The 143,648-nt window shown below is 38.8% G+C and overlaps 6 protein-coding genes and 1 non-coding gene across 35 annotated transcripts; 4 read left to right on the top strand and 3 right to left on the bottom strand.

Annotated features, from left to right (window-relative positions):
• The first annotated feature begins 2,904 nt into the window (after positions 1-2,904).
• On the top strand, positions 2,905-34,433 carry LOC141506287 (uncharacterized). The gene is made up of 6 exons (XM_074212928.1): positions 2,905-2,978; positions 25,181-25,292; positions 31,011-31,597; positions 33,262-33,325; positions 33,809-33,870; positions 34,131-34,433. Coding segments are annotated over exons 1-6 (954 nt in total). The 5' UTR covers positions 2,905-2,976; the 3' UTR covers positions 34,258-34,433.
• LOC141510661 (small nucleolar RNA SNORA74) lies at positions 33,459-33,660 on the top strand. The gene has a single exon (XR_012475092.1). It is a non-coding gene; the product is annotated as a small nucleolar RNA SNORA74 (small nucleolar RNA).
• Positions 34,434-59,382: 24,949 nt separating the features above from the next.
• MATR3 (matrin 3) lies at positions 59,383-88,408 on the top strand. 20 transcript variants are annotated; one of them, XM_074212898.1, is made up of 18 exons: positions 59,461-59,589; positions 61,328-61,393; positions 62,254-62,323; positions 67,569-67,646; positions 72,146-73,227; positions 77,663-77,724; positions 78,357-78,398; positions 78,700-78,812; positions 79,043-79,095; positions 80,076-80,201; positions 81,214-81,339; positions 83,360-83,530; positions 84,090-84,221; positions 84,615-84,658; positions 84,739-85,117; positions 85,865-86,234; positions 86,558-86,679; positions 87,962-88,408. In XM_074212898.1, the coding sequence occupies exons 5-18, from the start codon at positions 72,319-72,321 to the stop codon at positions 88,010-88,012; spliced, it is 2,700 nt and encodes an 899-aa protein (XP_074068999.1). In that variant the 5' UTR covers positions 59,461-59,589; positions 61,328-61,393; positions 62,254-62,323; positions 67,569-67,646; positions 72,146-72,318; the 3' UTR covers positions 88,013-88,408. The 20 variants fall into 20 exon arrangements, with proteins under 20 accessions (XP_074069016.1, XP_074068999.1, XP_074069003.1 ...); XM_074212902.1 differs by having other exon boundaries at positions 61,328-61,399; XM_074212906.1 differs by lacking the exon at positions 61,328-61,393.
• A 4,207-nt stretch (positions 88,409-92,615) lies between these two features.
• On the top strand, positions 92,616-119,360 carry PAIP2 (poly(A) binding protein interacting protein 2). Of its 5 annotated transcripts, none has more exons than XM_074212925.1 (5): positions 92,616-92,872; positions 99,353-99,516; positions 100,536-100,715; positions 101,673-101,782; positions 103,275-104,329. In XM_074212925.1, the coding sequence occupies exons 2-4, from the start codon at positions 99,379-99,381 to the stop codon at positions 101,760-101,762; spliced, it is 408 nt and encodes a 135-aa protein (XP_074069026.1). In that variant the 5' UTR covers positions 92,616-92,872; positions 99,353-99,378; the 3' UTR covers positions 101,763-101,782; positions 103,275-104,329. The 5 variants fall into 5 exon arrangements, with proteins under 5 accessions (XP_074069026.1, XP_074069024.1, XP_074069028.1 ...); XM_074212923.1 differs by lacking the exon at positions 92,616-92,872 and adding an exon at positions 92,977-93,103; XM_074212924.1 differs by lacking the exon at positions 92,616-92,872 and adding an exon at positions 93,546-93,981.
• Positions 101,364-130,170, bottom strand: SLC23A1 (solute carrier family 23 member 1). Of its 6 annotated transcripts, none has more exons than XM_074212918.1 (15): positions 128,269-128,396; positions 125,049-125,162; positions 124,056-124,213; positions 123,148-123,236; positions 122,953-123,020; positions 122,510-122,691; positions 121,861-121,981; positions 121,389-121,545; positions 120,804-120,951; positions 120,034-120,139; positions 119,756-119,885; positions 118,902-119,045; positions 117,974-118,069; positions 111,596-111,868; positions 102,302-102,384 (listed from the first exon to the last, which is right to left on the bottom strand). In XM_074212918.1, exons 1-14 carry the CDS (start codon positions 128,302-128,304, stop codon positions 111,621-111,623), a joined length of 1,797 nt encoding a protein of 598 aa, XP_074069019.1. In that variant the 5' UTR covers positions 128,305-128,396; the 3' UTR covers positions 102,302-102,384; positions 111,596-111,620. The 6 variants fall into 6 exon arrangements, with proteins under 6 accessions (XP_074069022.1, XP_074069019.1, XP_074069023.1 ...); XM_074212919.1 differs by lacking the exon at positions 102,302-102,384 and adding an exon at positions 130,086-130,170 and having other exon boundaries at positions 108,532-111,868; positions 128,269-128,330; XM_074212921.1 differs by lacking the exon at positions 111,596-111,868 and having other exon boundaries at positions 101,364-102,384.
• Positions 130,171-133,480: 3,310 nt separating this feature from the next.
• MZB1 (marginal zone B and B1 cell specific protein) lies at positions 133,481-137,212 on the bottom strand. The gene is made up of 4 exons (XM_074212896.1): positions 136,929-137,212; positions 135,623-135,744; positions 135,131-135,235; positions 133,481-134,071 (listed from the first exon to the last, which is right to left on the bottom strand). The coding sequence occupies exons 1-4, from the start codon at positions 137,112-137,114 to the stop codon at positions 133,909-133,911; spliced, it is 576 nt and encodes a 191-aa protein (XP_074068997.1). The 5' UTR covers positions 137,115-137,212; the 3' UTR covers positions 133,481-133,908.
• Positions 137,213-139,630: 2,418 nt separating this feature from the next.
• PROB1 (proline rich basic protein 1) lies at positions 139,631-142,509 on the bottom strand. Its single transcript, XM_074212895.1, has one exon. The coding sequence runs from the start codon at positions 142,507-142,509 to the stop codon at positions 139,645-139,647; it is 2,865 nt and encodes a 954-aa protein (XP_074068996.1). The 3' UTR covers positions 139,631-139,644.
• Between the last annotated feature and the right edge of the window lie 1,139 nt (positions 142,510-143,648).

Below are 143,648 nucleotides of genomic sequence, written 5' to 3'. Positions count from 1 at the left end.
CAATGAAAAAAAGTGCAAAAGAAGGTGGCTTAGCCTTACCAGATCTAAAATTATATTATAAAGCATCAGTCATCAAAACTGTCTGGCCCAAAGAGTCCAACTATTGGTATAAAAACTCTCTGATAAAAACTGTTGGGAAAATTGGAAGTTAGTATGGAAGAAACTTGGATTAGACCAACACCCGATACCAGGATAAGATCAAAATGGATACAAGATCCAGACATAAAAAACAATATTGTAAGCAAACTAGAAGATCAAGGAGTAGTATACCTGTCAGATCTATGGAAAGGGAAGCAATTTATGCCAAGGAAGAGAAGGAAAATATCATTAAAAACAAACTAGATAATTTTGATTACATTAAATTAAAAAGCTTTTGCACAGCCAAAACCACTGTAACCAAGATCAAAAGAGATGTAGTAAATTGGGAAACCATTTTTACAACTAGTATTTTTGACAAAGGACTCATTTCTAAAATATACAGAGAACTGAGTCAAATTTTCAAAAGAATAAGCCATTCCCCAATTGAAAAATGGTCAAAGGATATGAAAAGGCGATTTACAAATGAAGAAATCAAAGTGATCCATAGTCATATGAAAAACTGCTCTAAATCACTACTTATTAGAGAAATGCAAATTAAAGTATCTCTGAGATACCACCTCACACCTCTCAGACTAACCAATATGACCAGAAAGGACAATGACCTATGTTGGAAGGGATGTGGGAAATATGGGACCCTAATACATTGTTGGTGGAGCTGGGACTCATCCAACCTTTATGGAGTACAGTCTGGAACTAAACCCAAAGGGCAACAAAAATGTGTATACCCTCTGATCCAGCAATACCACTACTGGGTCTTTATCCTGAAGAGATTATGAAAAAGAGTAAAAACATACAAAAATATTCATAGCAGCCCTCTTTGTAGGACAAAGAACTGGAAATTAAGTGAATGTTCATCAATTGGGGAATGGTTTAACAAACTGTGGTATGTGTATGTCATGGAACACTATTGTTCTATTAGAAACCAGGAGGGATGGGAATTCAGGGAAGCATGGAAGGATTTGCATGAACTGGTGCTGAGCAAGACAAGCAGAACCAAAAGAACACTGTACACCCTAACAGTAACATGGGAGTTATAATCAATCTTAATGGACTTGCTCATTCCATCAGTGCAACAATCAGGAACAATTTTGGCCTATCTGCGATGGAGAATACCATCAGTATCCAGAGAAAGAATTGTGGAATTTGAACAAAGACCAAAGATTATTACATTTAATTTTTAAAAATTATCTTATTATGTAATTTTGCTATCTCCTATACTTTATTTTTCTTCTTTAAGGACATGGTTTCTCTCTCATCATAAACAACTTAGATCAATGTATACCATGGAAACAATGTAAAGACTAACAGACTGCCTTCTGTGGGGTGGAGGGGGAGGGAAGCAAGAATAGGGGAAAAATTGTACAACTCAAAATAAATAAAATCTTTCTTAAAAAAATACTTGATGTTATCCAATCGTCTTACTCAGTGGCAATAAGGAGTCCTCTCAGTGCCAACTCTACTCAGCTCCATATGACATCCATATGGCCAGCTCCAAAGAGAAAAGACAATTCTTCAAATACCAGCACACACCTAAAATCAGGATAAGCTGTGTGATCCTAGGTGAGTCACTTCACTTCCTTTTGCCTCAGTTTGCTCATCCATAAAACTGGAATGATAATGGTAGTTACCTTCCAGGGTTTTGGGGAGGATTAAATGAAATAATAATTGTAAACTACTTAGCACTGGGACTGACACATAGTAAATACTATGTAAATATTAGTTATTATTATTATCAGGTAGCCTTGATTACAAACTTAAATTTCAAAGGTATACAACTTTAATGGGGATGATCAGGGGGTCTCCATTACTGAATTTCATAGAGAGCTATTTTTACAGAAGCATCCTCTGATCATTTTTGTAAAAGTTGACTAGGTACCACCAGTCAGTTGAGTCCTTCCCAACCCTAAATTAGATTACAGTATAATAAGAGAAGGTAATGGTTAATGAGATATAAGAATTCATCTCTTTCAGACTTTTAAGTGACCCACATTCACTTTTATAAAGGGTTCTTTTCAGACCTTCATTGGCTAGAATAAAAAGAAGGGTAAGGAAATGTACTCCTTTGGGAGGTTCAAACTTCCAGTCAATGGAATGGAATTAGAAGATGACTAGTCCCTGACTGGTTTATAACAAATTTTTGAAATGCTAAAAGAAACCAAAAATTCTTAGCACACATTGATGAAACTTAAGCAATCAGTATCTTGTAGTTTTTAACTAGTATTACACTCTACCAGGAGGTTGGATTAGAAACACCAGAACATAAAACAGTTTACAAGGGTGCTGATTAGGCATTTTTTATTTCACCTTAGCTCTGTACTGTCCTTCCTCAAAGTCTATGTCTGTCAAGTCAAGGAGGACAGTTTCCCTGTCCCCAGTGATAGCTTCTTTGATGCAGAATCATAGCCATAACCCAGTTCCATCAGTGGCCAGCTCCAATCAAAGAAAACTCAGATCTCTGGGTCTCTCAAACCCATCCAGTTGTCTGAAAGTCTGGATATGTCTATCAACTAATAGGTACTTTGCATACCACATTGTAGGAAGTTAATAAATATTTGTGGATTTGACTTAGTCAACCTATCAACATAGCAACAAAACACAAAAAAGGGACAGCCCCAGTCCCAGGCTCAGGCTTGCTTAGGCAGGACCTATGCTTTAGATGTGAGCTCTGAGGAGGGAATCATTCTCAGCAGTGAAGAAGATCAGCCAATGAGGAAGAAAGAAGCTTCTGAAGTCACTTCAACTTTCCAAGGAAGTCCAGTTGCAGAGTCAAATTGGAAAATAAGATGGGAGCAGTATCATCCATAGGCCATTCAGTGGATCCAGAGTCTGGAGTTGGTGGTAGAACAATTGGAGATCTGCAGCCCTGCAGGAAAAGAAATGTAAGTTGTCCTTTATCACATGTATCTTGTCCTCTTGTGTTCCCCTATTCTTATGTGTGCTTCTCTTGCTTGTGATCTCCGTGGGCATTCATTCTTCTCACTAATGAGAGGTCTGGGGGGAAGACTGCTATTACTATTGTTCTTACTGTGTTATTTCAGTAAATATCTTTGCCTTGAAATAACTGGCTGAGTTTTTGAGAATGAAAGAAATGAAAAGCTCTGAGAGACAGTTTCTGGGTTAAGAAAAGACAAAAGATGATGGAGATCATCCAATGCTTAAATACTTTGGAAAAGTGAGCATCCCTGACAAATGGAGATCGATCCTGATAAGTGAACAATCAATGAGGAGGTGGATAAGGAGGTGTACTGAAAACCTTCAGTTTCTTCCTGCTGAGGACTTGGCTTATGAGACTCTGCTGCTTCCAGCTGACTGGACAAAAGAATCTATTGCTACTAGACCACTTAAGTTGAACAGTGGACCAGAATTCATTCAGTTTAGATTCCCTTTAACCCTTTAATCCTTTAATCAGAAATAAGCTCTTCCATTTGGGTGGAGTTCTACCCAAGTTTGAGAAGATTGTTCTTAGAAGGTTAGGTCAATCATTTCACCCTGTCCTTCAAGGACTGATTGACCTGGAAGGATAGTCTTTAAATGAGAAAGTAAAAAGAGAAAAAATTGGGACTTCATTAATAATTGATTATTAATAAAAATAATAATTTCTCTCAAAAGTAAACTCACAGGTGGCGCAGTGGATAGAGCACTAGCCCTGGAGTCAGGAGTACCTGAGTTTAAATCTGGCCTCAGACACTTAATAATTACCTAGCTGTGTGGCCTTGGGCAAGCCACTTAACCCCATTGCCTTACAAAAACTAAAAGAAAAAAAGAAAAGTAACCTCACTATTCTTTTATGAGTGTTGACTCATAGACTATACTGAACCTTGGGTTGGACAGTTGCTCAAAGAAGGCTATACTCTAAAACAAAATAACCGAAGATGTAAAAATATGTAGCCAGGAGAATCAGGAAAGACTTTACATAAGTGGCAGTTGAGTTAAGCTTTGAAGAAAGTAAAGGATTTTTAGGGATACAGATGAAGAAGGAGTGTATTTTGGCAATCAGACACAACCTCTGCAAAGGAATAGAGATGGGAGATGGAATTTGTTTGTTTGTTTGTTTTTAAGGGCAACAGCAAGAAAGCCAAGTTGTCAGGAATAAAGAGAGTAATGTGCAATAATCCTGGAAAAGTAGGCTAAAGCCAGATTGTAAAGGACTTTTAAATGCCAAACAAATTAAATCATATCCATTAAGTAGGATTAACCCCTTAAAGAGAGATATTTTAAAAGAAGGGGATTTTACAAGATACATGGAAAAATAAAATAGTCTATCTCCTCAAGGAACTTGAAAGAAAGGAGAGGATATAATATATACATAATATGCAAAATAAAATAAATTAAGGAAGGAGAGAACACAGTAAACAAATTGGGGCACGGGGAAAGACTCCATTAAGAGTTGATACCTTTACCTAGCTGTGTGGCCTTGGGCAAGCCACTTATAACCCCATTGCCTTGAAAAATCTAGAGTTGATACCTGAGCATAGTTAGGAAAGAAGAACCCCATTTAGACTTCAACAAAATTAAAGATTATAAAGAGCTAACATTAAAATGGTAAAAAGAAAAGGTACAAAGGAAACATTTCATTAACTTAGAAAAAGAATGAAACTTTAATAGATCAGTTGCCTAGAAAGAATTCACAAGATAATGAACTTGCTCTAGGATAGAATGCTTCATTATATTATAAAACCCAACAGAACTCATAGAAATGTTACTGAGAGGAAACCATAACTAAACTAAACCAGAAAGTATATTGAACAGGAGAAACTAGATTCTTCCCACCTCTTGCCTGGAAGTAACAATACCACTTAGCCAAGCAAATGACTGAAATTGGTTAAAGATGATCCACAGAAGAATAATTCCAGGTACTCTATGTGTAGTTATCAGAGTTAGGGGCAGATGGATAGAGTACTAGCCCTGGAGTTCGGTGAACTTGAGTTCAAATCCAGCTTCAGACACTTGAAGCTTATTCACTATAATCCTGGGCAAGTCACTTAGCCAACTGCCTCAAAAAGTACAAAAGAGAGAGAATTACTCCCAGGGTATTATAATAATAATAGCTAACATTCATATAGCATTCATTCAGATATTGTGCTAATTGCTTTACAATTATCATTTTATTTAATACAATAATTCTGGGAGGCAGATGCTGTTATGATTCCCATTTTATAAGTGAGGCAAAGATGAGGGTCACCTATGGTCACACTTGAACTCGGGTCTATCTTCACTCCATGCTGGATACTCTATCCAATGTATCACCACTACTGTTCTGGCTATTTCTTTTGAGTAACTGCCTTTGCAAAGAACTAATTGAGTCTATTTATGATAGTTAAGGATGAACTTGTAAGCTAGTGTTAGGAAGCTAGCTACCCACAGAATTATCCCTAGAACCCTGAAAGTACCAACAATCACTTGCTGTTGACCTAATTTGCCAGTACCCATGTGTGCTAGAGGAGTAAGGCCAGAGAGATTGTTACATAAGGATTCAAAGGTGAAGAGTTAAAACTAGACTATTCTAGGCAGAAACATTACTAAGGATTTTAATGAATTTTAATTGGAGGAGAATATGGTGCAGTTGGTCCTGGGGGCAGGCAATTCTAAAGGGCTTGATTCCAGAGAAAAACACAAAAATGAAAAGAACAGTTGGACTAATAGATGAAAAGTACATGTATATATAGAGGAGAGTCATACCGGAGGCCACAAAATTTTGAGGGGAGAATATCAAAGACCTGGAAAAAAATATGACCTTATTATTCAAAAAAGACTACTAAGAAAATATCATTAAATATTCACCTAATTTCTTATCATTACAAAATCTTTATAAGACTAATCTATACACATATGTATATATATATACATACACACATATACATATATATATACATATATATATATATATATGTATATGTGTGTGTGTGTGTGTGTGTTTGTGTGTGTAGGCATATATACTTCCAAATGTCCCAGACAGAAGTTTGAGAAGGGAGCAGGCAGGTTTTCAAAAACGATATTATAGAGCAGACCATATCTTTATGATCACAAGAAATTAATTAAAAGGTACAGAAAATTCAAGACCCTATAGTGTGCTAAATATAAAAAAATTAGATTGAATAGAGCAAAATGGCTCCTTAAAGGCATTCTTCCCAACAAGATGTGTCCCATGAATCTGAAAGTTAGAGAGAACTTTAATAGTTAAAGCAATGGTTCTGAATCAAATAAACTTGAGTTCAAATCTGGCCTCAGATTCTTATTATCATTGTGGTCCTGGGCCACAAATCTCTGCCTCGGTTTCCTCATCAATAAAATGTGTATCAGAATAGAACTTGTAGGGGCAGCTAGGTGGTGTAGTGGATAAAGCAGCAGCCTTGGAGTCAGGAGTACCTGCGTTCAAATCTGGTCTCAGACACTTAATAATTACATAGCTGTGTGGCCTTGGGCAAGCCACTTAACCCCATTTGCCTTGCAAAAAACCTAAAAAAAAAAAATAGAACTTGTCTACCAGCATTGTTGTGAGGATCACAGGAAATAATATTTGTAAAGCAATGAACATAGTGCCTGAAACCTGCTAATGTTCTTCCTCTTTATACTATATTATAAAGCAGTAATCAGTAAAACTATTTGCTACTGGGTAAAAAAAATAAAAAAAAACTAGACTAGTACATCAGCCTAGAGAAGCAAGAATCAAAACCAAACTTATTAGCCTAGAATTCAATAAACCCAAGGATATAAACTATTAGGATTTGGAAAAAAAACTGGAAAGGAGTTTGATATAAAATAAATTTAAGTCAGCATCTTATGCCCTTTACCAAAAATAAGATTGCAACATTAAAAATGAGGAAAATTGGGGGCAGCTAGGTGGCACAGTGGATGGGGGCAACTAGGTGGTACAATGGATAGATCAATGGCCCTGGAGTCAGGAGGACCTGAGTTCAAATTTAGCCTCAGACATTTAATAATTACCTAGCTGTGTGACCATGGGCAAGTCACTTAACCCCACTGCCTTGCAAAAAAAAATGAGGAAAATTCAAGGAAGTTCCTTTACAACTATGGCTATAAATAGAATTATTTTTCAAATATAATCATAAATGATAAAATCATAAAGGTAATCATAAAAGATAAAAACTATCAAAATAGTATACAATTTAAAGACTTTGTCCCAATGAAACATGCTATGCAACCATAAGAAGGAAAACTATGGAGAGTAGGGAGCAGAGAGACTCTTTGTATTAAATATTTCTGATATATATATATCTATATCTATATATATATATCTATATCTATATCTATATATATATATATATATATATATATATCTGATATCAGTCCAAGCTATTTTGGGAATTATCAATTAATCAATCAACATTTTTAAGGGCCTATTAACACAGTGCCAAGCACTATACTAAGCTGTTTATATTTTATATTTATTATATATTATATATATATTAGGTGTATATTTAATGATACTAAGCTATTTTATATGACTAAGAGCCATTCCCCAATAAAGTAAGCAAGAGTAGTTTATAGGAGAAGAAATGCAAAAAAGACCCAATAACCAGATGAAAGAGTATCTAAAGTAATGAGCGAGAGAAGTGAAAATTAAAACAACTATATTTCACCTCTTATCAGGCAAAATGTGAAAGACAACAAAAGACAGAAACAGGCAATGTTGGAGGGATTGCAAGAAAACAGGCGCACTAACAAATGTGGGACGATGAATTTCTGTTCTAGAAAACAACCAGAAGGAAGTAAAATCATTCTGTTCATGCTCATTGACCTGAAGTATCAATACTGACTAGAAAGTAGAAGACTGAAAGAAAGGCTCAATCCTACAGCAAAATGTTTTTAATAGGACTTTTTTGTGGTAGTTAAAAACTGGAGACAAAAGGGGTTGTCCCATTTATGAGTTAATAAATTGTTACAGTCATAAAATGAAATATTACTGAGTAAGAAATTTTGATTATGAGGAATTCAGTAAAACAAAGTATACTGATTAACTGATATAATGTGAACATGTAGAACTAGAATAACATATGCAATAACTCAATAACTACTTTAATGTAAATCAAAAGGACACTAAAAATGAAGCCAAAGTTTTGACCCTGGAAAAGAGAGGAGACACTTCTGTTCAGTATAGAGGCTGCGGGGTGGCTAGGTGGTACAGCCCTGGAGTCGGGAGTACCTGAGTTCAAATCTGACCTCAGACACTTAATAATTACCTAGCTATGTGGCCTTGGGCAAGTCACTTAACCCCACTGCCTTGAAAAAAAAAACAAACCAGTATAGGGGCTGGTAATTATGGGTATTGCAAATACTGTCAAGATTAGAAAACCATGTCCTTTGGTTTTCATTGTTTTTCATTGTTGCACTTGGGGAAGGGGTTAATTTCTGGGAAATGACTATGATGTAAAACAAAATTATGTTACTGTTTTATTAAGGAAAGATAGCAAAATCCTTTAGATGATCCTTTTGGAGATGATAGAATTGTTGATTGCTCAAATATTATAATTCCCTAAATGAAACTGTATTCACTCAAAAAAACAAATGAATATAAAGAATACTAATTGTTCAGATTATGAGACAATTCCATGGAGTTGGTCCCTTAATACTATATTTTGCAGACATGCTAAATAGACATTGAGCTGGACTGGATGAAGTTTGACTGTGTTTGGGAAATATTAAAGCTCTTACAGTTTTCAAATTCCTCTTTGAAAGAAAAAGCTCATCTTTTAAATTGTTGTTGCTATTGTTCATCCTTCATTTTCAAAGAGAACTAACGACATCATGAGGTGATGTCTTGAGTGTGAATTGGATTTAATGAGACAGAATCGCACAAAGTCATTAGCCTCACTGTCTCATCCAGAGTTATAGAAGTCTAGTGTCAAGCAACAATGTAGATGATGGCAATGACTCAAGGATGCAGTGAATGGCCTTGGCAACTTAGATGTCTGACCTTGAAGCTCTAGGTTCCACAGTGCTTGCATCAGCCACCTGCATGGACCTTGCAATAAATTGTTATCATCTATCCATCCCACTGGGAAAGTCTTCACTTGCCTGGGAGTAGACATCGTCTTAACTCACTGATGGATCTGAGCCCTGTCAATTGCAACCTAGTTCAGCCTGTCTGTTAAGAAGGTTTTTACTGGCGTGTGGCTTCTGTGCATGCTCCAGCTTCTTGGAACCACAGATGATAGTTGGATGACAAATAGACATCAATGGTGAATGAGCAGCCCTGAAAAACCTTCTCATCAGAGATAATCTTTTTTTCAGTTTTATTTATTGAAGGCAATAGGGTTAAGTGTCTTGCCCAAGGTCATGCAGATAGGCAATTATTAGGTATCTGAGGTCAGATTTGTACTCAGGTCCTCCTGACTCCAGGGCCAGTGCTCTATCCACTGTGCTACCTAGCTGCACCCACTGCACCACCTAGTTGCTCCCCATCTTTTATGTTTATGCTATATGCAGCAAGTCATAGAATAGCAGTAAAGAATTAAAATTAAAAGCAAAATATTGGGGCGGCTAGGTGGCGCAGTGCATAGAGCACTGGCCCTGGAGTCAGGAGGACCTTAGTTCAAATTTGGCCTCAGACACTTAATAATTACCTAGCTGTTTGGCCTTGGGCAAGTCACTTAACTCCATTGCCTAGCAAAAAAAAAAAAAAAGGAAAATGTTGAAAACAGAATCCTCTATTCAGGAGAAGTGAAGTCACCAGAAAAAAAAAATGGGCCTAGCAGGGTGCAAGGGCCAGCTAAGCAAAAGACAATTCACATTTTCTATAACATGTAATGCTAAGAGTTCTAGAGGAAGATTATCAATATATTCCATGTTCACCCCTTTTCTGAAGGATTTATAGAAAGATACAGAAAAAAGCAGGGATAGCTAGGCTGTATTCTGCATCAATGGAAGTTACTCATATAGATGAGAATTCAGTTACACAGAAGAATAAGTCAGATGACTCAGTGGATAGAGTACACTGCCTGCCCTGCAGTCAGGAAGAGTTGAATTCAAATATGACCTCAGATGCTTACACATCATTTTACCTTATTTGTCTTAATCCACTGGAGAAGGAAATGGCAAATCACTCCATTATCTTTGATGAGAAAACCCCCTTGACAGTATGGGCATGCTTTGGTCCACAGAGTCTGAAAAGGCTGAATTACTGAATATAACAACAACATAGTCTTCATATTCTGGCCTCATACCCAATAGGGAGGATCTTGAAGGTATCCTGTTTTTGCCAGATTTTCTCAATATTATGTGAAATCTCATTTTAATGTATTCCTCTTATCAATTTACAGAGTGTGCTTGCCTTCTAGGGGGAAGTAAATGCTTCAACATGAGCTAGGCAGAAGAGATAGGGAGAGAGGAAGAAACAGAGAGGGAAAAATTATATATATTAGAATTATATTTGCATATATATGTATATACATATTTCTATGTGTGAATATAATTATATATACTATTTAATTTTATTTTGTTTCACCCTACAGAAAACGAAGGTGTGAAATGCTCACAAGAACCTATAAACAAGTGAATAAAATACATAAAGGAATCACAAACTAATAAACAATCAAAACAACTTTCTTCTCTCTCCTTTCTCACACTAAATGAGACTTAATACTTCTCCCAGGGTGCTAAAATCCTTCTGACTCAGTGTCATCAGGGCTCAGGAACAACAGCTCAGGAACAAATTCAACCAGAACTTCTGGAAGAAATGAAGCAAGAGGGTTTTTTTTTTAAGTATAAGATGTTTGTATTAATAAAATTAAAATGCTAGAGGCAAAAAATAGAAAAGAAATGAGAGCTATGGAAGAAAGAATTGGAAATGGAATTAACATATTGGAACAAGAATAAAATTCTGGCCAAGCAACAGACTCCCTTAAAATGAGAAGGAACCAAATAGAAACTAATATTTCTTGAAAAACCAAAGTTCAAAAAGAACTAAAAAAAAAAAGTCAAAGTAAAGTGTTTCACATCAAAAACAACCGATCTGAAAAATAGATTGAGGAGAGAAAATTTTTAAAATCATGGACTAGGGGGCAGCTAGATGGTGCAATGGATAGAGCATGGCCCCTGGAATCAGGAGGACCTGAGTCCAAATCTGACCTCAAATACTTAATACTTAGCTGTGTGACAATGGGAAAGTCATTTAACCCCATGGTCTTGCAAAAACCTATAAATAAGTAAAAAAATAAATGAATAAATGAATAAATCATGAACTACCTAAATATTTTGACAATAAAAGAGCCTAGATATCACATTTCAAAAAATTTTTAAAGAAAACCATCAGATTTCTTAAAATCAGAGGGCAAAGTAGAAATAGAAAGAATTCATGGAGCAGCTAGGTGGTACAGTGATTAAAGCATTGGCCCTGGAGTCAGGCGTACCTGGGTTCAAATCCGGTCTCAGACACTTAATAATTACCTAGCTGTGTGGCTTTGGGCAAGTCACTTAACTCCATTTGCCTTGCAAAAAACATAAAAAAAAAAAGAATTCACTATGCATCAATGTCCCAATCCTCCCACATCCTCTCCAACATTGATCATCTTCCCTTTTTAATGTATTGCTGGTGGAGTTGTGAAGGGATCCAACCTTTTCTGGAGAACAATATGGAACTATGCCCAAAGAGCAATAAAACTGTTCATACCCTTTGACCCAGAAATTCCAATTCTAGTATGATATCCAGAAGAAATTGTAAAAATGGGAAAATTCCTACATGTTCCAAAATATTGATAGCAACTCTTTTGTAATGGCAAAGAACTGGAAATTGAGGGAATGTCAATCAGCTGGGTAAAGTTAAACAAGTTATGGTGCATGAATACTATGGAACATTATTGTTCTATATGAAACCATAAACGGTCGGACTCTAGAGAAGCATGGAATGACTTACAGGATCTTATGCTGCATGAAGGAAGTACAGCCAAGAGAACAATGTACTCATCAACAACATTATGAGATGAACAACCTTGATGGAAGTAACTCCCCTGCACAGTCCAGAGAACTAGGACAGCGGTATTAGACTGGTAATGGTCTATATTATTCACAACCAGAGGAAGAAAAGCAAAACAAGACAAAACACACAGGAAAAAAAATGCTACCGAATCTGATGAATACTTTATAAAAATTATCTCTTATGTATCTCTTTCCCTTAATCCTAATTCCTCATGCCAAAAATTACTAATTTGTAAATATGTTTAACAAAATATATAAGGTAAAATGCTAACCTGACTACTACTGAGGGGAAGGAAGGGGAAGAGAAATTTTGTAACTTGGAAATATGATGTACAAATGGATGAAAATAAAAAATAAATTAAAAAATAAAGTACTATGGGTATGAAAAACTAAAAAGAAAAATAAAACAAAATGAAAAAGAAATCACTAGTTAAGGAGTTATTTTCCAGTCTCGTCTCCCTCATTGATATATTTATTCCCTTACTTCCAATAATTCTTAATGGATATCATTGCATATTGTCCCTGGGTACAATTAGGTAAACATTGATAAACACACATAATGTCTTTCATTTAGCCAAGTCTCCTCATGGTCCAACTTGAACATTCTCTAATCACTGAGCCCTCCCTCCTCAGCTCTATCTGAACTGTAAGAAGGCAACAAAAGGATGACTTTGGAAAAGAAGCCAGAAAACAATTTTGAGAGTGAGTTGAGGAGAACTTAAGGGCAAGATCTAAGAAGACTAACAGAAATAAGAAGAGACAGAGATGGCCAACAGAGCACTGGCAATGTAGAAAACTTAGCCCAAACAAGCAACTTTAAAATAGCTGCTGGATGTGGTCCTTTTAAAATTACTTTCTATATTTGATACTAAGTGACAAGTGAAATCTCCTCTGTAATTTCCCAAGCGTTCAGTTTAATGAATTTCCGGCAAATGGTTCCTCTGTCAGTGGACCAATTTGAACACTACAGGCACGGGGAGGTTGGTTATCAAGTCCTGGATGTGGACATCAGCAAATGAGTTGGGTCTAGAAATCAAATGAGCAGGGAAAAGACAGCTGCTTAATGAGACTTGTTCCTCAGCCCTCAAGAGGAGGGAGAAATATGGGTAATTAAGGCAGTAGGAAAGTAGATCATCCTCTCTCTGATGTCACAATTGCTTTTCATGTCTAGGTGTCAAAGAGGCTATGCATGAGGGATAGAGAAGGAAAGAAAACCAAAGGAAGGAGAGAGGGACCTGGAATCAGAGATATGCCCAAATAGGTCACTTTACAATTTTGCTTGAATAAGCTTTAAAAATGGACAAAACTGGGGCAGCTAGGTGGCACAGTGGATAAAGCACCAGCCCTGGAGTCAGGAGTACCTGAGTTCAAATCCAGCCTCAGACACTTAATAATTACCTAGCTGTGTGGCCTTGGGCAAGCCACTTAACCCCATTTCCTTGCAAAAACCTAAAAAAAGAAAAAATGGATAAAACTAATGGCAATTAGTTGTTGACACAGTAGATAGAGCACGGCCCTGAAATCAGAAGACCTGAGTTCAAATACAGCCTTAGACATTTGACACTTACTTGCTGTGTGACCCTAAGAAAGTCACTTAACCCCTGCTACCTCGCCCACCCTACCCCATCCAAACTAGGTAAGACTGCAGATATTCCTAAACTTATAAATTGTTAGATCTGATACAAACTGACTATCTTTATAAATGAGGGAATTGTGACCTGATAGTTATTTAGGCAGATGATACAGTGCTGTGAGTAGAACCCTAGATAGCTTTTAAACCCTAGTACGAGGGCTCTTTCCAGTGTAGACATGCTTGTGAAGCCTAGAAGAGCATTATTATTTATTTATTCATGCTCCCTACCAAATTATTTGCCTATCTACATCATAGGACTATTGGGAGCCAAGTACTTTGTAAACATTTAAATACTATATAAATGTGAGCTATTATTCCAAGCATTAGAATGGGTAAGGAGAAATTGTATTCAATTCAGTGAACGTTTTATTAAGTGTCTATTTCTATCTAAGGCACTATATTCAGGGCAAGGGTGGTAACATTCACAATTCCATTAAGGCCATGTTACCAGAGTTCCAAATATGGTATCAGTGGAGATGTTCACAGCAAATGTAAGGTGTGATATTGCCTATGTAAAATATGTATAAACAGCTGGGATGTCTAAATAGACAGGCTTATCAAGGGGAGGGCACTGATATCTCTGGAATATTACCTATTCCTATCCAAAGGAGACTGAGATTCCTGCTTTGAGAGGAATTCAAGTTGATCCACAAGACAAGCTACTTTATTTTTCCTCCACTAAAAAGAGGCACAGAATAGAATTAGATCTATCTGCCTTCCCTAATTATTGCTGATCTAGGAACATGATTGGTTCAGAACAAAAATCTGCTAGGTTCTCTGGTTATTACTTCTTTACCAGGGAAGAGGAGCCCTTATCTTATACTCCCAAGTGACTAAACCCCTCATTTGACCCCTTCTCTTAAACACTGTATATAATAAGCAAAAGATCAGCACAAATATTGAATATCAAGGAAACTCATTTTATCCAAGCAGTTTGCAACCAGAAATCAGATTAGAGAGGAGGAAGATGGAGCTAAATCAAGAGAAAGAAGATCCTGATATCTGTCATTCAAGGGGACATTCTCCAGAATTTCTCAAGAGGCAAGCTGAAAATCAAGGACATGTTTAGGAGCTGGCTTCCCATACATATATTCTCTTTCCTGGAGTCAATGAGAAATCTGGAACCTCAATATGAGTCTCTCCCTAAAAAGAATGAATGTGTTCAAGCTTTGCTCTTCACACAGTCACAAAGTATCACAACGGCAATCTCAAAATTAAGAAAGTCTCATACAAAATATTCCAGACTTGATTATCTAAATTACAACTTGAAACTGTTGTTGAGTTGCTGAGACTCTTTCTAAAGGGGGCCCTCTTAGCTCAGGATCCATGTATGCAATTCAAGGTTTAGCCCCAGGAGATTTTAGACTCTGAAGAGAAGGTTGAGACATTTTTTTTCTCAAACTTTGACTTTTTACACTCTAACCCTGAAACCCCATAGAAAGTAAATTAAAGGGGTGGCTAGGTGGCTCAGTGGATAAAGCACCAGCCCTGGAGTCAAATGTGGTCTCAGATACTTAATAATTACCTAGCTATGTGGCCTTGGGCAAGCCACTTAACTCCATTTGCCTTGCAAAAACCTTAAAAAAAAAAAAAGAAAGTTAAAGAAAACCTATGTAATAGCACACGTCTAAAGTCTCCAAATCAAAAAGTAGAAAATATTCAACACAATCAGAAAGAGGGCAGCTGTTTAGTTTTTCAGCACAAAAGAAACATTCCCCTAGAAGGACTTATAAATTTTACCTTTCTCACCTTGTCTCTGCACTGTCCAAACAATTCCTTTCAGGTCCATGTCTTTTGTCAAGCTAGCTAGATATCAGATTCATTCTCCTGCCAGTGGTCATCTTCTCCAAGAAATTCTATAGTGATTGCTCAGGATTCCTCAGCACAATCTGAGGACCCAAGAGCTCCCATCATCTGGAACCTACAAGACTGTTTTTCAAGACTGGAAAGTTTCACCTAAGGATTGCTGTTCAGTCAGTCATCCAATTTCAGGAGAAAAAAAAAAACACAAAGCAGATGAGGTGGCTAGGGCTTTGAAATCCAGTCTCAACTTCATCAATGCTAGCATATGTGTTGGTTACATGAGAGCTATTTTGTCATATCAGTTGATCTGAGGGAAAGTGAACTGTCCCTCCCTCATCCCTTCACAAAGAAGTTAAAGGAATTCTGACATATTGGAGAGCACTAGAGGAAGAAGACTCGCTATTCAAGGTTCCCAAAGTAGGTCCCTCCTCCTGACTCAATTGTAAATCCTCTAGAGATAGATACTCCTTGCAAAAACAAACAAACAAAAAAAAAAAAGCATCAAGGGAGTAAGGGAGCAAAAGGCAACAATTTCAACATTCAAAAATCCTTCTGTCCTTCAGTGAATTGCTGACCACAGAAAGGAGAAAAGATCATCATATGCTCCATAGGATAGTCCCTGTAGGTCCTTTCCCAAAGATGTTTAATGATGTGTACTCAAATCCAACACCCAGTACATGCATAGAATTTTATAAATTACTCATTTAATTTAATCCTCTTATTATTGATGTTTTGTTTTTGCATCACATTTTTTTTAGTTTTTTTTTGCAAGGCAGTGCGGTTAAGTGGCTTGCCCAAGTCCACACAGCTAGGTAATTATTAAGAGTCTGAGGTTGGATTTGAACCCAGGTACTCCTGACTCCAAGGCAGGTGCTCTATCTACTGCATCACCTAGCCGCCCCCTTCATCACATTCTTTTCCAAATATTTGCCTCTACCCTCTCTTGTACAGTTTGCGAAGATTAAAATGTAGTAAAAATGAAAAATGTAAAAGAAAAAATAGTTCATCAGTAGTAAACCAAATTTGACAGCATATGGAATATTACATATCCATCATCTCAACATTATAACTGGCATCATAATAACTCTTACCTTCCCAAGGTTGTTGTAAAGATCAAATGAGAAAATATTTGTAAAGAGATTAGCACAGCACCTGGCTTACAGTAAGGGATTAATAAATTTTATTTCCCTTCTCATTGTCTTCAATGAAAGGAGATAGTTTTATAGTCTTTCAGTTCTTTTCTTTCCATACCAAATTTTGTCATTTTAATCATGCAGCATAATCTTGGTACATAGCAAAGACTTACTACATGCTTTTCATTCATTTAAATTTTGTTTCAATTGCTTTGGTCTTTGTTTATATTATTATCCTGTTTATGTTTACTTTGCTCTGTATTAGTTCATATAAACCTTTTTATATTTCTCTGAATTCTTCATATTTGTTGCTTTTATGGTTCAATAATATCTACTAGCTTCATATCATATCACAAATCATTTAGTCATTCCCCAGTAGCTATGCATCTACTTTGTTTTCAATTCTTTGCTGCCAAAAAAAAGAGATGATTATTTTGGTGTATAGAAAGTTATGCATTACTAAAGCCATGGAAGCAGATAAGATCACCAAAGCAAAGAGGAAAAGACCAAGGAGAGAACCTTGAGAAATATCCATGTTTAAAAGAATTCTAAACTTAACAAAACACATTCATACACAAATGAGTATTTTCATATATGTTGTAGAACAAAAGGTCAGAATTATATATGAAACCTTTCATTTGTTTATGTATATATATATGCATATCTGTTATGTATATATGTGTAAGTGTATGTTTATACTTATAAACATATATGTATGTATAAAAATTATTCCCTTTATAATTCTATAAATACATATTTTATATATTTAAAAACATGCTAAGAAGGAATCCAGAGGGCCCCTTCCCACATCAGTCTGTCAAAAAGGTTCATGACACAAAAAAGATTAAGAATTCCTGATGCAGGGGTGGCACAGTGGATAGAGTACTTAGCCCTGGAGTCAAGAGTACCTGAGTTCAAATTTGGCCTCAGACACTTAATAATTACCTAGCTGTGTGACCTTTGGTCAAGCCACTTAACCCCATTTGCCTTGCAAAAAAAAAAAAACCTAAAAAAAGGGATTCCTGATGTAAAGATTGCTTTTAATAAAAATACAATAATTACAACATTTAACTTCAAATCCATTTTCCTTGTCTAAAATTCTTTCTGGTCTCCCTTTCCTAATAACTTCCCTAATCCTCTAAATTGTGAGTAATGGGTGAACTCAATAAAGTATCTCAATGTTATTAAATAGACTTGAACTTAAGAATTAATAAAAGGGAAGGATTCAGAGAAACCAAGGAAGAATTATATGATCTGATGCAGAGTAAAGTAAGCAGAACCAGAATATAACAATATAAGAACAACATTCTAAAGACAACTTTTACAGATTTAAGAACTTTGATCAATGCAATGACCTACCACTACTCCAAAGAATTGATGATAAAGGAACACTATCCAACTCCTTACAAAGAGGTGATGGACTGACTCAAAGTATAGAATGAGATATATATTTTTTAGACATGGGAATTTGTTTTGCCTGATTATACAAAAATTGTTACAATAATTTTGTTTTTTTTCCCAAAGGGGTGGGTGGGAAAATAGAAAGCAATGCCTTTAACTTCAAAAAAAAATATGCATTGTTAATAAAAACAAATTCTCATACTGGCCAAGTCCAAAAATATGATTATCTCTTTTTCAGGATGTTTTTTCATCAATCTTCTAGAAGAATCCTGAATGATCATTATTGGATGGTCAGAATTCTCAAATCTTTTCTTTATATTTCTATTGTTATTATATAAATTGTTCTCCCAGTTCTAATCACTTCACTCAGCATCAGATCATACAAATTTTCCCAGGTTTCTTTGAAGCTGCCCCTTTTCTTGTGACAAAATTATATTCCATTATATTCATGTACCATAATTTACAAGAAATCTGGAAAGGCAGAGTGAGAACAAGTTTGTGGAGGGCTTTAAATGCCAGCCCAAAGATGTTGTATTTTATTCTAGAGGAAAAAGAGACACATGGAAGATTTTGAGTAGGGGAGTGATAGCATCATGACTCTTATAGGAACATTAATTTGGCAGCTCTGGGGAGAATGGATTGGGAAGGGGAAGGACTGAAGGCAGGAAAATCAATTAAGAAATTATCACCAGGAGAGGAGAGGTTATTGAGAAGCTATAGACAAGTTAACACACTTATATCCCATTGCTTGACAGAGAGAGCTATTAGGGAGTATCACTGTTTTAATTTATTTATTTTTCTTTGTTGCACGGAATAGTTCAATTTTAAGATTGTTGCACCCCAAAAAGCAAGTCAGAGACCAGAGAAATTTAGAAGTGGAATTTTATTTACCCAGGGGTTATTAGGAGCTGAGCCCAAAACTAACAAACCCAAGAATAGAATGAGCAAGGTTTTTATAGTATTTTAATGGGCAGGGGTATAGTGAGCAAGCAGGGTACAGAAGCAGAAATAGCAGTTAGATATATTTTCTTGTCAGACTGCTGCACACATGTGACATAGGAGGCCAATAAAAGACAGAAAGGGATCAGGGTCTAACATGTTTTTTAGGACAGTCATGTACCAGAGAGAGTGTCAGGGGTCTGCCTGTGGCACAGGAGAGTCACACACCAGGGAGACTTTGGTCGGGTGGTATTTACTATCTCATAGCTCCAGTTGCACCTGAGGAGGGGGGGGGAACGCAGTTTTAGGAGGGAGCAGGAATATTACAGAAACAGCAAAGGATTAGGTTAACAAGAACATTAGGTGAGTCCCAGATAAAATTTATGGTATATCTCATGACTCTCTGGGTCAACTGTTTTAGCCCTGTCAGGATGTTCCCAGACTTAGGGATGTTAGTCAAACTGAGAAGTTTCTTGGGGCCCAGAAGTGTCAAGGACCCCCTTTACATAGGGGTTACACAAGTATTAATATTGTACTTCAAGATGAAATGTGTGTGGGAGGTATTGTATCCAGAAAAGACAATGATATAAAAACAAAAAATGAATAGAGGGCCAGATTTAGAATTGACTCAACTTTCTGAGTTCAAATCTGGCCTCAAATACTTATTATGTAATACTTATTGTTTAACCCTGTTTGCTTCAGCTTCCTCATATGTAAAATGATCTGAAGAGGGAAATGGCAAACCAATATCTCTGCCAAGAAAGCCCTGAATGGGGTCATGAAGAGTAACACAAAACTGACAAAACAACTGTACAATAACAAAGCTTTTTTTTTTAAGTTGGAAGAAGGAGTGGTTCACAATATTAAAGGCTGCAGAAAAGTAAAGAAAGTAAGGATAGAAAAAGGGAATTTGGAAAAAAATGATCAAACTATTAGACCAACATAATACATTGAGAGAGGAACAAGTATTTATTGGGCAAAATTTCTGTGCTATGTGCTAGGACTACAAACCTAAGCCCAAAGAAAGTTAGTCCCTGACCTCAAAGTAGTCTGATCAAGACATCACATAAAAAGGATAAGTGGGGGAATTGGGGGGGATCCCCAGGTAGAAAGTACTATGGAGAGTCAGAGAATGAACTACATTAGGTGTGAGCATGACAAGTGTGTGCATACTTCTTCAAGTGAATAAGAATTTCAAAAATCAACTCTACTTTTTTTTTTTGGTCACATCCCTAGATATTAACTGGGTAAATCTGTGGCCTACTTTCCTTGGTTCATGGCTGCTTTCCAATTGTCTGGGTTTCCACTTATTCTCTGTTCCCTTTCTTCTCACCGCTTTCCTAGTTGGATAAGTCTTCAGGCATTGATTATCTCAGATTTTATGAAGGGTTCCTCCTTTCTCTCCTTACTCCTGAAGGCATTAGGATAAAAAGGTGTGAAATTCCCAAGAGAAGGTTATTTCTTTGATAAGATAATTCCTTGTCTCATTGTGCCAGTAATAACATAATGATAATTACTGAGTCAAGACTGGAGTCCCAGACTTTTAAAGGAGCATGGAAACTGAAGAGTGGCAATGGGATACCAGAAGTTTTGGCACTGATAATTGTGGAGAGGCTCTAAGGAACTATCTTTCCTCCTAGAGGAAGTGCCATATGATCTCTCCAGGGAACCTCTTATACTGGGAAAGTATGACCTCAGAGATGGCAGTGGACAAAAATAGCAGCCAAATAGCAAGGTGCTTCAAGACCAAGCTAGGGGCTGCAAGAATGTGAACTGAGGAGCTTCAATGGCAGAGTGTTGAGGGAATTCCAGGACTAAGCCTCCTGAGTGGTAAGGAATAGAGCCACGATGCAAAGGAACAAATCTAGGTCTTATCCTTCACTGGTACAGTGAGACATGTGAGTTGTTGAGTTCTAGGGGTATATTTTCTATTGTCCCCAAGTATATTCTTCTAACCAGGGGTCCAATACAAAGTAATACTATAAGTATGAAGGACTGCAGAGGTTGCTGGATAGTGGGACTTAGTGAAGTAATAACTTGCTTAACTGTTTAAAACCCCAAGTTCTTTCTGTTTGTAGTAGATTTTGTTCATTTATGTACTGACTAAATCTGGACAACTTATAGGTCCCTGGAGAAGGTAAAGGTTTATTAGAGAGGGAAGGGAAGGTACCTTGATTACTTATGGAGTAAAGTATAAATATTTAGCATTTTATTGGTTGGCAAAGTCTTTTCTATTTTATCTACAGTTTATCTGATTACTTACACAGGAACTAAGAATCCTTTACATTTTTTGTTGTGTTGATCTAGATGGAAAGCCAAATTCTGATGTTTCTACAGCAAACCATGAATAAGGGTTAGCTCTAAAGAGAACCATTGAGCAAGCCCCCCAAGATTGAACTCAGTCCATAGAAACAAAGATTTTATTTCTGGGCCATAATTTATATATACATAAAACAATTCATCCTATTCCCCCTACAACTTCTCTAGGCAGTTTTGCACTCTCAACTGTATCTTAGTTGGAAGGGAAAGAAAGCAAAACATATCTGATGCCAAAGCAATTTCTCCCTAAACAGAACACTGCAGGACAATTACTCACCCAATCTGCCCTGTTTTATAGCTCTCATAACCCTTCTTTATGAACACATGGTGCCAGCCAGATACAAGCATCAATTACAGCAGCAAGCCCCTCAGCCCCATCCCTATTTATCTTCAAAACAGAGCATACACCTACCAACCCAGCATTGATCATGTGGCTGTTTTAATTACTGTATTTATGCAAGCAATTTTCCAACTGGAGCATGTGGCCAGCTCCACAAAAATGGGAAACAATCTATGTTTGCTTCTTCCTCATGGGGACTCCCTCTAGCCCCCCAACTCCTTTGGTTTTTCTCTATGATGAGTTCAAATTGTTTGAAGGAAAGTAGAAGACCCAGGAGAAAGTGGGAAGTTTCTTTTTTTTCCATTTTGAAATTACTAAAACATTTGATCATAAAATATGCTGACAGATGCCATGGGTAGCACCTGATATCTGAGAAATGGTTGGTGAATAGATAAGTTGAGTTAGCCTCATGGGAGGAGAGGTGGAGTGGTGTCCAGGTCTTAGAAAATTATAGAAATGGACTTAATGTTCATACCAGGCTCTTTCTCTGACTCTCAGTTAACCTATCTATCCAGTCAATACATCAGTTCATACTTTTTCTGTTTTGCTATGAAGATCCAGATGCTGGTCAATTTTTTGTATTCCTAGAGCAAACAACAGATGGAGGGGATAAGCCAAAAAGAGGACTACCAAGTTAAATCATGACCAGTCTATAAAACAGATCTTTATTTCTGGGTCATGTTTTAAAGACACAAAACATTTATTCACTACCCCCCCAAAAAAATTATCAGGACAATTCTGTACTCTGACTTACATCTTAATGGAAAAGAAAAAAAAGTAAGAAATATCAGACGCCAATGAAATTTCTACCTTAAAAAGGATAATTACAAGTAAAGCAGAGGAGTAAGGAGGGATAGGAATAGGATAGGAATAGATTAAGAAGGATAATAAAGAAAATAAGGAGTAAAATAAACAATAAGCAATTTTAGCTTAGAAAGTGAATGGAATGGAAATGGAAACAGATAGCAGATAAAAAAATTTGAATTCAACAATTTGGGGCTTACAAGAAATACTATAAAATGAGAGATACACAGAAACATAAAAAAAATGTCAGTTGTAAAATTTGTTATGTAAAGAAAAGTAGGGGTAGTAATCACAATCTTAGACAAAGCTAAACCTAAAATAAATTTAAACAAAAATGAAAAATAGGAAAACTATATGTCAGTCATATTAATATTTTGATAAATAACTAGGCAATATAAAGTTGATTGCTGTGGTGCAGGAAATGATGAGTTGTTGAATTTAAAAAAACCCATGCTATCCACACTTAGAAAAACAGAGGACAAGTAGAAATAAGCATAGTCCAGTCCTACATACATGCCTATGAATGTATGCATGTATATAGGTATATTATTATAGAAATATATGCATGTATACATGTATATATATGTGTGTATATGAATATATGTACACATATATAACAATTTACATATATATCCACACAATTTCTGCGGAGGGGGGAATAAAGTAAAAAATACACAGTAGAGAACAAAAGAAAACTTACAAGGAATGCAAAAAAATGGATTGCATAGTATTTATTATACAGGCTTTTTTGAAATAGAAATTTATTGTTTTATGTTATCTTCTCTTAATGTTCTGCTGTGTACATAATTTTTTTCTTATTTTGTATATAAGTTTAAAATAAAATTTAAAAATATAAAAGAAAAAAAGGATAATTATCCACCCAAGGTCAGTAACTATTGTGCTTGTGGGCAATGAGTAGATAATTGTCATTCAGAGAATAAAAGGCAATAAGTATTCATTAAGTACCTATTATATGTTGCAGTTGTGTTAGTCATTGGAATTACAAAGACAAATATAAGGTAGCTCTTGCCATGAAGGAGCCTATATGCTACTGAAGTAATACAGAATGTTCACAAATAAGCAAATATAAGATAGTTATTTTCAGTTATATCTGACTCTTCATGATTCCATTTGTGATTTTTTTGGGCAAAGATTTTGAGGCTAACAGGATTAAGTAACTTGCCTAGATTTACATAGAAGTTGGATTTGAACTCATGAAGATGAGTCTTCATGATTCCAAAGTCAGTGCTCTATTCACTGAGCTACCAATTGCCCTTCAGGAGAACTATACAAGATATATAATTCAAGGTGATTGGGAGTAGGGAGAAAAAGATAATTGGTGGTATAAGGAAAAGATTATGCATGAGGTGGCACTTGAACACAAAACTCTGACTGGATTAAACAATTTGGTATTGGTTAAAAAAACAGAAGTCAATTAGTGAAACAAATTAAGTATTACAACACATAGAAGCAAAAGAATTTAGTAACCCAGTATTTGATAAATCCCCAATCTCAACTACTAGGGTAAGAACTCACAACTGCTAACTGGTAGAAATTGGATTTAGACCAGGTTTTTATAATTCCTTAATAAGTTCCAAATAGGATATAAACTAGACTTGTTTTTTCATCAATTTAAGGAAATAGCAGATAGGAAATTTCCTCTACCAACATAGAAAGGCACTTTCTTTGCAATTTATTGGTTAGAGAATTTTCTGTAATTTCTCACTGGGATTACAATTTGCCCAGGGTCACATGACCAGTGGTTTGCAGGTGCAGGACTTAAAGCTGGGTCTTTATCCACTGTGCCATGCTGTCTCTGAATTGATAAATGACCTAGATATAAAAGGTCCCAAAAATCAGAGCAGCAGAGATCCCTTTCACAACTGAGGATAGGGGAAAGTATAGAGGAGATCACAGGAGATAAAAATAAGAAGCTTATATGCAAACAAAATCAGTTCAGATAAAATCAGAAGGAAAAAAAGTTAACTAAGTTTTAAAAAAATCTTTGTGACATTTTTCTGATAAAGGTTTGAAACCAAGGTAACTTTTTGGATATTGTTCCAAATAATTTTCCACAATGGTCAGACTAGTTCTGAACAATTCAGCCAATAGCATGCTACAATGCCTGCTTCCCAAAGCTCCTCCAAAAATTATCATTTTCCATTTTTATCATTTTTACCAAAATTTGTAGAAACTAGAGTTGTTGGAATTTGGATTTCTTATGTAATTAATGATCTGGAGCAAGTCATAAGAACAATTTATATAAATGCTGCTGATTATTAACGATTTAGATATTGAAGACAGAAGATTTAAAGCCACTGAAAAAGTGAAGGAATTCACAGCTCTCTGGGATGTTAAAACTGCTCGGGATTCATTATGGCAAAATATTGTTACAAAGTAAATTGGCCAAAATTAGTAAGAAAAGCAGCAAGCCCCCTGGGGACAGGCCAGGTAAGGTAAAGTCAGAGAGAGAGAGAGAGAGAGAGAGAGAGAGAGAGAGAGAGAGAGAGAGAGAGAGAATAAAAGGGCAGGCAGCCATGGGACTCAGTTTAACTGGTCCACATGGCAAGGCCCATAGGGCTCCACATGGATTAAGGAAGAGTATGAGAAAGCCCCATCCTTCTGGATGGGAGCCCAGAAGAAGCAAAAGAAGTTCAAAGGGGTCTCTTCCTTCTATGGTAGGTTGAACAGAGGATGATTCTTGGGGAGTGGTCTTAGACCTTGGGCTAGGCATCCTCCAATGGCAAGCTACACACCGGTCTTTCCTGTCTCCAGGTGCTCAACCCCCAAGTTCAACATGTCATTTTCTGTCTCACCAACATCTAAACCAAGATTAAGTGAAGAGGAAAATAGGGACAAGATAGGAAGGATGCCATCAACAGTCAAGGTCAGTTTACATTTCAGGGGCAAACAGCCTTCCACAATTAACAAGATTTTAACATCATTAAAGCTAAATTCATAATTCTCTACATCACAGAGACTACCCATTGCAAAATAAAATAACCTTGATAGGCTTAAGAATTAAGATCAATGAAATGAGCAATCTTAACTTCAAAAGACTGTTGATGGGGGTGGCTAGGTGGTGCAGTGGATAAATCACCTGCCCTGGAGTCAGGAGTACCTGAGTTCAAATCTAGCCTCAGTCACTTAATAATTACCTAGCTGTGTGGCCTTGGGCAAGCCACTTAACCCCATTGCTTGCAAAAAAAGCAAAAAACAAACAAAAGACTGTTGATGGAAATTCACTCCATCTCTTGACAGAGAGATGATGGACTAGAGAGACATACAATTTTAGAGAGGGCCAATATATTGATTTGTTTTCATTTCCTTAATTGGTAGGTCTCCTTTTCTTTTTTATGGTTCAGACAGTTTATTCATTTGGTCTTGAGAGACCAAAGTTATTAAGAAGTACTTTACTATCTAATAATATGAAGAGGATTAAATTATCTTTCCAAATCCATGGGGAATGTGAATTCCATAAGAGGGGATCTTTCAGCTGATTTAACAGAATTCCCACTGACCTTGAGGAAGATATCTTTCTGATCTAACAATATCATTGTCATAGTGAATGGAATAGAGGAAGAGAATACAGAGTTTTATCTGAATCAAGAACTAGGAATTGTAGACCTTTTAACCTTACTCTGAATAAAGTTGTTTTTCTTGCTTTTTGTTACCTTCAAGGTTTGGTCTACATCTTCATCCTGAACCTGAATCACTAACTTTGGTCTGAACTGGATCCAATCTGGATTTAATTGTCTGTTTTTGTATTCCCTTAGCACAGTACTTTGTTTAGAACATGGTGCAGTATGGACAGACCACTGAATGTGTAGTTAGAGATTTAAATCCTGCTTTATCACCTTACCCCATTGGTTCTCAGCTTCCTCATAAGTAAAGTGAGACAATTAAATCTCAGACTCCCTCAAGTTATAAATCTAGAGTTATCTAATTTAATAATTATTTAATTCATCTTAGACTGGGTATACTACAGGCATCTCAAACTCATCACATCAATAGCAGAATTCAGTCTCTCTTCTCCCAATCCCAAGCTCCTTCAAGTCTCCCCATTACTGTCAAGGGCACAACAGTCACATGAGACTGCAGGTTCACAATTTCAGAGTCATTCTGGACCACTCAGTCTCATTCATCCTATGAACCAAGCTTTTTGTTTCTAACTCAAGTCCTCATCATCTATTATCGAAACTATTTCAGTTGGTTTCTCCAGTACGCTCCTCCATTTGACTACCTTCAATTATTTTTTATTTTTTTTTTGCAAAGCAATGGGGTTAAGTGACTTGCCCAAGGTCACACAGCTAGGTAATTATTAAGTGGCTGAGGTCAAATTTGAACTCAGGTCCTCCTGACTCCAGGGCTGGTGCTCTATCTTCTGTGCCACTTAGCTGCCCCATCCATTTTGACATAGATCATTCTGTCCCACCCCAACCCCCCAATAAATAAATTTCAGTGACTCCATATCACACTTGATATTAAATATAAGGACTTTCTTTGACATAGAAAGCTCTTCAAATAAAATCAAATGAGATAACATAAAATATTCTTGTTCCCTTTCCTCTTCTACGTCTTCACAAACCTGTTCCCTGCCTACCTATCTAGCTAGTCCTCTCACACCTTACTCACAAGCACAAATTCTACAACTCTGACTTATTTGCCATTTCTCAATCAGTCAACAATCTTATTTTTCACTGTGTGTCCCAGGATTACAAAGAAAGGCAAAAACATAGACCCTAATCTTAAGGAATTTACATTCTAATGGGGGACAAAACATATAAATAACTTTATAAACCAGTTATAAATAGAAGGTAATCTTACAGAGAAGGTGTTAGCCCAGGGATGAGAGGGTGATGGTTGTTGTTCAATCATGTCCAATTCTGCATGATCCTATTTGAGATTTTCTTGGCAAAGATACTGGAGTAGTTTGCCATTTCCTTCTCCAGCTCATTTTATAGTTGAGGAAAATGAGAGAAATATGGTTAAATGACTTGCCAAGGGTGACACAACTAGTGAGATGAAGAGGAGTCTGACCCCACATCTAATACTCTATCCACTAAGCTACCTAGATCCCCAATATAATAACAGCTATAGTGCCTAAACACTTAACAAATATTATCTCATCTGATCTTTACAATAACCCTTGCTGTTATTATTTAGTCATTTTTCAGTCATATCCTACTCTATATGTCCCCTTTGTCTTAGAAAAGACACTGCAGTGCTTTGCCATTTTCTTCTCCAGTCCATTTTAAAGATGAGGAAAGTAAAGCAAATACTGGTAAATGACTTGCCCAGGGTGACACAGCTAGTAAGTATCTGGAACAAAATTTGAACTCAGAAAGAAGAGTCTGACTCCTCTGAGAGAGTAGAGGGGAATGGAAAAAGGTTCTTTGCAAAATGTGAGATTTGAGCTGAATTTTGCAGGCAGTTTAGGAAGCAAAGGTGAGTAAAGAGAGCATTCCATGCATGGAAGACAATCAGGAAAAAGGTATTTGGGAAATGGAATATCCCATCAAGGATCAACAAGCAGGCCAGGGGTTGGATTTTAGAGTATGTGGAAGGGAATTAAAAGTATAGGAAATAGCCATGTGGCTTTGGGCAAGCCACTTAACCCCACTGCCTTGAAAAATCTAAAAAACAAAAAAAAAAGTATAAGAAGAATGAAAACGTAGGAGGGAATCAAGTTTTAAAGTCCTTTAAGTGCCAAAAATATTTTTTTTATTTGACCCAGGAGTAATAGGGTACTACTAGTGCTTATTGAGCAGTTTGAAGAGAGGGTGGTCTGTGCTTTAGGAAACTCACTTTGGCTGCTGTGAGGATGGATTAGAGTAAGAGATAGAAGATAGAGAGACCAACAGGAAAACTACTGTGATGGACTAGGGGTAAAGTGAGGGGGTATGCACCAAAATGGTGACTAGGAAGACACAAATAGGAAAGAGAAGATTGAGATTCATAAAGTAAGTTGAGAGCCAACACCAATGGGCAGCTGGATGGCACTGCAGCTCCAGGGCACTGGCCCTGGAGTCACAAAGGTCTGAGTTCAAATACAACCTCAGACATAAAAAATAAAACAAAAGAAATAAACAAAAAAAGCACACACACACACACAAAATAAGCAACACCAAGTATGCCACCAAGCTTATAAGCCTGAGTGACTGGACAAATGATAGTGCTCTAGATAGTAATAGGGAAGTTTGGAAGAAGGTAGGATTTATCTATCTATTGGGAATGAATGGCTAAACATGAATGTAATTGGATGTTACTGAGTCATAATAATTAAATGAACAATTTCAAAGGAAAAAAGGAAAACTTTTAAGAACTGATGCAGAATAAAGTGAGCAGAACATTTTATATAGTGATAATATTATAGAGAGAAACCTTTAAAATTTAAAGTTTTTAAGCAGAGAAAAAAATGTTTAAAGACTTTAGAGTTCCAAACCAGGAGGGATGGGAATTTAGAGAAGCATGGAAGGAGTTGCATGAACTGATGCTGAGTGAGATGAGCGCAGAACTAGAACATTGTACCACTGCAACAGCAACAAGGGATTGATGGTAAGTCAGAGAAAATGAATGGAGTAAGGAGATAGATTTTCTTATTTGAGGAACATTAAAGAAATCAATATCAGGTCCTTGGATCTAGAGTATATGGAAGGAGTATGGGGAAATCAGGGAATGAAAATATTGGAAAGGTATGTGGGGGAGGGGTATGAGACCAAGGATTTTTGTTTGATACTGTAGGTGATAAGGAGCCACTGGAATTTATGGGGGGGGGGGGGGACTTGAGAAAAACACAGTCAGACCTGAATTTAGGGAAAATCACTCTGACACTGAGTTGTTTGGTTGAAGCTAAAATGGATTAGAGTGGGGAGAGACCAGCAAGCAGACAATTGCTGGAGTGAAGGAGTGAAATAGTTAGGGCTTGTCTGATGTTTGTCCTTTGTTCTCAAAGATAACCCATGACATCAGGGAGGGGATGCCATGACAAGCATGGGAAATGGCTTAGAGTGCTAAATCACCGGCCACACTTTCTCCTCCAGAGCCATCTGGATCCAGTGGCCAGATACGGATTAGGACAACTGGAGATGGCCCTGGATGCCAGGCAAGCAGGGTTAAATGACTTGCCCAAGCTAGTAAGTATTGTGTCTGAGGCTAGATTTGAACTCCTGTCCTCCTGATTGCAGTGCTCTATCCACTGCCACCTATCTGCTTCAGGATAAATAGGAAATTATTAAAAGAGGAAAGGCTTTGGAATTAAAATTTATTGGGAGAAGGTGTCCTATAGAACAGAGGAGAATCCTCTGGCCTATAGACCATATTAGTCAGGCATTGCCAAGGCAACTGAGGGGGGGGGGGGTTGGGAGCACTTGAAATACAAAAAATCTTGTAGCTTTTTAGGGGTGAATTAATTAAATATTTGACCAAATATAGCCCATCTATAATGTTATAGATACCCAAATGGCCCTTGGTAAAAAAAAGATTCCCCACCCCTGCTGTAGAAGGTGGGATATTAGTTGGGATTTTTAAAAAACCAGAAAGATCAGTACTTTGAGGAGGAAAGAGAGAATATCAGATTGGGGCGGGGGACAGCTAGAGAAAATTATTGGAGCTGAGATGGAGTGTCTTGTTTGAGGAATAGACAGGAATCCAGTGTCACTAGATTGAAAGATGTGATTGAGGAGTAAAGGGAAGGCAACTAGGATGGGGCTTGGTTATGAAGGGGTTTGAATGCCAGATGGAGCATTTTATATCTGCTCCTAAAGGCAAAACAAAGTCGCTGGATTTCATTGAGTATTAAGGAGAAGCAGGGGCAGCAAACTGGTGTAGTGCCTGGAGCACCAGCCCCGAGTCAGGAGGACCTGAGTTCAAATGACCTTGCTGTGTGGCCTTGGGCAAGCCACTTAAGCCCACTGCCTGGCAAAAAAACAAAAAAATGAAAATAAAGACGTATTTTTCCCCATCCAACTTCAAGGACAGCCTCAAGTCTATCTCCATCCAGACTTGCCTCCTGTGACAAAAGCGGCTTTGAAGGCCTTTATAAATGGGATTATGATTTAGGGAAGAAAGCGGGCCCCCGGGGGGCGGCGGCAGGAGGGCCCCTGGGGGCTGGGACCAGCCGGGAACAAGGGAACGAGCTAGGGGCTGGGAGACCCCCGGGAAACCTCCGGGGCCGGGTACGTTCATCCCCGCCGGGGGGCTCGGCCCGAAGGAAGGAGGGGGAAGGGAGAGAGAGTCGGAAATGGCGAGGCCTGGGTCCGCGGCGGGGGTCCCCGGCCGGAGCGGCGGGGGTCCCGGCGGAGAGGGGGTGCGCACGGGCGCCGGGGCGCTCAGCAGGAGCCCTGGCCCCCTGGCAGCCCTGGCCCCCTGGCAGTCCTGGCTCGCGGCTTCTCCGCAACTTCCCCGCGCCAGGAAGCTGCCCGAATCCTGAAAGCTGAAGTGACTTGGCCAGGGTCGGGCAGCCGGGGCGCGGCGAGCCTGACTCCGGGCTTCCTGGCCTCGGCGCCCCCGCCCCAATGACCTGCTGCAAGGGGCAAGGCTGAAGGGTAATTTGAGATTTCTTTTAATAAACACAAACCTTTGGCTTTTTTTTTTTTCTCCCCAGTGTCTTTTTCTAGTGTGGGGTGTGGGGAACCTGCCTTCCTCCCTCCTATGCAGAAACACGCATTCACCGGGACGCATGCGCAGGCACGGCTCTACCGGAGCCGCATCCAGCAATCCTGGCTTCCTCACCCGCTTCGAGGCCCCGCCCCTCTGCGGACCCGGGATTGGCCCCGCCCCTCTGCGGACCCGGGATTGGCCCCGCCCTCTGCAGACCCGGGCTCGGCCCCGCCCCTCTGCAGACCCGGGCTCGGCCCCGCCCTCTGCAGAGCCCAGCTCGGCCCCGCCCCTCTGCTGGGGTGACTCGGCCCCGCCCCCCTCGCAGAGCCTGGCTCGGCCCCGCCCCTCTGCGGAGGACTGCGCAGGCCCCGCCTCTGCAGATCGCTACTCGGGCCCCGCCCCCCCGCAGAGTCCTGGCTGCTCAGGCTCGGCCCCGCCCTCTGCAGACCCCTCCGCAGGGTCCTCCCCCTGCCGGCTCCGCCCCTTTGCAGTCGGCGCTGGGGCGGCGCTCCCCAGCCCTCACTGCGGTCTTTCTTTCCTGTGGCCTCGGCCGGTGAGGTCATGTCTTTTCGAGCTCCGCTCCACGTGGGGGTAAGTGATGGCTCCCTTACGGGGAGCCAAGAAGCCTGCCTACATGAAAGGGAGGAAGGACTGAGGAGCAGAGAGAAGGGTGCAGCGGGGAAGTAGGGGTTCCTTTCCTGCATGGCTCGGGCTCTACGCAGACCTGGGGGGTGGGCGGCTCCGCAGTCTCAGGGCTTTGTCCCTTTGCCCCCAATTCCCCGCCTTTTACAAAATACGGAGCAGCGTTTCTTATCAAGCGCCCAAGACCGTGGCTGAAAACACCCCCCGATTCTAGGGTCCTGCTCACCCCCCAGTCTTGCGGTAAGGCCAGCCCTGTGTTAGGCCACGTGTGGAGTCCTTTTATCCGCTGCTCGAGCTTTCCCATCCCCCTACCCTGTTCCCATTTTCCACTTGCCTAATGCATTTTTGGAATGTATTGATAGTTGTGTGCCATCTCCACTGAAAGCCCAAAGGACCTTGAGGGCGCGAATGTTGTCTTTTGTTTTCTCCAGCCGCTATAACCAATGCCCCTCCTTAGTGAGTATTTAATAAATTCTGATTTTTAACCTTTTTTTTTTTTTAGGATCTTAGGTTCCTGATAATTAATCAAATCCTCAGCAGTTTTGTCCAGGCACTCCCTCCTCCCTTTTCTATGCAAATAAGCTAGTTTAAAATGAAACCTAGTTAATAAGATGAATTTAAGTGAGAGGAGGGGGTGAATGTTAATTCTCATCAATCCAGATAACCATGGAGTGTGAGCATCAGGGCATAACAAATCCTAGTCTTACCCACTGGCTGTGTGACCTTGAACAAGTCGATCTCAGGGCCACATTTTTAGAATTTAAGACAGTTGCAGTAGCCTTTGATTAAATGTAATTTGCTCTCCTGGGGATCTTCCTTCCCCTCAAAAAAATAAAACCTAAAGGTGGACTTGTGAGTTGAGAAAAGGTGTAGGTAACCAAATTAATACTGCTTTCATAAGAGTCCACCCATCATTTCTTCTTTGTGTAGGATTCTGAATCCTTCCTTATTTTTCACAGGGTAGAGACCCTGAATAATAAATAGCTTTTGTGTGTTTCCCCTTAGGAAGAACACCTCTGGACTAATTCTCATCTGGAATGTATTTCATTCCAGAAGAAACCCTTGATAAGTGATCCAGTCTTTTGGGGCAAATGCACCGGGCAGCCTACAACCCCATGAGAGTCTGCCTCCTGAGATTCAAGAGCCACAATTAGTGTATGCTCCTCTTCTGCCCACCACTGTTCCAGCAGTAAGGCAGCTTCCCAGTTGGTCTGTATCTGGGTTAGTGTTACACTGCTGGAAGAGCAGCAGCCCAAGGCTAGATGGTACACTGGAGCTGGTTCATGCCATGCTAATTTGAATAACCTCACCAGTCTGCCATCACATTGCCTTCATTGCTCAATGACGGGACTAGATCTGCAAGGGCATTAATTTTGGAGGGAGCTTCAAGCCAGACTTGTTCCTTGTGATTGAGCAGTAGGATTGTAGGATTTGAAGCTAGAATTTTATTAATAACTGAATCCATCCAGTGGACTTAAGTTCAAACCAATGAGACTGGGCAAAAAAAACTAATTTCAAGCTGCAGTAACCTCAAATAGAAACAAACAGGTGAGAATGGTCAATAAGAGACTTGAGTTCAAATTAATGATTTCCTTTCCTGGCTTCATTCTTAGGGTGATCATATCAGCTGGTGGCCCCCATGAGAATTCTGAGGCCATTCACAACAAGGAATTTCAGGTAAATGTCCCTTCCTATGAGAATGGGGGTATTAGGGTAATTCTGCCATTTGGGAAGGATAGTTTTCTAAAGGACTTCTGGCACAGGTAAGAAGAGTATCCAAGATCAGCTAAAGTGTCTGAGGCTTTCTTTACCCAGTGACTGTCAGCTGTCCAGGCCACACCATGCCTGTGACGGTGTTACATTTCTGGGAGAGAAATGCACTGTCTTCACTAAGGTCTTGTCACATGGCACTGTTTTAGTGCCAAGGCTGACTACCTTTAGATAGTGCTTTGCACCACTGAGAGTGGATTAACTTCCTTTATGAAGTTAGTCCTAGTCTAGGTGCACACATGTATATGTATATTTATTTTTTCCGTTCTTTGGTGTTCCGTGTCCCTCCTAATACTATAAAGGAGTGGTTTGGACTGGGTGGACCTCTGAGGTCCTTTCCTGCTCTAACTCTGATCCTTATGATCCAGTCACCCTCTTCTTTGCTACTAGGACTCAACATCTATATCTGGACTTCAGGTGACTTATGATCTGCCTCCTGGGTGGTTACTAAGGTAGGTATTTTGTATTTCACTTTAGAGCCCTGATGGAAGGTTGTACAAAGGTCACCTTTCAAGTCCCCAATTATACAGAAATAAAAACCTTTATAAAGTGAAAGACAAGATAAACAGAATTGAAAATAAGCACTCCAAATGTTTGCAATCCCTTTTTAGTTTTGTGATAATGGTATTTAGATACAATTAGTTTGCTTTGTTAATTTGATTTTAAGCACACTGCTAAAAGAAGTTTTTCCATCTCTGCTTCACTTCTGCAGTTTACAAGGAGTCCAGTCCCAAGAGGACCTGAAGTCTGGTCCCAGTGGAAGAGTGGTGATGAAAACATGTTGGGGGTCCCAGGGATTTGGAAAGAGTATAAGGTGGAGCTGGTTGAAGATTTACTAATTCAGCATCAAGATCCTGTATACATTCCTGGGGGATTTGGATGGTTTAATTATACAAATTAAAATAATAGGATTTGCTATTTGATAAGTAATCTCCCCATTTGACTTGTTATTTTTAAAGAAATCCCTTTCTGGTATGAGTGACTCATAACAAATTTAAATAAAATATAGAACTCCTTGCTTTGTGGTTTTGGGTTATTTATAATATGGAATAAGGCAATAAAGATATAAAAAAAAGACCCAGTGGTTGCTTTTTTCTGATAGTTAAAGCTGAATTTTTTCATATCATAAAGGTGGGATGAAAAACCCAAAGTAGAAAAGTTTTTGGATCCTTGTACAAAAAAAGATGGCCAAAAAAATCCTGTGCATTTTGTAAAGGAAAACCTCTTAAGAGCAACTAATTAAGGACTTGAAGGGGAGATAATGACTCCTGAGTCTTGTATAATTAGCAACTCCAGTTAGTCACTTGCCAGTATTGTTTAAGAAAGTAAATAAGTGAGTTCACAAACGAAGTAACTCAGAATCTGAAGCTGGTGTAATGTTTCTCCATACCCCTTCCTCTTGATAATTATTTTGAAGTTTTATACCAGCTATGCAGGGTCAGTAATTAAGTTGTATGAGTCAACTTTGCTTGGCCCTCTGCAAGCACTCATTTAAAGAAGCCTTAAAGGGAAAGAATGACAAATAATAAAAGTATTAAGTACTCTGCTAAGCAGTAGGTATTTAAATAGAAAAGCCTACCTCAACTAGAAGGATGAATGTATTGTGGGTGTTGCTTATCTCTTTTTCTCAAATGGTTTGCCAAGCAGTGGCAAAGGAGAGGAGGAACATTGAGTAGGGTGATAATATCCAGAAATCATTGCATCTGTCCTGTCAAGGTTTTCAGGATAATCTATTCAATAGATGCTGTTCAGTAGTAAAAGCTGTACTCAGCATGGAAATAAGTAGGTCCTAGTTTCCTCTTTCAAGATTTCATGTTCCCCAGACAGTCCTAAGGATGAGTTGCGTTTGACTCTTGATTCTCCCTGAAAAGGTCAACTTTTCTGCTTTAAGCAGCAGCCTTTACAAACTACTTTGCCAGTTTTATTGCATATTCCTAGATCCATCTTGACCCCACCTGCCTTCTCTTGTTCAGTTGGAACAATTCTACCTCCTGGTTTCTGCACAGGCTTGACCTCCACCCCACAGCATAGAAACCCACTAATTGCAAAGTACCTTTCCTAATCCTCCCTCCAAGCTATCAGTGTCTCTTCCTGCCCCTCAGTTTGCATAATTTGTGTACTGATTTCTTTGTTATATCCCCAGACAAAAAAAAAGTTCCTTAAGAGAAGGAACTTAGTTTTTGCTTCCTTAGGAGCCCAGTTATACCAAATGGTTTACTAATTGAGAGACTTAGGGGTAACTAGGTGGGACAGTGCACATAGCATGAGATCAGCAAAATATGACTTTAAATTTAGCTTCAGACATTAGCTAGTAAACCTGGGCAGGTCACTTAAACTTCTGTACCTCAGTTTCCTCAACTGCAAAATGGGTACAATAATAGCACCTGATTTAGAAGGTTATTGTGAGGATGAAATGAGATCTTTATAAATGACAACACAGTGACTACCACCTACTAAGCATTTAATAAATATTTCCTTCCTCTCTGGATATTCCCTACAATGATCAAAAGCTACCCACCGGCTGCCCATCCTATGTTACTACTCTTTTAAGTTTGCAAGGAGATACATTCAACAGATAAGGCTTTCCTCTATTTGACGTTGCCAGGGAACAATTTTAGCAAATCATTCTAATTCCATCTTGTCTTTTCATAAACTGTATTAATGTATTCCCCCCCTCCTGTCAATAGATGTCAGAGTTATGTTATATAATATGTATGTTGAAATATTATTAAGTTTTCCTGTCTTAATTTAAAAAAAAAATGTTGCTCACTATATATCTCTCCACAGACTAGCTTTTATAAAGCACTGTGAGGTAGACACTGTGCTGTTCAGAGAATTATAAATACAATCAAAATGATACATAGCCCTACTGCACCAAGAGTTTATATTCTAGGGGTGGCTAGGTGGCGCAGTGGATAGAGCACTGGCCCTAGAGTTAGGAGTACCTGGGTTCAAATCCAGCCTCAGACACTTAATAATTACCTAGCTGTGTGGCCTTGGGCAAGCCACTTAACCCCATTGCCTTGAAAATTAAAAAAAAAGTTTATATTCTAATTCTGAAAGACAAAAGATAAGGAACAAAACTGGGAGGAGAAATGAAGCATAGCTTGGCCAGAGTCCTTCCCCAAAATGAAGTCTACCAGCCCTAAGGAATTTACCAATGGGAAAAGAGGACTGATGAAAGAATATTCTAGGAGAGAAGACCCCAGATCTGAGGAAAGTTCCAGTCCATCTCTCCTTAGCATTTATTTCCTTCTTAAAAGAACCAAAAGAAGCCCTGGCTTAAATGATGTTGAGGAGTTGACTTGGGTCCCCCCCAAGGGACCTGTATCCAAGGATAGGGATAAGATCTTTTATTGTCCATCTCTTCTTTTTCTGTTTCCTTCAGGATGTTAATTCCTTCCCTAGCATTTCCATCTTCCCTTTTGGCTTCTCAGTGAATAGCCCTGCTTCTGGATAGCCACTATATTATCTCTTGGTCTTTTAATCAGTTGTGACTTTGCTTGTGGGATGTTTCCTCGGAGTACAACCTAGGCCTTTGTGGTCTTGGTGAAACTTCTTATCCTAGAAGATAGTTCTTTCAGAAATAGGTCAGGAATACAGCCAAATAAATGGAAAGCTTACAGATATCACCCACATCTCTTTTTGGAAGAGATACTCAAAAGTGAGGGTTCAGTTCAATTGAGCAGTTTAATTCAGTTTAATTGCCAGGTGATCCTAGGCACCAGGAATAGAAAGAAAAATGGAAACAGTCCCTCCCTGCCCTCAGGTAGCTTATACCCTAGTGGGACTGGCTGAGTGGGATAGACCAACATATACACAAGTGAATTTAAAATACAGTGTTCCTCACTAAGTAATTTCAGAGGTCAAGGAAACACTTGGGGTTAGATAATAGCTCTTGTTTGGCACCTGGATTGAGAACATGAAAATGATAATAATTTCAAGAGTGGGAGGCAAAGGAGACTGTTCTAAACAAAAGGGAACAGAATGTTCTGCACAGTGAACAGATCCTTGTTTAACTAGATCCATAGAAAAACCCTCAAGAGGAGTAAGGTGAAATTTGCCTGGAGAGACCAAAGCAGATTGTGAAGCACTTCAAATGTCAAACAGGAGTTTATATTTTGTAATAGATGTAAAAGGGAATCTGAAACTGAGGGAAATGATTATTTCTCTCATTATAATAAGCAATTATTGGATCAGGATTTTTTCAGATATCTATAAGTTGGGGGCAGCTAGGTGGCCCAGTAGATAGAGCACCGCCTGGAGTCTGGAGTACCTGGGTTCAAATGTGACTTCAGACACTTAATAATTACCTAGCTGTGTGGCCTTGGGCAAGCCACTTAACTCCATTTGCCTTGCAAAAACCTAAAGAACAAACAAACAAAAAAAGAAATCTATAGGTTGATCATTCTCTAAAGGACATTGTGGATGGATGAGATTGTCCAAATCCAAGGATACATGCTTTTTATTCTGGGTGGTAGACCCCATCCAACCAGAGAATCATACAAAAAACTTAAGGTGAGATCTGATCCATTGTGTTTCAGTTATTCAGGTCTGAGTAGAGGTAGGCCCTTTTTTATCTATTTTGTCCTTGTAATCTGGATAAGAGATAAGTCTCTTTATCTAAGACTATGTGATCAGTCATGTTGCCCATTCCCTCATTAAAATAAGCCACCTCTCATTAGAATATTCATTCTTCTAATTGTTAACCAGTCAGAATTAATTGCCACTCTTAGGAACACTTACTCTTCCAAGGGCATACAAGCCCTGAGTGGGTTCCATGAGGGCCTCTTTGATATTCAGGAGTGCCATTGACCCCTTTTATTAATTACTACCATGATTAATAAAAATGATCAATTACTCAGAAAGTATGACTCTCAACCTTTTTATAAGTCACATAAAACATGTCTATGAGTGACATGGATACACCTATCTTCAGGAATATGAATCTGGAAAATATGTGGAGTAGGGGGGGCTAGGTGGCACAGTGGATAGAGCACTGGCCCTAGAGTTAGGAGTACCTGGGTTCAAATCCGGTCTCAGACACTTGATAATTACCTAGCTGTGTGGCCTTGGGGAAGCCACTTAACCCCATTTGCCTGGCAAAAACCTTAAAAAAAAAAAAGTCAGTTCAAGCTGTGGGACCCAAGTTATGAGAGGAAAAAAAAATATGTGGAGTATCAAATGAAAAGGAATGAGATTGGATTGAATTAAGGAGACAAATTTGGAGGCTATTTGAATTATTTAGGAGAGCTAGCTGGTCCAGTGAATAGAGCACTGGCCCTGGAGTTAGGAGGAGTTGAGTTCAAATCTATCCTTAGATACTTGACAAGTACTACTGTGCCCCTGGGCAAGTCACTTAACCCTGATTGCCTCACATCCAGGGCCATCTTTACTCATACTGATTCATATCTGGCCTGTGGTCTCAGATGGCTCCAGAGGAGAAAGTGAGACTGATGACTTTGCACACTCAAGTTCAATTCATATGCAGGTCATAGCATCACCTCCCTGTTGTCATGATCTTCTTTATGAATGAAGGACAAGTAACAATAACAACAATCTAGATAGAGACATTAAATACCTGAAAAAAAGGTGGTGTCAGTATGAGTGAGGAGAAAACCAATATCTTCCAGCACATGTAAAGATAGAGTGGGAAAAGCATGGCAAGATTGGGAGAGGGGGAAAAATAAAAGAGAGTAAATGGTCTCAAATGAAAGTTTGTGAACCAATCTGTTTTTTATAAAAATGCTCAGCTTTCTCCTATCTGCAAAAAACCTTCACTTGGTCTGACCATTCTTGCTAGCTATCAATCTAAAGTTCTCTCCTTTTCGGTTAAATTCTCTTTTTTTTTTTTTGGCAAGGCAATGGCATCAAGTGACTTGCCCAAGGTCACACAACTAGGTGATTATAAGTGTCTAAGGCTAGATTTGAACTCAGGTCCACTGACTTCAGGGTCAGTGCTCTATCCACTATGCCACCTATCAGCCCCAGTTAGATTCTTTGAGAAAGGTATCTAGACTAAGTGCCCCATTCTCTCTCCTCTCTCTTCTAAATCCTCTGTATTAGTCAACATGTAGTTCTCCAGAATTTGGGGGTTTTTGCATGGGTTGTCCCCTAGGTCTAAAATGTTATGCTCTTCATCTTTGCCTCAGTTTTACTGGCTTCCTCCAAGACTTGGTCAAATACTATCAGGGTATCATCATCATTATCAGGGTAGCATTTTTTTTTGGTTTGATTTTTTTTTTTTGCAAGGCAAATGGAGTTAAGTGGCTTGCCCAAGGCCACAGCTAGGTAATTATTAAGTGTCTGAGGCTGGATTTGAACCCAGGTACTTCTGACTCCAGGGCTGGTGCTCTATCCACTACTCCACCTAGCCACCCTGGGGTGACATTCTTTCTAAGATTATCTTTCATTTATTCTATATATACCTAGCTATTTACATGTTATCTCTCACATTAGAATGTGAGTTCCTTAGGGTAAGGATTATTTTTATACAATCTTTTGCCAAGGTCTGTTAATTTCATATTTGAAATATCCTTAGAATATGCCCCGTTCTCTCCTCTGACACTGCCATCATTCTAGTGGAGGGTCTCATCATCTCACTCCTAGACTTTTATAACAGCCTTCTGGTGGGTATGTGGGTCAAGGCCACTCTAATCCATTCTCCATTCAGCCACTAAAGTGATTTTCCTAAAGCATAGGTCTGACCACCTCACCCCCTTATTCAACAAATGCCAGAGGCTCCCTAACTCTTCCAACATCATCCTCTGTTCAGCATTTAAAACCCCTCATAACATAGTCTCCTACTGCCTTTCCCATCTCTTTAAACCTTATTCTTTGATCCAATGACATTGGCCTCCTATCTGTTCCACAAACAAGACAATCCATCTCTGGAGTCTTTTAACTGTTGACCTCCATAACTCTTCATTCTCAACCTCACCTTGACTTCCATGGTTTTAAGTCCCAATTAAAATCCTACCTTCTATAGCTTTTCCCAACTTCTCAAATCTAGTTCCTCCTCACTGTTAATTATTTCCCATTGAACCGTATATAGCTTGTTTGTATTGTGGTCTCCACCATCAAATTGTGAACTCCTTGAAGACTGTCTTTGGCCTCTTTTTGTGTTCCTATTGCTTAACAGTAGGTGTTTAATAAATGCTTATTGATTGATTGATTTTTATTTCCTTGAATTCATAATACTTATTATAGTGCTTGACCTCTTAAACATTTAATTTGTTAAGTGCTAAGTGCTTGTCAGCTGAAAGGAGAATGGCATATTTTAATAGAAAAAAGAAGTTAGAATGAAGAATGGACTTAGGGAGGGGGAAGATAATGAGTTTCTCTAAGCTAGGGTTTAGGTTTGCTAAGAGTGTTAAATAAGTTATATTTTTCAAATGTAAAAATAAATACAATGACAATAAATAATTTACCTTTCTTTGCATGACTGACAAAATATTTAAAGTCTCATGATGAAGCATGCTACCCACATCATTGCAGAGACATGACAGACTTAGAATGCAAAATGAGACATTCATTTTTAGACAAAGTCGATGTGTACATTGTTTTGTTTTTTCCTGCTTTTTAAACATGTCTTGCATGTGAATTTTTTGGCAAGATGGGTTTGGTTTTTTTTCAGTTTTTTAGGAAGTAGGATAGGGATAAGGGATAAGGTTAACAAAAAAGAAAAGGAAGAAAATCACTGAAGTATTTTTAATAAAGTAAACAGAAGGAAGATTAGAAGGAACTAGACAAGTAAAAGAACTTAGAAAGTGGCGTTGAATTTATTATATGCATTAAGGGAAAAGTAAGCTGTACATAATAGATATGAAAGTTCATGTAAAGTTCAAAATTCTAATTGAATATGGAAATTTTGTTTTATTTGGCCTTTGGTGAGTTCATTAAAAAAGGAAAACAATTTTAAAAAGAAAGAAAATAACAAGCTCCACTTTGGATACACTATTTTGAGTTTTAGGTTCCTAAGGAACATTACCAGGCAGCTGGTAATGGGCAACTAGAACTATGGAGAGAGATGAATACATAGAACTGGGGAATCATCTATCTGAAGATGACAATGAATATGGTACCATAAGAAATAATGAAAGGCACAGTTTCAGAAAAATGTGGATAGATTTGTATGAACTGGTACAAAGTGAACTAAGAACTAGGAAAATAAGTTGTACAGTACAACAACTAGAACATTGTAAAGAAAAACAGCTGTGGAAAACTTACAATCTATGATCAATCCATTGGCCCCTTTAAACTCCAGAAGACTGAGGCTGAACTACACGAGATATAGGATGAGTCATATATTTTAAGACAGCTAACGAGTGAATTTTTTTTTAGGTTTTTTTTTTTTGCAAGGCAAATGGGGTTAAGTGGCTTGCCCAAGGCCACACAGCTAGGTAATTATTAAGTGTCTGAGACCAGATTTGAACCCAGGTACTCCTGACTCCAGGGCTGATGCTTTATGCACTGCGCCACCTAGCCGCCCGAGTGAATTTGTTTTATGTGACTCTATGGTCTGGTCAACTGGAGCAAGGTGATCTATCATCACAATTATGCTTTTGTCAGGTAATAATGGTGGAGGGAAAATTTGGGCACTATGAGCCAGAGGCAAGAAAAATTTGGTACAAGGGAATTGGAATAGTATCCTTCTAGAAGAATTGTATGCTCAAGGGACTATGAGAATAAATTCTGCTAACAAACCTGTCAGGAACAAAGGAAATTTTAGAAATTTGTGAACTGTTTAGAGGTACACTCCTTATCCCCTGTTTACCCCATTACTCATCTCCCTCCTCCCCCCAATAATCATGGAATCCTAGTGAAAGCTGTTGCTGTTTGTCTTTCATTTTGAAGAGGACCAATGATACGATGGAATGATGTCTTGACCCATTCATAAACTAGATTTAAATAAGGAAGAGTTGCACAAAGTTGTCAGACTCAATCTTTCTTCCAGAGTCATCAAGTCCAGTGTTGAGACAAAAGTTAAGTTGACTGTGAATGGCTGGGATGCAGTGGATGATCTTGGCATCTTCATTGTCTTATTGATCACCAATGTCTGCTTCATAGCCTTTGGAACAAATTTTTTTCATCTACCTATCTCCTAGAGAGGTCTTCCCTAATGAATGAATAAATGAATGAATGAATGAGCATTTATTAAGGGCTTAGTTTGTGCAAAACATCATGCTAAAGAGTAGAGATACAAATGAAAAAGAAGATATGGTCCTTATTCTAAAGAGGGAAGGAAAATATATAGAAGATTTTGGCTCAAGTCAAATGGAAAAGTCCTCAGGATCTTAGGATGCAATGACCAAATAGATTACTTTAGAAGCAATTACTTTAATGGCATTACACTGATAAAAAATCATATCAATGTTTATGTTGCTTTGATAGTGCCAAGGCCTTTGGTGAAGAGGTCTTAACAATGAATGTTGAGGAGGCAGAAGATGTGATGGAAATGATGTTTAAACTATTGGTAATGGTGTGATTCTCCTGGAACATGCTGCCTCTGGTCTCTTTTGTAGTGGCATCTCTCTTTGATTCATTCTAGCTTTGCTAATTTCTCATATCCACAAATATGTTAGATTGTTACTTAAAGATCAGAAGAACTTTGAGAAAAAAGTAGAGCACTTTTATGGTGACTTTATTTTTGTTCAGCTTTGTCTGGGTTTTGATAACTTTAGGGGCCTAATTTTTTTTTAATCCTATTCATATCCTGAGTAGTTTGGAATCAGAATAGTCAGTACCTGCAGTATGACTTTAAACCTTATAAGGTTGGAATTGATTCCTTCCAAGGGAGGGAAATAAGGGAATAGGTGAAAAATCAAAAAGGTTTCATAATTATTTTTGTGAGGCTGCATATCTAATTCATTAGAGCTGATCTAAAGATATTTTTTGAACCTAGAAGATTCTTTGCTTTCTTAACCTGAAAAATGGTCCCCTTCTCCAATTGGTGAGTTCCTCTCAAAATTTCCATTTTGAGAAAGGACCAGGCCATCTATCCTTCATTTCTTCCCTGGTTCTGCTTCTGACTCCAAGGTGACTTCACTCATCTCAATAGAGGTATTGAGGAGAGAGGCGGCATGATCTACTGAATAGAGAAATTGTCTAAAAGTCAGGAAAACATGGTTTCAAGTCCTACTTCTAACATACCTTCAAGTTGTCTAACCTCCTAGTTGTCTAGGCGATTTCTCCAAGACTGTTTCAGCAAAACCGCTGACTGGCATTAGTAGAAGGAATTCAATCACCTGGTAATTCTCCAAAACAAGGAAATCACAGATCTAGTTCCCATCCCCTGTTAATGAAATACTGGATAAAAATATCCATTCATGTGATTTTGAAATACTACTATCCATTCTCCTTCAGGTCTTTATTTCACTAATGGACTATTGTAATAATGTATTCATTGATCTCTAAGTCTCTAATTTTCTCCTTCCCACTTATTCAATCCATTTTGCTTAAAACCATTAATCTGTCCAAAGTAAAATAATATTGCCAAAGCATAGGAATCCCCACTTCCTAGCTTGGCATTCCACAATCTGGTCCTAACTTATATTTCTAACCTGATTTTCTGTGACTTCCATAAAAAGACTCTCCACTGGTCTGTCTCTACCTATATTTTCTTTCTTTCTTTCTTTTTTTTTTTTTTTAGGTTTTTGCAAGGCAAACGGGGTTAAGTGGCTTGCCCAAGGCCACATGGCTAGGTAATTATTAAGTGTCTGAGACCAGATTTGAACCCCGGTACTCCTGACTCCAGAGCCGGAGCTTTATCCACTATGCCACCTAGCCGCCCCTCTACCTGTATTTTCTTAAAATTTTCTTTTCAATTTTAGTCTATTTACACACACACACACACACACACACACACACACACACACACACACACAAATTTCCCAAATGGGCAAAACAAAGTTTTCACCTCCCATCCAGATTCATTTTAGTCATTTCCTATTCCCTATATTTTTTTTAAGATTTTTTTTCCTATGCAAGGCAATGGGGGTTAAGTGGCTTGCCCAAGGCCACACAGGTAGGTAATTATTAAGTGTCTGAGGTTGGATTTGAACTCAGGTACTCCTGACTCCAGGGCTGCAGTTCTATCCACTGTGCCACCTAGCTGCACCCTGCTCCCTATATTTTTCCATTTTCTACCTAGCTATATTCTACTTCCAGTTCACTCCAGTTCATTATCTTTCTTGTTATCTATACCAGAGGCTTTTGTCCTCTTATGGTTGTACATGATAGGTTTCACATGATAAAAACCAAAAGATATCAAATTTCCAAATATTTTCATTTATTGATATCCAATGAAACTATCAAAAGTAGAACTGAAATCTATAATGAACTTTGGGGGAAAAAAAAAGAATTGGTTCATTTTTTTCTTTGATATTCATAGTATTTGTTAAACTATTTAGTTTGAGACATTTGTGGCCTGAAATAGATGCTTTGTGGGAAATTTTTGATTCTTGTAAATATCATTAACAAAAATCTGTGGAACTTGCTTCTAAAAATCATGGCCAAGAATTTTTTCCCTGTAGGTATGTAAGAAACAAATGGTTGTCAGAATTAAAAAATGGTTAGTTTCTGGGAAGCTAGATGATCCATCGAATAGAGCACCAGAGCCAGAGTCATGGAGGACTTGAGTTCCAACATGATCTCAGATTTATTAGCTATATGACCCTGGGCAAGTCACTTAACCCCAACTGCCTCTCCCTAACCCCCCCACCCCCAATGGTTAGTTTCTGAAGTTGAGTATGCTAAATGTGGCAAACTTGATTCAGGCTGAAGGATACTTGCTTTAGTAATGCAGCCCACAATCAGTTATGTACTGCTTTCGAGAAGTCTTGAGGAAACCCATTGTCACATATTAATTAAGTAATCAGTAAGAGAGATCCTCCCTATATGCCAATGAGATTTTCCTTGTAGTCTACACCAGCTGCCCACACTTTAATATCACCTCTGAGCTACAAAGAAACCCTCATTGACCTTAGTTCAGTATTGATTGAGACTAATTAATCACATAGTAGGTGCTTTGTAAATGTTTATTGTTTGATTGATTTTGTGATCACATGGTTGTGATCACATGCCAGGAACCTACCATAATAGTGGTCTTCATTCAGTCATCTCCAATTTCCTCCAGCTCCCTATCGACCCCAACCCTTTTGTGATGTCAGTAATAGAGAGGGAAGAAAAACATGTAGACAGACTTATGAAGGAAAATGTTATTCACCTTCATAGAAACAGAAGTTAGGAGGAAATAAGCATAGTACAATCATATATAATATATGTATATATTCATAGACATCTTTGTTTTTATATATATATATATATATATACACACATATATATCCACTCTAAATTGTAACTTTCTTTTTCTATTTTGTATTTTTAAAAATTAACAAATAATTTACAAAAAAATTTACAAAATTTGCAAAAAATAGGGGAAATTGGTAAAAAAAGGAGAAAAGGAATGCTGGGGGAGACTGAGGATAGGGAAGCCTGAAAAGGAGAAGCATGAGAAAGGAATTGGAATAACCTCCTACTTTTTTTACCAATTACTTAGATTTTCTAAAGCTCCTCTTACTCTACTGAATCTGGACTCTAGTCCCTGATGGTTGTTGCAGGCAGATCATTCAAAGTATCCCTAGATAGGATTCCTGTTTAGGAATAGCTGCAGCTTTCCTGTCCCTATATCTGAATGGTTGCTAAGAAGTGTTCTGATTGAAGTCACAGCACCTGATAGAATTCTACCATCTGATTCCCTAAATTCAATTTCTGTCAATCAACCTGGTAGTCAGCTGGTTTGGCTTCACCTACCAGTAGCCAAAGAATTCAATCACTAGCCTCACATCCCATGTCAAAGAATTAGGTCTTATGGGCAAAGGGGTTCATGCTGACTGTTGAAGAGTCTAGCTGGAGACTGAAGAAAAAAATTGAAGTCAGAGATTGGATTCTTCATCACTTGATCTCTTTATGTGGGATCTATGTGTTTTTTAAATTTTGTCTTCATCAGAAAAATGATACAAATAAGGCGTAAATCATGTGTGTCCTGTTTATGCATTGTTTGATATTAATAAAGTGTTATAAAATAAAATGATATATACTATATATTTTTAGAGGATGTCTTTATCTAGTTGAAGTTCCTTTTGGTAAATAGTATAAGACAATGGTCTAAACCTAACTTCTGCCAAACTTTTCACATTCCTATTTTATAATCACAACCAAATAGCTTTGATAATTAGAGTTTTTAATAGTTCCCTATTCTCAAGTCTCTCCAGCATTCCTTTTCACTCTTTTTATCCATTTTCCCTATTTTTTTGTGTTTAAAAAAATTTAAACTTAAATTTAAAATAAAAAAAGAAAGTTACAATTAAGCATGGATTTATGTGTGTTTGTGTGTGTGTATACACATATACAATGGTAGCCCCCCCATTCGTTTCTCTTCATTGAGCAGCTAGATGGTACAATGTGATAGACATTAGAGATAGATATGGAGATAGATATGAAGCCAAGAAGACCTAAGTTTAAGTCCTGACTCATATACTTCCTAACCCTGGACAAATCACTTAACCTCTGTCTCAGTTTCCCTCTATAAAATAAGGAAAATAATCATAGCATCTGCTTCCCAGGGTTTCTGGTATATAATAAGTGATATAAAACTATAAGCTATTATTATTCTTACTTTCCAAATTAATTATCTTTATGTTCCATATAGTACAATAAAATAATAGTAGGCACTTTGTAAAAGTTTAATGATTGGTTTTGTGATCACATGGTTTATTGAACTTACTAAATAAAGCCAGGACACTAGCTGGAGACTGAAGGAAAAAATGGAAGTCAGAGACTAGATTCCTCATCACTTGTTCTCTTTAAGTTGTGTCTGTTTGAAATTAGCAGAATAATAATGATACAAATAGGGTGGTCTTCATAGTAGAAGTCTGGGCTGCTAGGTGGCATAGTGGATAGAGCATGGTCCTGGAGTCAGGAGTACCTGAGTTCAAATTCGACCTCAGAAGCTTAATAAGCCATGTGGCCTTGGGCAAGCCACTTAACCCCCTTGCCTAGCAAAAAGCAAACAAAAAAAAACAAAAAACCTTAATAGTGGAAGTCTTCACTCAGTCATTTCCAAATTTCCTCTACTTGGCTATCCTCCCTAACCCTTTTGTGATGCCAGTAATAAAGATGAAATAAAGGGAAGAGGAGAAAAGAGGAATATAGTAAGAGATATTTAACTGCTAGTTATTATTCCTGCTTTCCAAGTGAATTTTGCTTTTGTTCTATATAGTACAATAAAATAATTCCTTGACAGTTTCATATAACAATATATAAATTAATATAGGAGGTATCTTTTTATTGTGTGGCTGTTTCCGCCATATTCAATAAATATCTCTCCTATTATTTGCCTTAGTTTATTAATGGCAGAGAGTATTTTCTCTCTTACTGAGTTTACTATCTTAATTAGTTTTTCACTGAATCTCTGAGATTCTCTAAGTAAATCATTATATTATATACAAATGCAAATAATTTTTCTCCTCTTTGCCTATATTTATTCTTTAATTTCTTTTTCTTGTCATAAATAGCTAGTGTGACTATCATTGTCAAATCATGGTGGGGTCAATAGACATTCTCATTTCACTCTTATTGAGGAAGTTTAATGTTTATCCATATAAATAATGGTGATTCTTGGTTTTAGATGACATTTATCATCTTAAGAAAAGATCATTATTACTGTTTTTTAGTTTTTTTAAGATAAACAAATTTTCTCAGGTTTTTTTTGTATTAATGCAAATTGATACATTGATAATTCATGAAAATAGGTATAGGAATGATTCTGTACCTATGATTCCTTGATAAAAGGATCTCCTGGGGTGGCTAGGTGGCGCAGTGGATAGAGCACCAGCTCCGGAGTCAGGAGTACCTGGGTTCAAATCCGACCTCAAAAACTTATTAATTACCTAGCTGTGTGGCCTTGGGCAAGCCACTTCACCCCATTACCTTGCAAAAACCTAAAAAGATAAAAAAATTTAAAAAAGATAAAGGGATCTCCTAAACAAGGTAATTTCCTTTACCAAAGCAAGTTTGCCCCCTTTCTAACACAGTCTTAAAGAAGAACGTGGAGCACTGAGAGGTTGAGAATTCCCAGGGTCACTCAGAAAAGGGACATAATAATCATGATACCTTAATTATTTTGTTATTATAATATTGTTTGTCATTCATAAAATTATAGTAGTATAGATAGACTTACAGCTAGATGGGACCTCAGAGGCCAGTAAAACCCTCATTTTATAGAAGAAACTGGAACCCAAGAAGATTGTGACTTGCCTACTAAGATCATACAGATACTAAGCATCCACAGCAGAATAGAAACTTAGGTCATCTGATTGGTTCATATTTTTCAGGTGTTATAGTTTTCTATTTCTGCTTTATGTTTCCCTGATTCAGATTTTAGATCCATAATTGCTTCATAAAAGTTGTCTTATTTCTCAATTTATGCTAATGGTTATGTAGCGTAGAAGTTAATTGTTTTTTTAAATGTTAAACAGAATTAATTTAAACCTAATTTTTTTTTCCTTTGGGAGTTCATTTATAGCTTGTTCAATTTCTCTTCTGTTCTATTAATCTAGATATTTAATAGCAATGTAAAAATTCATCCTTTTGTTTGAAGTTTTTAGGTCTTTTTTGTTTGTTTGTTTTTTGAGGTAAATGGGGTGAAGTGGCTTGCCCAAGGCCACACAGCTACGTAATTATTAAGTGTCTGAGGTCGGATTTGAACTCAGGTACTCCTGACTCCAGGGACTGTGCTCTATCCCCGCGCCACCTAGCTGCCCCAAGAAGTTTTTAGTTTTGTTGAAAATTAATAACTATTTACTCTTGATTTTTTTCAAATTTTATCTTTTCAATTTTTTCCCATTAAAGATTTTATTTTGAGTTTTACAATTTTTCCCCTAATCTTACTTCCCCCCCCCCCCCAAAGAAGGTAATTTGTCAGTCTTTACACTGTTTCCATGTTATACAACGATCCAAATTGAGTGTGATGAGACAGCAATCATGTCCTTAAAGAAGAAACAGAAAGTATAAGAGATAACAAGATCAGACAATACCACGTCAGGTTTTTTTTCTAAATTAAAGGAAATGGTTTTTGGACTCTGTTCAAACTCCATGGTTCTTTGTCTGGATACAGACATTGCAGACAGCCCAAAATTATACCTTATTGTTGCACTGATTAAATGAGTGAGTCCATCAAGGTTGATCATCACTCCCATGTTGCTGTTAGGGTGTACATTGTTTTTCTGGTTCTGCTCATCTCACTCAGCATCAGTTCATGCAAATCCCTCCAGGCTTCCCTGAATTCCCATCCCTTCTGGTTTCTAATAGAACAATAGTGTTCCATGACATACATATACCACAATTTGCTAAGCCATTCCCTAATTGAAGGACATTTACTTGATTTCCAGTTCTTTGCCACCACAAACAGAGCTGCTATGAATATTTTTGTACAAGTGATGTTTTTACCTTTTTTCATCATCTCTTCAGTGGTATTGCTGGATCAAAGGGTATGCACATTTTTGTTGCCCTTTGGGCATAGTTCCAAATTTCTCTCCAGAAAGGTTGGATGATCAATTACTGTTTTGGTCATTTTGTTATCTTCTATTTCTCTGTCATCAAGTTGGCTAATGGTATCTTTTTTAATCTTTAAAAGAAGTTTAGTTTTTTATTTTTTTTCTATTTTATTTCTTCTTTGATTTATTTTATTTTTATTTTTTTCTGCTTTTGAGGGGATTATTAATTTGTGCATCTTTAAAAAACTTTTTAGTCACATCCTGCATACTCAGAGTGAAATATGACTCCTGATTGTCTGAGAGACTATAATGGGGAGATTTCCAGATCCATTGGCAGTTGTAAAGAATCTGATAACAAAATATATATCTTGATTCCCAATGCCTAAATAGCCAAGACTGCTAAATATAATCTTTTGGTGGGGAGGGGGACATCATTTCTCTTTGTTTGAGGTGAGATTTCTTCCCTGCTGGGGAAGTGGAGTGGGGCACTCCACATCAAATCTCTATTATAAGTAGACTTCCCTAGGCCTCTCCAGCCCAGTTGAAATCGTGACATCTATATAAAAATTGAGAACATCTTCAGTGCAGGTATTAATAGGAAGCAACCTGGCTTTAACAGACAACATACAACAACATACCATATCTTTACAATTTCATAGTTTACTGAAAGAGAATAAAAGATAGTGCTGTGCTTATTGTTTGTTAGTGACCAAAAATAAAATTAAAAAGGCATTTGATTCCATAGAATAAAATGTCACCTTACACTCTTTTATATTAAAGTGTCCCTTATCCTCATCTTTCAAAATTCGTTGGAAAATATAACAACAAAACTAACCCTGTTCAAAGACTTCCTAATAATACATATTAAGTGAGGTACAAAACAGAATTTTATCCTCCCTAAAGGGGATAAATAGTATAGAGACTAGGTCCAAACAGTGGGTGTGAAAGTGAGATATTCTAGATGTTCATGTTTGCATATGTCATTATAGTGATTGCATGAAGTTCCAGAATATTACATAACCTCCTGGAAAAAAGAGCTCTATAATCAATAAAAGGAATTTGATTTGACCATACATAGGAGAAAGATCAAGGGGATAAAGACTATTGCTCATATTTTCACATTCATTTGGATGGATAGTCTCTAGAGCTTTTTTGTTACTACCTTTCTGGATCAGAGAGTATAACTGGAAAATTAGTTGGGTCAATAGTTAAGTAGGAATGGGAAATTGAATTGTCTTAGAAAAATATAAGAGTTTCTTTATAGGCATGAAGCTTCCCATCAAAAACAGTAATTCATTTTTTTTAATATCAATATTCTACAATAGTTGAAGCATAGCTTTGTGACATGGAAAACAACATTCTCTAAAGAATTAAAAATCGAAAGATACATGATAGGTATGATCAGGCAAAAGACATCATCAAAGAAATTTATGCTAGGAAGAAAAAAATTAGCCAGTCACCGGTTAACATCACAGTTAGACCCAGAGTACTGCCACAAGAATCTTTGTCACGTCAATTGAAAATGAGGAAAGTGTCTTGGTTGGTCTTAAATCAGATCATTTCCCTTATAGTTTGGATTCAATCTTGGAACAAAATAAGACTCATAGGTCATTAAAGTTTACAAAAAGAGATTTATTTAACCATAGCAGAATGATATCCAAGGAAGATAGGCATTAAAGATAGTTTGAATTGATTCAGCCATGTGAAGCTCTGTTGTCTCATCATGAGCTATCCTCATGGTACCCTGAGTCAATCAAATCTTGAGGAATGCTCTCCTACCTTTTTGAAAAGTAAATATTTTATTTTTTGAATTACATGTAAAGATAGTTTTCAAATTCATTTTTTTTTAGGTTTTTGCAAGGCAAACGCGGTTAAGTGGCTTGCCCAAGGCCACACAGCTAGGTAATTATTAAGTGTCTGAGACCAGACTTGAACCCAGGCACTCCTGACTCCAGGGCCGGCGCTTTATCCACTATACCACCTAGCCACCCCCTCAAATTCATTTTCTATAATATTTTGAGTTCCAAATTTTTCTCCCTCCCTCCCTCCTCAAAATGGCAAACAATCTGTATCAGTGTGTAATCATGTTAAACATATTTCCACATTAATCCTGCTGTGAAAGAAGAAACAGAAGAAAAGAGGAAAACCATAAAACAAAAAAAACACACAAAAAAATTAAAAATAGTATGCTTTAATATGCATTCAGACTCTATGGACATTTTTCTTGATATGGATAGCATTTTACATCATAAATCTTTTGGAACTGTCTTGGATCATTGTATTGCTGAGAAGAGCTAAGTCGGTCATTGTTATTGTTGATCATTGGACAATGTTGCTGTTATTGTGTGCAATATTCTCCTGGTTCTGCTCACTTCACTCAGCCTAAGTCTTTCCAGGTTTTTCTGAAATCCTCCTGCTCATTATTGCTTTTAACACAACAGTATTCCATTACATTCATATGCCACAACTTCTTTAACCATTTCCCAATTGATAAGCAGAGGAATGTACTTTTTAGAAAAAACTAGCCTAACTTGAAAGGGGTGGGACTAGAAAGTTAAGAGATCTCTTCTATCAAAAGCAGGAAAATGTTATAGCAAATATCTCTGATAAAAGTCTCAAAAAAAAGTCTCATTCCTCAAAAATACAGAAAACTAGATCAAACTTATAAAACCATAGAACCATTGATAGTCAAAAGATATATGAACAGGCCATTTTCAGAGGAAGAAATAACATCTATCAAAAGTGATATTAAAATGCTCTCAATAATTAATAATTAGAGAAATGGAAATTAAAACTCTAAGGTACCACTTCACATCCATCAGATTGGCTAACATGACAGAAAAGGAAAATGACAAATGTTGGAGAGGATATGGGAAAATAGGGACACTAATGTACTGATGGTAGAGCTGTGAACTGGTCCAACCATTCTGGAGAACAATTTGGAGCTATATTGAAAGGGCTACAAAACTGTGCATTCCCTTGACCCAGCAATACCAAAGAAATTAAAGAGGAAAAAAAAGACCCATATATACAAAAATATTTACTGAAGCTTTCTGTATTGGCAAAGAATTGGAAACTAAGGGGTTAGCCATCAATTGGGGAATGGTTTAACAAGTAATTGTATACAAATATGATGGAATACTGTTGTGTCATAAGAAATGATAAAGAGGAAAGCTTCAGAAAAACCTGGAAAGACTTAGATGAACTGATATACAGTGAAGTGAGCAGAACCAGGAGAACAATGTATATATAAAAGTAATATTGTAATGACAACCAACTGTGAAAGAATTGAGCTATTCTGAGCAATATAAGGATCCACAGCAATTTCCAAAGATTTATGATTAAAAAAAATGCTACCCACCTTGAAACAGAGAACTGATGGCTTCAGAGTACAGATTAAAGTATATTTTTTTCTCTTTTTTTTTTGGCTTGCCTTTCTTTTTCTCATGTGTGGGATAAAAATCCACTTTAAAAAATATAAAGACTCCTCTGAGCAAAAAAAAAAAAAGTTTATTTTGGCTTTTCTTGAGAAAAGGGCACACTCCAAGTCTCACAAAAGTAGTGAAGATCAAGGAACTGCCCCGATTATATGGCCTAACAAGATCCCCTCCTCCTCCCCCCATCATTCTTCTCTATCCACTCAATGGTTAGTCCTCAGAGTTACATTCTACTTGTGAAAATCTACCTCAGCAACAAAGAAAAGAATGAAAGATTTTCATAAAATATTACCTCACCATCTAGATGGTGAGAATAACTTTCAGGATTATAACTATCTTATTGAAGTAATGTAACTTGTCTTGGAACACAAGGTCTAGGAACAGTCTACTTATCATCAAACAAGAGGAGCCTTATGAGATTCTTAGGAATGCAAGGTTTTTCTCATGGGAAAAAGTCTACTTATCCTTGGAGTAGTCAGTAAAAGTAGTCTTATCAAAAGTTAGGAGAGTGAGCCACCTTTTTGGAATTCAAGGGGCTTTCTTCTAGAAATAGTTTAAGAACAATAGTTTGTTCTTTCTTTAATATTTCTTAACCCTGAGAGGACTTCACTAGGAATATTAACCCTGAAATGGTTTTATTGGGTATATTCCACTCACTCAGAACATGTTGATGTGGAAATGTGTTTGACATGACTTCATATGTATAATAGGTAGCATATTTCTTACCCTCTTGAAAAGGAAGGAATTTGATAGTAAAAATACAAATTTAAAAATCTTAAATGAGAAGAAAAAGATATTTCTTCTATCACAGAAAATATCAGCAGATTAGGTATACTATTTCTGGTGAGTTTATGGGAAGATGGGAACAAGAGTTGCAAAGTAAAAAGAGTTGAGTAGGATGAATAGATATGGTTTGGTTGTAACTATATTAGAAGAAATTTCACAATCAATGAAATTACTGATGCTTTTCAGTATTTGAATCCATTTTGTATATATTATTTGTGTACATGTGTGTTTCCCTGATAGAAAGTACATTCATTGAAGGTAGGGTTTCATTTTTTAATTTGTATTCTCAATAACCCAGTGCCTGTCACCCAGTAGACAATAAATACTTGATGTAAAACATTTTCCAGAAGGGTTGCTTTATCTGTATCCCAAAGTTTTAATATGTTGTCATATTGTTTTAACATAATTGCTTATACTTTTACTAATTAATTCTTTGGTTCAGTGAATCAATTATATATTTACTTATTATTGGACAAGGATTTCCCTCTTAAAATGAGAACAGTTAATGTTTACAGTTGGTCCAAAAACTATGATTTTCAGAATACACTAATCCTTTCTCTTTTACTTTTTCACCATTACCGAAAAAGCAGAAAGGAACTTCAGAGGACTGAAGGCCTCTCTATGTAGTATAAAAATAACTGGCATTTTACAGTACTTTTCATATTACTTTATTTGACCTCCCTAACCACCCTTTGAGATAATTCAAGTATTATTATTCTCATTTTACAATTGAGGAAACAGGGAAGTTAAATGACTTAGTCACATAACTAAAATGTATTAGATGGAGAATTCAGACATAGTTCTTTCCTGACTCAGAGACCACATCATCTCAAAACTAACTAGAGAACTAACTGGAATTGGAGTCAGATTATCACCTTATTACGTATGTGACTTATCTCTGGGTCACTTTGTCTGTAAGATAAGAAGATTGGGTTAAATTATGTCTAAAGTCCTTTCCACTCCAAATCTTTACTTATATATATCTATGTATATGTATATATATATATATATATGCACATACACACATATTATTTATATTATCTATATACATACAGTTAACCATAATTTTCTTAGACAAAAAATTAAGTAACGAAATTTATTTTTATAAATGAAATTTTATTCTCTAGGATCTTACCAGAACCTGTGGGTAGATGGCATCCAGACAAACAGCAACCAAGAGCTTAATAGATGAACAATATTTATAGAAATTTAACAAAGGATCATAAAATTTTGGCAGCCAATAAATTAGGCTGCACTTTTGTGCATAAAGGTTCATTACTTTATGATTCTTTAACCTTTAATCTTTAATCTTTTATCTGTTCTATGTTAGAACTGACAAAGATGCAATTAGCAATAGGACTGCTGCCTCTTCTGACTTGATATTTTGTTGTTATATATATAGATATCTATATCTATCTATCTATCTATCTATCTATCTATCTATCTATCTATCTATATAGAGAGACATAAAAGATTGGGATTTCTCCCTTTCAAAAATGTTTTAAATATAAGAATTTACTCAGTCTCTTATGTAGATAACCAAAGCAGTTTCCTTGCTTTCTCAGGGATGATCTTTACTCTGATTGTTTACACAGCTTGAAAGCCAAACTTGCAGATGCAATTAGAGAAGAAACAGGTTGTTTCACACAGAGAAATTTACAACTTGAGAGACACAGACTTGTGGAGAGCAGAGGCTAACATTCAGATTTACAAACCTCAATTAGAAGGTAATAAAACAAATTTTTATCAGAAATATAGAATTAAAGAGAACCAGACTTAGCTGTTATGTACATGTAAATTTTGGTTTTGGATTATATTCAACTTAGCTCTTTTTATTTTGAGCCAACTTTTATTCTAATTTTTTTAAAAAATAAATCAGAGGCTGTATAATTCTCCATTAGAACACAGTGTCAGGGGTGGCTAGGTGGAACAGTGGATAGAGAGCCAGCCCTGGAATCAGGAGTACCTGAGTTCAAATCCAGCCTCAGATACTTCATAATTACCTAGCTGTGTGGCCTTGGGCAAGTCACTTAACCCTGTTTGCCTTGCAAAAACAAAAACAGAACACAGTGTTGGACACTGTTAGTAATTGCTGGTTTGAAAAGTTCTTGACTTTTTTTTCCATGATCAGAAAGCACTTTTTTTCTTACATTCACTTAAAAAAACTTCAGTTCTAAATTTTTTCCTTTACCTACAGTCCCTACCCTACCCATTTGAGAACATAAGCAATGATACCCATCATATATTTCCATATTATTCATATTCTCAGAAAAAAGCATGAAAATTTCAAAAATTTCATTCTTCATTGAAGTATCAGTTCTCTCTCTGAAGATAGAAAATATTTTTCATCATGAGTCCTTTGGTACTGATATGGATCATTGTATTGGTCAGCTACCTCTTTCACAGTTGATTATCATTATAATATTGCTTCTTCTATGTACAGTGTTCTGGTTCTGCTCACTTCACTTTGCATCAGTTCATATAAGTCTCCCTAGGTTTTTCTGAAATCATTTCTTTTGTCATTTCTTACAGCACTATAGTATATGATCACAACTGTAGGAAATCTTTATCATATTGTTCAAACTTTATAGGTTTTCACACCTGAGAGACCTGACCTGTTGCTTAGAGACCAGATTTGTTTTAATACTTGTCTCAAGATTTAGGTTACACTGACCAGAAATCCAATAAGAACTGAAGATTAAAGTAAAGCGTTTTCTACTGTTGTACTTATCAAAAGACCCACATATTTTATTTGGAAACTGCCTTTATGCAGGTCAATCAACTACTCTTTCCTTATTCTTTTGTTTAAATCCTATATGTGTAACTTATAGACACTGCAGGATTTGGGGCAATGGACTTCCCCTTTTTGGCTATCCCCTCTCCTGGATGATTTAATAAACTTGTCAATTGTTTCAGCTTTTCTATATCACAATTAGATACTACACTTTGTTCACTCATTCCCCAATTGATGAAATCCCTTCAATTTCCAATTCTATGCCACTACAAAAAGAACTGCAATAAAATATTTTTTGTATATATGGGTATTTTTTCCTTCTTCTTTGCTCTCTTTGGTATATAGAACATGGAGTGGTATTACTGGGTCAAAGGGTATGCAGTTTTATAGCCCTTTGGGCATAGTTCCAAATTGTTCTCCAGAAGGTTGAACCAGTGTTTTAGTGTTCCTATTTTTCTACCTGCCTTGCCAACCTTGCAGATGCAATTAGAGGGGAAACAGGTTGTTTCGCACAGAGAAATTTATACCTAGAAAGATAAAGTTTTGTGAAGAGGCTAATAGAACAATTTTTTTATCTGAAATATAGAATTAAAGAATATCAGACTTAGATATTATGTATATGTAAATTTTGTGTTTGTCATGTCCAACATTTGTCATTTTCCTTTTCTGTCATGTTAGTCAATCTGATGTGATTTGGTATCCAGAGTTGTTTTTATTTGCATTCCTCTATTAAAAAGAGATTTAGAGCATTTTTTATATGACTTGATAGCTTTATTTTCTTCCTCTGAAAACTGCCTGTTCATATTCTTTGACCAAAGCACTCAAACAAAAACACAGGTAGGGACTGAAATCTGATATGGTGTCATAATTAACTTACAAAAAGATAAATTGTAACTGGTAGAAGATAATAACCACTTCATTTTCTCTAGAAAAAAATTAGGAGAGGACTCCCGTTTGAACTTGCAATTTTGAAACCTGAGAACCAAAGAGCCATTGTGGGAAGCAAAATCTAACCTAAGCTTGTTCCTTTCACAGTAGGGGGTAATTTCAGTTAAAGGACTTTTCTCTCTCCATTGGAAAAAAAGGCTTTTGGCCTTTATAATTCTTCCAAGCTTTCATTAGAAGATTTGAGTTCCTCTTGGTCTTTATTAGTGGCTCAAGGAAGCTACTCAGGTCCTTACAGGGATTTCACATTCCCTGACCTGTTTATTTAACAATAAAATGATTTGGTTAAAATGGTTAAAGATCCTTCCAGTTCTAAATATATAATCTTATAAAACACTAACTTCTCCGGACTTTTTTTCAATTGGAAAGCTAGTGACATTCGCCTAGATGACCTCTAAATTTACTCCCATTTCTAATACTCAATAATCCTATGACTTTACAAAATTCTTGGGTTAGAGTGGGGAGGTAATGCCTTTGATTCAACTCAATAGGACAAATGCAAGTCAAGAGGCAGGATTGCAGAGTAGGAGGAGGCTTCTGTTGTCCAGACCATCTATTTGGGTCCTACTTTAGAGAGGGCCAAGCAACCCTGGAAAATCATTTCACTTCCCCCAGGGCCCGGGGCCAGTCTCTTCAAGACTCTTTAAGTTGTCTAATAATTGCCAAGATGCACAGTTTAAGGGGTTTTCTTCATATCATTAAAATCATAGGTCTGCACGGGAAAAAAACTGAAAAATGAACTGTCTGGGGATACAGACAAAAAAAAATGGCTTCCTTCTGGAAAGAAGGAGGAGGGGGGAGAGGAGAGGGGGATACGTATTACGCATTTCCATAAATCCGTGGCTAAAATGCAATCCGGATACAAGAGAAAAACAGTCGGGCCTTGCCCACTTCTTCAGAAGCCGGGGCAGGGACCAGAGAAATGTGCCCACGCGATGAAGGGGAAGGGCTGCGGCCCGGGTTTCTGGAGGAGGGGGCAGCCAGTAGCATCCCCCCGGGAGGGGTGGGGGCAGGGTCTGCATTCCGGCCTTAAACCAAAATTAGGCAGCGGGGTGTGGTCCGGCCGAGCCCCTCCGGCCTTTATTGCCCCTTCTCCCCCCACCACCGCGTTACTGAGGAAGAAAATAAACCCAGGGCGGTCGGCTTGCCCGATCCATCCAAGAGCTGGTCAAACAAAGGGGATGGCCTCGAGGCCTTCCGCTCTCCCAGCTGGCCTCCCAGCCCGTACCAGCGGGGCAGGGTGGATGACTAGCCTTTCCGAGGTTGCCAGGCCTCTAGGCCGCACATAGGCCTCTATTCCCCTCCCCCACCATCCCTGCCACTAGGGTGGGGGAGGGGTGGGGGAAGGGCCGAGGAGAAGGGAGAACCGCGCACGCGCGGTTCTTGGCGAGGCGGAGGCGCGGCTTCGCCTAAAGCCCCCCCCCCCCCCCCCGCCCGGTGCACGAGCTCGGGCCAGAATATAGTCTTGAGGAGGTAGGGAGGAAGCCGGCGCGCGCCGGCTGGAGCGGCGGAGGAGGGGCCAGGCCGGGTGCGCGCTTCGAAGCCAGTTCTCGCGAGAGCGGAATCGCTCTTTTGCTACTCCCGCTGTCCGCCCGTCGCCACACCGCCGTTGCTGCGGGGGATTGTGGGAGGTTTGGCGTCCCGCTCGAAGAGAGGTGTCGTTCTCCTCCTCCTCCCCTTCCCCGAGGTAGCCGTGGAGCGGGTGAGGACCGGGTGAGTGGGCGCCCCGCGTCTCCGGCGACCAGGACCTGGATTGAGGGAGCACTGGGGCTGGCAGCGGGGGGGCGCAGGGGGGGGCGCGGGCTGCGCGCGCCTCCCCTCCCTCCGCGCTGCGTATGTGAGCCGCCCGCTTGCCCGCCGCCATGTTGGGAACGCAGTGGCAGCGCGGCTAGGCTCTCCCGGCGGCTGAGGTGAGGGCGGGCCGGGCCGGGGCCGGCCACGAAGGATGGCTTTTCCCGAGCCTCGGCCCAGGGGGCTCCTCGGGAGGGGGATGGCGGCCAGCCGGGCCGTCTCCATTCCTCCCTTTCTGGTTGTGGGCGGGTACGGGAAGCTAAACCCGTTACTTACACGCGGGGCGCCGCGGAGGGGAGGGGCAGGCGGCCTCCCGGGGCCCGGGCCGCGTTTTGGCGGGTAGGAGGGGAGAGCGGAGAAGTGCGCACGGGGCGCGCGTGTGTGTGTGTGTGTGTGTGTGTGTGTGTGTGTGTGTGTGTGTCGGGGTGTGTGCCTGCGCGCGCACGGGCGAGCTGGTGAGAGGCTCGGGGCTCGGGGCGCTGCGGCCCGGCCGGCGGCGCCCCCTCCCCGCTTCATTTAGCCCTCTCCGCCGGCGGCGAAGGGTGTGTTTCCCTCTCCTTTTGCAAAAGAAAATGGCAGCCCCAAAAGGTTTTCTAGTATCCGTGGTTGTGATTTAAGGCAGGCTCCCCTCCTCCCTCCCAGGCTCCCACTCCCCCGCCTTCCCGGCTCCCGCTCCCCCTCCCTCGCGACTCCCACTCCTCCTCCCCTCGCGACTCCCACTCCCCCTCCCTCCCGCTCCCTCCCTCCCTCCTCCCCGCTCCCACTCCCCCTCCCCTCCAGGTGGCTCGCACTCCCCTTTCCTGCGGTTCGCAGCGCCCCCTTAAGTCTTGTGGCGGCTTCCCTTCTCTGCATCTCACTTAAATGGTTTTTGTGACCCTAATCTCTTGCGATTGAAATGGCCGCGAAGTGAAAAGCTCTTTGGATTTTTATTGTCGCGTTGTATTGGAAGCCCTGAATTTAACTCATAGAGCGATCTTTTTGAGTAAAGGATTAAAAGAACAACAAAAAACCCCTCTCCACCTAAATGCTTTTAATCTGGATTATTCTTTAAAAGGATGATATGATGGTTTTCTGGTTTCCAGACAAAGGCTGGGCCTAGGACCTGCTGATAATGTATACCGCCAGTGTTTAATGATGTGGAACGTTTACTCTTAATTTAGATGGTATGAAGACAATAAATATTTATTAAATGCCTTCTGTGTTTGAGGCACTACCTAGACCATGGTTTTTTTGTATGGGTCTGAGACCGATTGTCCTATTGGACCAGTTAATTTTCATCTATACTTGGAATATTTAAAAATTATAAGATTAAAAAATATCTCCTGGCTTGAGTTGATTTAGGGTAGTGTGAAACATCCCACGGGTCAAGAGGTTACTGTATAAACATATTAAAGGTTTTATTTTGGTACTTAAAAATATTCAGTGGATGACTTTGGATGATGATAAACAGTTTGCACATTTCAAATGGCATGTTATGGTGAACATAGTCTAATTTGAGGTAGTTGTTAAATACTTGGTACACCTTACTAACGACTATTAGTAATTCACTCTGGATATATAAGTTCAAGGGGGGGAGTAGAACTTGCGATGGAAAAAAATATGGAAATCTAAATATCGAAAGAAAAAAGGTGGTACAACTACCTTTATTTCCATTTTACAGATGAAAGAAAGTTAGCCAAGATAAAATAAGAGCTAAGCCTTGAATCAAGCTTTCCTGAGTCTCCAGGTACAGGTATTTTTTTCCACTGTATTAGCAAAGCTCTTCTAATTTATTTTTGTGATATTTCAAAGTTATAGGTTTGAATTTTTGTAATGTTTTTGTTTACATATAGATTACCCTAGCTATAAAGAATGAGATTCACAAAAGGGTTAGTTCTACTTTTAGAAAAACTATAGTGGTCATTGAAAAATTCTTTGAATTCTTTTAAATCTACATTACAAGACACTGATTTTTCCGTCTTTATTCATTCACCCATCAGCACTGCTATAGAGTGCCCTTAATTTCATTCTTTAAAGGTGCAGTTACATTTGATTTCATAATTTGAGTATTTAAAAAACCCCATCACTAATCAAAGATCACCAGGTCTCCTGACTGTGGTCCAGTGCCTCTCACAACAATAGTATAAAAAAAGAAAGAATTTAAGCTAAATAATTAAATAATTCAGAACTTTCCATTGCATTCTTTAAAGTAGTGGCAGGATGAAGGTATTCATCAATGTTAGTACTGGTATGTGTGATTTATAGGCAGACATTTTAAAAACTATGAGAAGTTGCTTTTGATTTTAAAGACAGAATCTTAAATTGACTATTGAATTATAAAAATTTCTTTCTTCAAGTGGTCCCAGGTTATTTTTTACATTTTCAAATATAAAATGTCAGTATTTCAAAACAATTTTGCATTTAAATTGAACTGTAATAGAATCTTAGTTGAGCAGGATTGATTACTAATTATGTGTTACACATTATGATTTTGTTTTATAATTATACTGAAATTTTGCCATTGATTTTAAGAGTGTGGTCAAAAAATTCTGAGGTCATTGTAACAGATTTTCATCTTTTAATTACTGCAAATTTGATTTCTTTCAGTTACCTATCTTGGGATTCTCCATTAGAAATAACACCGTAGCAATAGACAATCCATACAAGAAGTTATGAGGTGGGTTCCTTAGGAAGTCAAGTATTTTGATTTAAGGACTTCCAACTAGATTGCTTAATGCTAACTAAAGTAAAAGTTTTGCCATGAATACACTATAAAGATTTTAATATTAATTCACATTTAATTAGTGGGGTCATTTCAGATGTCTCCAAGAGGACTAACAAGATCTTTGAAATTCTTAATGGAAACCTTTCTTAAAGCTAAATTTTATGGTATATTGAGGAAGAAGCGAGTATTTTAGTTAAAAAATGATTTAAACTTTTTATTCTAATTTGTTCTGGCTCCTGAGCACCATTTCTCATTTATCTCATTTGTTTTACTTGTCTGTAGTCAAAATTGGGGCATTTAGGTTGAACATACTCTAGCATATTGAGAGAATCTGAATTTCACCATAGCTTAATGAACTAGGTAGATAAGATCATCTTCATATTTGTCTCCATATTACAATTGGCTTATTTGCCAGAAAATCACACAAATAGTTTTGACTGGGTCCTTGGACTTAATATCTTCCTGAATTTTACCATTTTTACTGCAGCTAACATTTAGAATAATGTTTTGTTTTTGTCTTTTGTTCTTGAAGAGGGCCATGACAAGCACATGAATTGGTTTTGAGTGAGGGGGTGCTGTGTTAAGTCACCAGCCTCACTTTCTCCTCCAGAACCATTTGGAACCAGTGGCTAGATAGGAATCAGGACAACTGGAGATAATCCTCTATGCCAGACAGTCAGGGTTACATTACTTGCCCAAGGTCACACAGTTAGCTGTGTGTATGAGTATCTGAGACTAGATTTGGACTCCTCTCTTCCAAACAACAAGGCCAGTGCTCTGTCCACTGCATCACCTAACTGCCCCATTAGAATTTGTAGATGACTAGGTCAAGGTAGATAGCAATTGAACTGATCCTTTCAGAAGTCTTAGAATTCAGAAAAATTGTTGAATTTTATATGTTCATTAAAACATTGTCAGGTATTAGATGATATATAATAGTCCCTAGGTGAGGAAGTATGCTGCTCATGCCTAGGTTTTGTGGGATTAGGTAAAGAAGTCTCAGGAATGACTTGGATAATTTAAGGATAAAAGGCAATTTTTATTGTAATATATAAATTTAGTATACTACATTATTCATATTACTGTCCTCCCCATTCTTCACATTGGCATTTCATCTCTTTGATTCTTATCCTTGTAATGTTTTTCCTGCTGACCCCCATCCTCATCCTTTTAGTATTCAACGTGTAGCTTAAATGCTACTTCCTACATGAATGGCCTTTTACTCTATCTTCCCTCCCTCTCCTTATATTTACTTGGTGTTTTTATTTGCTCTATTGTATGTTTTCTTCATCAAATGTAAGCTCCTTGAGGATGCCTTGACTTTTTATTAAATCAGGTCTGCTTAAATAAGATAGTACACAGCCTAGTGCAGTGTTAAGTACATGGTGATTGCTTGTTTACTTAGTTTTTCTAGAAAATATTAACTACTTTAAAAATAGTCTCTGCAACTACAGGCCAGGACTGAAGAATTCCTTTGAATGTGATCCAAGGAAAAGGGAGTGAGGAAATGAAAAAGGAAGAAATGAGTAGAGGTTTGATTATACATGAGGGTCACTGGTCTTCAGATGATACTTTAATTTTTTTCTATTCAGAAAAAAGCTCAGAAAAAGGGAATTATTGTTGGAAAGGAAAATAATTACTTAATATTATAAGGACCATATCCTAAAGTTGAGCTCCAATTTCTTGGATTTCTTGTTTTGTCAAGATGTGCTTAAACTGTTTGAGGAATTGTACTAATTTTGCAAAATACTTTTCTTCCATAGGTGATAAGTCTTTTTTCTTCCTTTTTAAGTGGATGCTGTGTGAGGAGGTGGTATTTTGAACTTGGCAATGATAATTAAAAATATTCAAATACATAAGAATTACAAAAGAATTGCACATAAGAGATTCCATTTGTAATTTTTTTAATGCATATTTAACAAAATTTTCCCTTTTTTTGCTTTCATACCGCCTTTTGAATCATTTTGAAATTTTTAAATGTGACTTTAGGCATCATATATCCTCTTTTTTGTTTTCTTCTCATTAGATCATATATCTTTCTCTTGCAAATTTGTGTCCTCGTAGCTTTTGAATTTTTGACTTTGTAAAAATCAAAAACAAATGCCCCCCCCTTCTTTATTCTGGGAGCATTATATTTTGTTGTAAGGAACCATTTCAATAGCAAATCAAGTCTTATGTCTTTCATTGAGAGTAATTTTCTTCCTTTCCATTCCATTTTTTAATGATTTAAAAGTATATTTAGATAATCTATTTGGAATTTATTGCATATATGGTATAAAGATCTATTGTCATTTTTCATCATATGCTTTTCATTTTCTGTGAACTCTTTAATGGCATCCCTGTGCCTATAGATAAAATGCAAAATCATTTGTCTGATATTTGAGTCTCTTCATAGTCTAGCTACCATATGCCTTTCTAGACTTATTTCTTAGTATTTCTTGTCATGATCTGTATTCTTGCCAAACTGAATTAATTATTCCATCCCAGGCTTCCATTCATTCACCCAGACTTGTAACTGTTTCCCATGCCTTTGCAGTGCTTTCCTTTTCTGCCTTCCCCTCCAGTTAGAACTCTCTCCCTTCTCAATTTTCTTTATTTCTTTGCTTTATTTGTGTACATTATCTTTCAGGAGAAGTAATTTTCCTTAGGGCAGAGAGGCTTTCATTTTTAAATTATCTTTGTAATCTCTATACTTGGAGTTTTTGCACATAGTACGGATTTCATTGAATATTTTAATTATCTTGGATGATTTTATATGTGTGTGTGTGCACGTGTGCCCATGTGCATACATATATGTATATAAATCCCACTTATTTAAAAAGCTCATTTTAGAAGACAGCTTTTGTAAATGCTAAATTTTTGGAATATTGGTTAAGATAGATATAATCCCTTAAAAATTGTTGTTTTTATTTTGTTTTTTAGTTTTTGCAAGTCAGTGGGGTTAAGTGACAGGTAATTATTTGTATTTTTTTTTTTAGTTTTTACAAGGCTGTGGAGTTAAATGACTTGCCCAAGGTCACACAGCTAGGTAATTATTAAGTGCTTGAGGCCGAATTTGAACTCAGGTCCTCCTAACTCCAGGGCCTGTGCTCTATCCACTGTACCACATAGTTGTCCTAATCCCTTAGAATTTGAGTCTGTAGAAGAATAATTTTGGAGAACTTTGGCAACAAAATTATAAAAGGCAATGCGATCATTTATTGTGTCTGTTCAGGGTTTGCAAGTTTGGGATGTTGGAGTCTTAAGAGATAGACATTGTTTTTTTTTTATTTTTTATTTTTAGGATTTTACAAGGCAAATGAGGTTAAGTGGCTTGCCCAAGGCCACACAGCTAGGTAATTATTAAGTGTCTGAGGCCGAATTTGAACTCAGGTACTCCTGACTCCAGGGCCAGTGCTCTATCCACTACACCACCTAGCTGCCCTGCCATTGTTTACAGAGTAAGGGACCTGATTAAAAGAGTTGGTAAAACCTTTAAAGGCCAAAAATTTGAGGTAATATATTCCTTCCAATAAGGAAGGAAACGTTTTTAATGTGCTTAAGATGTCTGAATTGAATTTTAAATTCAGGTAAGTGTAATCAAGGGGCAGCTAGGGTGTGGAGCAGTAGATTATTCTAGGTTTGGAGTTCATAGTGCTAGGACCTGCAGTTAAGATAACTCGTTTTTTATAAGTTCAAGTCTGGCTTATGAACCTTACTGTACGTGTAACTCAGAAAAAATCATTTAACTCTATTTACCTCAGTTTCCTCATTTGTAAAATGATGTGGAGAAGGAAATGATCAATTACTTAAATGTCTTTGCCAAGAAAACTGCAAATGGGGTCACCATGAGTTGGACACATCAAGATATTGTGTTTTAGGAGGAGAGTCATGGAGACTGTCTTACAAGGAAAGAAGTTATCAAAATAGCTGTTTTGTTGTTGCTTTAATTTTTCTGCATTCCTTCCTTTCTTCCTCCACCCTTTGGAGAGACTAGAAAAACAGAGACTTCTTAGTCCATTTAGTCTAACATTTCATTCATTTTACAAACTATATAACTAGATTATAACTAGTTTGATGTGACATTCTTGTTCAGCTGTGTCTGGATCTTGGTGAACCCATTTAAGGTTTCCTGAGCAAAGATAGTGGAAGATTTTGATTTTTTCCTCCAACTTTTCTTGTTGTTGTTTTTGCAAGGCCATGGGGACACCTAAGTAGTTTAAATGACTTGCCCCAAGGTCACACAGTTCAGTATTAAGTGTTTCAGGCTGCATTTGAACTCGGGTCCTCCTGACTCCAAGGATTGTACTCTTATTCACTGTGCCATCTGCACCTTCAACTCCTTTTATAGATGTACTGAGACAAATAGATGACTTGCCTAGGATCACACATTTAATGTGTCTTGAGGCTAGATTTGAACTTGGGAAGATGAGCTTCTTGACTTCAGGCCCAGCACTCTTATCACTGTGCCTCCTCCTAGCAGTTGAGGTATGACATAGGTGGTAATAGTTAAAGGCAGAATTTGAAAATAGATTATCAGGCTATTGTCAAAGTGCTTCCCTCCTGCGCATCATGTTACAGCCTCACATGAATGAAGGAGAAGGAAACCACAATGGGTAATCTCCCCAAATTTTTCAGCTTGGAGAATAGAAAAAGGTAATGCTATAGTAAGAAAAATGCTCAGTTTTTTGGGAGGGGGAAAATTATTTTTTTAAAAAACTATATTAATGGGGTTTGGAGGAAGGACCTTAGAAGTCTAAAGGCCCTGTAGTTAAGTTCTAGCCAGATCTGGAGTTTTGAATTTGGATGTTACTTGCATAGAAATGATCCCCAGATGCCTGGGGAGAGAGGTTGGAAAAGGTAGAACAAAATAGCTTTGGAAAAGTTGCTCTGTGAGTTTTGATACTGGAAGATAAAAGAAGGTTGAGGCTGTCACCCAGGAGTTTGATGGAAATTAATCACATAAATAGGATGAAGAAATTAGAATGTCTTGGTAGGAAAGAGTAGTTGACTGTTTTGTTAAAGGTCAGATGGGAAAAAAAAATTTTGTGCTTTGGATTCTTTCATCTTAAATTTCTTCAGTTCCTGATGTGAAAGTCATTGACCTTATTAAAATCTTTTCTGAGGTCTGGAAATTCTTAATAAAAGAATGAAAGTTATTCCAAGTTTGAACTGAAATACTTGAAAATGATTAACATGAAGCTTTTTATCTTCTCAGCAGCTGAATACACTCTGCAACAGTCTTTTATATATCACTGGCCTAAGGATCAAGAAGTGGGCTAGAAGTTGAATCCAGGTCTGTCAGATGGATATGCAGAGCAATAGTCTTGCAATATTTTTAAGTTTTAGGTAGTTTTTCAATCTGCCTGATGTTTTAAACTACAAATTTTGTCATTTGTAAAAAAAAAGTACCATAATGTTGTATATGTTGCTACTATACTTAACTGTAAAATGTGTTTACAATTTGAATTAATTTGGACTTTTCATTTTTAAAAAATTGAATACCACATTGAAATTCATTCACAGATATGCCATATTGAGGTATAGACTTGTGGTTATGAGATTCACAGTGCAAGGGTTCTAATGTGGTTCAAAATGAAAATTGAATTTTGTCAAAAAAGTTGGAAAACCAAAATTATAATTATATTTAGGCAAAATTATAATTATATTTAGGCAAATTCTGCCTAATTATATTTAGCAATAGGGAAAAACTAATAAAACCTGCTTCTTAAAAAAAAGCATTACTAGGGGCAGCTAGGTGGTGCAGTGGATAGAGAGCACTCACTGGCCCTGGAGTCAGGAGGACCTGAGTTCAAATATGGCCTCAGGCACTTAATTGCCTAGCTATATGACCTTGGGCAAGTCACTTAACCCCATTGCCCCTTAAAAAAAATTAAGCATTATTAAAATTGAATTTTCTGTACTGTAACAGTTTATGATTTGAGTATTTGGCTAATTCAAGTTTTTGACCCTTGAATAAATTTTATAAAACTAGAATATAAAAACTTAAATATTCTAGTGCAAATGTAGAATATCAGTTTAGATGAATCAGAACAATTTAACCCTTTTAGTGAACTAAAAAGGAGTTTGATTGTAGATTGGAACTAGTAACCTGAGCAGGAAAAGCGGTTGAATACTCCATATATCAAGCAACCACCTTTTTCAAAGGCTTTGTTATACTTGTTTCTTATTCTTGCTATAAGACTATATCTAATTTATTTAGGCATGTGTAATTTCTACCTCAGTAAGCACGTTATTCTGCTAAATCATGTTGGCATTCATCTTGCAATTATATGCGAACCACTGTTTATATATGTTTTAAAATTAGCAGCTAAGGTTTTATGAACATTGAGACAATTTAATCTATTTTCTTAGCATATATCATACAGTAAGACTTAGAGATAAATAATCAAGGAAGCCCTCCAAAACTACTCTAGCAAGCTTTCCTTTTGAAATTACTGTTATGTTTAGAATATACCAGTAATTTCTACACGTCTGATATACTAGTATATTAAAAAGTATTAATAAAACAAGCACTTGATCCTAAAATAATGATTTTTGAATTTAGAAGCCTAAAGGGTTCTCCTTTTTATTATACTGTTGAAAAAAATCTGGTTTAAGTTCATTTTTTAATTTAAATTAGTATATTCTATGTTATATATGAGGAATTGAGGGGATACTCCCCTACATTTTCTTGGCAGATTCATGTACTAGAGGAAACCTGTACTATCTGGTATTAGATTACTGCTAATGTGAACTTTTAATGTGGGAAAGAAGTAGCTATCTTTTCTGAAAATGCATGAGATTTCTGAAGTGTCCTTTATAAAAGGATATATCTTGAAAAGTACATAAATGTATTAAATAACTAGATTTAAAAATTTTTATGTTTAAGATGTTTTTATCGATTCAAATTAATGTGTATCTTAATAGAGAAAAAAGTTTGAGAAAATTTGTAAATCCTTAAATGTTGATTACAGTAATTTCTCTTAAATGTCTTTTTCTCTAGTATTGTTACTCCAAATATGAGGATGATTTTTAAATACTATATTTGGCAGGACATTAGATATTCCAATATTTGACAAGCACAATTAATAGTTTCCTTGGTAAATTGTAAAATTTATTTTTAGAGATTGATATATATATATGTATGTACATATATATATGGTGATGACATTTAACATAATTGAAGATTTGATGTTTATAATATTTAGTAAATTTGAAAATAGGACTATTTTATTTGAACAAAACTCTTAATTGGTTAGATTTAATTTTCTTTCTACCCTAATTTAAAAATATCTTAATGTCCAGTCAAGAAAAACTATTTTGAAATGCTTTCATAAATGTACTTTAAAACAGTATGTATTATGTGGCTGGATTATTATAGTTATTTAAAGTAACTTAAAAATTTAGTTTAACTTTTGTGATTTTGATAGAAGTTATAAGTCCTAAGGCAGGACTCACATATTGGTACTGCACTTTGAATTGCTGTCTTTTAGATTAGATTATAAATATGTAAGGCTAATTTTTATGGGAGCATATGATCTCATGGAACTTGAATATTGTTTCCGTGTCTTGTTCTTTTTCTCGGTTATTTCAGCATCCATTTTCTGTTTGTCATCTTTTGCCTCCTCCAACACTTAACTTTTCTTTTTGAAGACCCATAGCTCCCTATATAGTTTTGTGCAGAAATATATTTTTTAAAATAAATATTATTAGATATCTATTGATTTCATTTTATTTCTTAGAAAATGTGGCAGACTTCTGTTAAGTGGTCATGCCACATGATTTCCTTAAGGGGAAATTTAGCTTAATATAACAGTTATTAAACTGAACTATCAATAAATTTCATGCTAGAATTAAAGCACATGACTTAACTAATATTACTTTTAATATTTTGACATTTTGATTATGAAAACTTCCTTTAATTGTGCTCTGTTAAACATGTATAAATGTTAAGGTTCTACCTTGTGATTACACATAAAAATTAGTTCAGCTACTATTCTGGCATTTAAAAAAAATCATACACAACTATCTGCATACTTTAAACAGACTAAGGAAATTATCTTATCCCCCTTCATCTCAACGTCTGCTGACACACCTCCTTTTAAACAATTGTCTCTTGTTTTAAAACTTAATTCATATTTCTAGTGGATCTCATCTAGCATTGATTTCTTCAATGTCTTTTTCTCAAATTCATCTCTTTTGATGTGAGAGCATTCTCTGTAACTCAAGCCACCTCTGATAGCCTTTCTGTGTCTCTTCTTTACCTTTGCTACATCTTTTTTTTTAATCTAGTCTAAAAATCTCTTTCTATATACCATTTTTCTTCCTCTGCTACTGTATTCATACAGTATATATCTAACTTTGATCTAACATTGAAATTAGTCAAAGTAGGTTGTCTATAATAATAGATTAGTAACTTGTTAATACTACTGCTTGATTTTTAACTAATGAAGTTTTTGATATATAAAACTTTTGAGAAATATATATATGTATTTTATATATATATATAGGTATGTGGTTGAATAAAAAGTATTCCTGTATCTATCTACTTTAGTCCTCATGTAAGGAAGAAATTTCTTGACTCTGACATGGAACCTTCAGGCTTTATATTATATGTGTGTGTGTGTGTGTGTGTATATATATATATATATATATAAATTACTCTGATGTATATAAAGCCAACGGTATTTAGTTAAAGTTTTTTGTAATGTGTTTTCTTTGAACTATGAAATTGTTGTAAGTGAATCGCACCTAGTACTTTACAAATTCTTATGGTACTGAAATCACTTCTGATTTGGAAGCTGGCATCAGTTTAGGGAAAGAAATGACAACATCATCATCCATGTTTGAAGAAGAACTCTTGGGAAAAGATAGTGTTCATAATTTAGTTTTTCCAGGAAAAAATATTCTTTTAAAAAAAATTATGGGATTTCTAAGTATTCAAGATCTTTTCATTTCCTCTATTTTGAAGCTCCTAGAGGTGCTGAATCTCCAAGCTTCATATGAGCTTTATTTAATGCTAACTTGGGAAAAGTGCCCTTTCCTGGATCTCCTATTATACTTCCTGCACTGGGTTTTTTCTTGGGAATCTCCCTTTTCTCCTTACTTTTATAAGAATAAGCACAGTCTAAGATAGATTTGGCAGCAAGAAGGCACAAATAGCAAAATGACTTACATGTGGGGAAAAATCTTTAAAATAGGAAATAACTTAGTTTTCTTGTTCACATCTGTCTTCACCTCAGTAAATTAATTTTGCTGCATTAAGCTTTCCTATTTTATTTGGTCTTAGCTCTTATGATAGATACTTGCTACCCAAACTTCAGTTACTTTTGGTTACTTGGTCTGGTCCTTTTCTGTAGTGTTAGAGGTTTCATTTTCAGAGCAGTATACAACAGATTCATCTTTGACTTTCTGACTTTATTTTTTGGTAGTCTTTCTCCTGGAACTTAAGCATCATATAGGTGCCTATTTATTCTTCTAAAAGGAGACCCATCTTAGATTATTTTACCAAAATTTAGATACATGCAGAGATCCAGCACTTCATTTAAATTCAGTATGAAATTCACTTTTAGTAGTTAAAAGCTTAGTTTGACAGATGACCTTTTTTTTCTCCTTAAAAATAGGTTCTGGGTACATCTTGAATCTGTTTTAAGATATGTAATGAAAGCCTTGTAAGTTTGAGATCTTAAATGTTTTTTCTTTTTTTTTAAATCAACATGATGCATGTTTTTTTTAAAAAAAACTGCATCTGCTTAAAGGGATTTATTACTAAAATTGCTTATTTTTCTACAGAGTTGTCTGCTGGTTCTCAGCTTGAAGAAGAATCTACAGTCCTTATTGATCCTTTTTTCTTGGCGTTACCATTTTTGAAGCAAAGTTAACTAGCTTTCTAGTCTGAGCTTTCTTTTTGGCCGTCTTTAAAAAAAATTTTTTGATCCATAAGGTAGACAAGAGATAGTTCTACAATGTCCAAGTCATTCCAGCAGTCATCTCTCAGTAGGGACTCACAAGGTCATGGGCGTGACCTATCTGCAGGAATAGGCCTTCTTGCTGCTGCTACCCAATCTTTAAGTATGCCAGCATCTCTTGGAAGGATGAACCAGGGTACTGCACGCCTTGCTAGTTTAATGAATCTTGGAATGAGTTCTTCATTGAATCAACAAGGATCTCATAGTGCACTGTCTTCTGCTAGTACTTCTTCCCATAATTTGCAATCTATATTTAACATTGGAAGTAGAGGTCCACTCCCTTTGTCTTCTCAACACCGTGGAGATGCGGACCAGGCCAGTAACATTTTGGCCAGTTTTGGTCTGTCTGCTAGAGACTTAGATGAACTGAGTCGTTATCCAGAGGACAAGATTACTCCTGAGAATTTGCCCCAGATCCTTCTACAACTTAAAAGGAGGAGAACTGAAGAAGGCCCTTCATTGAGTTATGGTAGAGATGGCAGATCTGCTACACGGGAGCCACCATACAGAGTACCTAGGGATGATTGGGAAGAAAAAAGGCACTTTAGAAGAGATAGTTTTGATGATCGTGGTCCTAGTCTCAACCCAGTGCTTGATTATGACCATGGAAGTCGTTCTCAAGAATCTGGTTATTATGACAGAATGGATTATGAAGATGACAGATTAAGAGATGGAGAAAGGTGTAGGGATGAATCTTTTTATGGTGAGCCCTCACATAACTATCATAAATTTGACAGTGAGTATGAGAGAATGGGTCGTGGTCCTGGTCCTTTACAAGAGAGATCTCTCTTTGAGAAAAAGAGAGGCGCTCCTCCAAGTAGCAATATTGAAGACTTCCATGGATTCTTACCGAAGGGTTATCCCCATCTGTGCTCTATATGTGATATGCCAGTTCATTCTAATAAGGTGAGTTAATGCAACAGATACTTCTAATTTCCTTTACATTGTAGTACCTATCTGTTTTTACCTATATCTTACTCTTTCGATAGTCTGATTACATTGAGTTGATCTAAAAGTTTTATATACCTTTGAGAGCACTTGCTTTATTTGGAAGATAATTGTTATTGAGCATTTTAAACCAGGGCTTTACATTAATATATTCTGTTTGCCTAGATTACTTCTGGCCACTGAGCTGTCATCCACTGGGATATCTTGTTGGCATTTTGCATCTATATGTTCCTCTTAACCATACATTTAAGCAGGTTTTTTTTATCTGCTTTGTTGAGTTGTTTTGAACATTTTTTTGCAGTCTGTGTCCTGTGCTATTCAGGAAGCTTGATTTCAGCTCTCCACATCTGTCTTGATTGCTGAATTTACATAGTAAAGATGTGTTCTTGCACAGTTCTCTTTTTTTCTTTATCCGTGGCTAAGGGAAAGCGTTAATGTAGAGCCCTGGAGTTTGCTTCAGTATGTTTCATATTTTAGATTAGTTCATTCTTAACTTTTTAATTTCCTTTAACACAAACTCTCATACTATGGCTGAAATTTGTCATCATTTTTTTTCTCCTTTTCCACACTTTTCTTAAGCACTTCAAAATTCACTTTTTATTATCCCATGTTGCATCTATCCCTTTAGAAACTTGGAAATTTCAATCAGCTACTGCAGTATCCTGCTCTATGTTCCTAGTAAGCATATTCTTTACCTGGTTTTAGGTGTAGATTTCTATTATATTCATTTTAAACCAAAAAAAATCTAATTCTCCTCTGTTTGCTTAATTATCATTCACATCTGGCAAAATGGCAACTTATTCAAAATGCCTTTATTGAACACATTGTCCTTTCTCTTTCAACTTTTTCAATTTTATCCATTCTCGCTATTTTCAAAATATAATAAAATTGGATTTTAAGGGGAATCCTACCTTGATGTGTAATTCTGACCATCAATTTTTCCTGGTCTGATATATAAGATCATTCCACTTGCAGGGAACATGCTGCTGTTAAGAACTGAATTTAGAACAACATCTAAAAATGTCATTTCCTATCCACATCTATTCCATTAAAACATTTTAAAAGGAGTATTAATTTTTAAATAATCAAAATTACCCAAATTAATTTACTTCTATTAGAAACAAACTTAAAAAGCTACTTATCATCACCCATATATTCTCCCTTTCTGTTTGGATCTCTGAATTTTGGTTTGCCCCACAAAGAGTGGTACTTTAACAACACTAAAAATTGTAATTTTGATCTGGAAAAACTTGAATTTACAGAGCACTTTGGAAATTTAAACTTTAAAATTAACCAATTGAATGTGTTTATTAATTATACAAAGATTCTTTAAACTACTAACTAGGTAAAATACCCCAAAAAAGTCTTCACTAATCTAGTATATCTCAAAATACCAAATTACTTTGTAGCATTATTAAATTTTTTTGTTGTTAAGATGTTGTGGTTTTTCCCTCCAGAATGCTAATTCTAAATGCTTAAATCAGCATTTTTCTATTTTACACTTAGCCCCCCCCCCTTTTAAATATTCCTTGTATATACTTAATGAAAGTTTAAATTTAGGGTCAATGAGTCAAACTAGATCTTGAGTTTTATTGTGAGTTGATATCCTGAAGGAAATGTTTCTTAGGTTTATTCCTAAGGGTAAATGCTAAAGGTGAAAAATCAATAAAAGTTCTCTAAACCCCAAGGATAATTGCCAATTATAATGTATTTTTAGGGCCTGTTTTATTTTTTTTCCCCAAAGCTGTTATTGAGGGCAATTAATTGAGAATTACAAATACATAAAGTTGCATGTATTTGAAAGCTTTCTTTTACCCTTGTGTTTCACATAGTGCAGTAAATGGAAATTTGCTGCTGGTACATAGAACAGGACAATGCAGTAAAGGAACGTGTGAGGAAACTTAGATTAAAGAAATGTGTGTTTTTATATGTTGCATTTTACCCAAATGATTAGCACCTTTTAGTTCTTTAAGTACTTTCTTTGGTGAGACTAAATTAAGGATTACAAATTACAGGAGGAATTCTTTTTTTAATAATACACAAAGGAATATAGCTTTATCAATCATTGCTAACTATCACAAATCATGTATCCAGCCTGCTTCTGTAATCTTCTGAATATATGAAATTGAAAAAGCAAAATTCAAATTATTTAAGTTGTAGGCTTAAATTTTTCCTTGTTTTTTTGCCAATTCTGTTTGATTAAAAGCATTTATTCCCTTATGCTTCTAGATTGTGTTAACATGTGTTTCCAGGCATGTTATAACATGCCTTTGTTGTCAACATTGGTCTTTGGGATAATAGATGAAGCAATAGGGGGATAATGCTTTAGAAGTTTAATCCTGCCCTTTTATATGCACTGCATATTCTGGAAAATTTTTCATAGCTTGATGGTGGCATTATATAATAGGTAGAATATCAAAGATGAACAACTTTTGAGTAGAAAAGTTAACTTTAATATTTTACAGAGACTTTGTTCTTATTTCCTTCAAGAGGAAGGTAGTCCAGGACTTCACTGTTGATTGTCATATTTCTTTTCTTGTCAGCAAACTATTTTAAATAACTTTTTATTAGCTTTAGGCACTACCATTTTCATATCCCTCTTTTGATATTTTCTGGGCAACATGTCCTATAACTTCAGTCTTACCTGCCATTCATATTCTTTCTCTTTTTATTTTCTCATAATTCTTTAAAAAGACTTCCCTTTTGTCTTTGGTATAGGTGAACATTCAGACATTAGCCTTTTTTAGCCTGGGTTACATCTAAACCTTAAAACAATATTCTTATATAAATTCCATTAGTCTGACACACCAGGGTACCTTTATCTTTCTTCAGGATTGATTTTCATTTTTAATGAAGAATCAGAAAAAAGTTAAAATCCAAAATTCAGTTAGAGATTTCCAGTCCTTAGAATTTGGATAGAATCTAGTATGTTAACATTATAGGGATAGTTGGCAGAATTTTCCTGAAACTTAGAACTAGATTTGTGTTCTTGGGTTTAAAATTTGTCTAGATCAAGAATAGTCATATTTTTCTCCTTCACAGAAGTTGCTACTTCTACTTAGAAGTTTTATCCCTATATGTTAGCTGTTGAGTGGGAAAATTGAATTAAAAATCTTGGCATTCTATGTTTGTTCCATCTACTGTGGGTCTGTGTAAATAAAATGCCTGGTTGGTAAATCCTCCCCCTATTCTCCTCCACTCCTGCTTTACCGCTGCTTTAATTTATGAAGTCATATTCTATAAGTAAATAAGACATGTAAAAATTTGCTATTAAGATTTATGTTTTTTCTGCCAGTGGCACTATTTTTCATCAATAGTTGTTCGATGTCAGACTAGCTCATAATAACCTTGGGTGGTGTCCAGAATTCCTTAACATACACTGTTGATCTTGTTTTTAAAGAAGAGACAGCTTTGAGGTGCACAAATGGATTAAAGTGACCACAACCCTTAGAAGAATTAATAAAATTCACTCTGCCCTGAATTCCATAGGCCCCCATCTTTATTCCGTCTCTTTCACAAACAAAACAGTTGAAATTTTTAGGGTAAATAGTTTGCCATAGATCACAGAATTGGAAAGGATGTCAGAAGTCAATATGCTCAAGGTTTTCATAGCTCCGGATTCAAAATTTACTGTTTTCCCCCTTGTACCCATGATATGTTTACCATTTTGTCTCTATGGAAATATTTTTAGGTTTTGAAAATGTATGAAAAACTAATATTTAAGTTAAAAATTTTAGTTTTATTTGTGGTTGAGAAAAACATGTTCTGCAATTACAGGAGTAGATAGCCTTAATTATTTAATTTCAAATGACAGTTCATTAGTATTTCACTGTTTAAGATAAGGATTTGATATTGACCCCAACTCGAAGAAAAGGAAGTAAAAGGTAGTCATAAGTTAATACTAACAAAGAAATTAGAATGTAAAAAGTGATGGACAATAATCTTCCTTAGCTTAACACAAAAAGGCAATCTTTAACAGATTTTCTAAAAATTCCTTCCATTATGTTCCTCTGTTTTGTAGAATTTTCAAAATGTCCTATAAAGCAGGGGAATTTTTTCAGCATTAAACTAGACTATAAAAAAATAAGAGAATCATTTCTGTCATTATCTACAATTAACTGGAGAGCTATTTTTCCAGAGGCCACCTGTTTTGTTGACCAAGCTACAATTTTTCCTCCATGAATATGCATAAGATATTTGAGGGCAGGATCAAGCTCTAAGAAGAACTCAGGAAAGTTGTCTAGTTCGTGTGATGGTAGGTCAGATGCCAAAAGACAGTGAGTTTTACTGTTTGATCATTCATGTTAGATTGCTTAAGTGCTTCAAATTTTGGTTCACTTGAAAATATTTTTAACTTTTTTTTTGTTAATTCTACAAATTTACTTTACTGCAGGAGTGGAATCAACACATCAATGGAGCAACACACAGTCGACGCTGCCAACTTCTTCTTGAAATGTAGGAGTTTGAAATATCTCTTAAGCATCTTATTATGACACAAGAACATCAGTTAAATTTTTGGCATTTAAAATGCATTTCATTATAATTACAAAATTTTGTGTGTTGTTACTGGAATAGATAACTATAGATGAGACGACTAACAGTTCAGATGGCCGATTGGTTAATTTGTATTAAATAATATTTTGAATTTCTAGTATAGAAAACTAGAAAAATTTAATAAGCTGTTCTACCCCTGAGGGAAATTGTGTAAAAAAAAAAAAGGCTGCTTCTAAGTATCCCATTTAATAAAAATGGATTAATTCTGGCCTAATGATTATCAGTAAATCCTACCAGTGAAGAGCATGGAAAGGACTTAATCCAAGGTCTTATTACTTTCCCAGTGGTGTGATAAGTCTGAGTCATAGTATAAGGGAAAATGTTATGCATTTTCTTCTAAATCACAATTCTCAGTTAGCATAGAACAAGATATTCTTTACTCATTTTGGTAAGTTTGAAATTCTTGTAATGTCTCTTACTCAGTGGGATAAACTTAATAGATATCCTGTAACAGCTATATAATTTTTACTAAACTGAAGTAAAAGCAGAACCAGTGTTTTTACTTTGAAGGTAATTCTTTGTTCTTTTTTAAGCTATCCAGAATGGAATCCTGACAATGATTCTGGACATGGAATGTAAGTGCAAATTGTTAAAAGTTTTCAACATTGTTTATAATTACAAGTTGTTTAGGTATTTAGTGTTTTTATATTTCATAAAACACTGAAAATCAAATAGAAATATTTAAGAATGGTTTCATTGTTGAATTATATTTTCCCTTTCAGATCAATTGTTGATTTTATTACTAAACTATAATGTTAGTATGGTTTAGATTTTTCTCTATTTAATTGTTCATAAAGCTATAGCATGCCTGATCACTATTAAATCATTCCAGGATTGTTTTGAAGTATTTAATATTTGATGTATTTACATTTCTAGGGGTGACCCATTCATGTTGCAGCAATCCACAAACCCAGCACCAGGAATTTTGGGACCTCCCCCTCCCTCATTCCATCTTGGGGGACCACCTGTTGGACCAAGAGGAAATATGGGTATGTTTTCAAATCTATCTGAAAGAGAAACAGTAAGTGAAGTAATAAATATTGACTATGTGAAAGATTAATTAAAATGCCATTATATGACTGATGCAGTGATCAAATAAAAATTGACTTAATTTAAAAAATTATTTCTGACTCATCTTTCTCTTTCAAGGTGCATAGAACAATTATGCTTTATGTGAGTGTATAGTTAGAACAGTAAAAATCCCTTTCCCCTTTTATAGGTGCCGGAAATGGAAATATGCAAGGACCAAGACACATGCAAAAAGGCAGAATGGTCAGTATTAAATCTCAGATATGATATGAAAACCTGGAGCTTGATTATTTAAAATGTTCCTACTAACTACTTAGTTTCCTAAGTAATGAATCTCTTCTGCACTTAAATCTTATTTAATTGTATGGAAAAATACGAGGTAGCTTGAAAGAGACAAAAAAAGCAACATTTTTAAAACAAAATGTTGCCTGAAAAGGATCCTCTCTGAAATCATTCTGTTGTTTTTTTTTAGTTTTTTTTGCAAGGCTTAAGGGGTTAAGTGACTTGCCCAAGGTCACACAGCTAGGCAATTATTAAGTGTCTGAGGTAAGATTTGAACTCGGGTTCTCCTGACTCCAGCGCCCTTGTTCTATCCTCTGTGTCACCTAGCTGCCCTTAGATTTTAATTTTTTTAAAAAATTGTTGAATATATAAAGAATCAGATTCTATTGTACAATAGCCAAGTAAAAATTTACTTGTTTTACTATACATAGGATCTTATATTTAGTGAACTAGAATGGAATGCCATTCATGCTCACCATTATATTTATATATGTTTGTTGTACTTAAGAAATATCTTGTAGTGGATAGAGAGTTTATCTTAGTATAGAGAGATGATCCTATTAGGTTCAGGCAGGACCTGGGTCCTGCTTTTAACATATATTGACTGTGTGGGCCTAAGCAAGTCATTTGCATTCTCAATGGCACCCCAAGCAGTTCACTTTAACATTTGTAGAGAAGGCACTGATCTGGACTGATACAAGTCATTTCTTCAACTCATGATTTACTGTAGTTCTTAAAGGTAAAATTGTAATTATGAGAAATGCCTTATCTCTTAGGCATATTGTCTAAGAAAATACTAGAAATGATCCAGAATTGTTGCTTTATGAGTTTTAATTTCACTAAAACATTGCATATTGGATATTTATTTTTTGAATGATTTTATTTTGTTATTCCATGTATTTGTGATTTAAGTTGAGACCTGCACACTTTTTTATTGATAGGAAACTAGCAGAGTTGTACACATTATGGATTTTCAGCGGGGGAAAAACTTGAGATACCAACTTTTGCAGCTGGTTGAACCATTTGGAGTGATTTCAAATCATCTGATCTTAAATAAAATCAATGAGGTGAGTCTTATTAAACCATTTCTAAATTCTTTGGAGTAAAGATTGGGGAATGTAAACCAGTGAAACTCTTTTTTAGCATCTTAGCTATTTTGTATTATTAAAGTTGTTAGCCCTATTAAATTAAGAACTATATTCTATAAATAGCTGTAAATAGATGTTTATTAGTTACACCAAAAAAACTCTCATTTTAGAATCATAAGAAATTGGTTTGAGTCCTTAGAATCAAGAAATTATCTCCTCAGGCATGTAATAACTTCCCGAGTGTGGACAAGATTTCTCATTCAGAAAATGGGAACAAAAATATTTAAATGTTTTATATTTTTTTCAGGGTGGTGGTTAGGAAACTAAATTGCTACCATATCACAATATTTAATTCAAGTATTAGATCCTAATTGTATTCTAAAGTCATTTAAGCTGATGTAATATAATAAAAAACGATAAATTGTAATGTTTTAGCATTTTTACTAATCATTGCACCCAAGCAAGAATTGTAATTGTATTTTCATAAATTTATGAAATATAATTTTAATCTTGAATACAAAAAAGGATTAATTGACAGTGAAGCCTGATTTCCCCTTTTAGTAATGATAGAGTTGTTTTTCCTTTTCATTAGAATCTTGTCTGAGAGGAAGCATAACATTGTTTCAAAGAAGTCTTGGCATTTGTAGGTTTACAACCTGTTCCTGACTTGAAATACTTGCCAGTTATTTATGGTTATGGGGCAGATAATTTAATCTCCACCTCAGTTTTTATTAAAATGAAAATATTTGCACTGTCTTCATGGGAGCATTGCAAGTGAGGTGATTTACTAATATGATGCATTTTAATTCTATGACTGGAATTTAGTTTCCTAGAATTATTATAATTCTGTACAAAAATGATTTTATTCGATTCAGTAATGGAACGTACTCAAACAGTAACCTTTAACAGTATTCTAAGATATTTCTAGGAGGCTTTTTACAAAGTTGTACATCTGGGATATTTAGAAATTATTTGTTTACTTTAATTTCAGGCATTCATTGAAATGTCGACCACAGAAGATGCCCAGGCTGCAGTGGACTATTACACAACCACACCAGCACTAGTATTTGGCAAACCAGTAAGAGTTCATTTATCCCAGAAGTATAAAAGAATAAAGGTAAGTTTTTCTCTTCTAAAGTTATCTGTGGCTATTACCTGGAATTACTGCACAATGAATAAAATGTAACTGTCTTGTGAATACTTAGAAAAGCAAAGGTGCCATTTACTATAGTATTTCTTCTCCAAATGCAGAACATTAATTTTCTGTTCTTTTACTTTAGTCTTTGAAAAGGTGACCTTTTTTCAATGACACCATTGTGTACTTGATTCCCTCTCTACCACCCCCAAGTCCTCTTATCAGAGTGCCTCTATCAACTTCTTTTTCTCTTAATATACTGTATGCAATTTATTTATATCAATTGCCACTGATGCCTACAAATATTCTCTTATTTCCTCTATCCTTAAAATCCTCATTTGACATTATCATCCTCTCTCAAGTTATCCTATTCTCTTTCCCTTTCACAGCCAAATCTCTACATTTCCTCCACTTTCTCCCCTTTTCTCATGTATCAATCCTTTCATTACAGTCTAGCCTCCTGATCTCATCAGCTCTTCAAAGTCTTAGTGCCCACATTTTCTAGTCTCTTTGTAGACTTAATTTTTCTTGATTAATATGGTGTTTGACTCTGATCACACTCTTCTCCTGAATATTCTCCTTCTAGGATTTCATGACCCTATTCTCTTTATTACTATTTTAATTTACTCTTTCAGTGGTCTCTTATCTAGGGGCATCACCTCCTCTTTGTGGACGTTTTAGGATCTCTTTGTTTTCTCCTAATGATCTTTTCAATTCCCACAGATTCAGTTATCATAGCAGTTATCATTGCTACACATCTGACTCTTATAGCCTACCCTTCTCCAACTTCAGTACCTGTTTTTTGGATATTTTGAACTGTCCCAAAAGCATCTCATTCACTATGTCTAAAATGTAATTTCATTTCTTTACATTTATCTGCATACTATTTCATCCTTGTTATCTTCCTTCCTCAAATCCTTTTGAACTTCCATAAGGCACTTATGGAACTGTGGTGATATCCTTAATTCCTCTTACATATTTATTAAGAGTTTTGTTAAGTTGTAGTCAGTTTTAATTTGTTCCATAATCTCCACTATCCTTCCCTACCTCTGACTATACATAACCACCCTATTTCAAACCCTTCCATATCACTTTTCATTCCTGGAATTCTTACTGCCATAGCATCCTAATTCATCTCACTGCCTAGAATTTCTCCATTCTCCAATCTGTTATATTGTTTAGTTGTCAGAGGGGTATTTTTGAAGCAAAAATATGTATCTTGGTCTCCTGTATAGCACTCTCTTCTCTAGTAACCTGCAGTAGCTTCCTATTCAGATGCCTTTGTTTAACATTTAAAGCCCTTAGAAGACTTTCTTTTGATGTTTTATGTTAATGTTCTTGAGGCATGCTAAATATTGGCTGTTATCTTGAGCAAGTTACTTATTAATTTTTGTTTACCAGTATCTTCAATTTTAAAATGGGGAAAAGAATTATAAAGTGCTTATAAGTATAGTGCCTTGGAATGTAATATAGCGTAGATACTTAATGATTATTTACTATTTTTATTCATATACTGTGTTCTGGGTAAATTGGCTTATGATTTTTTTAATGTCTTTTTTTCATTAGGTATCTTTCCTGGAATGCACTCCTCTCTTAGGATATTTAGCATCCATAGGTTTTCCCAAAAACATCTCGGGGTGGGGGGGGGGTCATGATTGAGACTTACTGTTGTTTTTCCTGGCAGGGAAATCTTTATGATTTCATCTAGTGCTTGTCCTAAAAATGGTTTACTAAATGCTGGTTGATGAACTGTATGTATGTATGCATGCATGTATGCCTATATACATATATATGAGGTAGTTGGGGGGTAAGTGAGTTGCCTAGAGTCACACAACTAGTAAATGTCAAGTCTCTGAGGCTCAATATGAATTCAAAGTTTCTTGCCTCTAGGACCAGTGTTCTATCTAGTGTATCAACTAGCTTCCCTGTGTATTGACTTATTTTATAAAATGTTAACTTCTTTGTCAGTGTAGTTGACTTTTTCTTGTTTCTTTAATTCAAGAAACCTGAAGGTGGGAAACCGGATCAGAAATTTGAACAAAAGCCTGAACTTGGACGCGTAATCCATCTCAGCAACTTGCCCCATTCTGGCTATTCTGATAGTGCTGTCATCAAACTTGCTGAGCCTTATGGAAAGATAAAGAATTACATATTGATGAGGATGAAGAGCCAGGTAGGTACTGTGCTTATTGATGAATGGTTTTATGATTTGAACTTTTAGACAATTTTAGACAATTTTTTTTAAAAGACACAGTGTAGTATATTAAGAAAAGACTGAACTGGTTGTGAAGAGAAATTTTTGAATTCCTGTTCTGATAGTATGTAATTTTCTCAGGCAAATCTGAATTTTAGGGTTTTTTTTGGGGGGGGGACACACAAGGGGTGGGAATGAATAGTATTCTCAGTATTGTACTAAAGAAATTCCTGAAAGCCTTTTAAACACTAGAAATGTTTACTTAGAAAATGTCTTGTATGCTTAAGAATTTTTTAAAATATATTTTCACATATGGACAATTTTCATTCCTATTTTACAGAAGGAAAACTTAGTAGATAGAGTTTAAGGGACCTAAGCTAAATAATGGTCTAGTTGGGACAGGGAACTAGATACTCAACTCCTAGATTATCATTTAAAATAAAAAAAAAAAGTTGAAATAGTTTCATTTTTTCAAAAATGCTAAAGATGATTTTTTTAAAAATTATTTTAATTTAATTCCTTTTGAAAACTTCCTTAGGCTTTCATTGAAATGGAGACCCGAGAGGATGCTATGGCTATGGTTGAACACTGTGCAAAAAAGGCACTTTGGTTCCAAGGCAGATATGTGAAGGTTGACTTGTCCGAGAAATATAAAAAACTGGTATTGAGGGTATGTTTTTTTTAATTGAGAATTTTTCTTTCCCAACTCTCTGCTTTTTTTATTCATGGACTTTCTTGTATCTCCTTAGCCTGGCAATGAAAATTGATCTCTGAAATACTTGGGGAGTAGATTTGTTTGTATTGGGGGGAGGAGGGTGTGGCCTCACCAAAGAAGATCCAGATTAAGAAAAATAAAGAGATCTTACATTCTGAGGTAATATCATTGCCATCAATAGTACTAGGGACAGCAAATCTAAATAAAATAGTTTAACTTTAAATGTATAAGGATTACTCAAGTACTTTTAAGTTCATCTGTTGAAGATCTTACTAATCCCTGGTCATATATAAATTATTAGTATATTGACTCTGCAAGATGTTAATTGTATTAACTTTTTTCAAATAGATTCCCAACAGAGGAATTGATCTGTTAAAGAAAGATAAATCTCGGTAAGTTCATTTAAAACAGAATGTATTTTGGTGTATTGAAAACATTTGATCAGAAAGTAATTGAGTATTTTTCATTGTAGAAAGAGATCTTACTCTCCAGATGGCAAAGACTCTCCAAGTGATAAGAAGTCTAAGACTGATGGCAGTCAGAAGAGTGATAGTGGAGCTGAAGGAAAAGAACAAGAAGAGAAACAAAGTGAAGATGCTGATAAAGATATAAAAGATGAACAGGCAGAGCAGGAACCTGGTTTGCTTCTTGAATCTGAAGATGAGCTACTCGTAGATGAAGAAGAAGCAGCTGCACTGCTAGAAAGCGGAAGTTCCGTGGGAGATGAGACTGATCTTGCTAATTTAGGTGATGTGGCTGCAGATGTTAAAAAAGAGCCTTCAGAAAAAGCCTTGAAAAAAATGGAAATGAGTCTTGGTTCTTCAGCGGCAGCAAAGAAGAAACTCAAAAAGGTAAAAATGTTAGAGAAATTTCTTTCATTTTTGGGTTTTCTATTAATAGGAAAATAAAATTTAAAACCTCATTATAGACAATTTGCTCTGCCCATTATTTTTTAAATTCAAATAATTACATTAAATACACTTTGAAAAACTACTATTCTACTTCTGTTGCGTTATCAAGAGTGGCATTCTTCAAATCATTGGTAGCAATTTATAACTTGCATTAATTAAAGGGTGTTGTTTCAGGTTGATGTACATTCCGAGTGATTCTTTTAGGTTACATTTAAAACTAGTTAGGCAGTCGACTATATGGAGCACTTGAGGTATTTTTGGTCATTCAAATAGTTTACAATTTAGATCCATTTTTTCCACCTATGGTGTGTTAGGGGTGCACACTGATATATATATATATCTTTTTATAACTTAGATAATAGTTCTAGTTTAGGTTGGACGTTGAAAAGTACAAGGCATTGGGAAGCGTAAGGAAGTGAGTAGAAGATTTTACCCCATATTCTTAGAAAGTTGTTGCCCTACAAAGCATCTGTGTGTTACAGCTTATCTACTTGCTTGTAACATAACACTGAAATTAAGCTTTTAGCTTAGTGTTTTGAGTGGAAAAGGAAAGTTGTCCATCTTTTTTCCAGAGGACAAGGAAGGAAAGAAAAAGACGCTTTTCCCTTCCTTTTTAAGTAAATGCAAATGGAAGGGATGCTGCAGGATAACTAACTGTTGCAGAGTAAACTTTGTCTCTCTTAACAGCGTCGCTTTCCAGGGAGTATGGAAGGTTTTGTCACTCTAGATGAGGTTGGTGATGAGGAAGATTCGGAACTTCAGAAACTTCGTAAATCGGGAATGGCAATTAAATCTGGTGACAAAAATGACGATAGTTTGGTTGAAATTAAGGTGGACAAGATGGAGGAACTTGATCAGGAGAATGATGGATCGTTGGAAAATGGAATTAAAAACGAAGACAGTACAGAGCCTGGAGGTGCCGAATCTGCCGAGAACCTTGAGGGAATGGATCCGAACCAAGAGACAAGTGAAAATACAGATGGTGAAAACGAAATTAAAAGGGAGGATATCCCAGATGAGTATAGAATTGGACCATATCAACCCAATGTTCCTGTTGGTGAGAATTGAATTTTTCCTGAATACATTACTTCAAAGTTTAAATGGTGGCATAGCAAATATTTGGGAGGAGTTTTATTTCTGTTTGTATTTTTTTCTTCTGATCTGTCATATACATATTGCATGCATTCTTTTTGTTCAAGATGTCTCACTGTCTGGGATTTCAAGTTCTAATTTTTGGGCAAATTTTCTTGATTCTATTTTACAGGTTACTAAAAGCTATAAAAAATTAATACTCTTTTTGTAATTTTGAATATAACAATAATAATAAAGTTTTGTTTCAAACTTAATTATCTGTGATGATATTCTTTATTTTTTCCCTAGGTGTGGACTATGTGATACCCAAGACAGGATTTTACTGTAAACTCTGTTCTCTCTTCTACACAAATGAGGAAGTTGCAAAAAATACTCACTGCAGCAGCTTGCCTCATTATCAGAAATTAAAGGTAAAACAGATTATTCAAAGTTAAGGAAAATTAAGATGAGAGTCTTGGCAAATTGAAATGCTAATTACAGATATAAGCAGACTATCTGAGATAGGGTGATATTTAGCATATAGAAGCCACTAAATCTCTAATAAGACTAAAGTTCTAGAACATGAAAGGATTTTTTTAATTTCACAAGATAGAGGAAGTTTTGAGTATACTATTTAGCCTGAAAATGAAATTAATGTAACTGTTTGACCAAGTCAGAAACTAAAATTCAGGGACTCATTCAGTTTGTTATGTATTATTTAAAATGGTAGCAATGTTGAACTCTTCCAATATTATGTCTGTCATCTATTCAAATGCATGAAAAACAAATTTTTATACTAGCAAACTTAAATGAGGGTGAACTCAAATGTTTTCTTTTAACAAGATTTAAGAAGAAGTTATCAGAAATCAGGCAAAAGATTGTCCTTTTTGAAGTTATTTTTAATATTTTATTTTTTCAGTTATGTAAATGCAATTGTTACCATTCATTTAAAAATTTATTTGATTTCCAAATATTTTTCCTCCCTTCTCCTAAAACAGTAAACAATTTGACAATAAGTTATATTTGTGCAGTCAAACAAATTATTTCCATATTACTAATTTGTAAAAGAAGTAACAGGTAAAAAGGAAAAAAAAAATGTTAAAAATCCAGAGGTGGTCAGTTTTCATTCCAGTGGATAAATTTTCACACAGCTTTACCAAAGAGTTACTATGTTAATATATATTGATTTATGTTATTTGGAAGTTTTCCTTAGTGTTTGGTAGTTTAAAGTTAGAATGAAAATTTTCTGGCTGAAATAAGGTAGAATTTTAGAAATAGGCCCAAATTTCATTCATTCTCCAATGGGATCTCATTAGCTTCTTTTAAATTAATCTGGACCCCCTTGTAATAGAATGTCAGCCTAATGAAAATGAAAATTGATTTTCATTATTGAAATTTCATCAAGTTAGAAGTATAAGCTAGACTTAAAGATTTGGTATGGAGTTTTTGCATTGTAAGGGATCACTGACATTTACTGATTAATTGACATTATAAAATTCATACTTTCTTCTGTGTGATTATTGCAATATTTAATAAAGCTGTTTTTCCCAGTCCATTTGCCCGATATTTTGAGTGATTACATTAGTCTGTAAAAGTCTGTTATAGAGATAAATTATATATGAAAGTCCAAAAATTAATTACAATATTGTTTTTTAACCTTGCTAATTTAGATAGAGTTCTGTCCCTGAATTGGTTTCATTTTTTTCCCCCCAGAAATTTCTGAATAAATTGGCAGAAGATCGCAGGCAAAAGAAAGAAGCTTAAGATGTGCGTGCAAGATGCTTAAGGGTTTCCAAGGAAAAGTGGTTCTTTGTTTTTAACGTTAATCTTTTTTAAACACAGTACAGATAGTTAGAAGGAAATAATTGTACTCTTTTGTTTTAGTGGAAAATAGTCTCTGTTCATGTGTTAAGTGTTACAATAAAAAATGCATATAAAAGTTAAGTTAATGCAGAATACTTTTGTTTTACGAGGATGGCAACAGACAGAAGTGCTTTGTAGAGATTGGCTCTTGAAGCCACTTAAGATAACTTTTGCACCGTTATGAAAAAAAGTGGATGTGTGAAGAAAAGTAATCTTCAAAGAAATGAAATTTTATTAGTTTCCAGCTTCAAAGAATTGTCAACAAAGTTTTCCATTCAATAAAGAACAAGAAACTTACATTGTATTTTTTGTTAATTTTATCTGAAAACATTCCACATTCTAATCTGAGCCTAGCAGATTTTTCATTTGGAGTGTGAAGCTATTTAGTTGTATTTCATTTCTGGAAACGTCCTTAAGTGTAAAGTTGGCTAATTAAAAATGCAGGTGCAGCTTCTTTTAATGTCATTGCTGTTACTTAGATGTTAGAAAACTATTAAGTAATTGGCTTTAAATTTTGTAATTTTTTTCTAAGTTCCTACTAGATTTTTTCCTTATTCATGTAGTCAAGTGTATTTTCAGTGAAATGTAAAAACAAAAACAAAAAACATCCCGTTCTCTTTGACCAGTATTAATTTCTTGAGCTCTTATTGCTTGTTACTTGAATCCTGTAGTTGTCATAAATTTCTGGTATAAGCAAAATTTGAATTTTTTGAAGTGTGTAGATCATCTCTTCATATTCTTTAAATGTAATTTTACAAATCTGCATTTTAAAAGTTTGGTCATAATCCCAGAAGCACGCTTCTAATTAATGTACCTGCACTTGTGACCTTTGTGAACAGAAATTTGCATGTATAATCTGTGTTTACTTGTAATTTTCTGATTATATACTGCTTATATCTGTGGATTCAAGTTACTGAAGTGATTACCAATAAACAAACCTAGGCAACAATAATTGGTTATATATGTTTGGAATATTAACCAATGTACGTCAGTTGTGGCTTATTCATAGACTTTCTCTTCCTTTGCATGCTTCTAGTTGAATTACTACTCTTTAAAATTGGTTGTGAACGCTACTAAAATGTTCATTTCTTTGGTGCTGTTGAATTTATAGTCTCGATTTTGTAGCTGGATCTATTTTTTTCTAATGTTAAAAAAAAATTGAGCTTAAAATTCAAATGGTGAGAACATAATGAAAACTTAGTGTTTGGATGTTATACTTCAGTAATAGTTGAAAATTACATTATGTTAGCTAGAACATAATGAGCCCTAAATAAATGTTCATTATAATATGGTTAAGGATGTAGGTGGGTCATTTAATAAAAACTTTTCATATAATTAACAATGGGGGAAAATTTTGCCAATAAACCATTAATGTTATAATAGAAATGGCAGTGTGGGATTATTGAAAGAATCTTCAATTAAAACAATCCCACCTTTGTTTTGACTCTTGGTCATGTAACTTGACCTTTAGATCTCATTTTCCTTTTCTTAGACCACAGGATTGATCTTTAGGGTTATAAAAAAACCTTGAATCGTTTCAATTCTTTGAGTAGCAAAACTGGTAGTGGTTAGGTTAAAAGAAAGGTAAATTACCATTTTAAAAAAGTTTTACACTATAGAGGGCAGCAATATACTAAAATCATACTATAAGAAATAGCTGCTTTTAATTTCAGAAAATTTGTTCTTTCTGAATTTACTGAATATATTGATTTCCTTAACTATCTAGTAGAGATAATTAGAAAAACTAAGACCATCTGGTTTTGTCCTTTATTAATTTAATTCTTGTAGGAAGAGGACAAATAGATTAAAGGATTTGCCATTTAAATTCTTTTGAAAGGGCAAGTAAACCTTCCCTGGTGGGAGATTTGGATAGCCACATTAGTTTGGGAGGTTACTTGAGACAGAAAGAATCACTTAAATATAATGACATCGAAGTAGAAGGGAATTCCTCAAATATATTTACTAAATTGAGGGTGGAATGGACTCTGTGATTGTGGATTGAAAGCAAAATGGTAAACATGGTCAAGTGGTGGCCATTTCTGAGCTGTAGGGTAAGGTATTGATGAAAAAGGCTGTCAAGTAATTTAGGCTAAAGGTTATTGGCTGTTGCTTTGGATTTCTCATTTTGGAGAGAACTATTACCAGATCCTTGGAGAATCTGAGCTCCCTTTTTCTGTGTGGACAAAATATCTAGCAGTTCTTTCTTCACAAATTACTCTTTAGTTAAATTAGTTTTCAAGGGAACTCAATCATTTGATGTTTTATTTAAATGTAGAAAGCATATTGGAAATTACTAGTCCAATAAGTTTAACACTTGGCAGTTAAATCAGTCTGGAAACTGGTTACTTTGACCAGATCTGACTAATTTACCATTTTTCTTTCCATTCCTCGTTTAAACTTAGCTAGGCAGGATACTCAGCCTGTGGACTTGGTTAGAAGTCAGTAACCCCTCAAATTATCAAATTGAGGATCTGAAAGTATATATGTAGCACCAGACTGTTGCTACAATAATTGTATATGACTTGCCATTTTATCATCAAAGAACTGAGACTTAATGAAATGCAAAATAGTGCTTTGAAAAGGGCAACACTTTGAGGTGTTTTAAAAGAAAAGACAGATTATGAGTAATTCATTTATTGCAGGGCACAGTTTTTTTTTTTATTCCTCAGAATTAAAGTTTTTCCACATTTAGAGGGCTTAGTCTAATGAGTGTAGGTTACTTTTGCATTTATTTGAGATTAGTTTAATCAAGGGCCTGATGAACATTCAGTTTATCTTTTCATAAATCATCCAGCTCTAAAAATTTTTTATCAGTGAAATGACCTATCCATTTATTTTAAAGTACTGTGGCATCGTCTGGTTATTCCTACTTTGAACTTGGCTGTCTGGATTAACCCCCTTTTTTCTAGCTAGAGCTAAATTGGGCAAGCTTCAAGTATTTTCTTATTGGCCCAGCTACAAGAGGAACAACTGCTGCTATTTCAGGAGCTACACAGGCTTTTGCTTATACAGATTTAGGTTGTTTTATAACTTCATTATGACTGGCTTGGCTTTATGAGAGGATGCAGTTGGGTGGAAATGGGGTGGTATGAGCCAGAAGTGAGCTTAGTTTTATAAGTTTACTTATTTGGGGGGGGGGGGGTCTTCCTAAAATTCCTTTTCATCAGCCCTGAGTAAAGCTGCCACATAACTAGCAACTGAACTGTTACCTACTAGCCCCTGTTGTGACAATCTTGTGTGCTGTTTGAAATTTTAATTTTCACTAGTTCTTGGTCATAAAATATTGCCAAACTAGATTGTTAAAGAAATGGTCTTATGCAGGTAGGTATCAAATGAAATCATTGACAAAGTGAGAACTATCCAAATACTACTCCCCCCCCCCCCATTTTTAGAGTCTGTGTGCCATAATAGCTCTATCCAGGCCCTTTTAAAATTCTAAAAGTTTTCTGACCTACTTGTCACTTGAATAGATGTTAGTGAATGCTTGGATTGTTTCTAAATATTGCCAAGAAAGTATAAATTTATCTGAATTCTCAGCCTTTTCGCAAATGCTGCCTCTAACAAGAAAGATCATTGAGCAGTTTTGTCAAACAGGGCTGGGAGATAAAAAAAACCTTTTTTTCAAAATAGCGTATTTCCTTTTTATAGATGGGCAGACACAAGCAATTAGTGAATCATGAAGAATCAAATGGGTCTTAAACTCAGTTTTAAATGGACATGACAAAAGCTTTTAAGATACTTAAGTTGAAAGGACTAACAAATCAGTACACCTAAATCTCAGCTCCTTACTCCATTTGAGACTTGAATGTGATTATCTGGGCTTTGAGAATTACTGTGGTCAAATAGCTTATTAAATTATTTCACACACTCGGTTTTATTTACTACCAAGTCTCTGGAGCTGAGCCAGCCACTGCCCTTCCGTAATTACCTGGTGCTTTGCTACTCCAAGACCTGGACTCTCCTGATCTTAGCTGCCCTCATTTGGCTCGTTTTGTAGATTGTAGGCGGCTGACTGCTCCACCTCATTTCTCCATTGAAATGTGGTGGGTTCTTTGCCACAGTTCTCCGGGTTGAAGAGGTCAAGCCAAAAACCTACATCATGGAGTCACCATACTTGGTGGGTTTTCGGAATATTAAAACCCCACGGCTATAGAAATGGGACTCGGTTCTTTATTACTACTCGGAATGCACAGGATAAGAAGAGCCTTATTTGGGCCCGGCGAACTAAGCCGATGGTTCGACGTTAAAGGCCATCTGCACTGGAGTTTACTTTGGGGAGGGAGAATGACCCTCCCAGCTTTGGGGGCTGAAAAAAGGAATCGTGCTTCCTTGGAGGCAGTGTTAGCGGGCCTTACCCCGGAGGGCCCAAGCTGCCCTTTCGGCTTCCCACCCGGCCTCCCCGAAGCATGTTAAAGACCCTGACGTTCTCCCTTTGTGTCTTAAGTCCCACAGCGCAGTGAGCGTCAGAGTGTGGCGGAACCAGCCCCGACAGACAGTGCGCGCACAGGCGTCAGCCCTTCCCGAGGCTCTGCCCGGCCTAGTGGATGAGTCCGCCCAGCCCCGTCTGGCGGGGTCCTCAGTCTTTACTAGTGCGGAATGGGCGTGGGGACTGTTCTGACATAAGAGTACTTACTGCCTCGCCCCGACGGAACCCCCCGAAGACTTGTCTCCCCCATACACCCGACCCAGGGATCGGGCTTTGAAGGAGTCGGGCCGCAGCCGCCTTACGGCTGGAGACTGGCGTGGGGAGGGAGGAGCTAAGTAAGAAGGCTGGGCGCGCGCTCTAGCGCTATGGAAGGCGGGGGGGAGGAGGAGAATGGGGGCGGGGCCGGCAGCGGAAGTGAGGTCACTTCCGGGCTGGGTGTTTGTTTGGGACTGGGGAAGGGAGGCGGCGGGTGAAGCGCACGTAGAGCGGGGGGAGCGGCGCTGCCTGTGGAGATCCGCTGAGGCCGACAGGACTCGCTGGCTGCCGTCCCCGCTGCCGTGCACTGGGTGAGGGGGGCCCCCTCCGGGCGGAACGGCGGGAGGAGGGGGCGGCGCAGCAGCGGAGAGGGACTCCATGACGACTGAGGGAGCCTGCGAGGACCTGCGGGCAGAGGGTGCCCCGGGCCCTCCTGGCCTTCGTGGGTGTGAGGGGCGGAGGGCTCTGTCTTCTCCCTTACGAAATGGCGGTGACTTTTTTTTATTGTCATGATTTATTATTTGGGTTCTCGCGGCTTTCCATCCGGGTCTTTGGTGGCGCGCGGGGGCTGCCGGGATACCAACCTTTCCCTCCGTCCGCTCCCCCCTCCCCTCACACACCTCTCTCCCCTACTCCCTCCGCCCCCCGCCGCCGCCCGGGCAACAAAGCGCATTGTTTGTCCCTGTGTGCGCCTGCGCGTCACCAAGCGCAACATTCTTCCCCCCCGCCCTTCCTCTCCACCCTTGCCGCGGCCGCACAAGTCATCGCTAAACCGGAGAGGGTGGTCGCCCTGGTGGGCACCTCTCAAAAGTGCCCCCGGAAGAGAGCGTGCAGGGAAGCCGCGGGGAGCCCTCCAGGAGGCTTTGCCTCGCTCCCTGAGCCCACTCCTGCCCCGCCCACCATCCCTCCAACTTTAGACAATAGTAGCACATGCTTGGGCCACAGATGCGGGTGCCGCGCGCGTCTGCGCCGCCCGCCGTTCCCCCAGCTGCCGCCCTGCGTTGCTGCCCCTAACCTGGGACATAATGAACCGCAGCAACCAACCTTGGCCTTTTCCGGAGGACCTTAAAGCGCTGTGCTGGCTTCTAGTCTTGAGCTGACTCTGCAGATCTCTAAGGGACCCACGAAAACCCCCGAGTTCTTGTTGTGAGAGATGCAGATACAGTACCTTGGAAAGAAGATTGCTTTTGTCAGTAACTTTTTTTATGTTTATTTTTAAGTCTTCATACACAAATCTTGTGGTTTGTTTTTTGTTTTAGACTAATTGCTTTTCTATTTATTTTTCTTACCTTTGTGGAATTAAGAATTTTATTTGCAAAATAGCATTTTCGTGGGGACCGTTTGAAAATCTTCCCGCTATTCCTCTTGAAAACTAGACTTAAAAAGGCTACACCTTACTGCTAGAAGATGTATGACATGGGTTTAGCAGGATGTATGTTTTAAGTTAATTTCTGGTGATTTTGATTAAGGTCCATTACAGTGTAGGTGATCTCACCACACGCATAAAAAAATGAAGGATAAGATGAATGATGTAGATCAAGAAAATTGCATTTTTGTTTTTGAAAAGGGTGGTTGGAAGCATGCACAAGAATGCCTGTGCAAAACTGAACGAGGGAAGCTCATAAATCACAGTTGGATTAAGCGAAGAGTGTAAATTGCAGCAGTTTTTCTTTAAGTAGCTGGATTCATCAGACACAGTCTATGGTAATTCTCCAGATTCATACACCACATAGGATAGAAAGTGTCCACTGGAGCATTCCGGGAAATGGATCTAGCTCTTGTCCTTAAGGGACTTAGGTTCTCCATCGAACTTACTATAGAAATATATACATCCCAGAATTAGAAAAGAGTGCACTTGATTCTAGTTTTGGAGTTCACATGCTCTGACTTAAAACACTTGCTTAACTCAATAGTATCTGTCCCTGATAACTTATTTATTTAATGAAATCCTTTATTGGTACACCTGTCTAGAGTCTTATCTAAAGTCTGAAGAAATCCTGTATTTAATAGTCCCCTCTTTTGTTGAACTACTAACTGAGTTTAGGGGCACAAATTTGTTGCTACAGAATGGAATTGTCTTTGTTGCCCCATTACTTTATATTCATTAAAATAACATGTTCTAAAGGTCAAAGGTAATGGATCCAAAACACATTATTCAAACACACAGAACTAATTTATTGGTGAACCACTATTTCAGTTATGTTTTCAGATGGAAATGTGTACAATTTGCATGTTTTTCATATTAATACCAATAAATTTTATTCCAGGTGATTGCACTGTGGCTAAAATAAAATATAACAAGTTAGTCTGATGAGCTAGTTAGTAAAAATAACTTGAACTTTCTTGCAGCGATCATTTTGGAAGCTTTTATTTCTTGCAGGAATTAGCAAAGAGTGTTTTTTGGTCAGTGTTATCCTGTTAAAATTATAGTTTCACCTGAAATCAAAAAAACTAAAAATGAGTCCTTTTTTTCTTTAACAGTTGAGAATTTTAAAAATCATATTTAAATAATCGGGATTTTTTTCTCAGAATCTTCTTGCAATTTTTTAAAGTGAGTCATATTAAGTATACATGTTGATAACAGATCAATGTTTGAAAATAAGTTTGTTTTTTTTTTATTACTGAGCACCTGCAGCGGCCCCTAGATTTTTTTGTTTCTTCTTTTTTCCTTCTCTCCAAGAGAATGTTTATTTAGGAAGATATACTAACCTGGTAATATATCTGAATTAATTAATTAATTAATTAATTGATAATATATCTGAATTAAGTTCTGGAAGAAATTTTGTGTGTGTGTAGTACCAGCCTCTGGATAAAATTGTACTCTAGTTACACTATAGAATGTTTCAATAGTTTTATATCCTGCCTTGTATCTCCTTAAATGTTTAATTGCACTCATTCAGCCCATAGCCATATTTAAATTAAAATTATCGAGTTTGAAATCTAAAGACCAAATAAAAGTTCTTCCTAATTGAAATTGAAGAAATTATATAATGGATAGGGCACTGAATTTGGGAGTCAGTATACCTGCATTCATATGCTATCTCAGATACCTACTTAAGCTTGTGTGACCATGGGCAAAACCTAATTTCCCAGTTTCTTTAACTATAAAATGAGGAGGGAATTGGAGTACATAGCCTACAGGTTCTCTTCCAACTCAAACCATGAACCTAATGACTTGGAAAAAGTTCAGTTTTAGAAATCGCTTTATTTCTGGTTAAAATTTGTTACCTCCAGCATATAATTTTTCTTCCAATTCTAAAAACTTTTGTTAGTTTGTACTGGCCATTCGAATATAAGATTAATTTAGGGAAGTAGTCTCCTGTAACTCTTCACCGGCCTTATAATAGTTCTGATATTACCAATTTAGCTAGTTTGGGAGGTCTAGATTAGAAATATGTTTTGGGGTGGAAGGGAAGATTATTGAACCCCAGTTGCTTCATTTGTGTTTTCTACCTCCCTTCTACAACAGGAGAGATGTCGAGATCAAATGTTTGTAAAGTGCATTGGAGATGTCAGCCAATAATAGTAATGATCAATTTCTGATGAAGCTAAAGACTGATGAGGTTCAAAGGAAGTAACCTTGAAGAATATATGTGATACCAGGAGGGTAAAGGATTTCATTATAGAGGAAGGAATCAAACATGTTCAATCTCACCATTCATCAAGCTCCTTAATGGTTATAAGCATATTCTGAGAATAGGGAACGTTCACCCCCTCTAACTCCCATTTGTGACTAGGAACCAGATCTAGTCAGCAATTGTTTCTTTCCTCTGTGGATAAGATGTTGTGGTAGTAGTTGTCATCAGCATTTTTGTCACTTCTTGCTTGTTAATTCTTTGTTGTTGCAGTTATTAATTACTTGAACACTCCTACTTGACTAAAAGTGATTCTGGTCAGCCACTTGTCTTTTATGATCTTCAAAGCCAGAGGTGGTTTGATGAAGTGATAATGGACAAAAAGCTGACCTAGCTCCTGTCTAGCTGCATTGTTTGAGGCTTAAGACTTACTATTTCCTAATCCTTTCTTTACTCAGCCATCCTTTAGTAGTTGCCATCAAGAAAGGAGGGGAGTCCCCTGATGTTTTCTATGCTCCAGAACTTGCCTAGGCAGGTTTCTCATTGTGTTGGCACAAACTTTTGCCCATAACACTTGAAAAAGGCTTTAGTTTTGGGCTTTTGCTAGATATGGTTCTGTATGATACTCAAGTGAATTGGCTCAAGCATATTTGAAGCCAAATTAAGTATTTCAGTGCATGTGGGTATCTATCTGTCTATCTATCTATCTCTTACCTATATAGTTCCTGGCTTGTTTTTTAATTCCCTAAGCATATGAATTTTGTGTTGCATTACACAAAGATATAAACTATCTAATGTATTTTAATATTGGCATTTTTTGAAAAGTGGGATTCATTTTCTATAAAATTTTAAGTAGAATAAAAATATTAGGTACTGAGAAAAGTTGTTAAGAGAGTACCGTTGAATATAGCTTAGAGGTATTGAATACTCTTAATTCTGTCCGGTTGTGAGGCAGACTTGCTCCTAGTTATTAGTAATAATGAGAATTTGACAAAAAAAAAACCAGGCAATTCTCTTTGAATTTCTTTTCTAGCTATAGAATTTTATTAAAGATTTGAATCTGGGGTGGCTAGGTGGCGCAGCGGATAAAGCACCGGCCTTGGATTCAGGAGTACCTGGGTTCAGATCCGGTCTCAGACACTTAATAATTACCTAGCTGTGTGGCCTTGGGCAAGCCACTTTACCCCATTTGCCTTGCAAAAGAAAAAAACTAAAAAAAAAAATTTGAATCTAGCCTGCAAATACAACAGTTGAATTTTAACTTTGTTTCCTTTGCTTTAAATTATAAATATAACTATTTCCACCATAAAAATTAATTTTCCAAATTCTTATCTGCTTTCAGAGTGCCATGCTTCCCACCCCGACTGATGATGAAATTTTTTTTCTATAGTTGTCATCTGTTATGAACTAAAAAATCCTAAACTCAAAAGGAAAAATTGAAAAGATTTCGACTACATGGTTTGAGTTTTACATAGTGAAAGAGGCAAATGAACTTATTGCATCATAGTGTGTCAACAATTTTTACAGGTGTTCTGTCACTATTCAACACCCTTTCTCAACCCAGCTGTAACTAACTAGAATTAAGGGGCTCTTAAGGTGGGGAAGGACCTGCAGGGGATGGTGATTGAAAAAAAGTCATCATTTTAAACCCTCTGCTGTGCCTTGATACCCCCCCCCCAAAAAAAATAAAACTACATAAAACAAAAGGTTGAAATCATAAGGTAAACATTTGTTTATTAAGAATAATTTTTGGGTTTACTTAGGCATACAGACAAAGCTCTAGACTAAATTTGAAGCTCTATTGTCACACATGGCATATCAGTTTCTATGATATTTGCCCAAAGGAGCCACATTCTGATAGGATATCCAAAGTTTTAATATAGTGTGACCTCATGAAAGACTTGGCTAAATTGTTATTTCAAACTGCATACTGTTATTTTTCCCCCTTTTCATGATCTATTTAAATTTCTATTCAGATTATTAATAAATTTCCCTTTAAACATTATCTTATAAAATTTATTGACCAGATAAAAATTTAAACTTAGAATTTTTTTTTGCCTGTATTGTTACCCAGAGTTTAGCACTACCTTTATGACACTTCATTGCTGTGGCACTCAAGTTCCCTTTTCTATAAAATGAAGGGATTGGAATGCTTATCCTCTCATATCCTTTCATCTGTAAATCTATGATCCTCTGTCTATGTTAGATGATAGTATGTATTAGCAGATTGCGATAAATCCCTACTTCATTAAAAATTGTAAACATCTGAAGGAAGACGGTTATGTGCCAGATTTCCTTGAATGTGAAATATGTAAGTTCCCAGGGCCTAGGAAAAGTGCATTAGGAGAAAGGGAGTTGACAATAGAAGAGAGATTCTAGAATGATATTTCATAGCATTTTCCAGAAAGTATATAGCAGTACAAATATACTACTTCTAAAACAATCTTAATTTAATGAGACTGAACACAAATTCAATTTTACTTGAGGGGGTTGAATTTTTAGGTTTTTTTCTCCTATTAAAAAAATAATCTTTGGTTTATAAAATGGGAATCAACCTAAAATTAAAATTGGCTTTGTGGAAATTAATTGGACCACCATCTTTTCCAGGATAAGCAAAGGAATGAAGGGGTAAAATGTATAAATAAATGAATAAAAAAATTGTAGCTCTCTAAGGGTCCTTAGAGTAGTTCAGTTCCCCTATTTTATACTTATTACCAATGAAATGAATGGGTTTGCCCAGAGTCACAGAGATGGACTAGAACCCAGGTCTCTGTATTTCCATTCCACTGTAATCTATGTTGGGGTCCCCTTAAAAAAAATTTTTTTTGAAATTGTTGTGCATTATTTATCTGAATTATTTTACGCAAACATTGGCATTTCCTAGATATTCCAAAGCATTTTGAAGTGCTTTGTTGATGTAAGTGATTCATATATTAAGTTGTTTCCTTGTTAGTCTCAACTAACTTTGAAGTTTCTTCTTGTAAGGTTACAAAAACAACTAACATACAACCATGAAAGATCCAAGTCGCAGCAGTACTAGCCCAAGCATCATCAATGAAGATGTGATTATTAATGGTCATTCTCATGAAGATGATAATCCATTTGCTGAGTACATGTGGATGGAAAATGAAGAGGAATTCAACAGACAGGTTAGAAGTAGTGTTTTGTGTATTAAAAAAAAAATGTTCGGCAGTCCCTGTGCTCTTTCTAGCCTTGAAGTAAATAGATTTGTAATTTACCTGACAAATGTGTTTCTTATTTCATACATTGCAACTAAGACAAATATGACTCTGCGCTCATTGGTGTAGGGAATGCCAAGGGAAGGAAACTTTTTATACCAAGGTAAGTTAGCTCCTTCTCTGCAACTAATAATGTTCAAGTTACCTGAGGTTTAGTGACCTTCATGACTTACCCAGTATTACATAGCCAGGTTCTTATCAGAGAAAGAACTTGAACACAGTTACTCTTGCTTCTAGACCTATTTTCTATCTACTCTGTGGCAGTGCAAACTCTCAAGACTGTGTGCTTACTCTCTCGGATTTGTATTCTTCTTTGCTATAAACTACAATGTAAATATACTAGCATTATTTTCTTCGAATTCAAATTTTAGTTTATCATAGTCCTCATCTCTCTGAGAAATGGTGAGTTTCTTGGGTTACTCAGACACATGTTTTATCAGTTCATCCTATGTCATTGTTCTTTTTAAGACTGGCAGTTGAATTTCCACGTTTGGTTTAGGACAATGGCATGTCAGCTTACTGCATTTAAAATTGCATTTGACAGTGCCACTTTCTTCAGCATTATCGTAAAAACAGTGTAAGCCCGATAGTGTTGTTCTTAGGGTTTGTTCTTCAATTGAGTACTCCTAAGTAATGATACTGTTAGCAGTAGTCAATGAGGCTTCCTCACATTAGGTGAGCCTATTCAAAAGTAATACCCTCTGCTTTGTCTTGTTACATCTTGTCTGACAAAAATAGTGGAGGAAAGAACACTATTCTCTTAATGTTAGTATTTTTATGGAACTGACTCCTTAAGTAACTTTAGCCAATGCTTCAACAATTTTGAAAGTAATAATCTCATTAGAACAAAAACAAAGAGAGGGACGGGGTATTATTTGTTTCTATGTGTCTTAACATTTTTAATTGAAATATTCATTTTATACTGCTAGATTGAAGAGGAGTTGTGGGAAGAAGAATTTATTGAACGCTGTTTCCAGGAAATGCTTGAAGAAGAAGAAGAACATGAGTGGTTCATTCCAGCTCGAGACCTCCCACAAACTATGGACCAAATCCAGGACCAGTTTAATGACCTTGTCATCAGTGACAGTTCTTCTCTGGAGGATCTTGTGGTAAAAAAAAAATTATTTTCATTTTTTAAAAAGTTTAGTTTATCTTTGCTAGTTTGTGGGACAGCCTGTTATACTCTGAGAAAAGGTACTGAGCAGTAAATCTCAGTCATTCAGAAGACCCAGGTTCAAATTCTGCCTATTAGACTTAGTTGATGACCTTAATATAAAGCATTTTAATCTTTCTGAGCCTCTATATTTGTTTGTAATATGAGGGGGTTGGACTAGATGATCTCCAAAGTTTCACCAGTTCTAAAATCCTCTGATCCTACTAATTCTTTTTTCTCCTAGAAGTAGTTCTGTGGCTAAAAAATTTGTTGTGGTACCTTCTCCAAAGCTTATACTGTTATAAGTGTTATACTGGTATGAAATATTTTAGGCCCAACATGGAGTCCTTGACCTAGTCTCATATTATTTATTGTCAGACTCAGTCACTTAATCTCCCTGTCTCATTTCCTTTTCTAAGATATTTAAATGGTTTTAAGAAATTGCTTCATTTATAGTACCTTTAAAAGGAGGACCACAATGATTATTAATCAGTTGGTTGAGAACAGGATCATGTAAATTTGAGAAATTAAATTCTGGTTCTAAATATTTGCATAGTCAGTCATTTTAGAATCAATGACCTAGAGTTTTGATTCAAATACTCTAACTCATCATTTATGGTCTTAGATTTGACTTTAATCATCTCTTAAGGAAAAATAAATTACACATGTATGTTTTAAAATTTTCTTTGATTTTTCATTACTGACAGCTGTTAATATACAAGATTCATATTTGCAATAAGAGAAACCCCAGGAATTCTGATATAAACTAAATACCATCATTTAATATGGGACCCGTAAAGTTTTTATTTCATTAAATTCCATTTCAGATTAAGATAACTAATAAGGCTAAAATCAAACTAGGATTCTAGTGAGGACTGAATGCTAGCTTTTCTATCCTATTTACAACCCCTAGCCACTCTGGAATTCTCTCCCAGTCTCTGAAACATCATTTGCAGCTGTTGCTTGGTCACTGAGCTTGAGTACTATTCCGAAGGGCTACTAGAGAACACTGAAATTTACAGTGTAAGTGTGTCCTTTGTTACAATAAACACAGAGCTATTGCTGGAACAAGTACTTTTATTCTCAGTAGTTTGTTGATATGTCTGCCTGTTTAGTGCTACATTATTAATTCAGTCAATAAGTAAATATTTATCAAATGTCTTCTTTGTGCAAGGAAGTGCCTAGGTATAAAGAAAACAACTTTTGGATGTCATTCATTATGACACTACAGAACAGTGCTTGGATTGTTCAATTTGAATGCTTACTGGATATTATTTAAAATATGAATGCATTTCAGACTGTTATGACATGGGTATTTTTGTATTTTTACTGGGGGGGGGGGAGGGATACATCCTGACCAAGAAAATGCTTATTATGTGCCAAAGGAGAAAATAGTATTAAGCTCTTGGCATAGGGATATCATTGTGTATGCAGTAATGTACAGCTGGTAACCTAAAAGCCATATTCCATCTAGCAGCCCCAGGTGTCCCTGGCCCTGGAGTACATCCTGATGCCTTTCTCTTCATCAGTTGCCAAATCAAGAGGTGGTAGAAGAATTCAAAGGCATCCCTTTGTTCCCTTATGCTTTGTCATCTGGATTGTGCACCTGCTGGCCTGAGGAAAGCCTAAAAAAATAATAGAATTTTAGAGCTGTAAAAGACCTTCGAGATCATCTAGCCCAACTACCACATTTTAGAGTTGAAGAAACTAAGGCATATAAAAAAGAAGTCACTTGCCAAAGGTCACACAACTAGTCCAGTGATCTAGAATTAGGGAAGGAATAGAACCTGGGTTTCTTGGCTCCCAGTTTAGGCTTCATTCCACTAAACATTGTCTACTACAGAATTTAGAAAGCATTACCTTTCTACTGACTAAGGGAGAAGATAGGATTAATCTTTTTACTTAATTGTTTTGATATTTTTCTCATCCCTAATACTAACAAGAATTTTTTGACTAATATTGAATTTTGTGTCTTTTTAGTTTTTTAAAAGGCAGTCAGTAAAAGGGAGGAACAGAGAGAAACTAGGGTTTAGATAATCTGCAGACTTCATCATCATAATTACTTACTTGACTGGCCAACTAAGTATTTCCAGTAAAAGCATCGTGTTAGAACCTTTGTTTATGATATATTAAAAACCCTGTTATAATACCGATAACTTTCAGTGGACTGAGTTTTTTGGTGTTCAAAGAAAAGCAAGCATCATGATTGGGTCACCAGAACCTTTTGAGCAAAGCCATGCCATCATCAGAGTGTGTATTCCTGGTTAAAATATTACTTCCCCAAATTCCAACCTGTTTAGAATAGCTTACATTGCTTTAATGTCAAGAAGAGATTACATTTGGTTCTCACTTCCTTTGTTGCTAGAGATGTGGGCTTAATAACTGATCTACAGAATTGAACCTTGAGTTGTTGCTTGGTCTTGAAAGTAAAACTACTTTTGCATGTGAGGAAATAATGAATACTAATGAGCTTTTAGGAACAGTCTTTTAGTAAACTTGCTTTCTTACTTTCCAGGTCAAGAGTAATCTGAATCCAAATGCAAAGGAGTTTGTTCCTGGGGTGAAGTACTAAATATTTGAGTAGACGGGGCCCTCTTTTGGTGGATGTAGCACAATTTCCACACTGTGAAGGCAGTATTAGAAGACTTAATTGTAAAAGCTCTCCCTTCTTGTCACTGTGTTACACTTATGCATTGCCAAAGTTTTGTTAGTCTTGCATGCTTAATAAAAGTGCTGAGACTGTTATTAAGTAAAAAGCTGTCAAACGTTTACTGAAAATAATTGGACCTTGGCTTGATGTGAAGGACAGTGAGGAAAGAAGCACCAGTCAAGTTGTGACAAATCAGACAACCTCTGAAAGAGATTTAGAAATTCGACTAAATGATTTGTTTTAATTGAGACTAAACTGGTCACTTGGTGTTAACCAACACCTGTTAATGCCTTAACTTAAAAAAAAAAGTCAATTTTGAAAGTAAAGTTCTAATTGTTATACAAATTGCTTCGTTCAGACTTCAGTATTGTTACTTATTGTATTGTCCCCGTGGAGAGAAACTTGTACTTCAAGAAAAGACTTGGTAATGAAAGAACTCCACGTAAGCCAGCTGGTCTAGAGTGGCTCCAGAAGTTAGAAAGTAACAAACAGATGAAAATTACCCCCTGATTTTTTACATTATGTTATCATGTTAGAAATGTTGAAACCCACTCCTAATTATACATTCAAGGAGGAGTGTAATTTGGAAATTACGTCATCTTCCAAGCTCCCCAGTACTTCATAGCTGTGTCTATGTAAATTCTAGCATATAACACTTAGTCAAATTGAACCAAGGAAGTCTTAGCATTCTGATTTGAGTGGTGCTTTTCCCTTGCTTTGTTAATCATCACTACACAATAGTCTACAGCACAACAACTTTTTCTTTTAACAAAGCTAGAACAGTTTTGGCTTCTTAAACTTCATATTTGGGTAGGTTAAGCTGCCATACGTGTTCAGTGTGAATAGTGTTTAAGTTGAAAATATTGTAAAAAAATTATATTTTTTCAAAAATATTTAAAAAAATAAATAATAGTAGAACTGAGCTGATGGTTGTGTTTATTGGATACAAGAATGCAAGAATTCTCCCCTATGGAGAAAACCACTTTTTACCTGTGGGCTCAGTAACTTGCCAGCAGGGCTGTCACAAGGTAAAGGAACAAATGGATTTCAAATTGTTGGGCACATGCATGCAGACGCTCATGCTGGATGGTGCTTCTCTTTTGAAATAAACATGTAAAGCAAATTACAAGGCCCATTCCTACTCTTTGTTCATCTCAAGCTCCTTATGTTATAACTAGAGCAGCACCTTGTATTTCTGGCCTCAAAATAAAATGAAGATCTCTCCCTATTTTGTCCTGATTTTAAGACCCTTCTAACTACATCCTCTTGCTCACATGTGTTTGTGACTACCCTGGACTCTTTTCCTCTATTCCATTTTCTTAACATGTTCGGTAGTTGATATAGCTGGGCTTGCCACATTTTTACCTGAGTCTTTCTTCAAAGGGTACAAATTAAGATCTTTGGTTGGACGAGACTGTTAGTGTCCTTACTCACTTCCTTCTTATACACACAGTCATGTTTCTTTCTTCATACTCTTAATTTATAAATCCTGTCCGTTTGCCCTATTTAGATTTTTTCGAACCTGACATTGCTAATAATACTTGCTCACTGTTCTTTCTTTTTTTAGGTTTTTGCAAGGCAAATGGGGTTAAGTGGCTTGCCCAAGGCCACACAGCTAGGCAATTATTAAGTGTCTGAGACCAGATTTGAACCCAAGTACTCCTGACTCCAGGGCCGGTGCTTTATCCACTGTGCCACCTAGCCACACCTACTTGTTCACTGTTCCAATAGGATAAATGAGACTTGGCAACATTTACAAGAAGAATCATAATGATCAAGGGGTTTATTTGGTATTTCTCCAGCAGCAGTAAAAAACCTTTGAAGATTTGGTTAAGAGTTGGATCTGAAGTAGGATCCTCTTTTGTCCCAAATTTCCCATGATATTGGGTTTCCCTAAACCCCTGATGTATGGAATTAGAGAAAAACGCTAATGTCATTCCTCAAATATTTTGTTTCTTGGAGCCAGTTTGATGAGGTTGAACAGAGAAGTTAATGCATCACTCATTCTTCAGCAGTAGTGCAACTGCCTTTGTTATATTGTAACAGTTTAGCACTCTTAACTGGCCCCAGCCATCTGCTATGGATCTATTAATTTTTTATTAAAGAGATTTTCCTCAAGGAAACTCAGATATAAGTTGGTTCCTTATTGATCATGAGTTATAGTGACCACATATTGGTGCAATAGAACACTATTTAACACTGGAATAAAAGGAATCATTTATGCCAGAATTCTTGACTCTATATTACCTTAATGCTACTTCATCAGGGGTATAAAACAAAAGATTAAAAACGTTCAGCTGAAATCAGACTCAAACTTTGAATGGCAGTGTGGTATCATGGAAAAAATGCTGGACTTGGAGTCAGGTAAGATCTTGTAAATTCTGCCTCTGACTTTTATTAGCAAATATGACTCCAAATGGCAGGTCATTTATACCTCGAATAAACCTGTTTTTTTCCATTGGTAACAGGAGGATATCTACCTCAGGGCAGTTATAATGAATGACTGAAAATAATGATATAATTTGCAAGCCTTGAAAGATGTAAGCTGTTATAATGCTATTGGTATTTACAAGTTGGAATTGTAGAAATGATATCCAGTCCCAAGAACAGAAGTTACAAGGGAAGGACTCCAGATATATATTGCATTAAAAGCAAAATGGATATATCACCTGGCTATAAATGGTCACAACATAAAAAATTTAGGAAAGATAATATTCACAGCTGGGTAGGGGAAGAATTAAGGGATAAAGATCATTAGAGAAGAGAGATGACTGATCACAGTTTTTACATGAATAATAATGAAAACAGGAATAGAAAAAAGTTTGCTTCCTATATCACCAATAAAAGTGGTATCAAAAATATTGATTGGCAAATATATATATATATATATATATAAATAATACTAGAGAATTAGTACAAATATATATAACACTAGAAGATCTTCAATTGGTAAATGGTCAAAAGAATATGAATGGTTTTTGAAAGAATTGCAACCTACCATTGACCACATGAAAATGTGCTGCAGGAAAAGATGCTGGTTAAAATGTACGCTAAAGAGATGGAGCCAAGATGGTGGATTAGGGGGTAGCTACCCAGCTGAACTCTCCAAACAGCTTTAAAATAATGCCTCAAATCAAATTTTGGAGTGGCAGAGTCAACAAAAGGTTATGGGTGAAACATTTTTCAGTCTAAGAAAAATGAAATGTGTCACTGGGGTAGGAGCCTGTCCATAGTTTCTGCAGCATCGGTAGCAGCAGCAGCACAGCAGCATGGGGAGCTCAACCTAGATAGAGTAAAGGGAATTAGACAACTAGTCAGAAAGAGATTACAGAATACCCACTTACTGGCACTGGATATAGCTGATGATAATTGGCAGCTATTGCCCACACAGATTTCTGGGTCACAGTTCCAGGTCATAGATGAGCAGTAACAGTGAGGGGAGCAGGAGCTCTGGTCACAAAACCAAAGAGGATTGATAGCACTTGTAGTTTCAGGGGGACCAAAAACCCTTCTTGGATAAAGACCAGAATATAGACAGGAGAGCTGTAACTTTCCCAGGATCACACCACCTTGGAAATTCTCAGAACTTGCAGACCTCAGAATTAGTTTTAAAAAGAGTAGCATGATAAAGCCTGAAGCTCATGAATCCCTTGGTGAGCAGAGGCCAACTTTAATATAAAGTTTAAAAGTCAAGAAAGGGAAAATGGAAAAATGAGTAAACAGCAACAAAAAGAAATCGACCATGAAAACCTATGTTGCCAGGGAAGGCCAAGACAGTGAAAACAGCTACAAAAAAAAGGTCAAAATGTTAATTGACCCAACCCAAACAAATTTCTGGAAAGATTAAAGAGATAAAAGTGGCAAAGGAAAAATTGGGAAAAGAAATTAAAAGGACAAAAGAAAATTATTTAAAAAGAATTAATGGGCAGCTAGGTGGTGCATTGGATAGAGTATTGGCCCTGGAGTCAGGAGGACCTGAATTCAAATTCAAACTCAGACACTCAATTACCTAGCTGTGTGACTGTGGGCAAGTCACTTAACCCCACTGCCTTGCAAAAGCTTGAAAAGAGCTTGGTAACAGAGGCATAGGAAAATAACATCTAAAAATAGAACTGTTCTAATGGTAAAAGAGGTTAGGGAAATTTTCTGAAGAAAAGAAATTATGTAAAACAGAATTGGCTAAATAAAGAGGTGCAAAATCTCACTGAAGAAATCCTTAAAAATCAGAATTGGGCATGTGAAAGCTAATGCCTGGCAGGCTTCAAGAAATAAAGTCAAAAGGTTAAAAGTAGAAGAAAATGAAATACTGGAAAAACAACTGACTTGGAAAGTAGAGGAGAAGTAATTTAAGATTGGACTTACCTGGAGGCCATGATCAAAGAAAGAGTCTAGAAATCATATTTCAAGAAATTAAGAAAAATTGTCCCAATCCAGATCAACAGTAAAATAGAAATTGAAAAAAATTCACTGATGCCCTCTTGAAAGATCCCAAATAAAAACTCTTAGAAATATCATAGCCAAATTTCAGAGCTCCCAGGTCAAAAAGAAAATGTTTCAAGTAGTCAAAAGAAGCAATTTAAATATTGTGGAGCCACAGGCAGATCACACAAGATTTAATGGCTTTCCTGTTAAAGGAATATAGACTTTACAATACTCCAGAAAGCAAAGGTTAGAATTACAACCAAGTATAACCTACCTGCAAAATTGAGTATAATCCTGCAGGGGGGGAAATGGATATTTAATGAAATAGAGAATTTTCAAGCATTCCTTTTGAAAAGTCCAGAACTGAATAGAAAATTCAACATTCAACTGGAAGATTCAAGAGAAGCAAAAAAAGGTAAACATGAAAAAAGTAATCATAAGGAACTCGAAGTTATTGTTCACATTCCTGAATGAGAAAATGACACATGTGTAACACTTAAGAACTTTATGTTATTAAGGCAATTTAAAAGAAGTTTAGAGGACATGGAGGGGTGGCTAGGTGGTGTAGTGGATAAAGCACCAGCCCTGGATTCAGGAGTACCTGAGTTCAAATCCGGTCTCAGACACTTAATAATTACCTAGCTGTGTGGCCTTGGGCAAGCCACTTAACCCTATTTGCCTTGCAAAAAAAAACCCCTAAAAAAAAAAAGAGGACATGGATGTTAATCAACTATGTTGAAATTATCTCAAAAAAAAGGACAATGAGAGATGCACTACAAGGAGAAACATTGAAGTAGAATGAGAAAAATTATCTCACATAAAAAGTGCAAAGAGTTTTTTACAATGTAGGGGAGGTGGAGGTATTAGCAGGCAATGTTTGAACATCACACTCTTTGGAATTGGTTCAAAAGGGGAGGAATACATACACTCAGTTGTGTATAAGAAATGTAATTTACCCAATAGAGAAAAAGAGAGGGAAGGGATAAAAGGGGAATGGAGATGATAAAAGCAGAAGGTAGATTAAGGCAGACAGTGATTAGAAGCAAACTAGAATTTTGGAGAGGGACAGAATAGCGGAAGAAATAAGAAAATGGAATGGAAGGAAATAAATACAGTCTTCACAACTCATGTGGCAACATAAATTTTATAAACTAACAAAACAAGGAAATAGCAGAATGAATTAGAAACTAGAATCCAACAATGTTATTTACAAGACACAGTTTGAAACAAAGACAACAAAAATAAGAATTTGTTATGCTTCTAAGTAAAAAAGCAATCATGATCTCAGATAAAACAGAAGCCCAAACAGACCCAATTAAAGGAAATAATTAGGGAAACTATATTATGATAAAAAATACCGTAGGTAATGAAGTAATGTCAAAAAATTTTTATAGCAACTTTATCCGATAAAGGCCTCATTTCTCACATATATTCTGAGTATAGAACTGAGGCAAAATTTCTAAAAATAAGAGCCATTCCTCAATTGATAAATGGTCAAAACATGTTATAAATGGTTTTCAAAAGAATAAATCAAGACTATTTGTAATCATGACAAAAAATGCTTTAAATCCCTACTGATTAGAGAAAGGCAAATTAAAAGTTCTGAGGTTCCACCTCACACCTGTCAGAAATGACATACAGGAGGCAATGGGATGAAAATAGGTACATTAGTGACCTGCTGGTAGAGAAGTGAACTGTACCAACCATTCTGGAGAAGAATCAGGACCTATGACCAAAGTTGCTTTAAAACTGCCTATCCTTTGACCCAGCTAAGTTGGTATCCCAAAGAGATTAAAGAAAAGGGAAAAGGATCTTTTTTATACAAAAATACTTATAGCATATCTTTTTGTAGTGGCAAAAAACTGGAAAGCAAAGAGATTCTCATCAATTGGGAAATGGCTGAACAAGTGATAGCATATGATTATGATGGAATAATGTGATATAAGAAACAAGGGGGGATAGTTTCAAAAAACACATAGGAAGACATGAATTGATGCAAAGTAAAGAGAGCTGGGAGACTTATTGTACACAGTAACAATAATCTTGTAATAGTGATCGACTGTAAAAGACTTGGATATTCTGATCAATACAATCATCCAAGACAGTTTCAAAGAACTCATGCTGAAAAAAATGCTGTTCACTTTGATAGAACTAATGAATTTTGAGTGTCAAGTATAATTTTCTCTTTTTCTTGATTTTTTAAAAATATGGTTGATATGGAAATATGTTTTGCATGATTTCACATGCATAGTTGTTTTCATGTTGCTTGCCTTCTCAGTGGTGGGGAGAGTAGGAGAAAGGGAGAGAATGTGGAACTCAATTTTAAAAGAATGTTAAAAATAAAAATGTTTTATATATATATAATATATATACATATATATATATATACTCTAAGAAATGTGCTCATTAATAAGAGTACTGAAGTTTTTATATTATGCAAATTGGCAAAACATGACAAAAATAGTATTGAAGGGGCCCACTAATGCATTGTTGATGATGTTGTCAAGCCAATCCCCACTTGAATTAGCAATTTGTAGTTACACACAAAAAAATTAGAAATGCTCATTCTCTGACCCAGAAATCCCACTACTGGGTATATTACCCCCTAGCAAGTAAAATGCAGAAACAAAGATGCAATATATGTCAAAATATTTAAGTCAGTAGTTTTTGTGATAGCAAAACAGTACAAAGTGGGTTTTCCCTCAGCTGGAGAATGATTGAAAAATGATGGTATCAGGATGAAAGGACAGGATGTATTTGGCAGTAAGAAATGACACATAGGAAGAATTCAGGGAAACATGGGAAAATTTATATGAAATTCTATAGGGCAAGTTAAGCAGATAACACTATACATAATAAGAAAAACTAAAAAAAAAAACCAAGTTGAATTCTGAGTTCTGAATCCTGTAAAGGAGTTGATGAGTTCCTCTGTCAATTTAGGTTAAGTCTGGAATTCTAGTGAAATAAAGGCATAAAGGCATAAAAAGTGGTTTAAAATATTTTTAAATGTAAATGTGTCCTGGAGGTTTTAACCCTTTTGTTTCCAGAACTTACTTTCTGTGTTCTCAGTCGTGCTTCACCTCACTTCCTATTCCAGCTCCATCTTCTCAGCCCCATTGGTCTTTGTATTCCTGCTCTTTCCTTTCTTCCAGTTCTGGAAGCATTATCTAATGAATTCTGCCATTGTTCTAGAAGATATCTCTCTCTGAAAGAGGGTTTATTCTTATACTGTCTCACTCCCCATTCCATTACTTTGAGACCAAAATGCCAGGCCCTGAGCCAACACTTCCCTGTGTTTTGTTGTGCCTTTTTAGAAATAAACTCCTTTAAAAAGGGGGCTGTCAGGGTGGCTAGGTGGCTCAGTGGATAGAGCACTGGCCCTGGAATCAGGAGTACTTGAGTTCAAAATCCAGGCTCAGTCACTTAATAATTACCTAGCTGTGTGGCCTTGGACAAGCCACTTAACCCCATTTGCCTTGCAAAAACCTTAAAAAAAAAAAGAAAGAAAGAAAAGAGGGGGCTGTCTTTGGTTTTGTGTTTGTCACAAGCATAGTGCTTGGCTCATGTTGTATCTGATCTAATATACAAATAAAAATATTCACAAGTTTCCTTCAATGAAAAAGTATTCTTACTATATCCTCTACTTCATCCCTCAGATGGTTACAATATAGTGAGTGCATTGAGATTTCAGTATTCCATCAAATAGGGATGTTTGGATCTTGAGGTTACTAGTGGAATTGCAGAGTATATACAGGCATCCCTACCTTTCCCAGAAGTTTTTTTTTTTTTTCAGACCTTGGTGCTCAGACACAGGATGTCTGTGTTTTCTGAATTCTCTTCTGGAGCAGATGGCTGTTTCTGTGACTTTAGAGAAAAACCCTTGAAGACAGGACAGATAGGGATGTACTTTAAGAAGGCCATCTTTTGGATTGTGTTCATGCCAATAGGAAAGTCATAGCTTTTCAAACTTGCAGATGTCTCACTGTTGGCATGGGCTCCAGCTTTCCACTGTATCAGTCCCCTTTCCTCCAGGCTCCCTGTAAAAGAACAATGCTCCATTTTTTAACTTGGGTACCAAATTTTGGTATTACATTAGCCAGAACATATCTACTGCCTACATTTTAGGTAAGAGTAACCATGCCAGGGGTGAAGCAAGAATGCCCATTATCATCTCTTATTATTCAATATTGTACTAGAAATGTTAGCTACAGCAATGAGAAGGAAAAGAAAATGAATTAGAATAGGTTAATGAGGAAACCTCTATCACTCTTTGCTGATGATATGATAGCATACTTAGAGAATCCTAAAGAATCAACTAAGATATCAGTTGAAATAATTAACAACTTTAGTGAAGTTGCAGGATACAAATAAAACCTCCAATAGATCATCAACATTTCTATGTATTGCCAGCAAAGTCTAGCAGCAAGAGACAGAGAAATTGCATTTAAAGTAACTATAAGCAATATAAAATACTTGGGAGTCTCAAGACAAATCTATATGAACACAATACAAAACACTTTTCACTCAAAAGTCAGATCTAAACAACTGGAAACATTAATTTCTCAAATTAATATCTCTGAGCCAGTATTATAAAAATGACAATTCTCAATCTATTCAGTATCATGCCAATCAAACTACTAAAGTATTTAGAAAAAATAACAAAGTTCATCTGGTTGAAGAAAAGGTCAAGGTTATCAATAGAAACAAGAAACTATGAAGGAAGGTGGTCTAGCCATTCCAGATCTCAGACTATAATGTGTGAAATTGTAATTATGAAAACCATCTGGTACTGGATAAGAAATAGAGTGATGGATCAGTGGAATAGGTTAGATACACAATACATTACAATAAATGACCATTGTAACATTCTATTAAACCCCAAAATACAAGCTTTTGAAATAAAAACTCATTTTTTGACAATGCTAGGAAAACTGAAAAATAGTATGGCAGAAATTAGGTATAGACCAACATTTCACACCATTTATACGAAGATCAAAATGGGTACATGATTTACACATAAAGAATGATATATAAGCAAATTAGAATGTGGAATAGTTTATCTGACATCCATGAATAAGGGAAGAATTAGGATCAGTTAAAATATAGAGAGCATCACAAAGTGAAAAATAGATCATTTTGGTCATATGAAATTAAAAGTTTTTGTACAAACAAAACTAATGCAACCAAAATTAAAGGAAAACAAGGAAAGGAGGGTGTTGCAACAAGTATCTCTGATAAAAGTCTTAATTATATAGAGGTGGGGCAAAATTATATCATTCCCCAGTTGATAAATGGTCAAAGAATATGGACAGTTTTCAAGCAAAGAAATCTAAGCTAGCTATAGTCATGAAAAAAATTTCTAAATCACTATTGATTAGAAAATGCAAATTAAAACAACTCTGAGGTATCACATCTGTCAGATTGACTAATATGACAAAGAAGAAAGATGATAAATATTGGAGCAAAAATGGGACACAAGTATTGTTGGTGGAATTGTGAACTAATTCAGCCATTCTGGAGAGCAATTTGGAACTATACCCAAAGGGCAATAAAACTAGTTTTATCCCTTTGATCCAGCAATACCACTGCTAGACCTATAAAGATTGAAAATAAGGGGAGGGGAACCCAATTGTACAAAAATATTTATAGCAGCTCTTTTAGTGATGGTTAAGAATTGACAATCAAGAACACACCTATCAAATAGGGAATGACTGAACATGGAATATATGATTGTGATGGAATATTATTGTGCTATAAGAAATTACTTAATGATTTAAGAAAGACTTATATAAACTTAATGTTGTGCACAGGAACAGCAATATTATATGATGATCACTTGTGAAGGATATAACTTCTCAACTATCAATGATCCAAGACAATCCCAAAGGACTAATGATGAAGCATGCTATTTCCATAGGAAGAACTAATGTCTAAATACAGACTGATGCATGCTATTTTTCACTTTCTACCTTCATTTTTTTTTGTTTGAGTGTCTTAGTACAAAGTAACTAATATGGAAATGTTTTATATGATTGTACATGTATAACCTCTGTTGGATTGCTTACCATCTCAGGAAAGGGGAAGGGATAGAATTTGGAACTCAAAACTAAAAAAAAAAAATTGTTTTGCCTTGTAATTGAGGAAGAATAAAATTATTTTAAAAAATAACCCTGAGGGCGGCTAGGTGGCATAATGGATAAAGCACTGGCCCTGGAGTCAGGAGTACCTGGGTTCAAATCCGGTCTCAGACACTTAATAATTACCTAGCTGTGTGGCCTTGGCAAGCCACTTTACCCCATTTGCCTTGCAAAAACCTAAAAAATAAAATAACAAAATAATCCTGGTAGAAGCAATTTCCTCAACAAGAAGGCAGCAGATTTAAAATACAGCTACCTTCTAATTTTTTTTAAGCTGATTCATTCTGAGTAGCAAGAATGTTTAAAATTTTCAATTACCTGTAAAAAGGTTTTTAACATTTATTCTTTTCTTTTTTAGGTTTTTGCAAGGCAATGGGGTTAAGTGGCTTGCCCAAGGCCACACAGCTAGGTAATTTTTAAATGTCTGAGGCCAGATTTGAACTCAGGTACTCCTACTCCAGGGCCGGTGCTCTCTCCACTGTGCCAGCTAGCCACCCCATTCTTAGAATAATTTATGAATGTCAAATTTCCTCCCTTTCCTTCCCCTTCCTTAAAAAAGCACACACTAGTTGACAGAAGTGTAGTTATATAAAGCATCGTGGTTAATTTTTCTGAAATGTTATTTTTATCATCATCCACAAATAATTATTTAGCACCTACTTCATGACAATGTACTAGGGGATAGCTGGAAAGATAAATTATGCAGAATTTCTACCTTTCAGGAAGTTTGAAATCTAGATAGAATTATATATCTAAAAAGATGAATAAAAATACAAAATAGAATTTGCCTAGTAATAGGCAACATGTTTCACTGAAAGTCAGAGAAAGATCAAAGACAACTTTATGAAGGAGGTGAATTCTTTTTGGGGGTGGGAAGGAAGCAAGCTGGGTTAAGTGACTTGCCTAGGGTCCTACAACTGGTAAATGTCTGAGGTCAGATTCAAACTCAGGTCCTCCAGATTCCAACTCTATCCACTGCACTATCTAGCTATCTCAAGGAGGGGGGAACCTTAAAAGAAGAGTGGATGGATACCAAGAGAAGAGGAATGGCAGACTAGTGAGGGGGTTACCTTTATTCCTGCATCCATTCTCTTGTGCCATTCCTACCTGTAATACCCTTCTTGTTCCACTCTGCCTCTAAATTTCACACATCATTCAAGACCTATTTCCTCTATAAAGTGTGTCCCCTGACTACTTTAACCCATCCTCACTGTTATTTTCCTCTTGTCTTGGTTCCTTTGGCGATACTATCTAATAATATTTATATTGCATCTTAAACAGTATAAAGTTTGTGCTTTCTTCGTCCTGCCCAAGGTTATCTTTTAACTGTTTTGTATAAACCCTTATATGTTCTAATTGTCACTTGTGTTAGAATGTAAGCTTTTGTCTTTGAACCCCTAGAAGCCTGCACAGTGTCTGTCCTGTAGTAGGCATTTAATAACTATTACCTGCTGATTGTGAAATAGAAAATTTAGGTATTGTTTACCCCCATTTTACAGATAAGAAGACTGAGGCAGAAGTGAAATGAGAGTCAGACAAGATTACATAGTTTAGAAGGTGTCAGAACTATGACTCAGGGGTGGCTAGGTGGCGTAGTGGATAAAGCACCTGCCCTGGAGTCAGGAGTACCTGGGTTCAAATCTGGTCTCAGACACTTAATAATTACCCAGCTGTGTGGCCTTGGGCAAGCCATTTAACCCCCTTTGCCTTGCAAAAACTAAAACAAACAAACAAAAAAAAAAAACTATGACTCAAATTCAGGTGACCAAGTGTTCTTTCACTGTATAGCATGAGGCCCTCCTTCTTTGTCTTCTACTGTTTTTATTTGGTTGTTTGGTTGGGTTTTTTTTTTTTTTGCAAGACAGTGGGATTAAGTAATTTGTCCAAGTTCACACAGCTGGGTAATTATTAAGTGTCTGAGGCACGATTTGAATTTGAGTCCTCCTGACTCCAGGGCCAGTGCTCTATCCACTGTTCTACCTAGCCGCCCCTTCTACTGTTTTAATTATGGCCTGACTTTCCCATTAGACTGTAAACAGGGATTATCTTCTCTCCTTTCTAACACACACACACACACACACACACACACACACACACACACGGTACCAAAATAAGACCAAAACAATGCATTCTGTTCAAGATTTGTTGAATTGATTGCGCCAATATGAAACAACTGGCTTATAAACAAGATAGGCAAATATGAATTCAAAAAGGAATTCTAGAGTTCAGGATGAGGGAATGTTAATGCAAGGTGAGTGCCAACTGATATGAAGGAGCAGGGGCACCTGGAAGCACATCTTTATTGGTTGACATGGCAATTAAGGTCATTTGATTTGAATTGCTGACTAAAGATTCTGGTCCAGAATTGATAGCTCATTCAGCTTCCTTTTCCTCATCTTCCTGCAGCAGCCAGGAATCAGCTACTGCCAAACCCAGGCTATTGTGTGCTTTCTTCCTCCTCCCCCCACCATTGCCCTTTTTCTCCTTCCCTCCTAGCCCCCCTCCCCCCCACTTCTTTCTCTCCCCTCAACCCCTTTCTCCAATTTAGTCTTCTCTGTCTCTGTGGCTGATTGGGTACCATGGTAACAAGTCCACTGGAGCAACAGATAATTATACAGAACAGGTTCATCCCACCAGATCCTTCCATATCTGGCAGTATTGAAAGGAGCCTGCTGTGAATCCTGCCTGCCATTCATCGATGATAATCACACAATTACTCATGGCAAACAGCCGCAGTGACAGCCTGAGCAAGGACCCAAGCAGCATTACAGAGAAATCCAACAAAATTATTTCATCTGTCTTTCTCTGAACCTACATTTTCTACATAGGTACAAATCTTCCAAGGGAACTATCCACACCCTGGACCTGGGATTATTTGCAAGGCTAGGATACTGAGTGGAGTGGAGTGGACTCCAGGCCTGGATCCCTCCTGTGGCTAGACCACAGCCCCTCTGATCCTGGCAGGTCTTTCTAAATTTCCACAGTGTGCCTGAGGTTCTATTACTTCAGACCTGGCTCAAGTGCTTTCTCCTCTAGGAAGCTTCCTCACAGAGGCCTAGTGATACAATGGAAAGCCTGGGGCACTAACATTTACAGGCCCTGACTTGGAATCCCCATTTGCTACTTTCTGGGTGACCCTGGGCACATTTTGTCCTTCTGGGCCTCAGTTTCTTCAACTATAAAATGTGTTGGTGGATGGGAAAGGTTGGGCCCAATTCTCTCTAAAATTCTTTCTAGATGGCACAATGTCTGGAGTGCTAGATGTGGAGTCAGATACATGCTAGTTATGTGGATCTGGGCAAGTCATTTAACCTCTTTTTAACCTCAATTTTCTCATCTGGAAAGTGGAAATAATATGAGCATCAAAATCAAAGAATTATGTAAACCTTAAAGTGTTAAATGTAAGCTGATATTATTATATATTTATAACCTTGGAAAGCATCTATATATTTTATTCTATTTTTGTCTATTGGTCTTCTGTTATTCCATATGTGAATTTTAGTTCCTTAATAATGCTTTACACTCTCCAAAAGCTGGAACCATCACGCTTTCTCCTCTTAGGTGTTTCGTCTACTATCCTCAGAAGAACTGGGCAAGCAGTATACTTTTTTTTTTGTTAGGTTTTTGCAAGGCAAACGTGGTTAAGTGGCTTGCCCAAGGCCACACAGCTAAGTAATTATTAAGTGTCTGAGACCGGATTTGAACCCAGGTACTCCTGACTCCAGGGCCCGTGCTTTATCCACTACGCCACCTAGCCGCCCCAGCAGTGTGCTTTTAATAACTGTTTCTAGAATCATATACTGTTGATAATGGAAGAGGCTTTAGATAATCATCTAATTCAGTCTCTTCTCTTACAGATGAATATACAGGAAGATGTTGCATGAGTAGCCTGGGGAATATGCTCTCAAAATAAGAGAACACAACTCCAAGATTCCAGGACTTCTATCCTTCTCTCCCTCTATCCCTCTCCACCCTTATCCCTTGGGTGTCATGAACAAGTCATACCTGGGACGGTATTATCCAAGATAAAGGCCAGACAGCCACCCACAAACATCTCCGTCGTTAGCAGCACAGTCAAGATCTGATCCACTTCAGGAATACCTACAGGAGGGAACACAGAATCTAAATTCTGTGCGCTTTGATATGTTGAAACTCTTAAGGTCATCTTAAGTTAGCCCACACTCTTAGGCTGTGACTACACCTAACCCAGACACTCAGGCAAGGACTCTCCCTTTTCCCTCTTTAAAAAAGTCCCAGCCTTCCAACAGTTGCCAATTCTATCCTATCCTTTTGTTGTTCAGTTGTTTCAGTTGTGCCTGGACTCTTTGTGACCCCATTTGGAGTTTTCTTGGTCATTAGAGTGATTTGCCATTTCTCTCTCCAACTCAGTTTACAGATGAGGTAACTGAGCTAAACGAGGTTAGGTGACTTGTCCAAGGTCACCCAGCTGCTGCAGTATCTCTGGCAGATTTGAACTCAGAATCTTCCTGACTTCAGGTTCTGCACTCTTATCCACTCATTTTACCCATTAGAGTTAAAGAAAAGGTAAAACACTTGAACAGTACCTGGGTTTCCTAAAATCATGGTATTTAGAGCTAGAAAGTTCAGTGGTGATTATTTACCTCTTTGATTTACAAATGTATTTGTCTAAAGTCACATAAGGATCCCAAGTCCATTACTTTTCCCTACTCTAGCACTCAGTACCACACTTCCCCTACCTTTGCACCCTGGGGGAGGGCAAGAGGGTGAAGAAATGAAGGGGAATCACTATCTGGTCCAAGATTTTCATAGCAGCCTGAGAATTTAGTACTTTGTTTTGGGCACTGTTTCCCTGAAATGACCTCATTCCTGATCCCCAGGTGTGGGGTGGGGTGGGGGGAATAGATGGATAATGAACAAAGATAGAAGAAGATTAGGAGGAGAAATAAGATACCTGTGTTGATGGCAGTGGGGTTGGAATCCAGATAGTTAGGTAGGGTCAAACCAAAGAACATGGAGAATCCCAGGACAAAGAGATTTCGAGAAGAATTCATATCAATAAATTGCAGGTTGGACAGGCCCACTGCTGTGATCATCCCTGAAAAGAAATAATTATTGAACCAAAGAGACCCAAATGGTGGTGGAGATAGGGAAGGAGGAACCTTGACCCGCCCCCTGCATTTTTAGCGTCCAGAAATGCTGACCCTTTTTCCACCTGTCATCCTCTACTCTTCCTTCCCCATCTCAATCCTCCCCTTTAAGTCACAGTTCAAAACAAAACTTACTTTAAGAGATCTGACAGTGATAATTCTCCAACCAAGCCAATATTTATTACTTGTTTGGCCACCCCTCCACCTCCATGAATTTGAAATATATTTATCATGTCCTGAGTCTTGTCTATTAAACTGGGATTGCCTGAAGGCAGGGACATCTATTCTCTCTCATTACTCAAAGGGAACAAACAGGGTCCTGCCTTTCTCTATTCTTGACTCTGATCTTTCCCTTGCCACTCCTTTTCTCATATTTAAACCATTCATGCTATATACATATTCCAAAGTACTGATGGAAGGCATGACTTTCTTGGGCAGGTAAGGGGAAGCAATCAGGGTTAAGTGACTTGCCCAGGGTCACACAGCTAGTGTCTGAGATCAGAACTAAACTCAGGTTGTTCTGACTCTAGGACTAATGCTCTATTCACTGTGCCACCTAGCTACCCTAACTACCTTAAAGAAGAGCAAGCACTAGAAAATGGGGGATAGGCATTGGTGAGAGAAAAAAATAGAAAATATTCTCCACATTAGGACTCACCAAAAAGAGTGCAGAACATGCCACCCAGGATAGGGTCAGGTAGGGAAGCAAAGAGAGCTGTGAACTTGCCAATGGTTCCTAGAATCAGCATGATTCCTGCCCCATACTGGACCACCCTTCGACTCCCCACCTATAAAAGTGAGAATTGAGTGGAATTAGCCTCAAAACCAACACATCTGGGTCTGAACAATGCCTGGAAGAGGATGATTTCAGGGTCAAAAGCAGAAACTAGGAAGAGGGGAGAGGAGAATGGAAAGAAATCAGTTGGTTCTTGATACCTTGGTAATGCCCAGGACACCAATATTGGGGCTAGAGGATGTGGAGCCATTACCAGTCCCGAGCAGCCCAGCTATGATGCAACAGATGCCCTCGGTAAAGATTCCCCTAGAAAAGGTGCAGGGGAGAAGTAGAAAATATTATGCTAACTTTTTACATTTGTGTAGCATTTTATCCTTTTCCTTCCACTATATCCTCTTACACTGTTTCCTCATGGTAGGGATGTGACCTTAGGATCTGCTGGTGAGCTGGTGTTTGTCTGCCTGTCCTCTTGTTGTAAAGACCAGCCTAGCTAAGATTGGAAAGATTTGATACCACCCTGGCCTCAAGGATGTGAATTTTTTTGGCAACAGTAACTGAAAACTGCTAAGGCCATTCAGAGAGGGCCTCTTTTTAATCTATACCAGTGGATGCCACTGGTATCCTGCTAGGAACAAAGGATTTCCTAGCAGGGCTCCTTCAAGTATTTGTACTTTTAAAAAGACTTTTTATGCTAATCCTATGGAATTATCCTATAACACTGTTGACAGATAAGGAAACAAGGACTCTGAAAGTTGAAATGAATAACTCAAGGTTTCTAGCGAATAAAGGGACAAACTGGGACCAACTGGGACCATACCTGAAGTCTAGTCTCTCCAGGTCAGGTCCATTTCTGCTATCATACTGGCACCAACCCCTTACCAAACCAGAGCCAATTCTTTGAGGTGGGGAAGGGAGGTAGAACTTGGTAGAAGGTAGATTGGTCACCCACTTACACATCATGAGACTGTACCTGTTGATGGCATGAACAGGGGGTGGAGGGGCCCCAGCCAGTCGGGCACAAGCGTAGTAATCTCCAATAGACTCAATGATGCCTGCCAATGTGGCACTGAACATACCCAAAACAGCAGCTGCAGTCACACTGGGGAGACCCCATTGACCTGAGAGGGACCAGTTGTGGGAGATGGACACATGGAACAAAACTCATCAACCACCCTGTCCCAAGGGATACACATCTTGGTAATCCCAAGGTGATCCCAACATTAGAAAGGATGGATTTGGTTAAAAAATGATATTTTCCAAATATTTTTCCTAATCTTCCTCTCTGCCCCAAGTTGCCTCCTTCTTCCCCAGGACTTGGAACCGTTTCAGTTTGGCTTTTAGCAAATTAAGCAGGGCTCCCTCCCCTTTCCACCCTGCCAAGATATGGTAATGGAGAGGAGTCTATTTTCATAACTGCCAATTGGTTTCTTAATTCTTGAGCCTGAGTTTTTTTTTTTTTTGTTTGTTTTGTTTTTTAACTAGGCCTCCTGCTTCTGGGATGGAGCCAGAACTAAAAAGCTAGGTCTTCTGGGTTTGGGTCACAGGGTTTACTTACAGGGATAGGGAAAGCGGACCCAGGGTGAAATGGACATGATTTCCCCACGAGCATCTGTCCGAGCCTTGAAGCCATAGGTATTGGGGTCAGTGGGCAGCACATCAGTCAGTGTTAGGACATAGCAGAACAACCAAACAGTCATAATAGCCAGGACGATCTTTTGGAGGAGAGAGGAAGAGGGCAAAAAATGTGATCAGATATCAGATGAAGGAACAAGGAAGGAACAACCCCTGTCCTTCAGCTCAAAAGACTTGAGTCTTTCCTTCTACCTTCCTGAGACAGAAGCTCTGAGCACGTCATTCCTTGAAGGAATTCTCTCTTGAGCTTCCAAACTTTCTGGAAAGAATTCTCTTAACCCTAGGAATCTTCCAACTCAGGAAAGGATTCTTCTTGGTCTTAAGTTTGCTCTCCCCAGTCCCCCTTCCAGCCCCACGTCCCCATTCCAACCCTTGCCCAACTCTGGCCTCCTCACAGGAAACATTTTGAAGATCTGGATCCGGAAGAGAGTGAAGCCTTTGCCCCATCTGTAGCCAGGCAGGCGGAAGGTGACATTTCGAAGATATTGGGAGAAGAGGATGATCAGAAGAATGGAGCTGGAGGCAGAGGGTCCACATAGAGCACAGGATTATAGACTATTAAAGAACCTTGGAGATCAACCAGTCCAGCTTCCTCATTTTTCCAAATGAGGAAATGGAGACATAGAGAAGAGGTGACTTGTCTAGGATAACAATGGCCCCTGATGGAGAGAGGTTTGGGAAGGAGGGAGGAGCAGTTCTGATGTAGGATCTTGAGTGGAGAAGTGCATCATAGTTTAGTGAAAAGAACCCCAGAGTAGAAAAGGTCTGGCTCTTCAGGGAACTAGCTATATGTCCTTAGTCAAATTACTTCTCCTTTTGGGGCCTCTGTTTCTTTACCTATAAAGTGAAAGTGTTGGGCTATATAACCTCTAGGGTTTGAACATTCTATGAGTCTCAGTCTCCTCTAAGGAGAGAGAGAAAATAGTAGAATTTTGGGGGGGGGTTGGGAATGGGAGTAAGAGAATGGCCACAGGGGATATAGGGAGGAATCTTGGGAAGAAGATCTTAAATAGAATAAAGGGCATTGGGGGCCAAGACACTCACAAGGTGGAGATGCCCCAGTGAGATCCAGCCCTATCTCCAGCAGCTTGGAAGACGGAGAGGCCGATGAGGGAGACAGTAGGGGTGACTGTGAGGGGCCCGATGTAGCTGAGTAGGGCTCCGGGCAGCCCCATAAGCCCAATCATCACCTCCACTGTGCTGGACACCATGATTGCCCCCTGGATCTGTGGATAGGGTTTGGTGCAGTAGAGAACCATTGGACCAACCTGAAGAACTGAGGCAGAAGTTTTCCCCTACCCCCTCCTTTCTTTCCCTAGTCAGACTTTGTTGAGATAGAAGCTGTTCCCCCAGCCTCTGCTTTCCCACTTTCCCTAATCCCCAAGATATTTCCCTGAACCTGGGCTTCATTTTCATTGCTCTGATCAATTCCCCTTTGTGTTTGAATGGAATAACCACACCTTCACTCCTCTCCCAACAATATTCACCTCTCTTATTCTTGGATGCCAAATATGTGACGTGTTCAGGGGCAAACTCCAGTTACCATAGATCTCCTCTGAGGAATGGAAACAGCAAAAGGGAAACAGAGGGACAAAGACTTGACTTGAGTTCCCTCTAACATAACTTGTCCCTCTCCTTTCCCTCTCCCCCTCCAGCTCTTCTCCCTCCTGGATGATCCCCACCTTCTGGGGGACATCTCCATTTGTCCAGGGACAGGATTGCTTTGGCTGGGACCAAGAAGGCAAAGGCACTGGCTTGAAACAGGGGTAGCCTGTGAGGGAGAAACAGAGACAAAAGACAAAGGTAGAGAGAGTCAGAGACACATAGGGTTAGAAGGGAAGGTGGAAGAAAGACAGAGACAGAGTTAGAGAGGGAGAGAAGGTGGAGGAGAGAGGAACAGATACAGTCAGGAGAGAAAGGGAAGATGGAGGAGAGAGCCAGAGACAGAGAAAGAAAAAGAGGAAGGGAATGTGGGGGAGAGAGACAGACAGAATCAGAGACAGAGAGAGAGAGGAAGGGAAGATGGATGAGAGAAACAGAAAAAGGAGAGATGCACAGAGAGACAGGGAGGAAGAGAGAAACACAAGTAAAAGGCAGAGATAGTCAGGAGAGGAGAGATAGATCAGAAGAGAGATTAAGTATATGTCAATGCAGGACCTTTTTGGTCTTTGTACCCTCAGGATGAAGAGGGCCTGGGGACAGACAGATATAAAGGGAAGAATTTGACAACTAGAAGAATGAGTTGATGGGTGTCCAAAAGGAGGCCATGGCATGTTCTTCCTAGTATCTCTCAGAACAAGAGGACCCTGGTTAGAACACTCAATTACAAAGGCAACTCCGTGTGAGTTGGGATTGCTTCATTTTTTGTACTTGTCTTCCCAATGCTTACCTCAGTGGCTGACACATAATAGATACTTTGTAAATGCTTGTTGATTGATTGATTGATTGATTGATTGATTAATCTGCTGCACCCTCCTCCCTATAATTTGCATCCATTTTCCTACTTGGACCCAACCTTAAAGAGAGTTTTCTGACTCTGGCCTGTGTGAGGGCTGGGACCTGGAGGCTGGAGGTTGGGTGAGGCTCTTACCGGATGCCCACAGTGGTCTGGATGAGGGTGGTGATGCCCACACAGGTAAAGATGGTGCCAATGAGCTGGCTGACCATGTGCTGATCCTTGCCCACACACAGAGCATCCGCAAGGAGAAAGGGGACAGCAATGGTGCCACTGAAACAGGTCAGGTAGTGCTGGGGGGGAGAGGAGCAAAAGCTTGGGGCGAATTGGAGCATTTCACTACCCACTGTCCTCAGAACAAACCTCAGGGCAGCTCCAATGTTGGGACAAAAGCACTGTATATGGAATTAGGGCACCTCAGGTCTGAATCCCAACTCTGCTACTTATTCCCTGTGTGATCTTGGGCAAAGCATTTAATCTTGGTGGGTCTCAGTTTCCTCACCTTTAAAATGAGAGAATTGAATTAGATGACCTCTAAGGGTCCTTCTTGCCCTAAATCGGATGACCCACCACCTTTTCCCCTCGTTTCTGCCATCTGAAGAGGGTCCAGAGACCATTCTGTCTATAGTACAGAAGAAGAAAGTGAACACAATGGAGGGTTTATAGGAATATTCACCTCAGATGTCAGAGACCAAAATGCTCATAAACTCAATCTCTTTATTGTTGCCAGTAGAAATGGGCTGAGACTGTGAGGGACCCCACCTGCTTACTCTGCATTTGTCCTCTCCATAGGGCATTTACACTTGCTTACAAAGTATTAATTTTATGAAGTAGTAATCATTCCTATAGGGTATTAACATTCCCTTTGTCTTTGTTACCTACTCCATCTTTAATTTTCTACCTCATGAGGCCCTTTTTAACTCTAAAACTATGAGCCTGGATCTTTAGAAGAAAGCTAGTGCCTTACACACAGTAGGTGATTATTAAATATCCTGCAAATCATTCCTCCTGGTGAAGGGATGGAATTGGGGTGACTCCCAGAGAAGGTCAGAGAGATGAGAGCTGGAGATCATGGAGGGATTCCTCTCTTCCCCAGTGTGGGGCATGAGAGGTTATGATAGGGGTTACCTGGAATCCCAGGAGAATGCAAAGGTACCAGGGAGGCACATCCTCGATCTTGTAGAGCATGTCTAACTTGGGATCTTCTGGGGGTGCTCTGGAGAGAGTGGGGCTCTCAGTCTCCTGTTAGGAAATGGGGGTAGGAACTGAGAATTCCACTTGGCCTTGGCAGAGAGGCAGGATGAACCAGGCAAAGTCTATAATCTCCTCCCTCCCAAGGCCCATTGATCTCTCTCAATCCATGAACCCATGCTTCACCAACTTCCCAACCTGCCCTTCACCACAACACCCTGGGCCCTCTTTCTCTGGGATGTTCCCCTCCCCTCATTCCTGGAGTATTGTCAGTAATCTTGACACTATGATCAACCTCCTATCAGCTCCTTGCTGATCTATCAGATTGTCTTAATCTGGGAGACTCTTGCCTCCTTATTGTACCCAGATCTCTCCACTCTCCAAGTGGAGTAGGACCACTAATCCATCTCCCTCTAGGAATCCTAATTTGCAACCAAATTCCTAGATCTCTCACCTTGCCCTCTCCCATCCAGATCTTTTCTGTGTGGGTGTGGGGTAGTACTGAGTTTCTCAGGAGGAGGGAGTGAGGTTAGTGGTGACATCTCTATTCCACTAAAGAGGAAATTTCAGCTTCTAAACTAAGTCATGAATTTGTTGGGGGGGGGGGGGTTGGGGAAGGCAGAGGAAGGGAGGAGAAAAGCAAGACTGAAGGCCCAAGGAGCCAGTTAGAGAGGAGTGGGGAAGTTGTGAAGAGCGTTGAAGAACAGGAAACAGGGTCAGAGATTAAGAGTTGAATGTGTTCTTTGGGATCATTTAATTCAATCCCTTCATTTTGTCAATGAGAAATTGAGGCCCAGAGAAATCAAATGATTTTTCCATGGTCATACAGCTAGTAATTGTCTAAGGCAGAATTCAAATCCAGGTCTTCCAAGTACCACACTGCCACTCATTCCTGAATTCTGGTCCTTTTCCAGCTAACTCATGGGGCCTTAAACAAGGGACTTCACCTAACTGGTTTCTCCATCTCAAAAGAACCTCGTACTCGTTAAAGGGGATGCACTTTGGAAAGTTTAAAATACTATTATAATGATCAATGGCCATCTCCAGTCCTCCTGATTCATATCTGGCTATTGGATCCAGATGGCCCTGGAGGAGAAAGTGAGGCTGGTGACTTAGCACAGCTCCCCCTCCCTCAAATCCAGTTTAGGAGCTTGTCGATAGCATCGATTTCCTTATGTCATGGCCTTCTTGGAGAATGAAGGACAAACAACATCATCATCAAAAGAGAGGAGTAAGGACTTCTGATTTTCTCCTTTGTTCCTACATTTGCCCCAGAATTTCAGGACGTGGAGAGTAGGAAAAAGGATGCCTAGGGGGTCTTTCTCCTGAGCCCTAGCTCCTCTTTACCATGGCTGAACATTTGAAACTGGACATTCAGTAAGTCTAACATTGAATTCATCTTTTCCCTCAAACCTACCACTTTACAAAATTTCCTCTTTTCTGTTGGACTCCACTATCCTCAAAGTCACCCAGATTCCTATTCTCAGTCTTATATTCAGCTTCTCCTTCTTATTTGACCCATGGAGCCAAGTTAGCTGCCAAGCCTTGTCCTTTCTGCTTCTGTGTCATCTCTCCCATCTGCTTCCTTCTCTCCACTTACATTGGCTCAGGCAGTCTATTATCACATCTTTCCTTTACTATTCAAATAGTCTCCTAACTGGTCTTACCGGCCCAAGTATCTCCCTATTCCATTGTCCACACAGTTGCCAAAGTGATTTCTCTAAAGCATGAGCCTAACCACTTTACACAATAAGTTTCACTGTCTCCTTAACACCTCCGGAAACCAACCCCCCCCCCCAAAAAAAAACTTCTGTCTATAATTTAATATCATTCACAACCTGGCTCCATCCTGCCTTTCCACCTTTATCATCTATTCCTGTGCTGCCTCCATTATCCGGTCTTCTTTTTAACTGTTCCTTATCCATCTTACACCTAACATTGGCTGACCCCATTTCTGAAATATTCTTTTATCTCCCTTCCATATCTCTTCCTGGTTTCCTTTAAGGTTTAGCTCATGTCACCTTTCACTTGAAATCTTTCCTAATTTTCTCAGCTGCTATTGTTCTCCAAAAAAATCACTTTCTATTTCAGCTCTCTGCTTCTCTTTCTCTTTCTCTATCTCTAACTCTTTCTTTCTCTTTGTCTCTGTGTCTCTTTCTCTGTCTCTTTGTACCTGTTTCAGTTTTCCTCTGTCTCCATCTCTTGTCTCCTCTATCTCCAACTCTGTTTCTGTGTGTGTGTGTGTGTCTAACCTGGCTAGACTTTAAGCTCTTTAAGGGTATGGGATGTGCCACTCCAGGATCTGGAATAGTGCCTGGAACTCAGAAGGCACAGTAGAACATATCTTCGTATTGATTGTTTGCTTGGGTACCCTAGGGGTTTATTCTCCACAACAGAAAAAGCAGGCCATGGGCACAGTTCCCAGTCATTCTATTTCTTACTCCAAAGCTCAGGCAAGCAATGACAAGAACAAGTCATCTAAATATTTAAATGCCTAAGGTTGTCTAGGATGCCCACAGGGAAAAAGGCATGTGTCCAAGTCCCTCTCATCACCCCATGTCAACCCAGGAAGGTCAGGAAAGGAGAGCTCGGTCAAGATCACTGGAGGGGGCAAAGGGCCTCTCATGAAGGGGGGGTACTGACTCTAGATATAAGACCACCCTCTTCCAGTGACCCTCCACACTTTCTGCTAGTCAACAGAGATTCTTCCATTTTATTTAAGGGATCTTCCTGTAGAACCAGATTTAAAGTGATGGGAAGGAGGTAGTTAGGATTTGCTGTAGCCCCTTTCCCCCATCCCTGCTTTCCCCCAACTATCTCATAGTGTCTACCTTCCCAAGAAGCCCTTTCACTCCCCCAACAATACCAGGGCTTCTTCATAAGTGAGAAATGTCGAGATTCTACTCACTCCACCAATTCCAACACTTTTCAGCACAGGATCCAAAACCCCCAAGTATACACACACCATCCGATATCTCCCACCCCCAAGTACACCCCCGGACTCCCTTGAAAGTCCTTCCCAGCCTCCGAAGTGAAGGCAAGACTATGCCCTCCCTGCCTAGGGAGGAGAAAGTAGATGAGGAGATTAACAATTGCTTCCCTTCTCCTCCCACCATCCACCTAACCATGGTCCCACTATTCTGTCTCTCTCTGGTACCTGGACTGGAGCTGTGTGGTCCTCCTCGGTCCCCATCCTTTGGATGCAGGGTTGGGAGGTGCCTGGGGACGGGAAAAAGGAGAGGATAGGAACACCTGTATGGCTGTGAGGACTTTAGTCTAAACATCACAGACATTGTTCAGAAGTAAATCTGTAACTAGAGCCTCAAGTCCAGAGATTGCGAAAGTGGAGAGCCCTACAGGAGGTAACGTATTAACTCCCCTGCTGGGTGTACCCTGGCAAAGGTCACGTCCCTGGGTCCCACCTGCCCAGGGTCAAAGCTCCAAGTCCCGTTAGACAGGAAGAGGGGGCAGGGTGGGAACCTCTGGGCTCATTCCTTTATCCACCAACCACTTATCAAATAACTTTCTGTGTGAAAAGAAGCTGAGGGAGACAAAGGTAAATAAATCTGCTCCCTGTCCCTGTAGGAACTTAAAATAGTCTCTTAACCATATAAGGTCCTGGCATCCAGTGATTCATAGAAAGGGAAACCTGGGGAGGTTACTTGGAAAGGGTCTGTTTTTATCTCTTAGAAGAGACAATGGTATGGTGGATAGACAACGTGATCATGGATTACAGGGGTCTAATGAAATTAGGATAAAGAGCATTTGTCAGGAGTGCTTTGGGCTGAAGCTTTGGCTCTGTGTGACCTTAGGTAAATTACTTTTCCTTCCTCCAGACCTTAGTTTCCTCACTTGAAACAAATGAACTAGATGAAATTTAAGGTCTTTTCCAGGACTAATATGACCTCTATTAGTAATTGATAGAATTTATGTCATTTTTAAATTTTTGTAAGCTTTATATGTCACTTTAAAATTTTTGCAAAAGGTTTCTTACAAGCATGAGCTTATTTGGATCTTCACTCATTTGATCCTGGGTGAGTACCATTATTATCGCCCCTATTTTGCAGATGAAGAAACTGCAGATGAAGTAGAGTGGCTAAGTGTCTCACCCAGGGCCAGATAGGTCTGAGGCTGCATTTGAATGCAGATCTTTCTAGTTTCTATAATGAGCATGTCATTTTTTTTTTTTTTAACATTAGAGGATTTAGATCTAGAGGAAGATTCAGAGATCTAACTTGCATAGCAGTATGACCTTGAGCCATCCACTGTTTTTGAAATTAAAGAGGGGAGATTCTAAGCCCCTGACTCCTTCACAGGGCTATCTGGGAGGTCAGGGGAGATAACACCTGACAATTCTTCCTGTCCATAGAGTCAGGGGAACTCAGTTCCTCTTTCTTCCCTTTTCAGCCTTTCCCCAACAAGGAGGACCCAGAACTCATTGAATGAACAAGAAAGACCAGTCCTTCAGCTCCAAATATGCCTTATCCTGAATTGGGGATGGGGGGGGGGGGAGGGAAGGGAAGGAATTAGATATTTTCTTGTCATTTGACTCAGGAGCCAAAGCAGAGGAAACTAGAAAGGCTGAGACCAGAAAGGTGTAGACCAGCTGGCATGGGCTAGGACCAGACTAGCACTTGGCTGGGACTAGTTTAGAATCGAGATTAGGAATGGAATGGATGGAGATTGAAGAGGTCCTTTTGGGGAAAAATTTGGGGAATCCTTAGCATGAGAGATTAGACAGTAGAATCACCTGGATCCACATCTCTAATTCTCTTCTTGATAATCCAGTTCAATCCATGCTGATTCCCTAGTTTAAGGAGGTATGACCCTGCAATCTCCTCTCCCCTTCCCCTGAACATTTGAAACTCCAAAGCTCAAAGGGATTACCTATATCTGTTTTGACACTCCCCCACCCCAAAGCCAGGGCCTCCCAAGAGGGGACAGCAGGAAGACAGCTCCCCCATCAAGCAGCACCTTTATTGAGTTATTCATCTGTTGACTGATCCCCCTGTCCAAGCTGACTTCCTCTGCCAGATTGCTTCAGCTGCCCCAAAGTGGTCTGACCAGTTCTCCAAAGGTGAATGGATGTACAGAAGCATGCTTGTATATTTGTATATGCCACACTGTACTTCCTCCTCCACACCCCCAACCCTGCCCCCAGACTCTGCTCTCCACTTCTCCCCAGGTGGTTATGGAAATAGGAACACCCTTTCTCCTCATAGACCAGATCACACACACACACACACACACACACACACACACACACACACACAACATGAAATCAAAGGCACAAACATCAGCATTGTAATTTTTAACATCTTCTTGTCCCCCAGATTGCTTCTCAGGTTTTACTAGGTTTTGATTGCTGATTCTTGAGTGGGAGGATGGTGAGTGGGGAAAAGAGGGGGTGTAGTGTCTTCTTTTGGGGTGTGTGTGTGTGTGTGTGTGTACAACAAGCAAGAGTGCCAGCCAGGAGGAATTTTAGCAGGCACTAGAAAAGCCCCCCATTTGACTCATCTCTCTAGCTAGGGGGGTGGGGGGTGGAGGTGTGAAGTCAACTTTAGTAGTAGTTCTGGCTGCCCCTAGGAGGAGGCTCACCTCAGAGAGTGCACCTTGAAAAGTTCCATCTACTCTGGCTCTAGCCATTCACAAAGGGAGGGGGGAGGAGATGTGTATTCAAATACCTTTTTTTTTTTTCAGTTTTTGCTAGGCAATGGGGTTAAGTGATTTGCCCAAGGCCACACAGCTAGGTAATTATTAAGTGTCTGAGGCTGGATTTGAACTCAGGTACTCCTGACTCCAGGGCCAGTGCTCTATCCACTGCGCCACCTAGCCGCCCCCCTTCAAATACCAATTCTACTTCCTATCCCTGTGACCTCGGGCAAGTCATTTAACCTCTGTGGGCCTCAGTTTCCTCAATTGTAAAAGAATAGGATTGGATTAAAGGATCTCTAATGTTTCTTCCTACTCTAAATTCTATGGTCTGGTGAGTGTCTACACAACCCTAGTGATGTGCTTGCCACCCCTGATGGTTAGAGACCGTTACAATCCTACTTTCTTATATCCTGGGTTGAGCAATTTCCTTGAAAAAAAGATGTAGATAGAAGAGCAGGTTGTCTTTTCAGAAATAGATGGGCCAGATCTTGTAGCAATCTATTCTCCTTCCTTATCCCTCCCACACTCTCACCCCACTACTTCCATCTCCCTCCCTTAACTAGCAGAAGGATTGAATATAGATGAAGTCCCTGACCTGTTCCTAGAAAAACATTCACTGACTTCCCCAGGGGCCAGTGGGATAAATGTCTGGAAAGTATTCTTTTTTAATTATAGCATGAATTTTTTTTATTATATTTATTTTATTTTTGTACAAAGGATTTTTTTATACATTACTAAAATATTCTTGTTTAAGAGTAAACATAATACCCCCAAAAAAACTATAGACCCTCATGAGCTATAAAGGAAAGAGGAAAAAATTAAAATTATTATTAATAATAATAATAATATTAGGGCAGCCAGGTGGCACAGTGGATGGAGCACTGACCCTGGAGCCAGGAGCACCTGGGGTTCAAATCTGGCCTCAGACACCCAACAATCACCAGCTATGCCGCCCTGGGCAAGCCACCCAACCCTATCTGCCCCTCAAACCCCCCAAAATAATAATAATAATAATGATGATGATAAATGAATGAATGAATGAATGTGCTTCAGTCTGTGTTCCAACACCACCAGCCCTGTTGGGGGTGGATCACATTCTTTAGAAGTCTATTACAAAAGCTACTTCCATATTTTTCCACTGTTGCCATTGCTGATTGCAACTCCCTCCATTCCTACTTTCCCACTACTATGCACTATATTTTTCTCTCTCCTTTTACTCTGTCCCTCTTCTTTTTAATTAAAGATTTTATTTATTTCGAGTTTTACAATTTTCCCTCCAATCTTACTTCCCTCCCTCCACCCCACCCCCACAGAAAGCAATTTGCCAGTCTTTACATTGTTCTGTCCCTCTTTTTTTTTCTAGGTTTTTGCAAGGCAAACGGGGTTAAGTGGCTTGCCCAAGGCCACACAGCTAGGTAATTATTAAGTGTCTGTGACCAGATTTGAACCCAGGTACTCCTGACTCCAGGGCTGGTGCTTTATCCACTTAGCCACCTAGCTGCCCCTTCTGTCCCTCTTCTTAAATGTGCTGCAGGGTAGTTGAGTAGCACAGCAGACTGATCACTGGCCCTGGGGCCAAGAGGCCCTGAGCCCACATAGGCCTGGCAACTGCCTGGCCCTGTGGTCTCTGTCAGGCCATCCAGTCCCAGCCCCTTGCAAGAAGTAAAAAAAGAAAATGTGTTATATTTGATCACTCTCTCCCACCGTCCACCCTCTCCTCCATCACTCACATCCCCCCCTTCCCCTGTCCTCCTTCTCTCCTTCTTACTCTAGATGTCTATACTCCATTGAGTGTATAGGTTAGCTGGTTTGCAGCAGGAACAGTTTTCTTTTTACCCCTACCTGACCCCCTCAGTCTAGAAATTCTCCTTGGGCTGTTCAGGTATAGGATGATGTAGGTGACAACTATCCCAAGACTGCACCATCTCCAAGACTGGTATGATGCCCCCCAGGCTACAGAGGCTTGGGGTAGGGCGATTAAGTAGTCTGACAGATTGTGATGATGGGTGGGAGAATGGTTTAAGACCATGGAATACCAAGGTTGATTCAAAACTAATCTGTCCCAAATCCCTGTTCCTTTCCCCCATATGCTGAATCCTTGACTTTCCCAGAACACTGCCAATGGGAACCTCCTCAGCTGGAATGCCCTCTCATCACCACTCTGTTGGAATCCCCACCTATTTTTCAAGACTCAGCTTGTCCAGGGAAGTTTTCCTATAACTATCAAACTTTTAATTTTGATCCCACCCAAAATGACTCCAAGACAGCATTCAGTACTTGATCACAATATGTTTTACAAGATCAGCTTCTCTCTGTTATAGGGAAAGAACCTGGAAATGAGAACCATGGAGACTTGGTAACCTTAATTTCTTTTCCCTGAGAAGCCAAAAGGAGCATTTAGAGTTAAAAGGAAATATGGAGATGCTGAGGGTGTGGTATTTGGTACAACCCCTCCCCAGTACATCCCAATTCTTCTGCCTGGGAATATGAGGCAGACAGAATCTTTCCAACCCATCCTAGCACACTCTCCGGGGAAAGGTCAGCTTGGCAAAAGTTTTGAAAGATGGCTAGAGATTCTGGGGAATTTATCTTTAATTCCTGCTTCAGAAAAGCTTGGGATAGGGGAAATATGCTTTATCTCAACATTAAAAAGAAAATATGGAGAAAAGCTCAAGTCCTTTCTATTCTTGAAGAGTCATGGAAGAAAATGGAGAGAAGATATTTTATTTTATTGAATTGGTGGGTCAAATGATAAATGAACAAGATGGTTCCAAGATCCCAAAACATCCTTCCCTGCCTGCCCCTCCCTCATCAGGGATTGGAGCCAGGAAACCCAAAAGGAGGAAAAGAGAAGAAGGAAGGAGGAAGGGGAGGATGGGAGGATAAGGAGGAGATATGTGATTTCTAAGTCTCACATTGGGAAAAAAGACACAACTCTGGCTTCCCGATCCAACAACAGTAGTTTTTCTGGCTCCTCCCCTTGTAGGGTTGAGGATGGCCTTCATTCTAAACAGAAATGAGGCTTCTGTTGATTTTGCAAACTGAAGGGAGAGAAAGTCCTGTTATTCACAGGACTGGCAGCCAAACTAGTAGCCTGTTTGGTTCTCAATCCACAAAGACCTCCCTCCTGAATGAGGAAAGGTTAAAGTTCTTTCCAGAATTCCCCCTGGTCAGGTGCTTCCTCTTCTGGACAGATCCCTCTGCACAATAACCCCTCCAAGGCTTCTCGGCCCCCTTGCTTGTATTCCTCATACAGTTGATCTTCACCAAGCTCACCCAGGTAGTTGTGACACATCTTGAAGAGCCTGCAAGGTAGAGGGAGCTGGAGAGATCCCAATGCCAAAAACTCTTTCTCTATGTATTTCCCATCTGCTAGCTCCCAATTAACTTCCTTGGTCTTTTGCCCTTAAACTTCCATAGAAAATGCCCCCCTTGTATGCTTGAGTCCTTCCTTCCCCTCCTATCCTCCCTCAGAAAAAGCTGTGTGGGGCGGCTAGGTGGCGAAGTGGATAGAGCACTGGCCCTGGAGTCAGGAGTACCTGGGTTCAAATCTGGCCTCAGACACTTAATAATTACTTAGCTGTGTGGCCTTAGGCAAACCACTTAACCCCGTTTGCCTTGCAAAAAAAAACAAAACTAAAAAAAGAAAAAGCTGTGTGACCCTGGGTAAGTTACTGAGTCACTCTATTCTAGGCAATTCTCTAGAACTATAAGTTACAGGGAAGATACTAACCTATTTTGGTACAGTTTTCTCATTTGAGAGTTCCCTATGTTGATGAAATCACAGGTCTAAGCCCCTTTCCTTTTAGAATGGTCACTCCAGTTGGTCATGACTCAAAATCTTCAAAAGCTCCTTATTACCTCCAAAATACAGTTCTAATTCTTTTGCCTGGCATTCAAGTCCCTATACAATCAAGTACCACCGTACTTTTTTCTTATCTCTCTCTCCCTTCCACAAAGTCAGTCTGGACTATTCTCCACTCAACATAGCCTGTACTCTCGTGTCTGGAATGTCCTCTTTGTCTGCTGAAGATACTCCATCTTGTCCTTTAAAGCACAATCCAAATGCTTCCTTCTCCAGAAAGCTTTCGCTAATGCTTTTCTCAGCTGCACATTACTTTCCTTCTCAGATGTCTAGTAAGACTTTGTTTTGTACTTACCTAGTAAACTTAACTGTGAAATATTATGAAATCTAGCTCCTTGGCTTGTTTTCTTTTCTCTCATGAAAGAGTCATCTCAGTGAGGCTAGGGATTCTGACATCTCCCTAGAACCTACTACATAGTAAATGCCTGGAAAATATTTATTGCGTAGTTAGTAAATAGACCTATTTACTTCTTTCCTTGCCCCAAATTAAGATCATTACCTGCCTGGCCACAGGCCTCCAGTTACCATTACGCTGATGCCCACTGAGTTGTCCAGCCCTGGACCAAAAAGGTGTTTCTCTTTGTTTACTTCCCGAACCCCGTATCTGTGGCAGAGAAGAGAACAAGAGTTAGCTGGGGGAAGGCTGAGGAGTTCTGGGAGAAGGGTATCCATCCCAGGTCCAGATTCCCCCCAAAAGCTTATGAACTCCCCCAGAGTTGCTCTTTTCCTGTTTCTAGTGAGTTGATAACCTAAATCAGGTCAGCAGAAGTCATCAAAGACTCTGTGTGTGTGTGTGTGTGTGTGTGTGTCTGTGTGTCTGTGTGTAGCAAAGGAGAAAGATCTGACAATCCATTTCCCCACTCCCCCTCTGTTCCTACTATCCTAGTATCTCAACCCAATCCTCTTGTGGTAATTTCTTCCCTTTTATCTGAGGATTCTGAGAGGCATAGATAGGAAAGGTTTGGCTTTAGATGGGTTAAGGGCAACTCACTCCTTCCAGCTCTGAGAACAGCTTTTCTCCAGAACATCGGTGTACTCAGACTCACTCAGAGAAGCCCCCTTCACCCTGTGACGCAACTGCTTTTTCTCCATTTCAGTTAAATGCTTCCACATCTGAAATGGGAGAGAGAGACAGTAATTTCTGGAGCTAATTTTTGAAAGCTGGGAAATGGAGGAAAGAATTGAGACTCAGGAACCATTGTAGGTAGGCTGTTTTTATGAGAGGAGGCTCCTTGCTCCTGCCACAGCTGACCCTTGAGGACAGTTTTGGGCTAAGTATAGCTCTGGGATGGGGTGGGGCCTAGCTATGTCTTCAGCTAGCACCTGTGTTTTAAGAATGGGGTTCCTTGCTTCTCCTACCCCTCCCTGTCCCACTGGAGTGGTCTTAGCAGTCAATAGGGAAGAAGGAAAGAGAGTTTGGCATCCTGCCCAGGGGAGCAATAGGAGAGAGGAAATTAGGGAAGGGGTGTATTAACTCCCTCTCTCTGCAGCAGTTACTCAGGAAGATTTCCTCAGTTGAAGATACAGAAACTCCATCTTCGGCTACAGGGGTTTTCCCCAAGGGTCAAGATTCTGACCTATATGATGGAAGGGAGGATGACAGAAACTAGGCCTTAATTTAGTCACCAAATCCTGGGAATGACCCAGGTTCCAGGGGATCCTTCCTCACTTTCCCCAAGGTCAGATGCCCCATGTTCTGAAATACTAGCTAATTTGCATGAGGCATTCTTAACTCAGGAGGGCTCAGAACAGGAAAAGGCCCAGATACTGAAAAAGAAAAAGGCAGGTGTTGGCAGGGCCCCCAAGGGAAAGGACAAGCTCTTAGTGACACGTATCACACATATAAACATGTGATCCTTCCCTCCTCCCTCTAGTCCTCTACAGCTCAAAAAAATCTAATAATTGTCTTCCTCTAAAAACAATAATAAAGTCAAAAATGTTAAATGGAAAAACACATCTGAGTTATCTCTGCCTCTCCTTTATGATTTAAAACTCCAAAGCTCTTTTGCATTTATGTTACTACTCCTTACCTGACAGAAGAGTAAACTGAAGCTATGGGGAGGGAATGATCCAATCAACTCAAGGCAAAAGGACACCAGAACAAGTGAGTCTCACTTCATCTTGGCCTCTGGACGGGGTTATTTCTAACTCTGTGCCTTTCTGTTGTCCTGTTCTCCAGGTCACAACCTGAAACATGTACACTCCAAGTGGTCCTGCTCCCACAAAATTTGGTCCTTGGTGTGGCCTCAGGGGAATACCTAGGTGGATGACATTCTGGAGATGGGGGTTGTTCTTACCTGGTAAGAAATGATCTGGCAGGCATCACAGCGCAGATGTTGGGGCATATGGGTTGAATATTTTTCTTCTTCATCAAAATGAGGGGATGTGGCTGAGAGAGGGATGGTTTCCTGGGGGATTTCTTCTCCAAAGCTTTCTGGGGGGCCCCAGTCAGTCAGAGTCAGCAGCAACAGTAGAAACCTCATTGCCTCTCAGTGGTGGGGCAGGGTTCTGTATGGACTGGGGTATGAGCACATTCAGGGAGGAAGCCAGATGGCAATAAGATCCAGTTCAAACCAATGAGGGCCTGCCACCTCTTTGTATCCATACCCCAACACCCTATAAACACTCTATCCCTCCCACTCCTCTCTTAGATTGTGGTGGATCTTGAAAGTCAAATTTTCTATTTTTCCTGGAGGGTCCTTCAACCCCAACCTCTCAAAATGAGGCCCAGGTAATTTACTCCTATTTTGTGGATGAAGAAAACTGACATCTGGAGAAGGATAAGAACTCAGTCAAATTCACAAGAAAATTTAATGTTTGAAGTGTACCAGTGTCATTCTGTGGGTAGAGGTGAGGAGAGATGTCTTTTCTTCCTTCCCTCCTTCTTCAGCATCTGCCTTCTGTGTGAGATGGCAACCTCTCTTTAGTTAATCAGGATGCATAGGAGTTAGTGTAATTAGTGCCAAAAAAAAAAAAACAGATGACCAAATGCAATCCTTTGGTTTATTGATCACAGTTCCTTTGGTGGACATTTTATTTTCCACAAATGAAATAAATACAAAGTTTGCCTAGGAACCTCTGATGTCTAATTTGGGTTGTCCTCTACTAGCAACTCTCCCCAAGAGGCTTCTCTCCTTGAGCAGAAGTGGGAGAAAATATCAACCCTCCTTCTACCCTTAATTTTCCATCAAAAGAAGGCAGCAGGCAGCTGTTTCAGAGGATGGAATTCCACTTTACATATACCTTTTATCAGGAAAAGCAGTCATCATACAAGCAGTTTAATCAACAACCCACAGATGCTGCAATCAACACCCCCAAAGCACATATACACACACTCTTAACACCCCCCCTATACCCTGTCCACAGCCTGCCCCATTCTTCAGCCAATCCTGAAGCTTTGTTCACATACATGCTCCAGATCTCACTTCTACCTCTCTTTATTATTCCTTGGGCTCACTCAGGATTGCACTTCTTATTGGAGTGGCATCAATCTGGAGTCAGAGGGAGAGATACTTCTTAAATTTCCAGCTACCCCCTCATCCCATTCCTCAATCACAAATACCAGTTTAACCTGGAGAAAGAACTGGTCTCCAAAGGTCCCTAGCAAAGCATTGGAGACCCTCTGAAAAGGACCAAGAGAAGGGTTAGCTCTTTTATCCCATCTCTTTGAAACACTTAACTGGTCCATACTTGGGAGACCTTTCAGAAGTGATTTTCCATTCACTTCTGTCTAATAACTCTCACTGATGGAAAGACCAAGGGCCTGGAATTCCAGCCCTGGCTATGTAAGACCTAATTTGCTCAATGAATGACATTGGGTAAGTCACTTGCCCTCATTGGCCCTCAGTTTCTTCATATGAAAAGGGGAGGGTTGGGCTAACTGATCACTGAAATTCCCTCCTAACTGAAAATTGTTTGACTCACAGAAGTTCAGTCATTCCAAAGGAAAAAAAAAACAACAAAACTCTAAGCTAATGTGTCATATTGTTGAATTTCTGAGCTAGATGAAAATAACATTGGAAAGGAGTTAGCTGCTGTTATCTTGGCTGTAACCTTCAAGTTTCAACCTGGCCACCATGGACTCCCCACCCCCCCAGTCTCTCGCTCTCTTCATTTGTAGGAATTATTTCATCTTTGGTACCAGTGCCATAATAGGTGCTTCATAACTCTTATTTATTAATTGATTTACTGAATCTTTACTAACAGCCCTTCACTGTGGAGGGGCTTTATCATTAGACCCATATCCAACTTCTCTTAACATCCACCTCTGCTCTCTAGTACTAACTAGCATTCCATACAGTCTTCTGGAAGACCCTATCTGATCCATTTTGTTATGAATTTAATATCTCCCATGATTTCCTAGACTTTTTCAAAATCCCACTATCTCTTTCTGACTCCAAAGAGGGACCTGCATCTGGAGTTCAGGGGTCAACATAACTCCTAAACCCATTGTCACAATTTGCATCATCCACATCTTCCCCCATCCACTTTCTTAGGTTGTCACTGGACACTGATTGTGTCACATGTCAGACACACAGTCATATTGACATTAGTGCCTCCACTTCCCCAAGGGCAGCAGTTTCATGCACAGGAAAGAACTGAACAGTTTGCGAAGATAAGATAATACTTCCTCCCTAAGCTCCTTCTTCCATCCTCAGCAGTACCCTGGGGGTGAGAGATTGGAGGTAGAGCAGAGATAATAAGTTAATAGGATCTAGGGTCTAAGTGGCCTGGGGCAGGGGGTGGGGCTATGGTGGGGAGACACAGTAGGGGTAGATGTGAAGATGGATGTGGGAAATTGAAAAAAAGGCAAAGGAAGAAGAGCAAGTCACTGGTGGAGGTGTAGGATTGGGATACAGAGTGGGTGTGGGTTAGAAAGGTGCCTGGGGAAAGAAACAAGAATGGTTTAGGGCTAGGTTGGGTTCAGAGGATCTGCTGGAATAACAGCCCCTTTGGGTGGGGGCTGGGGGGCTGGAATGGGGTTTGGCCAGGGTCTGGGGGGAGGCTTCACACTCAAAATGGTGAGCCTTTGTTAGTGGTACATGGCCCAGAATGGGGAGGCCCAGAATAGAGAAGTAGAGGAAGACCAGGTAATGGGCTAGGGGAACTGCCTGTGGGCAGGTAATAGAGCCCATCCACAGTGCCACCCTCAGGAGCCCAGTGAAGTTTAGTTCCTGGGGCCACCAGGTCAGGGGGACCAAAAGGCAAGGGTCCAGGGGAAGGAGGTAGTGAGAGGCCGGAGTAGGACCCATAGGAAGAAGGATAGAGGCTGTGCCCTAGTGCCAAGGAAGGACAGAACCGGAGGGGTGCCCCTGCTGGGGAGGGGGGAACAAGAACTTCTAGGTACTGCCCACTCTCTGGGTCAAAGAGCAATTTTAACCTAGGAGATTTAGGAGCCTCCACATAATAGTAGTGACCACTCTCCGGATCTACCAGAACCTTCCCTGATGGGGCGGCTCCAGAGCCCCTAGGTCCCCTACCCTGGACCCGAGAAGAGCTATTGAGGGCCTGGGTCATAGGAGGGGCTGAAGCTGCCCTGGGCTGGGCCAGAGAAGCAGGTTTGGCGGTAATCTGCTTCCCTGAGGGATGGATCCCACCGGGGCCGGGTTGGGGTTTGGCTCCGGGGTCTGGGCTCGGGGTCTGTAAGTCGGGGTGCGGGACCCCCAGGGCGAGGGTTGGATGTGGGGACCCCGTCAAGGCGCTGGGTGTCTGCCCAGCCCCCGGCCATGGGGGTGGATAACGCGTCTCCACCTCGGGCCTATCTCTGGGTTCCTCGGGGCGGAAGGGAGGCCTCGGGGTAGCCCCCGGGGAATTGCCCTGGCCCTCTCCTTCGGGGAGGAGACGCGGGGCCTGGGGGCTGCAACCCGGGGGCGCGCGGCCGGCCTCGGGTCTGGACTCGGGCTGCGCCCTGACCCCCGGCTTTCGGGCCGAGGCCAGGGCCCCGGGCAGGCGGACCTCGCTGCGAGCAAAAGGCTTGGCTGTGTTGTTCTCGGCTTTCTTCCGCGGGGTGGGCTCTCCTGGGGGCTGGGGCTGCGGCGGGGGCGGGGGGCGGCCGGGGCGGGGGGCAGGGTCGCTCCCTCCGGCTCCCGCGCTGGCCGGCGGCTCCGGCTCGGGCACTTGGTAGGGATGGGGCAGCACGGGCAGGAAGTCCTTCTGGAAGGTGGACGTGTAGTGGGCCGGGGGCTCGGGGCCGTGCACCGCGGGGGGCTCGGGGCCGTGCACCCCGGGGGAGCGCGCGGCGGCCGGGAAGCTCAGCGAGTAGGTGTTCTTCACGAGCTTCCGCACGTCCCGAGGCTTCGGGATCGCGGCCCGGGCCCGGACGGCGGGGGCGTCGCCGGGCTCCCCGGGCTCCGGGCCCGCAGTCTCGGGCGCGGGTGAGGCGGGACGCTCCTGGCCAGCCGGGCCCGGGGGCTCCTGCGCGGGGGGCGCCGCCCGCGCCGGGACCTCCCGAGCCTCCCGAGGAGGCAGCCCCGGCGTCTCCCGGCTGGCAGCCGGAGCCGGAGACGGGGGTTTCGGCCGCGGGCCCCGCTCGAGGCGCGGCCTCCCCTCGGCCCCCTCCTGGGCTCTCTCCCCCGACAGCAGGAAGATGCTGGAGCTCACGGGGCCGAGCGGCTCCGACCCGGGGGCCGGCTTGTCCCGACGGATGGCTCGCTCCCGAAGGCTGGGCCAGGGCCGGGGCGCCCTGACGGACACTGCCCCCGCCGGCGGCGGCGCGGCCTCCTTCGCGGGCTCCCGAGGGGGAAGCCGGGCCGGAGGGCTCCCTCCGGGCTGGAGCTCCTTGGGGTCTCTTCGGGGGCTGCGGACGGCAGGCCTGGGGGGGGCCTCGCGCTCCCGAGCCTCAGGCCAAGCCGGGGGCCAGTCGGCCGGCTTCTGGGTCTCGCAGTGGGCGCGGAGCTGCGGGCCCGGCCCGCCCCCCGGGCCCGGCCGCTCCGGCTGCTCCGGCGGCAGCTTCCGAGCCAAGGCCGTCCGCACGAGGGTGGAGGCGGCCTGCAGGCGGCTCAGAGACTCGTCCAGCGAGCCGGTGCGCAGGAGCGGCCTGCGCCCGGGGGCCCCGGCCCGGCCCGGCTGCGGGGGGCTCGGCTTCACCCGCAGCTCTATCTGCCTCTTGGGCACTGTCCTCTGCGTGGGCAGGGAGGCCCGGTCTTCGAGCGCCACCTCCACACACTCGAACTGGGCTCTCCCGGACGTGGCGGGGAGCTCCGGCGGCCTCGAGGCGGCAGGCCCGGCCTCCGGCCGGAGGTCCAGGTAGGTGGCCCAGCGCTCGGCTTGGTCGCTGCTGTCCGACACGGCCGGGGACGGGCTGGAGGAGGCCCGCGCGCTGGGGCTGTGCACGTCGAGGTAAGGGCCTTGCGGGGCGGGGGACGGAGCCGGCCAGCCGAGCGCGGTGAGCTGCCGCACCTCGCCGTCCGCCTCGTCCGAGTCGCTGGGGGCCGGGGCCGGGGCCGGGGCCGGGGCCGGGGCGGGAGCCCCCCCCAGGGGCCCGGTCGTGAAGATCACCTCCATCTCCCCCGACGGCAGGGTGCGGAGCTGGAAAGGGCTCGGGCGCTGTCCCGGCCCCTGGGGGAAACCGGATCCGGACTCCTGGCGGCTATTCTGGGCGCTGATGGACAGGCGAAGCTGCGATCGCCCGCTCCCCGTTGGGCCCGCCCCTCGGCCGGGGACCCTGGCGCTCCGACCCGCAAACTCTGCCGGTTGCCCCCGCCCAGGAACTCCACCGCCCCCGTCATCGTCCGCCCCGTCCAGCACGGGGCGCGGCCCCTGGGGCTCCGGCGAGCCCGGCGCGGTGTGGTAAGAACCGGAGGAGCCCGAGGAGTCCCGGCGCGGCGCCAGGGGCGAGGGGAAGCTGCCCGCGGCCGGCGGGACCAGGAGGGAGAGCATGGTGCGGGCGGGCCGCGGCGGGGGCCCGGGCTCCGGGCGCGCACAGGTCCGCCGCCTCCGCCGCCGCCGCCGCCTCCGGCCGCTCTGGCCCCTGCCCGCGGCTCCCCGCCCCGGGGTCCCGGCCCGGCCGGGTCACGGCGCCTTAAAGAGGCCGCATCTGAACCCGAGCCAGCGGCCGCCCGGGCCGGCCCCGCCAGCCCTGCCTTCCACACCCTCCCCTCCGGCCTGCTCCTCCCTGCTTTGGCCGGCCTGGAGAGGCCGAGGCCAGACCGGGGATGAGGATGCGACCCGGGGGGGGGGGGCGACCTGTGGCGGGGCCCCCGGAGATCAGAAAGCCCAGGGGGTCCTGCAGGCACCGCGGCCCTTTCAGTTCTGAATTGCGGCAGCGGCTTGGACCTTTGTGCCCCCATCCAACCTTCCCTCGCCGGTTACCCATAGCACTCCCCATCCCTAATGTCCCCAAACGGAGATGACCAGGTTCTGGTTTGTGGAAGACCCTGAAGTGTGGGCGGCTCCTGGGCCCGAGTCCTCAAAGCTGGGTTGGATTCCTTGACCGAGCTGGAGTGGGGTCGAGAGGCAAGAGAAGTTTAGCCTTTCTGCATCGAACTCAGAGCCCGAGGTACCGGGAAAGGAGAGCTGAATTTCCCTTAGAAGTCAATTAGCGGGCGGCTAGTGGCGCAGTGGATAAAGCACCAGCCCTCGAGTCAAGAGTACCTGAGTTCAAATCTGGTCTCAGACACTTAATAATTATCTAGCTGTGTGGCCTTGGGCAAGCCACGTAACCCCATTTGGCTTGCAAAAAAAAAAGTAATAAAAAAAAGTCAATTAGTTAAATCTCCTTTTATAGAATCGGACTCTTCCAACATTCATCTTTGTGCAAGCTTTTGAGTTCCACATTTACCTCCCTCCTTTCCCTCCCCCCTTCCCATAGGAGGAATCTGATATAGCTTGTATATGCACAATCATGATTAGCATATATTTCTACCTTATGTTGCAGAAGAAGAATCAGAACTACTGGAGGAAAACAAAAGTTTTAAAGAGTAAACATAGTATGCTTTGCTTTGCATTCAGACTCCATAGTTTTTTCTCTGAACATAGATGGAATTTTCCTTTACAAGTCTTTTGGAATTGTCCTTGAT

Source organism: Macrotis lagotis, chromosome 1 (assembly GCF_037893015.1).
Source record: "Macrotis lagotis isolate mMagLag1 chromosome 1, bilby.v1.9.chrom.fasta, whole genome shotgun sequence".
In the NCBI taxonomy this organism is placed as follows: Eukaryota; Metazoa; Chordata; class Mammalia; order Peramelemorphia; family Peramelidae; genus Macrotis; species Macrotis lagotis.
The sequence above is the reverse complement of the archived record's forward strand: the minus strand, read 5'-3'. Positions and strand labels throughout refer to the sequence as shown.

Coding starts and splice junctions, on each gene's coding strand:
- SLC23A1 (XM_074212919.1), bottom strand. CDS start 128,304: ATGGGGACCGAGGAGGACCACACAGCTCCAGTCCAG. Junction 124,214..125,048: donor GCATTCTCCTGGGATTCCAG/GTAACCCCTATC, acceptor TCTCCCCCCCAG/CACTACCTGACCTGTTTCAG. Junction 123,237..124,055: donor CAGACCACTGTGGGCATCCG/GTAAGAGCCTCA, acceptor TCTCCCTCACAG/GCTACCCCTGTTTCAAGCCA.
- LOC141506287 (XM_074212928.1), top strand. Junction 25,293..31,010: donor GGATGCCATCAACAGTCAAG/GTCAGTTTACAT, acceptor TTTTCTCCCCAG/TGTCTTTTTCTAGTGTGGGG. Junction 33,871..34,130: donor CCTCCTGGGTGGTTACTAAG/GTAGGTATTTTG, acceptor TCACTTCTGCAG/TTTACAAGGAGTCCAGTCCC.
- MZB1 (XM_074212896.1), bottom strand. CDS start 137,114: ATGAGGTTTCTACTGTTGCTGCTGACTCTGACTGACTGGGGCCCCCCA. Junction 135,745..136,928: donor GCCAGATCATTTCTTACCAG/GTAAGAACAACC, acceptor CTCCCATTTCAG/ATGTGGAAGCATTTAACTGA. Junction 135,236..135,622: donor TGTTCTCAGAGCTGGAAGGA/GTGAGTTGCCCT, acceptor TCTCTGCCACAG/ATACGGGGTTCGGGAAGTAA.
- PROB1 (XM_074212895.1), bottom strand. CDS start 142,509: ATGCTCTCCCTCCTGGTCCCGCCGGCCGCGGGCAGCTTCCCCTCGCCC.
- PAIP2 (XM_074212925.1), top strand. CDS start 99,379: ATGAAAGATCCAAGTCGCAGCAGTACTAGCCCAAGCATCATCAATGAA. Junction 99,517..100,535: donor AAGAGGAATTCAACAGACAG/GTTAGAAGTAGT, acceptor TTATACTGCTAG/ATTGAAGAGGAGTTGTGGGA. Junction 100,716..101,672: donor CTTCTCTGGAGGATCTTGTG/GTAAAAAAAAAA, acceptor TACAACCCCTAG/CCACTCTGGAATTCTCTCCC.
- MATR3 (XM_074212900.1), top strand. CDS start 72,319: ATGTCCAAGTCATTCCAGCAGTCATCTCTCAGTAGGGACTCACAAGGT. Junction 84,659..84,738: donor TTAAAGAAAGATAAATCTCG/GTAAGTTCATTT, acceptor TTTTCATTGTAG/AAAGAGATCTTACTCTCCAG. Junction 86,235..86,557: donor TCAACCCAATGTTCCTGTTG/GTGAGAATTGAA, acceptor TTTTTTCCCTAG/GTGTGGACTATGTGATACCC.